Source organism: Vidua chalybeata, chromosome Z, assembly GCF_026979565.1.
Source record: "Vidua chalybeata isolate OUT-0048 chromosome Z, bVidCha1 merged haplotype, whole genome shotgun sequence".
Classification (NCBI taxonomy): Eukaryota; Metazoa; Chordata; class Aves; order Passeriformes; family Viduidae; genus Vidua; species Vidua chalybeata.
This window is the reverse complement of record NC_071570.1, coordinates 2,570,717-2,713,788: the sequence shown is the minus strand read 5'-3', so window position 1 is coordinate 2,713,788 and position 143,072 is coordinate 2,570,717. Positions and strand designations below refer to the sequence as shown.

At 46.4% G+C, this 143,072-nt stretch overlaps 2 protein-coding genes and 1 long non-coding RNA gene across 4 annotated transcripts; 2 read left to right on the top strand and 1 right to left on the bottom strand.

Annotated features, from left to right (window-relative positions):
- The first annotated feature begins 27,248 nt into the window (after positions 1-27,248).
- On the top strand, positions 27,249-45,336 carry ARK2C (arkadia (RNF111) C-terminal like ring finger ubiquitin ligase 2C). Its single transcript, XM_053931332.1, has 10 exons — positions 27,249-27,275; positions 27,817-27,898; positions 33,548-33,857; positions 35,813-35,938; positions 40,155-40,284; positions 41,238-41,342; positions 41,863-41,958; positions 42,197-42,280; positions 43,135-43,241; positions 44,369-45,336. Exons 1-10 carry the CDS (start codon positions 27,249-27,251, stop codon positions 44,484-44,486), a joined length of 1,185 nt encoding a protein of 394 aa, XP_053787307.1. The 3' UTR covers positions 44,487-45,336.
- Positions 45,337-46,425: 1,089 nt separating this feature from the next.
- On the top strand, positions 46,426-49,290 carry LOC128782213 (uncharacterized). Its single transcript, XR_008428702.1, has 2 exons — positions 46,426-48,619; positions 48,832-49,290. It is a non-coding gene; the product is annotated as an uncharacterized LOC128782213 (long non-coding RNA).
- A 4,783-nt stretch (positions 49,291-54,073) lies between these two features.
- LOXHD1 (lipoxygenase homology PLAT domains 1) lies at positions 54,074-86,341 on the bottom strand. 2 transcript variants are annotated; one of them, XM_053931700.1, is made up of 7 exons: positions 86,137-86,341; positions 77,819-77,996; positions 72,319-72,504; positions 60,658-60,828; positions 59,355-59,493; positions 57,667-57,828; positions 54,074-54,707 (listed from the first exon to the last, which is right to left on the bottom strand). In XM_053931700.1, the coding sequence occupies exons 1-7, from the start codon at positions 86,308-86,310 to the stop codon at positions 54,227-54,229; spliced, it is 1,491 nt and encodes a 496-aa protein (XP_053787675.1). In that variant the 5' UTR covers positions 86,311-86,341; the 3' UTR covers positions 54,074-54,226. The 2 variants fall into 2 exon arrangements, with proteins under 2 accessions (XP_053787675.1, XP_053787676.1); XM_053931701.1 differs by lacking the exon at positions 86,137-86,341 and adding an exon at positions 81,246-81,301.
- Positions 86,342-143,072: the final 56,731 nt, after the last annotated feature.

Sequence of the window (143,072 nt, the reverse complement as noted above, 5' to 3'; positions counted from 1 at the left end):
CAAAGGTGCAGGTTGTGGGGAGAGAGTGAGGGGCAGCCCTGTGAGCTGGGAGCCTGTGAAGTGAGGGCATGCCTGTAGGGAAATGTTTGGGTGAGGATTTTGGTACTTAGCGGAAGGATCCAGGTGTCTATGTGTCTCTCACCACATCCCTGTGGTCCCAGCTGCTCCAAGTGGCTGCCCTGCGTGGAGGTGACACCCCAAGTTGTGGGTGACACCTTGAGGTGTGGGTGACCCTCAGCTCAGTCAGAGCCATTGGCTGGTGCTGGTTTTCCTCTTTTTTTGCTCCCTCTGGAAGGCTCGAGTGGTGCTGTGGAGCTGTGACCGTGTGCCACCCCTCCACGTCCTTTCCCAAATGGTCCAAAGAGCAGGTGTGTCCCTAAACAAGGAGAGCACCAGGCATGGGCACCTTCTGTGAGTTCTTTGAGCAGGACTGATGTAACTGGACAGCCTACTGAACCATATGTCCAGCTCTGGAGCTAAGAACGGCTGTGGAAACATTCTCTTGTCCTTTTTTCCAGGCTGGAAGGGGTCTCTAAAAGGCATTCAGAAAAACCATCCCAGGGACATCTGTCTTGCTGCAGCTGCTCCCCACCCTGGGTTCCTCCAGTGAAGGAAGGGATTGGGAAACATCCCTGTGGCAAATGTGCCCTCCCCAGCTGTGCTTCCTGTGTGTCTCTGGGATTCCTCATTCTCCTGGTGGCATCTGACTCTTCTTTCAATCTCGCTGCTAGATGGAGTGCTAGATCAGTGCCTACTGATACTTCCCACAGGATCTTGGGATTTTTGGGGGCTTTGGGTGCATGAGGAGTCACCACTCATGACCACTTGCCCAACTAGCTAGCCAGTTTTGATGCTGTCTCTGCTGAAAACGGGGCATCTACAGATAAAAGGAAGCTTTCTTCTCTCTTTCTCTCTTTTTCTTTTTTTTTTTTTTTTTTTTTTTTGTTTTGTTTTGTTTTGTTTTATAATATCAGAGGAGGTGCCTGTGTTTGCCTGTGTGCCTTGGGGCGATGCAGGATGTTTTTCTGGTCCATTCAGGGCTGACCATCACCAGCTGGTGGGAGCTGGTACTTAAGTAGTCTCTCCTGAGAGCCCCAAAGCTCAGTGAGGAGCAGCTGGAGTCTGAAAGGAGCTGTGGGTTCAGTGGTGAAGCTGCCTGGACGTGGGGTTTGATTCCCATCTGGCAAGGCCTAAATTTCTTTGTACATGCATAAACTGCTCCCCCCCCCAAAAAAAAAAAAAACACCAACTCCTCAGCTTTTAAAGGAGTTGCTTGGCATTTATACTGGGGTGAATAAGATGAGAATCTAGTCTGAGGTGTGTTTTTATCTTAAAAGAGAGAGAGAAGAAAAAAAAGAAAAAGTTGGCAGCGAACTGGCCGCAGAGCAAAGGTATTTTGTTCGCAGGAGGATTTGGTGGTGCAGTTGTCTTTGCAAAGACTATTGGGGTGCGCTAATCCCTCGTTTGGCATTTGCAGTTAAACTTGAGCAGGAGCTTTTTAAATCTCAGTCAGTGTCTGAAGGTAATGGGGGTGGTGATGCTTCAGGAAAAGTGTCCATCAAGCCTGGCAGCTTCCACAACCTCCAGGCGGAAAATACCACTCGTTTGCCTGTCAGGATGGGAGCTGTAAATCTCATGCAGATTACCACGCTTCTTGTTGTGGTTTGCTAAATCCACATTTCTCTCCCTTGTAGCCTGGCCTTTAATATTAATATCTTTAATTTCATTTATAAATTCACTTTTCAGCTTTCATTAGTCATCCCATTAATGATCCCAGGCAAGAAATTTGTCATTTGACGTCAGAAGGCAGATTAAGGGACTTCTAAAGCCTTGGGAAACGGCTTCATGCTGCACCAGAATTATAGCAGTTGGCATACGAGGCTAATACTAGGTGTAATTTGCATCTGCTGCTCAGGGGATGAGTGATTATTTTATATATTTAGCAGAAAACAAGAGAATTTCTTAACCATGAATGGTGCTATGTTTCCTGCAAACTCTGCAGTATTATGAATCACTGGGCTATAAACATCTTGTTTTCTGGTTTCGTGTTTGCAAGGGGGGATCCTGACAGATCTCCTCCTCCTTGGCGGGGTTTTCCTCATTGAAATTAAGAGATTCCCTGCGTGCTAGGAGCTGGAAGGGACAGGGAGTGGGTTAAGTTTTGCTTTGCCAAACTGAGCGGCTTTGGTCTCTGAGCTCCCCTGATGGTAGGTGAGGGTGTTTGGGAGGGTTTGGAGATGGGTGTGTAAGGCATGAAAATGCAGGGAAGGGCAATATTTGCCCAAAACGTTTAGAAAAGAGCAGGGTTGGACTGAAAACAGATGAGATGTAACAGCTCCAGGCACTGGTCCATTCAGGTCCATCAGGATGAGGCTTTACAGATGCTACAGAGCAAGCAGCGTGTAGGGAGAGACCTTATCTCAACCAGCTGTTATTTGTGATATCCCACAAATCTCCTGGGGCCGAGATAAGGAATGAGGAGGTTTCCTGCACAGAGATAGCGTGACATTAGTGGCTTGGGGTTGTTACAAAGTTGTTTCTTTTCTTTATGACGAATGCCTGGTTGCGTGCAACCCTATGAAAAGGCCGCCTTCCCTGCTGGCCACCTGCAGAGCCCGTTGGCAGCCCCAAACTCTCTCCTGCTCCTCTGTGCAAGGCTTCCTTCGAGATCAAAGGGCTACAGGCAGATCTCCACGAGCCTGAACGGAGAAAATGTTACCCACTGTGCACCAGAAACATCTGGGGAGCTGGTTTTGCTCCTTGGTCTGAGTGAGAAACTCCCGTGCAAACTGCAGTGGGATGACCCTACCTGGACAGGAGGTGCCCACCCAGCTGCTCCACCACTCCCCTCCTCTGGAGGGCAGGGGGGAGAAAATGAAACGGACAAGAAGTTGTTGAGATAAAGTCAAGTAAAAGCAAAGGAAAACAGAAGTGTTACACTCTATTTCCCATCACTAGATTATGTCTGGCTACTGCCTGGGAAGTAGGGATTCAGTGTTTGTAGCAGATGGTCTCGGGGAGCCAGCCAGGCTGTGACACAGCCCCAGTCCCTGTGCTGGCACTGCTGAGGCACCTCCAGTGCTGGGGACAGCTCTGGGCCCTCAGGACAAGAGAGACACTGAGGGGCTGGAGCGTGTCCAGGGCAGGGAACGGAGCTGGGAAGGGGCTGGAGCCCCAGGAGAGGCTGAGGGAGCTGGGAAGGGGCTCAGCCTGGAGAAAAGGAGGCTCAGGGGGGAACCTTGTGGCTCTGCACAGCTCCTGACAGGAGGGGACAGCCGGGGGGGGGTCGGGCTCTGCTCCAGGGAACAGGGACAGGAGGAGAGGGAACGGTCTCAGGCTGGGCCAGGGGAGGTTCAGGTTGGATATTAGGGAATTTTCTTAATGGAAAGGGTCATTAAGGTTAGAAACAGGCTGCCCAGGGCAGTGCTGAGTCCCCATCCCCAGAGGGGTTTAAAAGCCATGTGGATGTGGCAGCTGGGGATGTGGGGCAGTGGTGGCCTTGGCATTGCTGGGGATTGTTTGGACATGATCTTAGAGGTCTTTTCAGTCTAAATGATTTGCTGATTCCCGATTCCCGTACTTTCCCGAGTTTACCAAAGCAGAGGCAAAACCCATCTGTATCCTTAATCTGCTGCTCAGCTCTGCCTGACTACCTCCTGCAGTATATGACCAGTGGTGGCCACACTCTTGCCTCCAAGGTTTTTCCTTCAAACTGTGAGCTGAAAATTAGAGTATGGCATGGATATTAGCCCCCAAGGCAAGGAATGTCCTGTCCCCATGGCACCAGGGGAGTGCATGGGTGAGCAGTGGGTGGTGGGCCAGCAGCTCAGCTGGTGGCAGTTCTATTGAACTGAGTTGCCAGGGACTAGAAAACAAGAATATCTGGTTTTGATGATGATTATTTTCCAGCTCACTGGCTGAAAATTTATTTTCCTGGGTTTATATTGTCCTTGAGTTTTTCAACAAAATGAGAGGGTGGGGAGAGGCTTTTAAATGGTTCATTTGAAGGGAGATGAAATAGGCCACAACCCCAGAAGTGAAATGACAAAAAAATGAAAGAGCATCGACTGGATGGAGGGAATAAAACCAATTAATCATGATTTTTAAGTTGGGTTTTTCATACACAAATGTTTTACTTTGACATAATTTTTTAAGTATCTTAGGGGTGGGTTAGGTGTTTTGGGGAGCATGTAAAGGCCAGGAATAGACTGCCTTCTTGTACTGTGAAACCATCAAATTTATTTAATCAACACAAAATGCTTTAATAATGCCTGAGATGAGTCTTGGAAAGGTGTGGGAGCTCACAAAATGAGGAAGGTCATGTCAGCCTCTGCCCCTCCCTCCTCCTCACGTCCATTGGCATCAAGGACGTGTTTCCATGCTTGGGAAGGGCCAGAGGTCGTTTTGAAAATGACACTGAGACTGGAAATCCTGACCAGGATGTGCCACCACTGCTCTGCTCCTCGCTGGCCTCACCCAGCTCAGTCACTGCTGCTCTGCTCTGGGCCGGGGCAGCCTCACCTCGAGTGCTGAGGGCACTTTTGGGAGCCACAGCATAAAAAATGACATTAAACTATTAGGGAGCATCCAAAGAAAGCCACAAGGATGGTGATGGGCCTCGAGGTGAAGCTGTGTGAGGAGCAGCTGAGGGCACTGGGTCTGCTCAGCTGGAGAAGAGGAGACTGAGGGGAGACCTTATTGTGGTCTTGAGCATCCTTGTGAGGGGAAGCAGAGGGGCAGGTACTGATATTTCTTCTCTGGTGACCACTGACAGGACCCAGGGAATGGCAGGAGCTGTGTCAGGGCAGAGTCCTGGATATCAGGGAAAGGTTCCTCCCCCAGAGGGTGCTGGCACTGCCCAGACTCCTCAGGGAATGAGCACATTCCCAGGGCTGCCAGAGCTCCAGGAGGGTTTGGTCAATGCTCCCAGGGATGCCCAGGGTGGGATTGTTGGGGTGTCTGTGCAGGGGCATGGACTCCATGATCCCTGTGAGTTCCCATCCCACTCAGGATATTCTGTGATTCTCCTCCAGCCTGCAGATGCAAACAGCACCTTCTCCATGGCCTTGTTTGCTCTGGGCAGGAAAAAACTGTCTGGCACGTGTGATTACAAACTTGCCAGTGGAAATCCTGGGTGTTTTGCCACAGGAGACCACAGAGGCACCTTGGAGGTCAGGATGTGTCATCTTGCCCCGGGTCATCTGCAGGGTGAGTCCTGCACTGCCAGGTCCAGATGGCTGTGGTGCTGTCCAGGTGCTCCTTCTGGATGGTGCAGGGGTGTCCTGGGAAAGCAAAATATTGCCAGGAGGATGTTTATTAATTTTACATATTAATTTATTAATATTACAGGATGAGGAAAATAGGATGTGTGTCAGGGGGAAGGAAGGAGGGAAGGCATGTTCCTTTGGACAGAAAGCAGCTCCTCCTGAGAGTTTGGGATGCTGTTAGGGAAGCCAGGTATGTTTGCTTGGTGCTCTCTCTGTTCTTCCTGTAACAAGTTATTTTTAGCCCCTTTAGCAAAATCAAGGACCAAACCTCAGTATCTGGGAAGCTCATGGCAGATTTTGGGGTATGTTGCAGTGGCTCATCGTGGTTTAACCCCATCCAGCTCCTCACAGCCCCTCACTCAACCCCCCACCAGCAGGATCAGGGAGAGAATAAGAATGGTAAAAGTTGGAAAACTTTTGAGCAGATCAAGATAAAGGCAGTTTAATGGGCACAGCAAAAAATGTGCACATGAGGAAAGCAAAACCAAGGAATTAATCCAGTGCTTCCCACAGTCAGGTGTTCAGCCATCTCCAGAGAGCAGGGCCTCCTCCCACATAACAGTGGCTTGGGAATACAAGCACCAGCACTCCAAACATCCCTCCCTTCCTCCTTCTTCCCCTCACTTTATATTATCTTTGCCACTGTGGCCACACAAAAAGCAGCAAAGGCCTTGGCTCTGTGCAAGCCCTGCTCAGCAATAACAAAAACATCTGTGATATCAGCCCTGTGTTCAGCACAAACCCAAAACACAGCCCTGTACCAGCTACTGTGTAGGAAATAACTCTACCCCAGCCCAAACCATCACACTCAAGCATCATGCAGACCTTGTGGGACCCCTGTCCTTATCCTGGGATTCCTTATCCACAGCCCAGCATCTCTCACTGGACCTTTTCCTATTAGAAACTGAGCCATGGGTGGGATCTTTTCCCCCTGGGCACTGTCAGACTCAGGCTCATCCTCTGTCTCTGTGAAGAGACTCAACTTCTGCTGCTCTTCAGCAAATGTCTTCCAAGCCTGGTTGTGTGCTGGGTGAATAGTCTGAACATCAAGGAGTCATCTGAGCTAGAAGGGACCCACAAATCAAATGGGATCAACAAATCCATACCCTGGCCCTGCACAGACAACCCAACAATTCCACCCTGTGCATCCCTGGCAGCACTGTCCAAACTCTCCTGGAGCTCTGGCAGCCCTGGGAATGTGCTCATTCCCTAGGGAGCCTGGGCAGTGCCCAGCACCCTCTGGGGGTAGAGTCTTTCCCTGATATCCAAACTAGCCCTCCTCCTAGCCAGCACCACTCTTGGTATCACCTTCACTAGAATTCTCCACCTTTACCTGTCTCATTTCCCACCACGTGTTAGAATACTTGCCGCGCTTTCCCTTGTGGATGGATGCAAGGGTTTTTTTTTGGAGCTGCTCCTTCCTCACATTGCTCCTCCAAGCACCAACATCTCCCTCGTGGCTGGTGCTGGCTCTGGGACCCAAACCTGCTGGAAAAACTTGAGATGCTTTAGCACTGGCCTGGTGTGTGTTGGTGTAGGGGAGGGTAAGGCACTGCTCTCCATGTGTCCAGAGCTCCCTGGGAGCTCCGTGTGGGCTGAAGGGAGGAGGAGGCTGAAGAACAAGCCCTGTCCTCTGGCCGCTGCCCTGGGGGATGTCCGTGATGGATGGTGTAATAAGTGGTGTTGGGAACACGGAGATGGGCAGATCTCTCTCACAGCTAGCTTTAAAGAGCAGCCACGTTCATTGTTTGGCCAGGAAAAAAGGAACATCGTGGTGTGGTGCCAAGTGGGCTCTCAGTACACATCCCTCTTCCAGTTTCACTTCCAGAAAACACTGCTTTTGGTGGGGGTGGTGGTTTTGATGGATGCTGTGCAGAAAGTACCTCTGCTAAAGGGCCGCTGCTCTTTCACAGAACAGGGAGCACTGGTGCCTCTCCTCTCTCCCACCTCCTCTTTTTGCTGCAATGGCACAGCTGGTCACAGCTTTCTGGCCCCATGATGGGAGTGGAGCAGCAGCAAGGGCCCCTTCCCAGTGCCCTGCAATTTAAATGGGAAACAGGGATGGGCATCCTCTGCAGAAACCTGGCTGGCTGGCAGCATTCCCTGCAGGGGGAGGTGACATCCCGGCCATCCCAAGGGTCAAAGGGCATCAGAGAGGTGCCAGGGCCTGGCAGCAGGATGGTGCAGGGCAGGAGAGATGCACCAGGGCACCCAACAACAACCCCTGCTTGGAGCTGCCACCACTGCAGAGGCCCTGGGGAGACCTCTTTGAATGCAGCCTGTTGGAGGTAAGTTTAATGGAGCAGGTGGGTGTGCAGAGTGGGCACCCTGCCCCCTGAGCCAAAGTGATCCTCTCCAGTCCATGAATAGTTCCAGATCCTGCTTGCTATTGGGGCTTTTCACCCCCAAAAGAGAACAAGCCCTTTTCTAGTGATGCCATGACACGCACTCTTTGCATCATGCCAGGGAGCTGGAGCTTTGAGAAAGCCAACAAATATAATGAGACTTCGGGATTAAAAGGAAAAAAAAAAAAAAAGGGGAAAGAAAGAAAGAAATAAAGAAAGGAGATGAAAGCCCAGAGCACAACAGCATCGTGGAAATGTGAAGTGTTTGCCGAAGTTCAGGCACCAAAAAGCCAATGAGAAGTGATTTGTTGCTATCAACACCCGTGGTGAGTGATCTGCTCCCCACATCTGAGTTTGGGGATGGGTGGGTGCAGCCCGTCAGCTGTAGGAGTTGCTTTTTCTGTCTATCAGGGCATAGCATCTGCCTGAGGGAGAAAGGTATCTCTCTGCAAAGAGCAGGGCTTAAAATTCCTGGGAAGTTTTCATCTGTGGGAGAGATTTTAGCTGAGCTCTGTTGTGGAAGTGCTGGGTGATAGGGTGAGAGGGAGGGTAACAAACAGAGACAGACTCAGGAAGTTCTTAGGGCAGCAGGTGATGGACCAGAAGGTTAAGGAAAAACAGCAACACAGAGAGAAATCCCACACCGGTCTGGACTGCTTGATAAGGCAGCTTGGTGATGGTCAGGAGAACTGTGGATCTCCACCTCCAGGCTGGGGGTGGAGGAGGTTGTTGGCTGGTTGCTGCAGTATGGAGAGGAAAGGAGATCTTTGTCCAGCCTGCTGAGCTGCTCTGCAGGGCTGGGCACCTTTCTCAATGAGCCACCCCTTGTCCTTGAGAAAATGGGGCATTCAGGGGTCTCAGAGGAAGTTTGCCATCCAGACAGCTTTGCTGTTGCTGTAAAAAGTAGGGGTGATCCCACTGCAAAGTCATAGAATCGTAGAATCCTTAAAGTTGGGAAAAATCCTCCAGGATCATGGGGTCCAACCATGCCCCCAGCACTGCTAAGGCCACCACTGACCCTTGTCCCCAAGTGCCACAGCCACATGGCTTTCAAAGCCCTCCAGGGATGGGGACTCCATCACTGCTTGGGCAGCCCATTCTAAAGTCTGATCTGAAAATTTCTTCTTTCAGTGAAGAAATATTTTCTTAATATCCAATTTAAACCTCCCCTGCCACAACCTGAGGCCGTTTGCTCCCATCCTGAATGTACAAAAAGGTCAGGAACTAGGATTTTGCCCACCAGCTTCCTGGGTGAGGGTATTCAGGGCCTGGGGACAGCCAGCAGACACCTCTTCAAGGCTTGATGTTTGCAGACCTGCCAAATGCTGGGCAGTTTCTGAACCAGCCCAGACCTGCTAACTGGGGGCTCAGATTGATTTGCTTGGTCAAAATGCTTCTTCTGAATGGCGGAGAAGGGTTAGATGCTTTGTAGTCCATCGCTCTCAAAAGCATCAGAAAGATTTTAGAAATTCATTGTGTGGCTCATCTGATGTTCTAGAGGCGCCAGCCTTTAATTAACATCACCGAGAAGTTCAGATCCCAAATTTAATGCCTTTTTGTGTATAACTGGGAGTTCTGAGGTGTCAACAGGTTTTGTGTCTTGAACATATGTTACTTTTTTCCCCTCAGAGCCGGGTTTAATCTGAAACACTGCTTTGTAATTTCTGCTTCTCTCTCCTTTACTTGATATCTGCCAGAGCCCTCATCCAGCGGCTATTACATGGATTAGTGTTATTTGTGCTCTATTATTTCCACCCAGGCAGAAGTCTTCTCCTGGGTTCAGCAGTTAGCACTGGGGAAGAAAAACCTTGTAATCTTTTTCTGCTCTTTCTAAAGGTCCAGTTACATTGTGACCTGACAGTATAAGTGGAAAATCTAGGATTATTTTCATTACAGTTTTTGATCCGTCCCAGCTGTCCTATAAGGAGTTGTGTAGGAAGAACATGTTCAGGAAGAAATTTTTTTTATGCTGAGGCAGGTGGGGAGGTGCTGGCACAGGCTTCCCAGAGGAGCTGTGGCTGCCCCTGGATCCCTGGAAATGCCCAAGGCCAGGTTGGGCAGGGCTTGGAGCAACCTGGGCTTGTGGAAGATGTCCTGCCCATGGCAGGGGGTGGAGCTGGATGAGTTTTAAATGTCCCTTCCAAACCAAACCCTTTTGGGATTCTATGACCCAAAGCACCATGGGTGTGGTCCAAGGCCAAATATCTGTTCCCAGCGCCTGGAGCAGAACCCAGCTCTTCCCAAAGTGCTGGATGTGCTCCTGGTTACCCAAACATCCACGTGTGGGCTCAGGTGGGTGTGGGCACAGCATGCTGACCCCCGGCTGTGCAGATCCCCATCAGAATCTCTGGTCTTTCCTGAGGCTGAGCAAGAGCTGTGGATCTCCCACCTTAATTTCTCCACCAGTGACTGTCTCGCAGGCCCCCGGGTGTAAAATTCAGGGAACAGGAAAAATGCGCATGATTCTGCTCCTTCGCATGTAAAATTCATGGGTAAATGTAAACGTGGGTGAGAAAAGCAGATTTCTCTTTCATACCCTCCTTTCTGTGGTCACTCTTGAGGAAATGTGTTACAGGAGATGTCGGAAGGATTGTATTTAGCCATAAAAACTTGATCAGATGTCTCTGCTTTCTTCAGGAAACAGATTTGGAAATGAAACAAAAATCTGACAAAGCTGAGACTTTTGAATGAAAAATGAAAACCTCAATTCTTCCTTAACGTCAAAGACATGACTAAATATTGTTTTTTAAATAATAGCTTTAACATTATTTGGTTAAAATCCAAGGGGAGGCACTTTCCCAAGGTCACCCACTACAGCAGTGGGAAGAGAGACTCACACCCCTTCTCCTCTAATGAAATCTGCTTAAAAATACTGATCTGGGGGAAAACCCATCTGCTGGCACTACCTGTACAACTTCCTCATCTGGCTGCTCTGATCAGTAGGTTCTCTTTCCCTGACAAACCTCGACAGAGTCCAACAGCAACTTTTTTTCCAATGCCACCTGGTACAGGGCTGTGGGGATTTGTGGCCACTTCCTCCTAGCAGGGGATTTGTCGAAGTGAATCAGATCTGGAGTCGCTGGGAGGGAATTAGTGTGAAATGCCTTGATGTTGGTTTTACAGTCGCTTTAATAGGCATAACTGCGCTGTTAAACTGATCGGCCTGTGTTTAGCTGTTATTTGTATTTGAGTGGAATACATGTTTTTCTTTAGGAAGGGTGAATTCTGCAGAGTGTAAGAGCTATTGCAAACCTCCCAAATGCCTCAGCAGTAACAATGTGACAACTCACAGCCTGAAAAACCCAGACTCCTCGTGCTGTGCTAGTGCCTCAAAGCCCTGTCTCACCCTCTTCCCCATGTCCTTTTCTTCACCCCTAGAGCATTTTCAAAGTATCTCTGAAACAATGGGGTTGCTCACACAACTTCCACTCTCCCAGGTTGCTCCAAGCCCCATCCAGCCTGGCCATGGGCGCATCTAGGGATGGGGCAGACACAGCTTGTCTGGGCGCTTTGTGCCAGGGTCTCAGCACCCTCTGACATGTGGATCTAGAGGAAGTTGCAGCCTGGTATAGACATGAGCTGGCTGCACCCTTGGGTTGGAGTTTGTTGTGCTGAAGGGTGTGGGAAAAAAAAAACATTTTCTGATAATTTTGTAGGTCTCGTTTGCCCAAGGGTGACAGCAGCCAGCCCATTCAGCTGTACAAGCTGGGAGCTACATGGTGCTGTGCTGCAGAGGGTCAGGAAGGTGTCAGGATGGTGATGGGGAGGACACCTCTATTGCTCGTGACTCCTCCAATGCCCGTGAGTCCAGCAACAGGGAAGCTCTTGTAGCATCCTTGGATGCTCTGAGTCCTCTTTATGACAGGCAGTGGCTTAAAAAACCTTTAACCTTGCTCACAGAGTAAGTGCAGAATACTTACCTGGGGGAGAGGGCTCGAGGCTGAGGCAGAACAACCCATCTGAAATATATTTCTTGCTCTTGGGAATGTTTTGGTAGGGTTTTTTATGCAATCTCTTCCCCCTTTCCTCTTGGCTCTATCTTTCAAATTGCAGCTCATGAAGATTTGTCACAGGTCAGGAAGACTTAAGCCATGATTTGCAGAAGATGAATGGAATTTTAAAATCAATTTAGTGGTCCCCAGTGTCAGTGGGGTGCCAATCACCACAGGCTGGCACTGCCCAGTTCCTCTGCTGCTATCATTAGGAGGCGAGAGCAGCATTCATTACAGAGAGGCTGAGCCTGGCTGCCTGCTAATGGAATTGAGCTGCCTGACCTTAATGTGTGCTTGATATTTAATTTGAAATTTCTGTGGACACCAGCAGGCTGCAAAAGAAACAATACAGGCCCAGCAATGCAAAGCCTTAGCACTGCGAAGGCAGCAAAATAAATTAAATTTGGTAATTAGTAAAAATCCTTGGGGCCTAGGGGCCACATGTGGAAGAGAAAAAAAAGTGCATTCTTCTTTCCACTTTGCAGCTGGACAGGTTCCTGGTAGGTCTTTGTGTGCTGCAGGGAGGAGTGTGGTGCAGTTTGTTTGTCCTAGACCGGTGGGAAATTTTGGGATGCTCTTGGCCCCACTCAGATGGGCCCCTCACAATGAGAAAGGGATTGAGGGGCTGGAGCATGTCCAGGGAAGGGAATGGAGGTGGGGAAGGGGCTGGAGCCCCAGGGGAGGCTGAGGGAGCTGGAAAGGGGCTCAGCCTGGAGAAAAGGAGGCTCAGGGGGGACCTTGTGGCTCTGCACAGCTCCTGACAGGAGGGGACAGCCGGGGGGCTCGGGCTCTGCTCCCAGGGAACAGGGACAGGAGGAGAGGGAACAACCTTGGGCTGAGCCAGGGCAGGCTCAGGTTGGACATCAGGGAAAATTCCTCCATGGAAAGGCTTGTCCAGCCCCGGTACAGCTGCCCAGGGCAGTAGTGGAGTCCTGTTCCCTGGAGGGATTTAGAAACCACATGGTTGTGGCATCTGGGGACATGGCACTGTGGTGGCCTTGGCAGTGCTGGGGAACGGTTGGACTCAGTGACCTTAGAGGCTTTTCCAACGTAAATGATTCTGTGTTTCCAGCCTCATATCCATCACCATCCCCCTCCTGGTCTATTTGCTTCGTTGAGATGCACAGGCTCTGTCACCCCTGGGGATCTCTCCTGATGCATCCATCCCCTCGTGGCACCCTTCCTGGCAGCAGTTTGGCTCCCTGTGGTCCCCAGCTGGCCTCGGGGCTGTCACCTGCTCAAAATCCATGCAGATTTGCAGAAAATCCATGCAGGTTGCCCGGAGTGGATGTGGTCACCCCTCGTCCTTGGTGCCGGGTTGCAGGCCTTGCTCCAGGGGGCCTGCAGGCCGCGGGTGCATGGGATAATACACACCTGGAACTGCTTTGGGATGCTTCCTTGGTGAGCTTGTCCGCAGCTGGGAACACCTGGGTGCATCTGGGTCACAGGCTAGGCTGGCTGGAGGATGTTTTCTTCTCCTCCTGTGGGATTTTTAAGACGCACAAACCTCTGCCTTTGTCTCCGGGCTTTGGGCTTCACCTGGGACCCGGCAGTGACAAGTGCCTGCCCTGCACGTGCCAAAGATAACAGGTGTGAGTAGCTCTGCAGCGACCACAGCCAGGTTTTGTTGCCTGTTCCCTTCTCCCCATGAGCCTCTCTTCCCTTGCCCCCTTGGAGCGGCAGGACAGGCAGGGTTCTCAGCATCAGGTCCTTGCCAGAACAAAATGAAGCTGGAGAATGAGCCATTCCAGCTGTTTGGCTCCTCAGTCTGGAGCAGATGAAGGTGTCTCTCTGGGGCCAGGAGGAAGGAAGCTCTGGGCTGGCACAGGGCCAGATGAAATATCCCTGGTATTTTATTTGGATGTTAGGGGAAAAAAATATTATCTGATAGGGCTGCTCAGGGAAGAGGGGGGAGTCACCATCCCTGAAAGTGTCCAAAAAAACATGTGGCTGTGGCACCTGGGGACATGGTTTAGTGATGGGCTTGGCAGTGCTGGGGGAATGGTTGGACTCAATGATCTTAGAGGTCTTTTCCAACCTAAACAATTCCATGACTCTACAAAAGATCAGATTACTATTTCCTAAATGCCTCTGGAAATCTAGGGCCATGACACTGTAATAGGTCCTTTGGGAAGGAAATGTCTCCATAAGAAGCAGGAGTGAGATACTTGGATAAAAGCTGAGCTATCTTGCAGTCTGTAAATGTGCTGCCCACCTCCGTGGGGCTGGCCCTGTGCCCTCCAGATGCATCTTCCCACTCCTGCTCGTGTGTGTCCATGGTTTGCAGGGCAGAAAATTGCCTGCTGCTGGGAAAAAAGAGCGCACGTAGGGCAAAAATAGGGTATCTTAGGCTGCTGCTGGTAGAAACTCAGCCCTGTTCGTGTTTGGGTCACCTTACTAGCAGTGGTAACACATTTGGGAGCCCTCATGGGAGCCCTGGGGGGGGTGATACCTGAAAATCGTGGGATCGTAGAATGGTTTTGGAAGGGAACTTAAAGCTTATCTAGTTCCAGCCCATGCCATGGGCAGGGACACCTTCCACCAAACCAGTTTACTCAAAGCCTCATCCAGCCTGGCCTTGGACATGAGGGGATGAACAGAAAATGCTCTGCAGGGCTGTGGGAGGCCTTGGCTGGTCAAAGGGGGAAAAGTGGCTTTGATCCTCAAAGCATCAGCAAGAGGGAGTGGGAAGGGAACAGCATGACAGCAGCCTGCCCTTGGACAGACATCTTTCCATGGGACACATGCAGAGGGGGGAATCTGGCCCTGGATCCACCACCCACTGGTTCTGCTGGCCAGGACAGCTCTGCCCTCTGCCCCATCCCCATCCTCTCCTCTGTAATACAGGGTGCAGTCACCAGCCTGGTTCTCACTGCTCTTTGCCACCCTCCCTCTGTGCCATTTAAGCAGAGAAGCAGCTAATTTGTGTGTGCTGTGGTTTGCCATGGCACGAAAAGCCTGCTTGAAGGCCCTGCAGAGGAACTGAAATCAAACAAATTTCAGATGGTCTCGCAAATGAAGCTGAAAGGTCACAACAGTATCAAGCTGGAGGTTTTGTGTGGTGCTGCAAGCCTCTGCTAAATATCAACCAAAGATTAGTCCATCCTCTCCAAAAGGCCAAGAGCTACACAGGCTCTAAGTTCCTCCTGCCACACGTCCAGGCTTACAGCATCTAAAAATGGCACACGCCCCTGTGAAAGAGACACAACTTCAGGGACAGAAAATTCAAGGGAGAGCGTCAGGCTGGTGAGGTGTGTGAAACTGAGTTTGGAAAATCCTTAGAGTTTTTTTTTTTTTTTTTTCCCTTGAAGTCAAAAGGGACTTGTAGATCATGTGGCTAGCACTAATTAATCTGGCCTTGTGCCGAGCATTGTCATGGCAGTTTAATCAGCGGCTGTGAAACGGAGCGTTGTCTGTCTGCCAGGCTCCAGCCCCGGCTCCTGGGGACAGCAAGGGACATCTCTCTGCTAGGTACATCAACGCGTCCTGCATTTGTTTGAAAATCTTTTGAAGGTCTTTTAGAGGCTTCATCTGACATCAAAGTTGTCAGTACACGAGTTGTGCTGGCCAGGAATTTCATCTGGGGAAAGCAGTGTCAAAGCATCAGTTTAACCGGGCATCAGGCGCTCGTGGAAAGAGCTCAGCAGGGCTTCAGGCTTCTCCCCAAGGCCACCAACCTTCTCCAAATAGCATTGTTCTAATTAAATGGCAAATCCCTTGGCTCTGTCGTGGATGGATGGTCTCACTTCATTCATTCCCCCACCATGCAGTTTCTGGTGCCTTATACTTGCGGTCTCCCACAAAACTCCAGAGAGCCAAGACCAGGAGTTTGAGGAGCAGCTGAACCTCACACCTATTAAACCCACTAAAAGCCCATAAGAGAAACCCTGCTAACATGAAATAACCCTCTGGCATGAGAGGAATATCCTCTGATACGTGGGAGGTAGTGATTAGTCCTGAAAACTTGTGGATGGATGCATCAGTTGAGTTAAAAAGTGCCTGGTGCCCAGGGTGCAGAAATGCCACAGCATCCTGCCTTCCTCCCCACAGTGTGACAGCTCATGGGCTCCAGTCATTGCCACTCTTTGTATTTATGGGGCACTTAACCAGCCCCTTAAACAACAATTTGCAGGTTATTCTTCACCCTTTAACAAAAAACCGCTTATTTTGTTGTCTCTGTTAACAGCACTGCCTGCAGCCCTGAGAATCAAATTCTTTCTAAATGTCAATTTCATTTCTCAACAGCAAGGCTGGCTTTGGAAAACAAGATAATGGTGGCAACCTGGTGCTGTTAATGGAGTATAGCAAGGGGGTTTGCTGGTCCAGCAGGGCAGAGGGCTGTGTAGCCCCCCTGTACCTGCTGTGCTTTCTGGTTGTGCTGAATGGCAGCGTGTAGGTTTCCAAGGTAATAAAAACAACATCCACGTGAGAGAGGAAAAATGTTTCTGTCTGAGCAGGCTCAGCTAAACCACTGTCAGGAATGCTAAAAATCATAGTGGGAGGTCAGCTCAGGTCCTGGAAGGGCGTGCAGTGGGAGGATGAAATTCTTTGGAAGGACATGGTAAAAGGAGATACACTCATCTGCCATTACATTTGCAACCCTGCCTCAAGGTGAGTTGAGATGACCTGGTTTGGCTGGTCTTCTGGTGAGAAGAATGCTTTTCTTCTAGCAGCTTCCCCTGCTCCCCAGTGCTCCCCATCCCACGAGGTGCCCAGCCGTGGGGTTGGTGCAGTGTGAGGATGTTGGACCCAGACCAGTTTCCCACCCCTGTGATGCTCAGTTTAGCTCTGTCTGATCTGATTTTATGGAGAGCAGACTTCTGGAAGTCATGTTTAGCTCAAAGGAAGGAGCAGACTTAGCTGACAGGGCTCCTTTCCTCCTCACCTGCTCATTCCTCATGAAACCAGGGGTTGCTGGTTTGCGTGTGGGCCTCCCTTGTCACCCAGCTTCAAATTCATTCTGGATTTGTTGGTAGTTCCTGTGTCTTTAATGTGTGCATGAGTAGGTCTTTTGGCTCTGCAACAGCTTTTCTGTTTGAGGTGGCTGGGTTTGCTTCCTCAGACTAGTCCAATTACTCGATTGACTTTAATTTTAAAATAAAAACCAAAAGGCATTCATTGATGGCAAGCACAGGGAGCGCAGGCCCACCGCTGTGTCTTTCCTGCAGAGAGACTGAAGCAGCTTGCATGGATTTGCACAGACATTCCTGGCATGAGCCTGATGTTAAGCAAATGCTTCCCAGCCGTGGAGCATGCCTGGTGTTTCCTCCAAAGCCCCAGCTGTGGGATCTGGGTTATGTCTGATGTGAATGAGGGGTGGGGAGGCCTCGCTGTGGCTGGAGGTAGCTTTGGATCATGGAATCACAGAATGGTTTGGGTTGGAAGGGACCTTAAAGCTCATCCAGTGCCACCCCCTGCTATGGGTAGAGACACCTTCCACTATCCCAGCGTGCTCCAAGTCCTGTCCAGCCTGGCCTTGGGCACTCCCAGGGATCCAGGGGCAGCCACAGCTGCTCTGGGCACCCTGTGCCAGGGCCTGCCCACCCTCCCAGCCAGCAATTCTTTCCTAATATCTATCCTACATCTACCTTCTTTCAGCTTAAACCATTCTCCCTTGTCCTGTCCCTCCATCCCTTGTCCAAAGTCCCTCTCCAGCACTCCCGGAGCCCCTTTAGGCTCTGGAAAAAAGCACTCTAAGGTACTCTAGGCTGCTGTAAGGATGCAGGGCTGCATTTTGTCCACCGAAAACTTCCCCCAAAAAATGCAGCAGGCCGATGCTTCTTCCTTGGGTGTGGTTGCTGTGTCCTGGCAGAGTCGTTTCACATGAGTGACCTCTTCTCCTACGTGCTCTGTGACGTGGCTCATGGCTGGTATTCCCGAGGACAGATGGCCCAAAACGTACCTGTGTATCTGGGGGTTTTTCTTTCGACCCACCATCCAGTGAGTCAGCTTGATCCTCTGTGAATCCATACCATATGTGAGCCATCCTGCTCCTCCTGGAGACCACGTGTACGCAGGGCTGACGGCAGGCTGGGTCCTGCTGGGACAAGGGGTGGGCTCTGCAGCACGAGCTGCCTGCCTCGCCTCCAGCCACACAATTCCCCGCGCCTCTCTTGGAGGCAAGACTTCACTGGACCTGCTGGGATCTGGGGAGGCTGAGCCACGGGATCGGTGCACGGGGAGGCTCTGTCCATGCTGTTGGGTGGCAAGCTCTGTCCATGATGTTGGGTTGCATCTCCACTGAGATGGAGAATTTGGTGGGAGTCTTTCCGATTGTGCGGTGTTGCCTTCAGCCCTCCTCCCCAGGAAAGGAGGATGTGGGTCTGAGGGGATAATGGGATCTGCATGCACAGGAAGGGGTTGTCCAGCATGGAGAAGAAAAGGCTCTGGGGACACCTCATTGCAGCCTCTCAGTACCCAAAAGGGTGCTGATATTAAAGAGGGAGGACTTCTTACACGGGCAGATAGCGACAGGGCAAGGGGAAAGGTTGTAAACTAAAAGAAGAGAGATTTACATTGAATATTAGGAAGAAATTCTTCCCTGTGAGGGTGAGGAGGTCCTGGCAAAAGTTTCCCAGAGCAGCTGTGGCTGTCCCTGGATCCCCGGCAGTGTCCAAGGCCAGGCTGGACAAAGCTTGGAGCAACCTGGGCTAGTGGAAGGTGTCCATGGCAGTGGGGTTGGAACAAGATGTCACTTTAAATGTCCCTTCCAACCTAAACCATTCTGGGATTTCTATGAAATCTGCAGAATCCTCCTTGGACTATGTTGCATGTCTCTGACCCACTATCAGCCCAGCTCCCCATACCAGTACAACGTTCCCATTCCCTGAATCCCCCCTCTGCCTTCTGTGAAAAAATCCCAGCCCCACAGATAACAAATCACTCAGCAGTGGCAGCATCTGGACAGTAGCCCAGTGTCCCACTGGGGAACCTCCTCTGACTGGAGCTGACCATATGAGCAAAATCACTATTTCCCTCTGCTCCAGCTGAGGCGGACTTTTGAAGGGCAGCCAAGTCCTCAGGCTGGGGGTTTGGGGTGTTTCCTTGGCTTTTGGCCACTGGGAAGTAGCTGGAGTAGGTAGAGCACAGTCTGAGTTTGGAGTAAATCCCAAAGTGCTGAAATCCTGGCGGGTTGCTGATGAAAACCAGCGCTCACCCAAGGACTGGGCAGAGAGTGCTGGGATGCAATAATTGCTGAACTCCAGGGAAATGTGAGGTCACAGAGGCACAGTTAAAACAGCAATGCATCCTCAAAATATTGCCGTCATTGGTTACAGGGCTTGTGGAATTTTGCTGTGTTTTAACTCTCACAGAACTTCAGGGTTAATGTGCCAAAAACAGAACAATCCGACCCACCCCCAGAATACTGGGGCTGCAGTGATGGCACTGCAATCAATCCTATTAAAAAGTGGATGTAAAAAAGGCAAAAGATTTGAGAAATGGCATTGTTGGCTGTCTGCATCTGGAAAAAAAAAAAGAAAAAAAAAGCCTGCCATTACTCAGTATAATCTGCTTTTCCAAAATTATTGGAAGGTAGGAAAAAAAAAATCCCACACATTTTTCTTTTCCCATTTTACACATTTAAGCCAAAATGAAAAATAGCTTATGAGATTTAAGCTATTTGTTACCAAATAAAACTGCATCTGGGCCATGTGTTTCTGCGCCAAGTTTTGGCACTGTGAGAGCACAAATGTTGAGAGTTACGAGCCCCTCAAAAGTGAGGTGGATGGTGGAAACATTGACTTACTCCTAACTCTCTCAGGGAGGACAGATGCAAAGCTGGTTGTAGGGAAATGAGATGCTGCCTATGACATGGAGCTGTATCTGCAGCATCCTATGGGCTTAGGTGCAGCCCTGTGGGACGTTCTTGATGGAATAAATGGAAGCCAATTTGTGGTAACACCTGAGGGAACAGCTGGAGCTGTGTCAGGGGAGGTTTGGGTTGGGTATCAGGGAAAGGCTCTTCCCCCAGAGGGTGCTGGCACTGCCCAGGCTCCCCTGGAATGGGCACGGCCCCGAGGCTGCCAGAGCTCCAGGAGCCTTTGGACAGCGCTGCCAGGGATGCACAGGGTGGGATTGTTGGGCTGTCTGTGCAGGGCTGTGAGCTGGACTGGGTGATCCTTGGGGGTCCCTTCCAGCTCAGAGTGTTCTGTGATTCTATGATGGAAAAAGCAGGAATGTGATTTCCTCTTCCCATTGTGGTAGAAAAGTGAATCCCTTGCACTCAGTCTCCTCCGGCTTCAGAGGGAGGGGAAAATACCCACAGGGGGCGGATTTCCATGCTGGAAGGGACAGCTGTTGTCACCTTCTCCATGCCACATCCCAAAATTAATTCCTGTGCACGTGGGGGGATGTCCTTTAGGAAACCAGCCCTGGTGCTGAGGAAGGGATTTTGGCTGTGGGCACGTGGTGCCCCACATTTTCAGACTGTGCCTGCTGCAGGCCAGACCTGGCCTCTGGGTTTTGTCAGGCTCATTGCCTGCCTGATGAGGATAAACCTCATCCTGCCCAGCTCACGGGTGGCAGCATTTTAGGCTCTGCTCAACCATGGTTTTACCTTGGCTTGTTCTAACGTGGAATCACAGGTCTCCTGCAGTGCCTCCCTCCACGGTGGATGCTTGGGCTCCTCTCCAAGCCTCCTTCCCAGCTTTGGCATCAATCTGAGCTGCTTATTGCTCCCAAGGAATCCCACCTCCTGCTTTTTATATAGCAAACATTTGTGCCTTCAGATGCTGCTGGGGCTCTGGGAGCTCATGGTTTGCTGATTACCAAAATTTGCTTTCCCTCGGATAGCCTGACACCGGCAAATAGCACCTGTACGGGTTTTTTTAGATGGGTGACTTCAGATTTAGCTGTATAAAATACATATTTTTTGCTGTTTGGTTAGAATTTTCCTTTATATGTTATTACAGCAGGGCTTAGCAGCACTAACTCATGCCAGGACCTCATGCAGAAATGTAAAGTAAGAGCTATTTCCACATCAAGGAACTGATGTTTCCCTTGTACTTTAAACACAGTTCTGTCTCTCCTGGAGTGACATGTACCTATAAAGTTCAGGATATTAAAATCTAATAGGGAACAGGCTTCCAGGATCTTTGATTTTTAGCCACAGACTTCTTATTCATGGAGCGTAAAAGGGGAATTGCCAGGACACAGCGTGGCAGGACTCACAGTAGCTGGGGTTTTCCCAAACCTGAGTTCAAGTCAGTTCAGTGTAAAGAACTGCTGAGCTGCCCTGGTCTGTGCCAGCTCGCTGCCAGCATCCACTGCACCTCACACAGCTCCACACCAGCCTTGGTCCTCAGCAGGGACCCTGAGCCCAGGTGCAAGCAGGTGCCTCAAACCAGTGCACACTGGTGGTCTGAACTCCAAAATGCTTTAGGCTGATTAAATGAAGAGGTCCAGTGGGCATAGGGAACTCGCAGGAGCTCCAAGGGTGCAATCATTCAATCATTCCCCCAGTCTGAGGGTGCTTTGAATGTGGGGCTGAGCTCTTGGGCTCAGGATGGGGACTTAAGAGCACTTTACAGGGGATTTGCTAGCATTGTTCTGGCACTGCATCCAACACACCCACCTTCTAGAGCAGTCTGCTCTCTCTGAAGAGATAATCCTCATTTTTTTGTACCTTGGCAGTTGTAATATGCTCCTGTATTCTGTGTAATGTCACTTGAAAGAGGAACCAGCTGCTGAGCTTTTACTGCCTTCTGGGGTGAGCAGGGACATTTTGTGGTGTGGCTTCTGAACCATCTGTAAAAACGTAAGGGGGACTATCATTATACTGTCCTCCCTGAGTGTCAGGTACTGCACAAGTTGCCCTCCTGGCACTCTGAGGGTTTCATGCAGGCTGGTAAATCCTTTGCACCCTACCTGATACAGGATTACAGGATTTAAGATAAAGCCCAGAGGTTGACCTGCAAAATGCCATCATCAACCAATCCCTTTGCAAGGGGATGTCCCATGTCCTGACTCCCTGCCAAAATGTTCTGGCTTAGGGGCTGATTTGCCAGAGAGCCAGGAAAGAAGAAAGGCTGGGCTGCCAAACATCTCCCATCCCAAACTGATGTGCTGTTCCTGGAAATGGTGAAACATTTCCACCTGTTTCCCAAAGCTGCCCCCCTCCCCGCAAACCACTGCCACACACTCTGTGGACATGATGGATGGGAATCTCCCACCCCTGGGCTTAAGATGCAGATAAATAAATCCTTCAGGAAAACCCAGCTGGTTATTACAGTCCCATTTCAAACAACGGGTGTGTGGGTGGGGAATTAATGCATGCAAAACAGAGGTGGATGGGGATTGATGCAGAATAACCCACCCAAAGCAGCCTCCTCTGTGTTTTCAGGGTAGGTTTCAAAGTCTGTTCCAATCTGTCCCTAGAGAGGAGGTTCAAAGCAGGTCAGGCAAACAATGCCTTCCAAAAAAAGGCATCTTTCCCCTCTTTGCTGATAGTGGGAGAACAGGATGAAAAGCCTTCACTGGAAACCCCTTTGTGGGGATATAACGTGTGTGGGAGAGGAAAGGGCCAAGACCACCACCACAGGTCCCAAAAGCTGCTGCGGAGGGCGGGGGTGTCGAGGCTGGCACAGGGCTGGGATGCTGTGGCTGCCAGGGCTGTGGATGATCCCTGGATCCCGAGTGCCCGTGGGGCACAGCCACACCACAGGACTCTGCTCCTGCCCAAGCCCCTCCCGTGCGTGCTGGGCTGGTGCTCGGCACCTGCAGCTGTGAGACCAGGGACAGTCACAAAATCTTTTGCTTAAACACGGACCAGAGTCAGCTGAGGGTTTTGGCTCTTCCCATTGACTCCCTCTCCAGTTTAAAACTCCACGTGGAGCTCAGACCCCTAAGTTTTGGCAGCGGTTTGGGTGAAGGGTTTTGGATGAGGCTGTCACAGAATTAAGAGGCTCAGTGCAGCCCCCAAGACCCTGCCGGGCCCTTGCAATGTCTGGCTGGATTTTTTTTTTCCCCCATGGTTTTGGCTTTTTGCCTGTTTCTGGATGTCCTGCATATCATTACTGGTAGGAGGGAGCTGCTGCAAACCTCCCTGGCCAGTCATTAGGAGCAGTTAAGAGTGTTTTTAAGGCAGGTGTTGAGCACTTCCAAATGCCTGGGGAGGGCTTTGGACACTGTGAAAGCAAGGAAACATTGGAAACACAAGTATTGAATTTCCTTTTCCAAACAACTGGCTGCAGCCTATCACTGCCTGTCAAAGTTGAAGGCACAAGTCAGCACGTTTTTACATTCCCAAGGGTAGAGATGGGGATTGCTCCAAGTGCTTCCCCATTGCAGAGACAGCCAAGTAATAGGCTGCGGTCACGCCAGGATTTTTTATTTCTTATTTTTAAATAGGGGATGAGTTCCTTCCCCTGGTTAATTATCATATTTCCAGGTTGGGGATTCATTCACAGGGATGCATCACCCTGCTAGTAATGTAAAATCACAAAAGTTGAGCTTTATTGGCTCCCTTGACCAAAGGGCACCCAGACCCACTCCACTTCCTTTTCAACATTTTTATTTTTTAATTTGAGATAACTGGCCAGACCCTGGAGAAGAGCCTTTGAGCCCAGTATTCCCAAACTGGGAATACTCAAACTTTTTTTTTTTTTTTTTTTTTTTTTGCATTTTCCAGTGTAGAGCAATGCAGAACAGGCTTGGGTTTCACAGAGGAGCTGGATGAAATGGTGGGGAGGGAGAAGGGGTGGCTGAGCACGTAGAGTTGGGCTGATGGGCAAAGCCCCAGGAATTGCCTTAAAGTTTAGGTATCAGCCAAAGTTTCTCTGCCCTTGGAATTGCTGGTATTTTGCTCGGGCATAAGCCCTGCAGCCCAAAAAAAGCCTATGAGACCTGCAGTGTGGTTCCTGCTTTTAGCATGGGAGTTGTGGTCAAGTGATTCCCGTCAGCTGTTCCTTCTCCAACACCTTCAGACAAAACAGAAAGGAGAAACATTATATAGAAAACCATTCTCAGAGGAGCTTTTCAACATCTCCAAAACCACATTTCCTCCAGGGCTTGCTCCTGGCAGATGTGCAGGGCTGAGCCTAAACCCAGGAGAAACAGGGCAACCTGGGGAGAAAGAGCTGGGCTGGGTGAGAAACATCAAGCCAGGCTGTTGGGACCACCCATCCCTCCAGACATGCTGGAGCCTGAGAGGGTAGGGCTGAAACTGGGACCACTAAATCCCAGAAAACATTTTCTCTCTGTGCAATTTGGCTTCTTTTTTTTTTTTTTTAATGTGATGATCCAAAAATCTCAAATACACCCTCGAATTCAACACTGAGAATAAGGCTATAATTAAAACACAGTGAGAAGTATAAAAGCAAAAAGACAGCTTTAAGTGTAGCAACGCTGCTGAAGTGTTTCTCCTTCCTCCTTGAAAAATATTGCTGAATTCAACACGTTGCTGTGAAACATCATCTTCAACAAAACTTTTTTCCCCCCCTGAAGCTAGTGGGAAAGAGTTGCAGGAAAAAAACTCTCATGCAGTGCTGTATAAACAGCTGTCTCCCTCCTGTGATGGGTCCAGGCTGCCTGGCTCTATCCCATCCCTCATTCTTGCCGGTTCCAGCCACTCAGCACCTCTTCAGTCTTGATGTAAATAGAGGTGGGGGTTTGGGACTAGATGATCTTTAAGTCCCTTCCAACCCTTAACTATCTATGATTTTCCGTAAATATCCTGATTAAAGCTGGTCACTGCCAGTTGTAAATCACAAAATCACTGATTATCCTGAGTTGGAAGGGACCCATAGGGATCATTGAGTCCAACCCCGAGCCCTGTGCTGAACAACCCTAAGAATCATGTGTTGGGTTTTGATTTTGTTGAATGCTGAGCTTAGGCCCTGGTAAGAGTCCCACCTAATCTTTTTTTTTTTTTTTTTTTTTTTTCCTTTGGTGTATTAATGCTGCACGTGGTTTCCCTGCGTGGTGTGCAGGAGAGGAGATGCTGTGCTCTGTGCTAGGGACCGTCCAGCCACGCCAGCTCGTGTCACTCAGAAATTAATGAAATTAATGAGATGTTGACTGGGGATCGTACAAGCAGGCAGGGGCACTGTGCAGGCTCTGAGGTCTGCGTCTATGAGGATTTTTGGGAAGAGCTCAGCTGTGCTGTGCCTGCACAGAGGCACTGTGCAAAGAGGGCTGTGACCACCAAAGAATTAATCAGCAGTGGGGAGCCTGTCTGAGCCCCTTTCCCCTGAATTCCTTTCAAGCACTTTTCCATCAGGTGTGAAGGACTCTGAGCAGGAGATGATAAACCTCCAGAGCCTCATGTTGCCACCCAGGACACAAATATGCTCCACCAGCCACCACAGACCAACCCTTCATCCTGACTTGTCGCTGGCATGGCATAACCTGAACAAGTAAATAAGGCAAATTTAAATAGTCTTTATCCATTTATTGCATCTCCCAAACACAGATCTGGTGTCCTTTACCATTTCCCTGGCACTAGATATGTGGGATGGCAGGCTGGAGATGGCAGCCCATTATTTTAAGCATGGTTTTTGGCTTCTTGCATCTTGCCCCAGCAGAGCAGCAAAGTTGGTCCAGTGTCTAAAACACAAATCATATAAGGAGCAGCTGAAGAAGCTGAGAAAGGGGCTCAGCCTGGAGAAAAGGAAGCTCAGGGGAGACCTTGTGGCTCTGCACGACTCCCTGACAGGAGGGGACAGCTGGGGGGTCGGGCTCTGCTCCCAGGGAACAGGGACAGGGCAAGGAAAAAGGCCTCAAGTTGTGCCAGAGGAGGTTCAGACAGGATATTAGAATTTTTCTTTGTCACTGCTGGAGTGGTCAGGCATTGGAATAAGTTGCTCAGGGAGGTGGCACTATCACCACCTCTGGAAGTGTTTGAGAGGTGTCTAGATGTGGCATTTGGATGGTTATGTGTGGTTCTGGGTTAATGGCTGGACCAGTGATCATGATGGTCTTTTTCAACCTTGATTGGATTCTGTGATTCTCAGTTTCACTAGATGAAATGAGAAAGCTTCTGGCAAAAGTGCTGAAAGTGAGACAGATTCCTTCCTGCCTGATAGATTTCACTTAAATTCTTTCCTCTTCTTTCATCCTCCCTGTCCCAATCTCCTCACCCTGCAGTCAGCTCTCCTGTAACAGCAGTGAGACAGCACAGCATCTCCCTCTGCCAGACCACTCAACCTTTATGCAGCTGAATACCATGAATTTGGTCTGGGGGGGTCATTTATTTAATGTTATATTTTCCATGGCAGGGAGGTTGTAATTAGGTGATCTTTAGGGACCCTTCCAACCCAAGCCATTCAATTGTTCTGTGACTGTCACACCTCACTTCCTATTAGTAAGTGAATTTTCTCTCATTTCATAAGGGTATATTCACAAACAATTTGAAGGCATTAGCACGTGTCTGATGACACCAGGCAATTAGGAGCTTGTTTGTAGACGCAGTGTGAATCCCCCGTGGTGGCCTTCTCCATGTGCCACGTGAAGCTGGAGCTGCTCCCGTGATTTTGGCTTTTACTCACTGCACGCTGTCAGGGCCGAGGCAAACTTCCCACCGCGTTGCTGGCTCTGAGGGGAATTTTAATGCACATCCAGGGAAGCGAGCTGCAGGCTCCTGGGCTGTTAAAAGCCTGGCAGGCTCTCCTGGTGCTCGGAGAGGCTCCTGTTGAGGGGGCTTGTCTGCCTCCCCAGTGCAGGAGGAGGGGTCGCAGGGGGTCTAATCAGGAGAAAGTGGCTGAGACAAGCAGACTCCATCCCCTAGCTCGGCTGATTACAACAGGCAGACCGTCCTCAGCTGTAAAACCTGTCAGTGAGATAAGCCAGGGCTCTCCAGGAGCTGCCATCTCCCTCTGCCACGATGGGACCTGGATGTGAACCAGCCCCAGCCTCCCTGACACCCCCAGCCTCGGCAAGCAGTCCAGGCTGCCTTACCCAGGGGAGATATTCACATGCTTTGCAGGCAGCTTAACAGCATGAGACAGATTTTTTTTTTCCCCTCGAAGGTGGCCGGGCTCCCTGGGCTGCAGCTGTCTGCTTGAGACATCTATCCCAGCACCAGCTCCAGGCCTGGTCCAGATCCTGTATCCCTTACCAGTAGCCTGGTTGCATCAAGAGTGCTATGTCCTGAGGAAAGGAGGTGGAAATGAATATTTCTGCCTTCTGGGTTTTTTTTCTTTTCATAAAGCCTGTAGCATCCCCTGTCTCGCTGCAGGGATTACCCAGAGGCTTTGCATCTCAGAGATGGGTCAGTGTTGAACGAGCACACAGATCCCTTGAGCCCTTCTGGCTGAAATACTGCTGGGTGGATAAATATGCATGTGCCTAGATGTAGTCAAACCCTGACTGATGCTAAAGGAGAATCCCCAGTGGCAGAAACACCTAGGACCAGACCAGTGTATTTCTGTGACTCAGTGTCACCAACCTGACAAAATTTATAATTCTCAGGGTTCACCTGGGGGTGCAAAGGAAACGGGAGCATTTCTGTAAATGAAAAAATGTCCCAGCTGCTTTGGATAATGTATGGAAACAATAAATATAACTGTAGAAGAGAGGGAGAAAAAGAAAAAAAAATTAAAAAAAAGCAGCAGCCGTGGAAGTGAGAAAGAGGCGGTGAGGAGGATGTGCTGAGTTTCCCTGCGGGTTTCCGCCACGCTCGACGCCTGCGAGAGCAAAGGGTGGAAATGGCACAGCAGCGAGCAGCCGAGCAGGTTCAGCTGTCCACAGGCCTGCATCATCTGCTGGCTTCCTAAAAACGAATTTGTACCTTCCTCAGTCTGAGGCTGAAGGCTGTGATGCCAGCTTCCAGCTGCGTGTTTTGGGTGCTTCTAAAATTGCTGTACAGCAGCTTTCCCCGTGGGCTTGTGGAGGATTTTCTTCGCAGTGCAGGTGGGGGATGTGGTTTGGCAGTGGGATTGGCAGTTCTGGGTTGGACTTGATGATCTGAGAGGGCTTTTCCAACCCAAATGATTCTATTATTGTATTCTGTGGTGCTAAATGATTCTGTGAGGCTGCGGCATCAAGGAGGTGATTGTGCCTCTCTGCCACACTCAGGTGGGAGCTGCCTCCAGCTCTGGGGTCCCCAGCACAGGAAGGACAGGGACTTGTTGGAGCCAGTCCAGAGAAGGCCACCAAGATTATCAGAGGGATGGTCCACCTCTGCTATGAGTAAAAGCTGAGAGAATTGGGATTGTTCAGCCTGGAAATAAGAAGGCTTCAGAATGACCTCATTGTGACCTCATTCCCTTCCAGTTCCTGAAGGGAACCTACAGGAAAGATGGGGCAAGAGCCTGGTGTGACAGGACGAGAGGGAATGGCTTCAGATTGAAAAAAAGTAGGTTTAGATTAGATATTAGGCAAGTCTTTCCAGTGAGGGTGGTGAGGCCCTGGCACAGGTTGCACAGAGAATCTATGGGGGCCCCATCCCTGGCGGTGTCCAAGGCCAGGCTGGACAGGGCTTGGAACAACCTGGGATACTGGAAGATGTCCCTATCCATGGCAGGGGATTGGAACTAGATGACCTTCAGAGACCTGTTCCAGCCCAAACCATTCTGTGATTGTGTGATTGCAGAACTGAGTATCTGTGGGGCGTACTGCAGGCTGTAGAGGCCCAGAGCAGTGGGATGTCACACAGACCAGCCCCACAGCAGGTTTTCAGCATCACAGTGTGAAGCTGCAGCTTCACAGCAGCAGAGGAGAGCCAGGCCAGATGGAGCAGCCACAGATCCACACTCATGTTCTGTCAGTGGCAGGAATCACCCAAATACTGATTCTCCACCCGTTGATCCCTGGTGCTGAACTTGGCTTCAGGATGTGATCAAAGAAGCTGAGGGGGACTGGAAACACCAACCAGCAGAGCATTACACAAGACAGGGAGATGTTGGTGGTGGTCATCCAAAGGCATCCCTGGCCATATGGTCCTACACCATCACAAAATGCCACAGGCTCTTTTGGGTCAGACTTGTCCCCAGTTACGCCAGAAAACCACCCAGCTGTTTTTCCCACCCCACAGATAGCCTGGCTTGCCCAAGACATGATTGATTTCTCCAGCAGATCCTCTCTTGGTCTCCATGTGTTATCACAAATTTTGAGGCTTGCAAAACACCTTTTAGACCTGGATTATCTTGATTCAGGCATTAGCTGTCTCCATGGTTTAGCTGAGCATAATGCAAGAAGGGCTGTCCAAGCTGGGAGCTTAGGTGGGTGTGTGGGCATCTGGGGGCATTTTGAGGACATTTGGCCTCAACCTGTGAAAGGAAAACTACCCAAAACTGGAGCAAGTCACCTGCTTTGCTGACACAGATGTGATAAATCGCTCATCTCAGAGCTGCTGATCTGATGTTGCTCTGAGCTGTCATCATCTGCTACAGCAACAGTATTTAAATGAAAGGAAGTACCATCAGGACAACAAAATGGTTTTTGGCTGGTGGGCAGCCTGACAGTGATCCCAGGTAAATCAGTTCTTCACAGCTCCAGACAGGATCAACTGGAATTACTCTAGGCACCAGGAGCATGCCAGTGAGCCTCACACAGGGGGCTGGCCCTCTCATCCCAGCCAGCAGGCTGGGCACAGCAAAAGGTGTTTCCAGGCTGGCCTTGGTCAAAAGCCTCTCTAGGAATGGTGAGGACTGCATTGCCTCTGTAGACTTCCCTGAAAATCTTCCCTGGAGATATGAAAAAACTGGACAAAATCCTGAGTAACGTGTTATAGGGGCCCTGCTTGAGCAGGAGGATTGGACTAGATGATCTCTAGTGGTCTTTCCAACTTTAATTCTGGGATTTTGTGATTGTCTTCTGGGCTGAAGAAGGCAAGTGTTTGGACATGGAGGGTAAGCCGTAAAAGCATCCAAGATCTGGCTAATCTCTCTTCCTGCTAAATCAAAGTATCCCAATGGAGGAGGAGAATCCTTCTATGGTGTGACGACCGAAACTTGAGTTCATTAGGCTGAGAGAAAAGTCTCTGCCTTGCTGATTCTGGAGCAACATTGCCTTCATGTGGGCACTAGTGGACAGGTGATGGGGAATAAAGATCGTGGAGGATGCAGTTAGTGGCTCTGGAGCATGATAGGCACACTCCACATCCTCATTGCCTTTGCTGTGGATATGTCCCCAAAGCTTGGCTAATGAAAATGTCAGCTCTGCCCTTGCAGTGGGGAGTGAAAACAAAAGCTGGAACGTGGTATCAGGACTCGGTTTTAGTCATGGATTAGTCTCTGCTGTGGCATACATTGCTATCCAAGCAAAAAGCAGATTAAATCAGTGAATTCAATTTTCTTGAAGTGTCTTATGGGCAATGGCTATGCTTGTTGGTGTCAATGCAAATGTGATCTAGGACCACACTTGTGCCTTGGAACAGAGGGAGAAGACTTTGTGCCAGCAAAGTAATCAGTAACAGACCTTCTGGGTCTCCACAACTCTCTGAAAGCAGGGGGCAGCCAGGTGGGGGTCAGGCTCTGCTCCCCAGGAACAAGGGACAGGATGAGAGGAAATGGCCTCGAGCTTTCCCAGGAGAAGTTTAGGTTGAATATTGGGAAAAGATTCTTCACAGAAAGTGTGGTCTGGCTTTGGAAGAGGCATTCAGGGAAGTGGTGGAGTCCCCACTTCTGGAAGTGTTCAGTAGTTGTGTGAATGTGGCACCTGGGGGCAAGGGTTGAACACGATGACTCTGGGTTAATGAACTTGCTGATCTTAGAGAACTTTTCCATCCTTAACAATCCTGTGATTCTCTGACACTGCTAATGTGTGAACCTCTGTGGAATTCAAAGGGATAAGTGCCTGCTTTTGGTGTTGATTGTGGTGAATTACCTGGACAAGGATGCCCAGCTCATGTTTGCAGGCTGACACTGTATTTACCTTATGTACATGAGACCAAAATGTGGACTGGGAAAGCCATCCCCACCAGGGCTGTTTGCATCTAGAGGCAACAAGCAGGAGACGATAAACTCAAAAATAACTAATTTTAAAAGTGTAGTGTTCTGTTTTGAGCTGTTACTTGTTTGCCAGGACATTCTGGGGCTCCCCAGCACCCTGCTTAGTGAGGACTGGCTCTTTGTTTTGCAGACTGGATTGGTTATGCCAGCAGTGTAATTGGATAACTGCTAATAAGCATAGGATTGCTGAAGTATTCCCCAAAGTCTTTGCTTTGCTGTAAAAATCCTCATCAGCAATTGGATTAGTTGAAGAGAATGAACAATTACTACATAGGGTAATGTGTTATGTTAAGACAAATTGATGGGTTTTATTTAATCATATGGTCTCAGTCACATCTTGATGGTGTTACTCCTATGAAGAGAAATGCATCACTGCACCAGTAGGTACTAGCAAAAAATACTGAAAAATGCTTTATTTAATTAATTAGTTCCTAAAGATAAGGCTAATTTACTTTGTACCAAAACAAAATGAGTTAGGCTTTTGCCTTCTGATACATTACCTTTGTGTATCTTCCTGCACACATACTACAGATAAAGTTTGTGTGTTCTGGACCTTGGGAAAGTATGACTGAGCTCCTCTCAAGGACTGTCTTTGTATGAGAGGCAAAATCCAAGTCAAAAACATGGCCAGCTAATCTGCCCACCTGCGCTCCCTAGTTCACCATGGCTCTGGCATCAAAGGCCCGCCACACATTTAACTGAATTAAGGGTTCCCATGACTCAGTAAAAGCTGGAAATCACTGGCTGAGGTTGCACCAGGCACTGAGAGACAAGAGAGTCACAGGAGATGAGAGACAGGCTTTCTCTGCTTTACTTACGTGCTAGAGAATGTGTCCCAGGAGATGTGGGGGGATCTCCCTGCGTTTCACTGTCTGGTATCGCCCCAAGACATTTTTGTCTGGAATACAGCTGAACTCAGCGTGGCGGCACAGGCTGGTGTGTTAGTGTGTGCAGGGGATTTAGCACTTTCACCCGCTCTCACACCTTGTCTCCAGGCCCTGTGAAGGCCTGGGGGTGCACAGTGGTTCACCCGTGACCTGCTGCAGCAGTTCTCCACTGGGAGAGCACATGGCCATCAGAGGCTGAGCAATTCCCGCGAGTTCCCTGGCAAGTACCAAGCACTCACAGCAGCCAAGAAGCTTCTCCTCACAATTCCCTTCAGCAATGGGCCAGGGAAGTGCAGGATCCCCATTTCATTACTCAGCCTTTACCTCTTTGTGGTGAATTTGGGCCAGGCTGTCAGGAGCAAATACAACCCGCAGGGGAACAGGGTATATATGAATGGCTCTTTGGCCTGGGTTTGCAGCGCTGTCATTGAGGAGCAGCAGGTCTGATCCCACCACCTCTAGTTTTAATTAATATCGTGGTCGAATCATGCTGTTATCTGACAGCAGGGGAAATTATCACCTCAGGAAGCACTGCTGTGGGTGGCACATATTGTGTAACCTGCTCTCTCTCAGAGGGGCACTGTGGAGGATTAGTTTGCATTTAAGAGATGCTGTGTGTAATTATGCACAGTTTTGCAAACCATCCATTTCTGATAGGCCCTCTCCTGTTGTTTCTCCTGCTGGCATCTGGCTTGCTCAGGACTCCCTGAGCTGCTGTGATGGACTGGCCCTGCCTGCCAGGGAGATGTGAGCAGAAGGGATCTGGGTGAAGAAGACATGATGTACATGCTTGTGCTTTGGGATGAAATAGCGTCTCTTGGTGCTGCTGTTCTGGGATGTTTTGTACCATTCACAAAGATTAAAATAGAAAGAGGAAGATGGGGTGTTCAAAACACTGCAAAAAGGCAAGTGTCCCATCCTGGGGCTGATCCTCAGCAAGACACATCTCTAATAGCCTCACTCGAGTCCCATCCTTAATTTCTGAATTGACTCTTTCCCCAGCTGAAGAGCCAAAAGTTTTGCATGATGCCTGTAAACGATCCAGGAATGTAGGAATTAACATGCTGGACTGGGCCAAGGGCCTGTCCAAGCAAGGATCTTGAGCAAAGTGCAAGCCAGTGCCAGATGTTTTGCAAAACGCCTCCACTATGGATATCTTTCACACCTCATTTCTTCCTCATTCCCATCAGCTTCATGACTGGTCTCATAGCAGTCCATGTTGTGTTTCCAGCAGCTGCTCTCTCCCTGCATGCAGGTCATGAGTTGTTGGAGGATCTCAACAAACACACAGGGCCTTCATCCCTACTCTCAGAGGTGGAAGTTGTCTCACTCATTTCCTGAAGTCAGTGTGAGGCAATTTTTTAGAGCAGAGATTATTTCCTTGCCTATGAGACAGTTTTAGAGAGGCAATGAAATGACTTGCAGGAAAAGTCTGCAATTCAGAGAAAACGTTCAAAACTTCTGTGAGATAATATCCAAAACCCAAATATTTTAGAAGACATGTTTTGTTGTTTATTTCCTTTTCTAGAGTGTTTGAGCCTACATCACAGAATGGTTAGGGTTGGAAAGGACCTTTAAAGGTCATCTAGTTCAGCCCCACTGCCATGGGCAGGGACATTTCTCACTAGACAAAGTTGCTCCAAACCTCATCTAACCTGGCCTCAAACACTTCCAAGGAGGGCACATCCATGTCTTTTTTGGGCAATCTGTGCCAGGGCCTCACCACCCTCAGCACAAAAAATGTCTTCCTCCTATCTAGGCTGAATCTCCTCTCTTTTTGTTTAAAACCATCACTCCTTTTTCTATCTCCAAAGGCTCTATTAAGACTTTTGTTCTTTTTCTGTTTAAGATAGGAAAGCCAAAACAAGCTCAAAGCAGTTTCCATCAGTACACACTTCAACTTGGAGACAAAACAGGACTTTGAACCCAAATCTACGTTTTGGCTCCAATGTTTTCTTGGATAAGAAATACCATTAGTCAAAACCAGCACTTTTCCTTGCAATCAGCTTTTAACTTGTTCTCTTTTATTTGTGGTTTTTTTAATAAACCTTCTGCAAGTGGAGAGCAACAGCCGTTTGCCCGACCCTTTTCCTGGGTGGGCGACCGCGGCGCTGGTCTGCCCTGCCCGCCGCCGGCCCCCGTGACCGCTGTGCTCTTCTCTTCCAGGTGCTCCCTTTCAAAGGTCTCAGCATCCCCATGCTACCTCCTGCCGGCATTTCCACCTGGGTCCCCAGCCTCAGCTCTCGGCCGACTTCGCCCTGCCTCACGCGGTGCAGCCGCAGCCGGGGCTGGCTCCCCACATGGCCCCCGCGCACCAGCACAGCGGCGCCCTGCACCAGCCCCTGGCGCCGGTGCCCGCCCTGCCCTTCCAGGACGTCGCCGGGCCCTCCTTCCTACCTCAGGCGCTACACCAGCAATACCTCCTCCAGCAGCAGCTCCTCGAGGCGCAGCACCGCCGGCTCATGCCCCATCCCAGGTAAGGGGATCCCGCTCTTCCCAAAGGATGTGGAGAAGCCGCGCCAACCTCACGTCGCCTGTGGAGCCGCAGCCGCGCTGGCGGGGTTGGGTTTTCTTCTCGAGCTCACCTGTGCGCACTGAAAATGCGTCCACCAGAAGGGAGGCTGCAGGGCAGGCTGCACCTGAAGGTGTGCCCTTCCTGTGGGGATCCCTACTGTGCTCATCTGGTGTGTCCCATTATTATCACTCCTAGGAGAATCATGCTGGTGTTGCTGGGGACCTTTCCTGTCCCTGCATGCATGAGCTGCATCCTCGTGGCTGCTGTTTCAAAACCATGCAAGAGGCTGTGCCCCACCTGCCTCATCAGGTTATACACATGGAGGTCGTGCTGCTCAGGGTTTGGCAGGCTTTCCGTCTCTGTGAGGGAATGATGCCGCTGACCTGCAGCACGCTCCGTCACCGAGAGCATCCTAAATCCACACTGAGCTGACTAACGCAGAGACAATTGCTGTAACTCAGCAGAGATGGAAATGGATGCCTGGCCTTGTCTTGATTGTGTTTCTCGAGAGAGGAGTGATTTTTTTTGGAAACATATGGAAGCTATTTGTGGGTTGTACCCATGGATCAAGAATCAGAGGATGAGACTTTGCAATGATGCTTCATTTGGAAAGAATGCTATGGATAGAAAATCCTTTCTTGCCATGTCCTTTCTGTCTGAAAATTGTGTGTTCTTCTCATCATTGTTTTGTTATGTATAAACTGGATTTTAGGTGGATTTAATGATTAGCTAATAACTGGGTAGCAAGTATGTTCTGGGCTGAGAAACCAATGATACAAGTGTTTATTTCTTAGTCATAAGCTGAATTCAAATAAAAGCACAGAGCACAATTCCATGCAGAATCTGCTTTGGTAAATGCTGTCAGTGTTGTATTTGCAAGTGGGCTGTAGTGTGGAAGAAGGCAGGAACCTCTTGCACAGTCCCAGTGCTTGTCTCTGAAAGCTGCAATGGAGCAGGATGTCAGGTGTGCACCTTACAGGTGTGGGGCAGGCGGTCCCAGTAATGGGAATATAGGTTATGCCTTTAAGAGTGAAGCCTCTGAACTGAGGCTGCATGAAAAGTTATTTAGCTGGCAGTCCCCTGCTCCATTTGCCCCAGTTTTTTCCTGAAGATTTTCTTTGAGATGGTTCCACCGGTCAGGAAGCAAAAGGGTGGGAGCCTGTCTGTAATGCAAATCCTGCTTGTGCATCCACCCTGTCTCTTGCCAAATGTGGACACTGATCCAGCAACACACGCTCTTCCCCTGAGTAGTTCAAATAAGCAATAATCATGAGACTCAAATCCCAAGAAAAACCTTGCTGTATTTTCTAGCACTTTCTTTTCCCTGCCTGCAATGGCAGCAGAGCAGAGGGAGAAGGACCTGGAACCCAGCCTGGTCTGTCCATCATCCAAAGAAATGCTGGCAAAAGCCAGTGAGAGTAAATTCTGCTTTCAGTCACTCATGAGTAATCTGGTTATGAATGAGGTTCCCCAGGAGTTTATGGATGGCATGGGAGACAAGACAACCTGCAGCTTCTTTATGATGATGGATCATGGCTGGAGCAGGGGCACCTTTTACTTTGTGTGTTGTTTATGGGGCTGACTGCAGCAAAAAAGGAAATAGTGCGAACTGCACAAAGCTGCTGAGAAGTTGTTTGGCTTCCCCTTCTTCTCTGCACGTTGCCAGCAAATAGCATCTCCTGCAAACTGAGCATTTGTGGGTGCCACAGGGCCTGAGAGTGGGTTGCTGCATGATGGCTGCGAGGGAACGACGGCCCTGGGTTCCTCTTCCCATCATCCCTTACACCCGCCTGGAGTGCTTAGCTTTGGACACTTGTCCACAAGCCCAGCCTTTGGGGTTTGCCCACGGGTTCTTGGCAGGAATTCCAGTGCCCACTCGTGTCTGACCCTCCCTGTTGCTGCTCTCCTCCCCGCAGGCGGGCCCAAGAGCGCATGTCTGTCCAGCCTCACCGCCTACACCCCAGCTTCGACTTCAGCCACCAACTGCAGACTCCACAACCCATGGGCCCCCAGCCCAGGTATTTGGCAGAGGGCACGGACTGGTAAGTGATCCCCATTTCACTGCTGCATCCAGTGAGGTGTTTAAGAAGTCCTGGGAAGGCTGCAGGTTTTGGGGAATGCCATCAGGGATCAGGGCTTTGAAGAAAGCTAATGAGTCAGCTCAGTGGTTACAGTGTGGGGAGTGTGCGATGGGAAAAGTCATCTCTGAAAGGTCTGTGAGAGTGTGAAAGCTTCCTATATAAACGGATCTTTGAATAATTTAGGTTGGAAAAGCCTTCCAAGACCATGGAGACCAAGCATTCCCCAGCACAGCCAAGGCTACCACTGACCCATGTCCTCAAGTGCCACATCCACATGGCTTTTAAATCCCTCCAGGAGTGGGGACTCCAGCGTTGCCCTGGGCACTTGTGCCAGGGCTGGACAGCTCCTTGGGTGAAGAAATTTTCCCTAATAGGCAATCTAAACTTCCCCTGGCAGAACTTGAGGCCATTCCCTCACCTCCCGTCCCCGTTCCCTGGGAGCAGATTCTGTTCCCCCCCTGGCTGTCCCCTCCTGTCAGGGAGTCGTGCAGAGCCACAAGGTCCCCCCTGAGCCTCCTTTCTCCAGGCTGAGCCCCTTTCCCAGCTCCCTGAGTTGCTCTTCATCAGACTTGTGCTCCAGAGCCTTCCCCAGCTCCATTGCCCTGCTTTAGGCACATTCCATTGTTGTTGTTCATAACTTTTCACCTACAGATTTAGAGAGAAGCCAAGCATTAATTCTCCCTAGTTGCTCTTTGTGCTGTAGGGCACAGAGAGTGTTTTTTTCCTGTAGACCACTGTCTGCCTGAACTAGACCTTTTGCTGTCCTTCAGGCACTCAAAACCCAGTGGCCATAATATTTTCTGTGGTCCAAATTAGGGAGCACCATGCTACCCTGCCATGCAGGGTGGTATGAAATGGAGATTTGTTCATCATTCTCCAACTGCAGTGTTCAATACCCTGGAAAAGTTTTGCAAGAAATTGTTCATTTCATTTTCAGAGCAGGTTGAGAGCCCTTGAACAGTTAATAAAGTATGGTAACCTGGTCAAAAGAATGAGAAAATACAAACATTCTCCTGAGTAGCTGCTTGTAAGCTGGGCAAAGTCCATTCTGTGCACTGAATGGAAAAAATAGCATGTGAACTTGTAATTAAAGACAATCGCAATGTATTTGCACAAGAGGACTGGAATAAAATGGCAGAGGAAGTCTTAATGATGGCATTTCCTAACATCTGAGCACTCCACTCTGCAAATGAAAACCAGGGTTGTTGCTTTTTTTTCCCCCTTCAGTGCATAATACACAATCTAAAATATGACCACATCCTTCTGCAATTTTCTTCTCAGGTGTTCCCATTATTGGCACTCCTGTGGGCTGAATGTGGTGGGGATGACATTTTTCGGATTGGTTTGCAAAGCAGCTCATGTACCATCTGGATAGAGCGATTCTTTCTGCCTCTCTTTCAGCTCAGAGTGCTTAATTATGATCATTAGAAGTATCTGATAAAGCACCACTAAGTGCCTTCCCCCTCCCTCCTTTTTTCCCCCTCTGTTGCTCCATAGCCTTACAAAACCCAAGGAATGGGGGTGACAGAAACCATACACAGTGAGCATATGTTTGGGTGACTCACTTTCCCTTGGGGCACACGTACAGTTTTGCCCAGTGACAAATATAAAAACTCCCCTCTAATGTGTTACCCCTGGATGAGCAGCAACAGCAGTGTTTTCTTGGAGGCTGTACGTGGTGGGTGCTGCCACAGGGGGTGGAAGTGGGGATGGAAGAAAGATCTGAGGCTGTCTCAGGCAGCCCAACCCAACTGAAACCTTCTGGTGAAGAATAAACAAACTCCCATTTGGTTCCTTAAATCATCTTCTGCACACACATGTAGTGATGACCATCCTGCCTGTTTTATCTGGTGTCTTATTCTTCACTCCTTGGTTGTTGGCAGCCTGTTTACCACAAGCATCCTGGACCGTGCACCTGAGCATCAAGATGCTGTACACTTGCTCCTGTAGCATGGGCTAGAAAGTGAGGGTTAGTTCCAGTCTCCTTCAGCAGGTGTGCTCTGCTTCTTCAGCCCCAAACCCTGGGAGAACACTGCTCTGTGCTGTGCTCTTCTTTGGACACATCTGTAGACCCAAAGCATCACTTCAGGAACCTCAGCGTCTGATTTTAAGTCTCTAGATGCACACACAGTTCAGCAGTCCTGTTACTGCAATTACCCGTGCAATTTAATCATGACCATTCACCTTTGAGAGATGTTTTCAGTCCCTGATCTCAAAGGACTCAGTGAATTACCACATCCACTTCATAGACAGGGAACATGGGAAGGCAGAGAGGAAGTGGATCAAGGTAATGCATCAAGAAGGTGGCAGGGCTGGGAATGGAGCCAAAGCCTCTTGATTTCCAGTTGAGCCCTCCATCAACCTGGGAACAACCTTAAGCAATTGGGTAAATATCCAAAACTGGGACACAGGAGCTGGAAAGTGCCAAGACCAGTGGATTCTCACCCTGGTTGTGTTCCTGCCAGTTGCCTGCTGTGTTTCATCCTCTGCCAGGTTTTGTCTGTCTAGCACATGGCTAACACAGGGTCAGCAAAGGTAGTCCCTCTCCTCAACTCAGAATCATAGAATTACAGAATATCCTGAGTTGGAAGGAACCCATGAGGATCATTGCATCCAGCTTGATGCAAGTATTAGGGAGTTCTAGAGCACTGGTGCTGCTGCCTGGTGCACAGGCTGTTCTGGATGAAGGATTTCTGCATCTACTGTCCCTTCAGGTCCCCATCTTCTGGTTGGTGAAAGCAGTTTCACAGCTGCTGGAGGACACATCTGGGCTGCTCCTAAGAAGGTGTGGTATGCCTTATTGCTGTCCCCTGTGAAGGGGAGGAGAAGCTGGAGGCTGAAATGGGAAGCCACCCTTGTGCTCTAATTAGCTTTTCTTTGGGAAATGTGAGGACAATTGTTATTAGAGCAATGGATTTTGTTATGATGATAAAGTGAATGATGTTCAAAGGACTCATTTGCTGAGTGACTCTTAGGCTGGAGAGAATGGGAATCAGCTAATTGGATTAGAGATGGAGATGCAGCATAGGCCTCCTCCCATTTCCTCCAAATGGTGTGGTGGTGGTGGGGTTTTAGTTTGTCTCTGTGTGTTGGATTGAGCAGAGCTGTGATGTTTGATGGCATCTTGGTTATGACAAGTCCGGGGATTGATCTGGGTTAGTTTTGTGGAGGATAACAGTGCTCAGATTCACCAAGCCGAGCTCCATCTCTGCTCGCCTGGGCCAGGCTGTGTTCAGGCAAGCAGGGCCATCAGGGATGTCTTGCTCCGTTGGTGTTGGCGCTTCAGTTTTGTTTCACCCTTTACTCCAGCAGCTTCATCCAGACATTTCTTAAAACCTTAAAATATTTTTTGCACAAATCACAGTTCTGGAGTTCATATAATCATAGAATTCCAGAATGGTTTGGGTTGGACAGGACCTCAAAGATCATCTTCCACCTCCTGCCATGGGCAGGGACACCTTCCACTATCCCAGCTTGCTCCAAGCCCTGTCCAGCCTGGCCTTGGACACTTCCAAGGATGGGGCAGCCACAGCTTCTTTGAGCAACCTGTGCTGGGGCCTCACCCCCCTCACACCTCAAGCCCTCACCACCCTGAGGCTGGATTCAGGCAAGGCATAGTGTCCTTTGACTCCCCAAGTCCTGCCATGATCTGGGCTGGTAGACCTCTAAGGAGAGCACAGGCACACCAAAAAACCCACAGAGAGTGCCCATCTAGCTTCTAAAAGCTACCAGAAGCTTCTAAAAGCTACCATTTTTGAGTCCCTTGAGTAATTAACTGTATTCCTGCAAAACATTCAAGGCAAACTGTAATGGTTTGCAGCACTGGCAGCACAGGAAGGTCCTGGTCTAACCAGGTTGATTTGCTGAGCCTGGGTAATCTTTTGAGCCACCAAAACGCTCTTGCTCTGAAATTAGCAGGGCGCATCTGCGCAGCTCTTGACCCCAAATAACTCAAACGCTACCTGGCGTAGAAACAACCCCTCACTCCTTCACGGTGGCCCGGTGGGCGATTCCCCAGACTGGAGGAAACTCCCTTCCAAGCCGTGCCGTGTTCCCAGGCTGAGGAGCAGCCCAGAGCTCAGCAGGGAGATTGCCCTGTGAGCGTGGTCTGGCGTGCTGCCGTCCACGAGCACAGGCGGGCACACTCAGAGCCACGTCTCCCTCCTGCTGCCCACAGGGACCTCAGCGTCGACGCGGGGCTGACTCACGCCCAGTTCCAGGTCCGGCCGGTGCCCCAGCCCTATCAGCATTACTTGGCTACACCTCGGATGCACCACTTCCCCAGAAGCACATCCTCAACCCAGGTGGTAAGTGGAACGCTTTTACTGGGAAATGTTTTATGCATTGTCTGACAGAAAGCAGTCAAAATAAAGGCTGCTATCTTTCGATCACCTGTCTTCTGCAAATCCCACTTATCTCCGGCCGTGGGAGGGAGCGTCTGAAAAGATAATGTTGCATCACTGCACTGGATTAGAGAAAGAAAAGAAAAGCTCAGCTGTTCTGGAAGAATTCGGTCCGTTGCTTGCAGCACCACGTTCACAAGCTGGTCTGCAAAACATGGGCAGGATGCAAGAGACTCAGTAGTTAACATTAATATTAATCCTGGAAGGAACTGTGGTCTCCCAGGATTTTTTGTATGCAGAAGGATTGGCAGTGGGTGACTGCCTTCCCTGGAGTCAGCCCCAAAGACCATCCCTCCTCAAGTCGTTGCTCTCTACACCAGCTTTGATGCCACCTGTAAAGGTTTTGCATGACCTCTTGCACAGGTGGAGGTGGGATTGATGAGAAGACAGGCTGGCTGGGTGCTGTATTTGCAGCTAAGTCACGCCAAGCACTGCTAATCCTTAAAACATCCCAGAAATCCCATGAGGGTGTTTTACCCTTGTGCTGTGTCAGACCCTGACACCTGTGTAATAAAGCTAGCCTTAAAAAAAAAAAAAAAAAAGAACAGAAATCCACCCATTTAAATGAAATAAAATTTCATTGTAATCTAATCCATGTTGGGAGCTTGGAACCACAATGTTATGGATGATACAGGAATTATTATAACAGTTTATTTGGAAGGAGTGCATGTTCTTACGTATCATTTATAGGAAATGTATTAGATAAAACCTAATTTTTTTGTTATCAAAAGGCTTAAATTGGTGAAAGTGTCAATCTACTCTTTCAATTTGAAATTTTAAAGCGTTAGATTTACACACAAGGGTTTTCTGTAGGCAGCTATACAGGTGGCTTTATTTTTCTCCCTCACTTTTTTCAGGTTGTTCATGAAATCAGAAATTACCCTTACCCTCAGCTTCAGCTGCTTGCTCTTCAGGGACTGAACCCAAGCAGGCACACATCCGCTGTGCGGGAGAGCTATGAAGTACGTATCTGGAGACTGGAATTCTTAATTTTTAAAGAGCTGTGAATTTATGCAAGCTCTGGTATAAAGCTGTAAGACTGTTTTTTGTGGTGCGGCGGTTGCAATGAGTCTTTAATCTATTTCAGTAATAACTGGGAAGTGATGGGGTTAAATTTAGTTAAAGATGGTTTACTCCAAGGTGCCTGGATCTGGCTTGGGTTGACTCTGGCTCCTTTCATTTGTGAGCAAAGTGCTCCAGACCTATGGGGTTTTGTTTCCCAGCCTGTCAGATGAAGCTCAAATCCCATCCTAATTTGTGAAATATTGGACATCCAGCTCTTTGCCTCGAGCTCTTAGTTATTATCCCAAGTGCCAGGGATCAGATCCATCATTACAGCATGGCTGATTTGGGTTTGATGGCCATTCCCACTGAGAGGAGGACAGGAGTGAGCCTTGGTTGCCAGCAGGTATGGTTGTGTGGTGGGAGCTGGTGCCTTGGGAGCAGTGGGGACGGCACTTTCCTGATGTTCCTGTGCCGCAGGAGCTGCTGCAGCTGGAGGACAGGCTGGGCAGCGTGAGCCGGGGCGCCGTCCAGAACACCATCGAGAGATTCACCTTCCCCCACAAGTACAAGAAGGTGAGTGCCCCAAAACACGGCACGGCTGCCAGCCCCTCTCAGTCGGCCAGGGGCTGCGGGCACGGAGCAGGCAGAAGGAAGGGTCACAATCCTCAGGGTTGGCAGACTGGCACCATCAAGCAAACCATGCCCCACGGCGGGGGAGGAACAGCCCAGCACGGGTGCTTTGATATCTTGCGGGGCTCCCGGGTGGGGCGGAAGCGGTGGCGTAGCTCAGCTGCCTGTTTCTCACTTCTAGGCTAGGAAGCTGCGGGCCAAATTTTCAAAAGGGTCTCAACCTTCTCCCACCCAGCGGGTGCAATTTCCCCCCTGTCCGCACCTGGTAAGAAAGTGCACACCACCAAGGGGGCTTCGTGCATGCAAACCCGCCCCGTTCTGCATGCAAGCGGCGCTGCCCCGCGCCCGCCGTGAGGGCGGCGGCGGCTCCGCGGCCTGGGGGGCCTTGCTCTCCCCTGGCTTCACAAGGGGTGTCTCCTCTGTCGGAGCTGACCTCCCACCCATGAGGAAATGGGCTAATTTTTGGGTTGTGCTGAGTAGAAATTGGGAAGAATGCTTGTCTGGGTAGTGATTTCTGGTGTTGGTCACTCCCGGCTGGAGGGTAGGGATGCTGCACTGCCCACGTTGGAAGTGAGGTAACTCCTGCTGCACTTGTCTCCCATCGCATCTCCAGTGAACCCAGGAAAAGGATATGAATAGGAATGGATGCGTGGGGAAAGAGAAGAAGGGAGAGCTGACAGGCTAAGCACTGCCCTGTGGTGCGGCATGGGACTGGGCCAGTGGCCAAGCTGGCATGGGGCACAGTGGTTGTCCTTCCTGGCAGTGGTGGCACCATGAGGTTTGGGGTCTCCCCAAGGAGAAGCCTCCAGCAAAGGAGACCATGGGGCCATCCCCACTGCAAGGAAGTGGTGGGGGCCTGTATTAGGGCAGCAGAGGACAGCTGCTCCTTGGGGTATTGCCAACAGCTTCACTGCCACCAGCCTCAGGAGGAGACATGCCAACCTGCAGCATGTTGGTGGCACACTCATCTCGCTGGCTGTTTTGGCTGGGCTGGCTTCCCTGAGCTGGAGGATCTGGCTCATAGATGGAGATCTCATTATTTTTCTTCCTGCAACTGCTCAGGCTTGGGAGAGCATTAGAAGGGCAAGGTCTAACCAAATGTTTTTAATTTTGCTGCAGAGAAGACCACAGGAAGGCAAAGCTGAGCAAGACGATGGCGAGGAGTCAGATACCGACGAGAAATGCACAATCTGTCTGTCCATGCTTGAAGATGGAGAGGACGTCAGGTGAGATCCTTCCATCCCCTCCTCTGCCTCTCCATGCCATCTGAGTTGTGTTTATTTGGATTAATGTAGCTGTGCACTGGCGGGGTTGTCTCTGTTCTTGTCCTTGAGAAACTCACCTGGGCTGTTGCGGGGTCTGGGAACCCAAATGCTTTGCAGATGGACATTGGTATGGCCTGTAGGCAGGAAGAGCCCTGCAGCAGCTTTTATAGTGCTTCCTGTGTTTGGATCATCTGATCCCAGGCTGTGCCAGCTGGCCAGGTGCCGAAGTGTCAGAGAAGGGTAGGTTAGACTGATCTCTGACAACCATCTGGAGCCTGGGGTCATCAACACCTGTGCCTGACAGATGACCAAAGTATGATAAAAAGCAGTGTTGGTGTGAAGTCCAGGCAAGTTGGGCTTGTGTCCAAGACACAGCTGCTTTATTGTAGAATAAGTAGGATTACTCTGCCCGCATGGTCACAGAGAACCATCCCCAGCCAACAGAGCTCCAGTTGTCTCTAACAGACACCCCAGGCTGTTCACTGGGTCAAATCTCTGCTTGTGACAGAAGATAGGGATAAGAAATTGCAAGGGGTTGAACTATCATGGCTGAAGGGACTGCAGGTGACAAGTACCCAGGTCTGCTTCTCATGCTTAAATTGCCAAGTAAAGTCCTGATCCTTTTGCTGTCGGTTCTTGTGGTTCAAGGTTCCCCTGTACCACAGGGGTGAAATGTGATGATGGCAGAGGTGATGTGGGTGAAACATGACCACCTTCCCTGGGGACGCCCAGGTAGGAATGGTGTGGGCCCACCTGACTGCTAATGTGACACAACCATGAAGAGCTAAGAGGCTTTGGAGTATAACCTTGCTCCTGAAATCTTAAGAATTAGCAGCCAGCAAAATTAATAACTGGAACAACTCAATTCAGGATGGTGTGGGGGCTTCTAATAGGCCAAGGAGGACACTATCTCCAGCCCACTGCCCTGTGTGAACTGGCATGGCTGGGAAAGGCTGCAGGGCCTTGGTGGCAATGGTGTCACCACAGCAGTGCTTCCCATGTTCGGAGCAGCCCCAGATGCTGTTTTTCAGCTCTTCTTGGTCCCTTGGACCTCCTCCATCCTAACAGCGGTGTTTTTCTCTCTGCAGGCGGTTGCCCTGTATGCATCTCTTTCACCAAGTGTGCGTGGACCAGTGGCTGGCCACCAGCAAGAAGTGCCCGATCTGCAGGGTGGACATTGAAACACAGCTCGGCTCGGACAGCTGAAAAGACTAGCTGGACACACCATTTTCCTTACCAGGTCGTATGGCCATAAACCCTTGCAGCGAAATTTTTTGCCTTCTGAGCCATTTGATTGAGAGGGGAAGTCTGCAGGCACGGTAGTGAGGAGGAGGAGGAGGTGATACAATATCTAGCAGTAGGAGATGTTGCACATATACGCAGGATACAGGCCCAGTGAAAGGGAGCTGGCATTCCCGGAGCTCAGAGACCCCGTGCTGCAGAAGATTTTAGTGTTGAATATGAAGGAACTAGTTGTGGTAGTCCGGCCTGTCAATCCTGCTTTTCATGGGGATTGTATATATACCTCTCAAATATGTAGAAACATGTTAGGGGTCCTTTAGCTATTTCTATGGATGGCAGCTGGAGCATGTTAGCTTAAGAAATGTTGTGTTTGATGCCCTACTCATCTTGTGGTGGACATGTTGCTGTTACCTAATTTGCACCAAATATTTTTTCATAGATTCCTTATTTTGGTGCCTGATTAATACATTGCAGAGGGGGAAATAAAGAGGTCAAACATCTCCATCCTTGGGGTGGGGGAAAGAGGAGGAAAAGCAAAATCCTGTTTACAGTCAGAAGGGTTTGTGCTCTTTGCCTCAGCCGCGTGTGCTTCTTTCCCTTGCATTTACAGTGTGTTGCAAATTTAGAGAAGCTTAATAAAAATAAAAATTGGGGATAAAATGAACGAAGCAATAGGGAAAAGCTTCGTTCCTGCTTGTCTGCTGGTGCTGGACACTTTCTGTAGCGGCACAGTATTTGAGTAGATGCTGTTTCTTTGCTTTCTGTATTTTAACAAAGTAGCTTGTCATATCAAAATCCAAGGAAGTTCTGTCTATATGATTGCAATTGTCCGTGATGCTTTCTTCTGTGAGCTGTGTGGCTGGTTGGCTTTGCCAGCACTGCTCCAAAGTGATGGTTACGGGAGTCGGCGCCTGCCGCTGTTCTTTGGGGTGTAACAACGCCGGAGAGGCGCTGAGAGGTGCAAAATGTTGACTCTCCTCCCATCGCCAGAGCATCTCTTGATAAGGGGACAGAAGAAAACTCGATGTTGACAAGACACTGCTGAGACCATGAGCCCTTGGGCGCGGGAGGGGAAGGCAGGGTGGAGGTGGGGCTGCCACTTTTTGGGAGCCCGGCTGCTGGGCCGTGACCCTGCCCCAAAGCGTGCGCACCCGCGCCCACGTGGGCTTGTGTGCATGTTTCAGGACGCATCCACATGGAGTAATCAGTGGTTGTTAAAATGAAACTTAATCACATTAACACTCAAAACAGAATTAGGAGGTAATACCCAAAGGAGTGAGCTGCTGTGATCTGTGCTCCCCCTGAAAAAAAAAAAAAAAAAGACCTCAGCATGACAACCGCAGGGATTGGGCGGAAAATCCTCGGGAAAACTGACATTCATAACCAAAACCTGTAGTTTTCCTTTTTTTTTTTTTTTTCTTTTTTTTTTTTTTTCCCTTTCATACTAAGGGAGAAAGGAGCTGCAGAGAAGCAGCAGGGGAATTAGAAACATAATCTATTGAAAATGCTGGTGTGGTGGGAATGATTTCTGTCTCCCCTAAGCATATGTTTCTCTGGAGAGAAATGCTCTCCCAAGTAGATTCAGTCATAAACTATTATCTGAGAAACTGCAAGATTCTCATGAGCTGTAACTGGGAAACACCAACCTCAGAGGTACACAGAGATTTCCTTTTTTCCCCAGTGAGAAAGGAGAGAGGAGGGAAGCCCCCATGTGAGGGTGCAGGAGCCTCTCTCGTTGTGTGCCAAAGCAGGTGGGAGGGAGTGGAAGGGGAAAAATGGTGACATATAGGGAAGACATAAGGCAGAAGTTCTTGGATGTGAGGGTGGGCAGGCCCTGGCACAGGTTGCCCAGAGAGCCCTGGAAGTGTTTAAGGCCAGGCAGGATGGCATCTGGAGTGACCTGGTCTAGTGGAAGGTGTCCCTGCCCACGGTAGGGGTTTGGAACGAGATGAGCTTTAAGGTCCCTCCCAACCCAAGCCATTCCATGACTTTATGACACGTTTGCCACCCAGCAAAAGTGACGGCTTCCTGGGGAATGTGGTGGTCCCAGCCCTGATGTCCATGGGTCAAGGAGTGGCCCATGGATACCTATGGATCTTGCTCTACCAGCATTGAAGCAGCATTACAAATAATACTAATAATACTAATACCATGACAAGCAAAGCAAGGCTTTGGTGGTAAAATACTGCACAGGTTTGGTCTGCCCAGGTGTGACCTGTAGGGGAGAAGCAGGGAGACTAACAGGGGGATTGATACCCCCACTGGGTGGGGAGGGAATGAGGAACGCTTCTGGACCGTGTGTTTTCTTTTAAAGCCTATGAGAAAGTGTTACTATTTGCCTAATAAACAAGCACAGTTTTTAAAAAAAAAAAAAATTGATCAAACTGAAAAAAAAAAAAAAACCAAAACCAACCAAACAAAAAAACAAACAAACCTTTGATGAAGAAAAGCACCAAACTCCCATGGTCTCGTGTGAGTGACTGATCCCAAGGTGCGTGCGAATTTACAGTGTCTGGAGTTGTATCAGTGTGTCAGGTTCCTTTGCGTTTAAATAATTTGTACAAGTAGGTTGCGAGTTAGGATGAGTTTAAAAACAAAACAAAACAAACATCATCAACAACAACAATCTAGAAACAAAACATCAATAGTTTACAGGGTTTTGTGAGTTTAAATGCCTTATATTTAACAATCATAATTTATGACTAACTTGTAGATATTGTGGGTTCTAATTTAATTATTTTTATAGTTGTTTTTTTGCATTTTTAATTATAATTTATTTATTTAGAAATTACTACTAATTTTTTTTATTACTCCTATTACCTCATTTTTGCATTGTTTCTGGGAATGGAATGCTTTGCATGCATCGGTACTTAAAATAAAATTAAACAGGGGATGTGGGGGGTAATGCTTATCTTGTCAAAAACAAAAACAAAAAAAAAAAAAAAGAGAAAAAAAATCAGGGTGTGTGATTACAAACTGTATTACTGTGGTGCTGTTACCTTGGATACATTCCATAAAAATGCAAACCTTTGATTCTGTATGCTGTGACATAGTGGAAAACTGCAATATAGTGACTGTGTTTAGCACATATATATGAATATTATTTGCACTCATAATCAAACTCTGGTGATCCTTTCACTTGTGTCCTTGCGCATTGAAGGCGGTTAACGACGCTCTGCATAACCCAGAATGTTTTGGTTGTTTCTTGGTACTGCCCTGTCCCTGACTCCTCTGGTGATGCTGCTGCTGCTGCTGCTGCTGCTGCTTGTGTGACCCTGGAATAACACTCAGCAGGCCCCCACTGCAAAGGATAATGCATGCCTTTAGTGCAAGACTCTGCAAATTGTGTCAAAAGCCCAGGAAGGAAGCCCAGGTGTGGTGGCTCTGTAATTTTTGGCGTCTGTCAGTGCTCGGTTTGGCTCTTTTCACCTTCTGTGTGTGCACCCAGCTGGGGTGAAGGAGGCAATAAGGCGAGCCTGAGCTTGGAGGCAACAGAACTGAGGGATTCAATGCAGTTTTTAGGGGTTGACTTCTTTACCCAGAGACTAGGAAGGCCCTGGCACAGGTTTCCCAGAGAAGCTATGGCTGCTCCTGGATCCCTGGAAGTGTTTATGGCCAGGCTGGATGGGGCTTGGAGCAACCTGGGATAGTGGAAGGTGTCCTGCCCATTGGCAGGAGGTGGAACGAGATGAGCTTTAGGATCCCTTCCAGCCCGAACGATTCTGTGATCCTGTGACACCACGTCCAGCTGAGAGTGGTTGGGATGGACACGGGATCCATTTGCCATCTCTTTGCAACGCCTGCCATGGGCACTGGCTATAACTCAGCTCTGACCCATGCATGGAGCAGAAGCACTTAACTCTGATCTTGACCAGCTGGCTTCATCCCTCCTGTACAGGAGGGAGCCTCAATCTGGAGCTTTTTAATCCAGTGTAGAGCTGGGACCCGCCCCAGAGCCCTCCTTCCCCCAGGAAAGGGGTCAGCCCCAAAATGACATGGCCAAGCATCCTCATCCTGCCATGGCTGTGCTGCTCTTGCAATGAGTTGCCCTTTCCCCAAAGGCTCCTGAGTATCACGAGTTCCAGCTTTGCCAGAAGGTTAGAGAACCTTTGATAACATTTTAAGCTTTAAGCCATAACCATGCTTGGTCAGTGCAGTCATTTAGCTGTGTACAGTCAGAAGTGGGGTTTTGATGCATGTGCTCAGCCAGTAGCCATCCTCCCCACAGAAAGGCTTTGGATGAAATTCTCAGTTGGGTTAGAAAGGCACAAAATCACAGTACCTTAATTTTTTCTCTCTGTCCCTTCAGGGTGCTGCGCTGCTTTGTTGACTTTGCCTTACCCCAGGTTTTAAACCTGTCTGTGTTTTTTACCTTGCTGCTCTGTAACACTCCTCCCCTGTAGCCTGGAGCTGTGATTTTGAGCTGTGTGGGGACAGGGGGTTGGTTGTCCTCCCCCCCAAAGTCACTGTAAGAGGGATAAGCCAAACAAGGAGCGAGTAAACAAAACCCCCTCTCCTTTAATGACCCGGGCAGGTGAAAGGATCACCCACATTTTTGTATTCCTACTGCTGTTCTGTTGTGCTGTGCAACATTTTGCTACATAGACTATTTTATAGAAGAAAGCTAGAAAAATATTTATTATTAATATTAAAGCAATAGTGCATTGAAGAAATGGAAAGACATTAGAAATTGTGTAAATGCTTAGATTCACTTTTGGTGGACTTTTTGTACTTTATTTATAACTAATAAAACAAACCGCATTGCTAACTATAAACCTGTGCCACGCAGAAGCCACCTGGCAGGGCGATCGCTTGGTCTTTATTTACTGCTCATTTCTGGTTTCTTTGGGTTGGAATCAATTCTCCTTTCACTGCCTGTGTCTTTGATGTGCAGGAGAACCACTGCTGGGGTATGAAATGCTCTGCCCATCTGGTTTGCAGAGGCTGCTGGTGGCTGAGCCCCACGGCAGTGGTGAGGTGAGGCTCTCCACACTGGGCACATCGCGGTGTGTGATGCCCTGTGGCACCAGTTTGGTCATCAGGTACCAAAACCGCTTTCTAGAATTTCAGAAAATTGCCTATTAAAGAGAGCTTTCTCCTCTAAACACTTCACACAGTGCCTGTAAGGCATCTCTAGCAAGTGCTGCAGAGGTATCAATGGATTCTCCCACCCTCCTGTTGGAGAAGGATTTCCTTCTGCCTGGATCTCTAGTGTAATAACTAAGGAAGGGGAAACTGACTGGAAGAAAAAAAAAAAAAAAATCAAACCCTTCAAACTAATACAGCTACATTTGAGGGTATTTTCAGTCCTTTTTGCTACCCATTGGAGAATCCAATGGGCCATACACCCAATTTCTCATCCTGCAAAATCCATTCTGTAGATTCTCCCATGCTTTTATTTTCTCCTACAACAAGTTATGCCAGTCTCTGCTCCTGCCCACTCTTGATTCAGCTGCTCCTCCTGAAAAGCTGAGACCAGTGCCCAGCTTTGCCTGTGTGATTAGACTAAATAAGCCTTGGAGACAAGCAGCTGCTGATCATAGAGATTTGGTTCCTGTAGCTGAAGGGAACTGCCAGCTCCTCCAGCATCCATCAAAAGCTGCATAAGGGATGAACCGTGTTCACACCACACGAACCTCTCGCTACAGGAAGCTTTTAGAAACTCAGAAAACAGAAAACAGGTTGAAAGTGACCCGCTGGTCCAGCTGGGGAAAATCTCAGTTTCTCGCTGAGATCCTGATGTTGTCCTTCAAAAGGGTGACGCCGCTGAGAGAGGTGATGCAGATGGCAGTCGGGTTTGTTTTGGAGCTGGAGCAGCAAAGGATCCTCCACAATCTGATAACAGCCCTGCTGAGCACAGTGCCTGCCTGGGGAGGGAGAGGGGCTCTGCCCATCACAGCACGGCAGCACGGACCGAGATGCAACATCTTTATTCACCGCCAGCATCGTCTCTCACAGCAGCTGCCCAGGGTCAGGAAGCTACTCAGCTTCCTTATCCCGTGTTCTGTGGTGTCTAAATCTGCAGCTGGCCCAGGGTTACAGCTTAGAGCTGTACAACTTCATTAATATTTTTTTTTCCTTTTTTCATTTTACCTTTTTTTTAGTTTAGAATGGGCCTCTAGACATAAGGAAGGGGCAAAGAAGATTATAAGATATTTTCCACATACAGAATATAAGATACTTTACATCTTTCAGTCATTCCCCCTTCATGAACCGAGGGTTCAGATAGGCACGTGATGCTGCCAAAAATGCTTAGCAATTTCAATTAGCAATCTCAATTTCACAGGGATTTTGCAAATAATTCTCTGTGTCCTGCATCAAGAGGCAACTGGTCCTTCAGCATGAAACACTGCTAAGTAGTCCTTGTTTATGCTTGTTTTCACTGGGAGCACCCAAGTGATTTAGTAAACCTAAATTTAGTAAACACAGAACTCTATCAGAGTTCCAAAATGGTGGAGAACACAAATACAACGGGACAGCCAGGTTTTGGAGACTCAACACTGAATGCTATCAATCATGTCATTTGCTCTTGCTTCTTATTTACACTCTTGTTTTAGGATGAAGGAATGTGCATTAAAATGCCACCAGTTAGGAAATAAAGTGGAAAAAAAAGAAGTTAGAGGTTGGTGGTAGGAGCAGGAGCTTTGTATCTGCCCGACATACCAGCTTTGGGATGCTTGGCCTCCACAGGAAAAGATTGACTAAGCCCCACAAAAAGCACAAGACTAGGAAAATTTTGGCTTTTCTCCTCCCTTTATCTCCACTTGGCCAAGAATGTGTTGAATCTAGCAGCTTAACACAAATCCAGCCGTTGGAAAAACTCTACTCTTGCCTTATTACTTCTGTAGCAGTTGTAGGAACAGAGGGATTCCCCAGAGCCAGGGTGGAGCTGAGCTTTGCACTAAGGAGGGGCTTGTTGGAAGTCTTCAGTGGAAAAAGCAGAGTTCTTTCGTGCTTTGCCAAGGTTGCCTTCCTGGGAGACAGTGAGGGTGCTGACCCTCTATCAGCAAACTCTCCTTGGGCCTTTTCAGGGCAGCTTTGCCCGGAGCTTTTGTGCTGAATATGCCTCTCCAGGGATGGCAGGTGGCCTTGATGACAACCTGGGTACCTACAAACTTATCTCCCACCTACAGAGTGGTTTGGTCACCCTGAAGATATTAATTCCTGCTTCAGCTGTGCCTCAACCCATGTTTCTAGCCACTTGCCACCTGTGATTCCTCCCAGATGTGAGCACGTTTTGCATTCAAGGTAAGGATTTATCTTCCCTTCTTGCCTGAGGAAGTGGGTCAGGAGCTGCCTCACTGGTCCCCAGGGCTGGAAGCATAGAAGAATCATGGAATCATCACGGGATCACAGAATGGTTTGGGCTGGAAGGGACCTCAAAGATTCTGTTCCCACCCACTGCCATGGGCAGGGAAACCTTCCACTAGAACAGGTTGCTCCCAACTCCATCCAACCTGACCATGGAAGCAAGTACCAGTGCAGTGGGTTTGCCCAGGGGATGGCAGGGGTTGAACTGATCCTCTAAACCCAGCTTCCCCACCACCCTGTACCAAGTAGGGGGTGACTGGAGCCAGCTGGAAATGCTGGGACTGCAGCAGTGTACAGGGACAAACTCCTGTTTCACAGCAGCACACACATTTGTTTGAAAAGGGGCCAGACCTCTTGACAGGAAAGGTTTGGTTTTTTTGATGGTGTTTTTTTTTTTTTTCTTTTTCTTTTTTTTTTTTTTTCTTTTTTTTTTTTTTCCACAGTGCTGGTTAAACTTGGGTGAGAGGGAATGCAGGGAGATCAAAAGCCTAACCCTTTTTTTGCTTCAAACGCCTACTGAGGAACTGCAATGACACTGCACAAGAACAGCAAACCCAGATGCACCAGACTCCACTCATGGGACCCCCTGGCTATCCAGGGAGTCTGAAGTCTATCCCAGCAGGTTCCCAGGGATGCAATAAGACTCTAGCAATCACCTCCAGCCCCCCTAAGGGCTGATCTGCTCCTCCTGTGAGCTCCCAGCTCCTTGCTAAGGGCTGGGCAGCACCAGTCTGCCATGAGGAGGGAGAACACAGCCAGCGAAGGCTGCTATTATTATTCCTCTCAGTGAGTAGCTGATCCCTGATGAGGTTGATTACTGGGCTCATTTAAGCAACTTGCTCTGCTCCAGAACCATCAGTTACCATAAAGGTTTCTAAAATGAATTAGCCTGGGCTATTATTTGTGAGCTGGCACAGACAGCCATGATATAAGGTCAAGTCTCTTTGGTGGTGCCTGCTGTGGGAAACAGAAATCCAGAACTTCCCTGGAAGGGCTTTAGTGGGTTATCAGCTTTCAAATACCTCTGAGCAATCGACAGCATTTCTAAGATGCTTCTAACTCCTGTCTCAGCATCACTAGGCTTTGCTGGGCCTCCTTTGCCCATGAGCAGTGAGGGACTGAGCAGCGGGACAGTCCTACCACTTGGCCTGGCACATCCAGGCAAGGTCCAAGCAGAAGCATCATCATCAACCCAGGAACCGCTGGGGTGGGTGGGATTAGTGGGTTCAGCCCACTCTTGACCCCTTTGATCCCTATTAATGCAAAGTTCTTGTTTAAAACCAGCTTCTGGGAGAGGGAATGACCTCTCCAGGGTGGGCCAGGAGGAAGGTCCTCATGGCTCAAACACCCCCCCTTTTTCCTCCTACGGATGTATCCTGCTGCTTGCACCCTAGAGAGGGAGACAGGGCTCCAGAAGCAATGATTTATGAACAGGTTTTCTTGTTGGCACTTGCAGAGATGTGAGTGCCTGGGAAGAGCTCATTGATAGGAGCACTGGCCCTTACTGCCTCCGGGAAATCCCTTCTCCAGCACAGAAAAAGACGAAACAGCAATCCTTATTAAAGGAAAAAAAGTTAAAATGCATGGCAGTTGCTCTGAAATGGAGCTGGGATTCAGGCCATGTAGGGTATGATTATCCTGAGTCAGCTTTGAATATAGTTAGCACAGCTTCCTTGCTGCGGAATTGATTATCTGGAAGGTCTTTTGCACTGGCAGCTGTAACCATAGATCTCAGCTCTTGGCAGAGTTGTAGGAATTCAGCCAGCAAGCAGAGTCTGCCCTCGGGGGAAAAAAAAGCTCACAGGGTGGAAAACATCACCCAGATCCCACTGCTTGAGACCTGGGTGGGTGGATGCAGATGCTGCCCAAACTCCCCATGGAACATCCTACTGTGCCTGTTGTTTTTTGATGTGGTGCCCTCTGGAGATGTCCATATGTGTGTATGGACGTGCAGGGCTTGCAGTTGCCAGAAGAGGGGAAAAAACTGGGATCTCCAAGCTCAATTTTCTTAAATAAAAGTGTCTCAATTCTCTTAACCTTTATGCTCATCTGTCAGTGGTGTAGGTCAGTGGGTTTTCTCAGCCCTGTCAAGGCATAGTGCTGAAAGCAGAAACATCTGAGCTGGTAAAGGACAGATTATATCTCTTCTGGTTGCACCTTTTAATCATAAGAAAGCAATAAATGTATTTATTTAATTCACAGTTTTATGTGCACTTAAAAAAAAAACATAATTACTTTTACAAAATGTTAACCCAGGAAGAACATTTTGCTCCTAAAAATCTCTCAATACAAAAGGTAGTGTATTAAAAAGTAAAAGGCAATATAAAACAGTATAATGAGGAAAAAAATAGGCATAGTGAAGGGACCAAAACCCTCCTGCAGCTGTGCCTTCCTCAGTACCTAGGAAAAAGGTCCCTACAGATTAACCCATCGCCCCGGTTTTCATCCAGCCACTTCCCACAGGGAAATATGGTGGTGACACCAGTGGCCGAGTTGGTGATCTCCACCCGCTCCACCAGCCAGCCCGGAGCCAGGCCACTGTTGTCGTGCTCAATCCGGACCTTTTTCAGCTCCCCCATGTCCAGCGTTTCCAGGTAAAACCTGTTGGTTTTTCCTCGCTCGAAGAGGTTCCTGAACTTCTGCTTCAGCGCGCGCCTGCCCGAGTCCCCGTTCAGGCCGTAGATGGTGATGAACACGTTGGCGTCGGTGCCCGCGCCCTTCTCGAAGCCTGTGACCACGATGGTCTCGTATTTGACTGGCACCAAGCTCCGGGCCTTGCTGGCGAAGCTCTCGGTGACCTTGGCACACTCGAAGACTTTGTAGTCTCGCCGCTTGTATCGCAGAGGGATTTTCGCGTTGCACCTGAAGAAGTACCTGCCACGGGCAGCAACGGGCAGTTTAGTGGCGTGGATGGCCACTTTTGTGGGGCAAATGTGACAGAAGTGTAGAATTGTTTGTGTTGAAAAGGCCTTCTAAGGTCATAGAGCACTGCCCAGACCACCACTGCCCCGTGTTCCCAAAGAGCCACATCCACATGGCTGTTAAACCCCTCCGGGCATGGGGACTCCACCACTGCCCTGGGCAGCTGTGCCAGGGCTGGACAGCTGCTTGGATGAAGAAATTTTCTGTAATATCTAATACAACCTTCCCCTGGCACATTTTGAGGCCATTCCCTCTCCTCCTATCCCTGTTCCCTGGAGCACAGCCCGACCCCCCCGGCTGTCCCCTCCTGTCAGGAGCTGTTCAGAGCCACAAGGTCCCCCCTGAGCCTCCTTTTCTCCAGGCTGAGCCCCTTCCCAGCTCCCTCAGCCTCTCCTGGGGCTCCAGCCCCTTCCCAGCTCCGTTCCCTGCCCTGGCCATGCTCCAGCCCCTCAGTGTCTCTCTTGTCCTGAGGGCCCAGAGCTGTCCCCAGCACTGGAGGTGCCTCAGCAGTGCCAGCACAGGGGACAGGCCCTGTCCACCTGTACCATGTTGTTGGTACAAACATGGAGCCAGCAAGTTAAGGAGTGTGCGTTCTACTAAATTGCCCAATATTAATGCTGTCTCAGTATTTTCCCTTCTATGTACCGGAACTTGAACGTTTCTCTAGAAAGAGAGCCACGATGGAATTTTGCAACTGGAAAAATCTGATCTCTCCCCACACAGCTACAGACACACTGCACATGGGAAGGATCTGTGTGGGTCCTGTCACTTCTTCAGCCTGTGCAAAGGCACGACCAGTTTCCAGACCCACCAAGTCAGGGAATCAGTCAGACCCAGAGCTAAAGCAGGAAAAAGGTGTAAAAAAAGGAATGGGAAAGATGGAGGAGGTTTAAATCTCCCCTTTCCTTTCTAGATCACCCGCCTCATCCTTAGCAGGGAACAAAAAAAGTGGGAACACAGTAATGACAGGTACCAGATGCCAGCTGCCCCTGTCTGTGCAGTGCTGTCTCTGGTGATGTGCGGGGAACACCAAGCACATCCATAAATTGCCTCATAGCTGGCACTCAGCCAGGGGCTGGAGCACTCTGCTTTTAATGATGTATTTCGTTTCCAATGATGCAGATCAGTTCCAAACGAGCTTTTCCCCCTTCCCCCACCTTCACTGAACTGCAGCAGGTCCTCCTGAATGGAGCGTGGCTGGATTGCAGTGCGTGTGTGTGTGTGTAAAATAAACACCTGGAGGAAGGGTTACTGTGACTCCAGCTGTATGGGTTTCTTAAGCACTTCCTATATGTAAATGAAACACCTATACTCTTGGCATTTTCTGCAGACAAAGTGAAGCACTTATTCCCTGGAAAGAAGCTTTGTAGATGAGAAATTCCCGGGTGAACAAAATTTTAGGGTCAGGGGCAGAAAAACTGCATGAGAGTCTGATGGAGAGGATGCCCAGTGCTGCAGATTGAATTCCTCAGCTGTGTAATATCTCATGGTCTGGAAGTAAAATGGTGCATGACAATCTTCACAAGGGACAAAAAGAAAAAAAAAATTACTTTTGTAGCCCTGGAATGTGCAAGGAAAAATCTTAAAATACTGTCTTCTTATGTACTAAGAAAGGAAAAATCCCAGTATAATTCAAAACTATTGCTGCAACAATCTGGTAACTCTTTAAATTTGTTCTTTGTCTTGTCTGGGTAGGGTTTTTGATATTTGGGATGGGTAATACCTTAAGTGAGAACGTGTTCTCTTGGTGCAAGCTCTCCAGGTGCTTGTTTGCACAGAGAGCACCACTGTAAAGTGCTGCATCTGCAAAGCTGGAGCCCTGCTCCAGTGCAAGGACAGACTGCAGGCTTTACCCGTACCTTCTGGCTGCCCTCTTTAATTTAAAACAATCTTTAAAAAGTGGGGTTTTACGAGAAAACCTTTGTCCCCTTCACAGCACACTGTCCCAGCAGTTTCAGCATGCTCCCAATGAGTTCAGTGCACGGATCTGATTGCACAGCTGGACTTGGAGGGTTCCAGGCTTTTCCCCACCAGGAGAAAAGAGCATGTTTTAGTATGCAATTGACTGAGTTTTCATTCAGCAAATATTATTAAGGCTCTTCAGCTGGCTGATTAATTTGCTAGGAGAGACTCTTAGCTTCTAAAAAAAAAAAAAAAAACCACCACCACTTCAAGGATTTCTTCTCAAACACTCAATTGTCTCAGCTGGAACAAACTCCTTGTAGTTAAATTCTTTAGCAGCAATGGAAGTATCGTGGAGAAGAGAAGAAATCCACAATTAATATTGTGGATTGTTTTACTGAAGTGCAGTTTGTTCTGCAAATGGGTGATCTCCTCTGTTCCTGCACAGTCCTTTGGAATCTGCTTCCCTTCCAAAGATGGGACTCAGATCAAAAGTGTGCACGACCTGACCATGCTCAGGGCTCTTCAGGTATGGTTGAGCTGCATGATTGCAACCTTTCCAGTCATGTGTGGCCTTTTGGGCCAGACCAGAAGGATCTCTTATCCAAACTGGTCTGAATCAGAGGCTCAGCCTATGTCTTACTCTTGTTTCCAGGAAACATTTCACACGACTTACTTGAAGACCAATTTATGCAGAGTATCCTAAAAACTCCTTGAATTGCAGCCACTCTGGTTATTTTCCATAAGGTGAGACATCAATTCATCCTGGCTGTGAGATTCACCCCAGCCAGCTTGTTTATAAAGTTGCCTATACATGCAAATACCCTCTCTAACAACTCAGAAATTGTGCAGGTAAGTCAGACAAGGACATTCTGGACCTGACACGCCAAACTACACAGCAGAAAACAAGACTTTCTGTTATTTCCTAAGCCTGAAGTGCTTCAGGAGGATGTGTGCAGAGCTGCTCAGCTCCCCCAGGGCAGCTCCTTGCAGATGAGAAGGCACTTACTTGTTGCAAAGCTCCATCTCTGTCACAGTAATCTCCTGGACATGCCAGAAGACATCAGCTTTTGCAGATGACTTCTTCCCATCTTTTGGGCAGTGACCAACACAGATGGCTGCAATATCACCAACGTTCTTCGAAGAAAACTGGAATGTGTCAGTTGCTCCCCTACAGGAAACAGGGAGCAGTTTCAGCATCCTGGAGGCTGCCAGTGACTTGCCTCATATGGACATTAAGTAATTTGGAACATGGCGATGGAAGATAGAAGATAAGCCTTCATTTACAGTCATTTGATTTAACCTACAATCATTCAACACAAAGTATAATTTCCATATTTAAATTTAGTGTTTTCTCTGATTAGGGGTGACACTTTAAATTGTTGCCACTAGGACTTTCTAGGATAAACTTGAGCTGTTCCACATACAAAATCAATTTGCCTCATTATAGATAAAGCTAAAGAATGACTAATTTCCCCTCCAGCACTTATTCATTCATTCTTGACAGATACTGTATCTGTTACACATCTACCCACCATAGCTGTGTTAAATTTGCTAGTTGAGCCACCCTTCCTGAAGCTCAAATTGGAAATAGCTCAGAGGAGAAATTAAATCACAGAATCTCAGAATGGTTTGGGTTGGAAAGGACCCTAAAGATCATCTAATTCCAAACTCCTGCTGTGGGGAGGCCTGATAGCTTTCTGTCAAAGTGTTGACTGGATCCCTGTTGTGTTCCCTGAGTATCTGTTGGGTTTATTTCCTTGGACTGGCCCTTGGTCCTTCCAAGGACAGACTGTGCCTAATGAAGAGTGGTGTCTAACTCCTCCAAAGGCACCATCAGCTCAAGAAGCTCCTCCTGATCTTTCATATTTCATGTGATGTCTCAGGCAGTCATATTGGCCACATAAGCCAGAATTTCACCTTCCTTTACCAGAAAAAAACTTTCCTCCCTGCAAAGCAAGAGAACATCAGCAGTGCCCGTGACTTTGGCAAGGTCCCCATCTCCTAAGGGTGTGCCATGTCCTTAAACAAGCAGAAAACCCTGCTCACACCTGAAGCACTTTGGCCCCAGTGGGAGAAGGAATATGCCCCATGTTCCATGGATGTGCCCCCAGCAGGAGGCTGATTCCTGCCTTTCCTTGCACGACACTGATCTCGCAGCCTTACCCCCCAGATCCGTCTGCAAAGTCAAATCTGAGCAGCTCTGACAACATCTAGCCTCCAACTATTATTACTTTCTCTCTGATTCCCACTCCCAGTGAGATGCTGTAAAAGGAATTAAAACCACCTCCAGCTTCCTTCTGCTCCTCCCAGCTCAAAAACCAACAGCCTCCCTGGGGGCTTGCCAGGAGACTCTTTGTATGTACGGACACAAAAGGACACACACACACATACACACACACACACACCAGCAACATCTACATTTCCTTTGGATAGATATTCTTATATTTGTAAAAAGGAAATGCAGAGATGATATTGAAAATATTCAATATTTTCTTGCTGTTCTAAAACCTACTCTGTGACTGCCCGACAGAAAGTCATTTGATATCTTCCTTGTAATCCAAGTGGGAAGCCATCAAGTTTTTTTGGAAGGGGGATGAGAAGCAGCGTGGCACAAACACAGCTCCCTATGGCAAGAAGAGGTGGAGGACACACAACGGGTGGGGAGTTCCTCTGGCCCACCATTCTGTTTACTACCTTTCAAATCTCCTTTTCTTGGAAGAGTTTTCCATGAGGAATTCCTTTGAGCGGCCCATCTTCCCTTCCAGGATGATCCAGATGTTTTCCTTTGTATCTGCATCCTCTCTGTCGCTGGTTACTGTGACAATCTCATAGGCTTTAAAGCATAATTAACACGCACGTTAAACAGAAAAGGAAGAGCAGATGGCCTGGGAGATCTCTTCATTTGGCTGTCACTTTGCTTAAAAACCCCTTTCCTAATATTTATCACAGCCCACAGACAGCAAGCATTTGCAAAATAAGGGTGGAAACACACTGAAATCTGTGGGACTTTTGACTTCTAAGTGGTTTGGGAGAGAATACATGAAAAATACGAGTCCTGTTCAGTTGGGTAGCAAGAATAGATGGAGTTATTCTTAGAATCATAGAATATTCTGTGTTGGAGGGTTGGAGGGACCCACAAGGATAAATGAGGTCCCTCTTGAACAAACTGTGTCCAGCTCCATGCTGTGCTAAGCACTTAATCTGAAACACAGCCTGAATCCTCCATATTTTCTTTTCTTTCTGTTTTGTTTTTTTTTTTTTAACATTTGTGCCGCTGTTCCTAGCAGAGTGAGGGTGTCCATGTACCCAACAGGATGTGCTCAGATGCTTTTGTGGCCTTTAAGTACCCAAAATGGCCCTCACAAGGCTGATTTTTTTTTTCAGGGGCTATCACAGTGAAGTGATTATTGTCTCCCCAGTATTCTCCTGAAGAAGAGCACTGGTGCAGTTGCTCTTGAGATGGACTCTGCATATCCTCAGTGTGGTTAAGAAACTCTTTTCAGCTGAGTCACCCATCACATCCGACAGCAGTGTAATTACCTGGGCCCCAGTGGGATTACCCAGACCAAATCCAGGGCCATGGGCTGTTAAGCTCAGCTTTTATGTTCAGCTGGGACATTTAAGCTCATAGCCCAGAACCAGTTAAGGAGGAAGCTGGAGCAATGTTGCTTACCAAGCTTTAAGGACTGAACTTATTTTCCACCTCAAAGACTCAAGCACTTTACTTCTAATGAGATCATATCCATGTGTTCTCATGGCTTACTGATGGACTGAGCCACTGCAGAAGGGCCCCTCTTCGGTTTCAACCCAGAATGAGATCTTTTTCTTCCTCACAAATCCCTTTTCATTTCTTTCTTATCCCAGAACTGCACTGTTGAACTGAAGTGTACATGAAATATCCCCTAAAGCCTGCATGGGAGCCTCCAGCTGGCAGGAGATGTGGTCCTATGCCCTCTGAGGTCCCTCAGAAAACGGCACAAGAGCACTCCAGACTCACCAGTCCGTTCCTTCAGTTCCAGGATGTCGTTATTGGCACAGGCCAGCTCCCTGATGAGCTGCCCATCGTCTTCACCTTTAGCCAGCCAGCGATCACACTGGAAGCGAAATGTCTTGTCCGTGGCAGAGTCCATCACATCAATATATTCCAAGTGCCAGCCTGGGGCAATTCCTGGTAAAACAACAGAAATAAAAAAGGTCTGGATGTTTGCACGTAGGAGGGGAAGTACCTTTCCTTGGTAGTTCCACGTTGTTGCTATAAATCTTGGAATCAAGGAATGGTTCAGGCTGGCAGGGACCTTTGAAGGTCAGCTCTCCTGCCACGGGCAGGGACACCTTCCACTATCCCAGGTTGGTCCAAGCCCTGTCCAACCTGGCCTTGGACACTTCCAGGCATGGGGCATCCATGGCTTTTCTGGGCAATCTGTGCCAGAGCCTTCCCACCCTCATTGTAAACAATTTCTTCCTTTATATATCTAATCTGAATTGACACGTTTCTAGTTTTAAACCACCCCCACTGCCCTGTTGCAGCAGGCCCTGCTAAAACATTTGTCCCCATCTTTTTTAAAAGCACTAAGGCAGGGGCTCTCTCCTCTTTGGATTTGAAGTCAGAATGTAAAGTACAACTTCATCCATCGGCCCTGCCAGCCAGCACGTGCAAGGAAACTTCCCATCCTTGCCAAGGAATTCAAATTAATGAGTGCTGGGACTGGCTGTGAAAACAGGATGGAGTAAAGTGATGGATGTTCCATCATGGATGACCAAATCACTTTACATTTCCCTTGGGGCCTTCTGAGGAGCCACAACACCTTTTTAGCTTGCTACTTCGTTTGTTCCGTTTGTTTTGTTCCCAATTGGAAAAGCAACTTGAAAACGAAGAAAACAGCACTGAGAATATATTCCTGATTTCTTTGTTAAAATCACAGGAACACTCGTTGACTTTGGTGGGTTTCTGACAGTTTTACTTTCAAGTCCTGCTATTAGTCAGACAAAAAAAGGTTATGTTCATGATGAGACATATCTGCTCACTTATTATGTACATCCTGGAGAGATTAAACAGCTCTTGCTCTTCCAGGAATTTACTGCCGTGTGCAGATTTCCTACATTTGCAAAAATTAATCCTCATTATCCTTGAATAGAAAATGATGGCACATTTTTGAGTTATGTCAACAAGTCGCCCTTCTCCTGTGGACTGTGAGCCTCCACACCATGTGCTGGCAGTTCTTTACCAGCCTCACAGCCATTGCTGCTTTGTGCTTTGGCTTCCTGAACCTTCTCCAAGTGAGGAAATTAAACTATGTGCTGTGCAGCACAGACCTCAACCAACACTGCCATTCTGCCCTTAAATTTCAGGGGCACAGAACTGCAAAGTCATTGTGCCTGGAAGGTTCATCTGTAGAACATCTTGCTTAGGGCAAGCTCAGCTAAAGCAGGTTCCTCAGGGTCAGGTGTGGCCAGGTTTTTAATATCTCCAAGGATAAAGATTCCACAACTTCTCTGGGTGGCCTGTGCCAGAGTCTGATTACCCGTGCAGATTAAAAAAAAAAAAAAAAAAAAAGGCTTTCTTCTCTTATTTTAAATGGAATTCACTGTATTTCAGTTTGAGACCATTCATTCTTGTCCTGTCACTGAGCACTGGTGAGAAGAGTTTGGTTCCATCTGCTTTAATTTTGCAGGTTGCCCAGAGAAGCTGTGGCTGCCCCTGGATCCCTGGAAGTGTTCAAGGCCAGGTTGGATGGGGCTTGGAGCAACCTGGGATAGTTGAAGATGTACCTGCTCATGGCAGGGAGTTGGAATATAATTGTCTTTAAGGTCTCTTTCAACCAAAACCATTCTGTGATTCTACAATTCTGTGAAGTTTTCCAGGGCTCCCACTGTGATTTAACTGGAGCAACTTGCTCTTTGGGGCTGTTTTGGAAATTTATTCTACACATGTTGGCAGTGTCAGCTGTTAATCTTTTGGTAGGATCTTTTCCATTTAAGTTCAATGAACATCTCTGCAGGATATCCAGGAGGCTGCTCTGCTTCCATCAAAACTTTAGTGACAACAGTACAGCATGAAAGAAAGAAAACATGCCTTCCTTCTGCAGTGAGAGATGTCAGTGCCTGCAGACCAGGATGGAATAAATTTTTGATCTCAGCCTGGCTGCCAGCAGCAAACAGGATGATGGGGTCAGGATCAGTGCTGAGCAGCAGTACCAGAAAGGGCACAGGGAGAGATGCAGATGCCCTCATCTCTCTTCTCCAGCCTGGTGCCAGCAGCCACACTCACCGAGGAGCTGCAACAAAATCCTGCTCTTTTATCAGAAGCAGAGATGGGACAGACCTGACTTTCCTGCAGATGTTGGAGCTGAGGACAAAGCCAGCTCCTCCCCACAAAGATGCTTTTATCAGCTCTGGGCTATTTAAAGAGCAAGTGCTGAGCTCTGTCAGGGATCAGCGCTGAAAAGCAAATGCCAGCAGGGTGTCCCTTACAGCACAGGGGTACATAAATCAAGGAGCTGGATAGACAGTCTTAGAAAAATGGTACAGCTTCCCCAAAAACATTCTCCTGTCTGCTTTAAATAAAATCATTTCTCTTCCCTCTCACTACAATGTGCCTTCTCTCATTTTCATTCCTGATTGTTAGTGACTTAGATTATGAGACCCGTATTTGGATCCCCTAAATACTTTTCATTTCTAGGAGAAATAGCTCACCCCAGATGAAAGCTGTACTAGATATGTCCATAGCAGCTTATCTCCCCACCCTGTCCGTGGGTCCGTGTCCCATGGTGCCAGGAGTGGTGTCACATTAAGGGTTTCATTGCCACAGCATTAAACACCATTTAAAAGCTGATGTGGAAATGGAAGGGTTGGTTCATGCCTGAAAAATGCATCCTGCTCTACTGGAAAAGGTATTGTTTTTCTTTTGTTTCAGACTGGGACAATATTTATAAAATTCCTCTTTGCATTGGTATGGAAAAGAAAATGAAAAGGCCAGTGATGCACAGAGTCTAAATCTGAGACTTTCCCTCTACTGGGCTGGCTCTGTGTGCTGGGCATCACGTCAGCAGAAGGAGAGCAAATCATGTTTGCAGAACTGCTTTCCAGGTCATGAAATCCTGGTTTCAGGCTATTATCCCATTTACCCCTTGTGTTCCTCTGTGACTTTTGCAACGGGCTCAGAGACTCTACAGCACCTAAGCAATGATAGGAAAGGAAACTCCTACCCCAGAGTCACCAAATCCACAGCCCAAGCTGGTTTACAGAGCAGCATAAACAAAAGAGGAAGAGGAGCAAGAAAGGTGATGTGAATATAGGAGGGTGAATGGACTTTCCCAAATCCTGACCACTGCTCACACAGCCTGGCTACAAGGAGAAACTGAAGGATCTCTGCAGCAATGGCCCATCAGCCTTTCCCCTGTACACTCTCCCTGATTCTGATCCACTCTGAGAGCCAGAGCTGCTCCATCACTCAGCTTTGAGTGATTGCAGAAAAAAAACAGAGCAGACCTGCTTGTGTCATGTTGGCACCTCAAGCAACAGTACCTGGAAAACAAGGGCTCAGGAAAACATCAGCTGCACAAATTTCTGCCCAGAACAAACCAGGACCACTACATTTGCCTCCATTAATGCTTTGGAGAAGAAGGGAAGAAATAACACATATCTGAGTAGTTCCTGCCCAATTATTCACCCCTTGGTCTTTAAAATAATTTGGCAAGCACTGTACCTTTGTGAAAGGTCTCCTACCACCAAAACAAGCGTTCAACATTTGTAACAAAAGGTATTTCACCCCAGGCCTCGTTTTGCTGCCATTGAAATCCCCAGCAACAAACCTGCCGTAATAAAACCCATGGCAGTGCCACATAGGCTCCTTAATGGTCTGCAGCTGGAAGTGACATTTTCAATAGCATGCAAAACATTTCAAATGTAATTAGAGGAAGAGAAGAGCTTTGGGGAAAAAAGAATCACTTTGCTTGCTTGACTGTGTATAATTTAGTGTGATCTAGGGAAATGTATTCTGTTCCCCAAATGTCCTTATCCAAAAGAGCAGTTATTTATCTCATTTATCCTCTTTCATAAAAGGATCCAAGCTGGCCACTGGGGGATTCTGGGCAAGGACCACCTGAAAGGACTTTCTTTCCTTTTCCTCAGGTGATGCTGGAAGTCTCTGCTTTCCTGACATTGGACAGGTTGGATTGTAATCTCCTTGTCACCCGTTTCTGCAGTGATTAGCACAATTGAGCCTGACTGTAGAAGCGTAGATGGAACACAGATAATGACATTACTGCTTCATTTATCTAAAACCCCAGCCTGCAGCACCAGAAGCTTCCTTTGCCTCTCTCAGGATCAGCCACGACTTGGCTGTACTCACCTCTAGAATATTAAGCCTTTCTGGCACCTGCAGGAACATGGGAAGATGGGAGAAAAAACCGGGGTGAAACAAGTGTGGTGGGTTCACTGCTCACCAGGCACCTGGTCCCTGTCCTTGCTTTAGTGAATGTTAACTACTCCTGGCAAATAAAGAGCTGGTGGGATCAAATCTGCTGTCAGAACCACATCCGTGCTTGGTTACACACACGTCCTTGGAAGTCTCCACTTTTTCCAGCCATGTTCATTGACTGTCTTCTCTACCCCTTAACTTTCTGTAGCACATCTCTTCTGGTTTGGTTTGGAAGCAGCTGATATCTTATCAAGGATAATAGTAGTCATTACTGGTGCTTATGTTTCCACAGGAGTAAAAAATCCCTCCTGCTAGGGACACTGACTGCTCAAGGGCCAGTGAAGAATTGCTGCTGCCAAGCCTTTCATAGCCACTAGCCAGCACTTCTCAGCCCCTTAACTGCACTTTTTATTTATTTACTTTAAAAAATTTTCACGTTTTCTGAAACATGAAGTAACGACCGTAGCCATAGGCAGCTAGCTCATCAGCCTTGCATCCTCTGACATTTTTTGTCCCCTGCCTGGTTAGGTGAGCATTCATCCCTAAACCCCACCTCATGAGGCATCACCCAGAAAGTGGTGGGAGTTCTGACAGTGGCTTCAAATCGCTAGAAATGGAGCGTTAATTGTGAGGTGTTAAAATCACAGCATCTAGCTGTGCACCAGTACATATCAAAACACTCTAAGAAGGTGAATAATTTTTATCCCTAATCTACATAATTGAAAATGAGGTACAGGGATGCCATTTACGCAAGGTCATTCAGCAAGCCAGTGGCAGAATAAAAATAGATCCGTTTTGTACATCTCTCCTTTAGGATCATGTTAGCCCACACCACAACATTTTTCATCAGGGCAGACAGGCAATGCAAAAAACCTGTCACAATCTTTGAGAAAGAAGAAGATTAACACTTGGGATAGTTTTAGAAACTAGGTGCCCTGCGCCCCCTCTCCTCTGTTGTCTCTGCAACTTGTTCAGAATTCAGGATTTGACTCAGGTCAAAACCACCCATAAATTACCCTCAGACACACCCCACTCCTCCAGCCCTCACATCTTACAGATGAACTACTCCTGTGCAAAAACACTTAACAATTCAGACTGGAGATGGAAAAATTTATCAGATAATATTCTTGTGATTGAAGGAAATTTTGTATTTTATAGAGGGATACTTGAAGCAAAAGCTTTTGACAAGGATGCAGGATAATTTTTCCCCAAGAGGAGCAAAGGAGGCCTGTAGAAAAGAGAAGCTTTTAGAGAAATGATAATTCTAAGGCTACATCTGTCCTTTTGGGCTCCTTCTGAAAGATTCTGCAATTCACGAGATTGGAAAGGAATGAATGCACAAGGTCAACACCAAAGTCTTTGTGTTCTCTGCGGGTCTGCTATTTTAATTCCTTACATCTTTTTTTCTGCTTCATGTCACTTATGGACTGTGATACCTTGACAGTATCTCTTGGTTAAGCTGTAACACCTGCAGCACTTCTTTCCCAGAATCATGGAATGGTTTGAGATGGATAGGAGATTAAAACTCGTCCCATTCCACCCCTGCCATGGGCAGGGACACCTTCCACTATCTAAGGCTGCTCCAAGCCCTGTCCAACCTGACCTTTGACACTTCCATGGGTGAGGCAGCCACAGTTCCTCTGTGCCAGGGCCTCGTAATCCTCACAGGGGTGAAATCCATATCTTTGTGACAACACTGTTGGGCAAAAAAAAAAACAAACCTGGCATTGAAAAGAGAGGAAGGTGCAAAGCATATGAGAGGGGGCTCTGTGGGTCAGTGCTGCGCTCTCCCAAGGCACTGAGTCCAGATTTGGACAATTTGAGGGACTAATCAGCAATGGCACAGTTGCTGGCATGCTGCAGGTCTGCAGATTGCACCTCCACTTGAGCCCAGCCTGAGTTGCAGACCTCCATGCATGCAGAAGGACGTGCAGGAGTTCTCACTGTCTTCCTCTGTACTGAGCCACCAACAAGACAGAGAGTGTGATGGACTCTCCTCTCCTTGGGCAGTTTTGCACGTCTATTTCTCGTCCTCTCACTTTTTATTTAAAGCAGAAACTCTTCACCAAATCTGCCCTGAGGATCAGCAGAGTTTATGAGGCAACAGTCCAGAGCTGAGAGGGAAGGCTTAGAAAAGCCCTTCTCAGGCCTGATAGCTGAGTAAATCCTTACAAAGGGCTAAAAAAGGACAGTACTTTAGGTTTCTTTAAAAAATAATTTATGGTCTACAAGTGCCCCAAAGGCTTGGAACCATGTCCATGAATTGCAGAAGCAGACCTCTGGAATGGCTGTGTGCTGTGAGTTCAAGGCCTGGGCAGTTGAACATCTTGAGTCAAGACACTGCTCCTGGAAAAGGCAGTTCCTTCGGAGAAAGAAAAGGAAAACCAAGGGTGTATAAACTGTTTTGACTTGAGTTCAAATAAAAGAAGGAATAAGATACCTTCTCTTTTGGAAGAGCCACCCAAAAGGAGTCACTGGGGCAGCCAGGCTATTTAAAACTCTGCTAGACAATGTCAGAGCAGTTGGTGAATTGAGAGAAAGGCCCTGTTAAGGTAAAGAAGAAGTTTGGCTCCATAACCTTGTTATTTACTTTTGTCTTTGCTCCTACAACACAGAAAAGTCTGGTTTATCCATAATTAGATTCTTCCTGGCTCCCCTTGGTTGATGGCAAGTGAGATAATCAAGAATCTGAAATTAATTACTTTGGACAGACTGCTTATCACCTAGGTTCAAATCTACTCAGGCAGATGAAGGATCTAAGTCCAGATTTTCCATACTTCCTTGTTTCATGGAGAAAAAGGCAGAAGCAAGCAAAAAAACCAACCAACCAACCAAACAAAAAAAACAACAACAAACAAATGCACAAAAAAACCACACCACATAACAAAGGAGGAAAACCAGCGTTTTGCTAGGTAAATAGTTCTGTTACTGAGATACTGAGAAGCTTTCAGTCATTCTTCCAGAATGGGGATTTAGTCCTTATAGCAGACTAAGGAAAAAAAAAACAATAAAAAAATGGAGGCCTATATTTAGAAAGCCAGCATTTCTACAGACCTACAGATACTGATCTTGCATAAATGTAGAAGTAAATGAACTGAGATATGAGAAAATACATAGTGCCTATCTGAAATCAGGAGATGAGGAGTCTGGAAGTGATTAAATTTGCTCAGGGAGTCTAAATATATTAGGTTGAACATCAGTATCTCAAAGTAAACAGGGGCAAGATAAAAAGACATGGAGCAAAATTAAAACTAAATTTCATTCACATCACTTTGCTGTTACCAGAATCTCAGTGGTGAACTCTAAACATCTAAAAAAATCAGGGACAAGTTCCTTGAAATTGCAGTTGTGAAGTCTTTAAACTGTCTGTTTTCAAATGAGCAACAACTTCCTCCCTAATCATTTTTACTGAAGTTAGAGAAATTAGATGGGGGCTTCACTCCTCCTTTATGTCTCATACAGAGATGTCGCTCAGCAGTTTTTGTGGGGAAAATGGCATTTAAAAAGCATTAAAGTGGGACCATAAAACTGATGCTCTTTTCCAGAGGATGAAAACATGGTCTTTGCAATTTAAAGACCTCCTCATAGGTTTGCCATGGCAATTACTGTCTCTTCAACTCTGAACACCCCACTGCAGTCAAATTTCAGTGAAAGGATAAACAAAAGTGGGATGAGAACTGGGAGCAAAGCCACTGCACCAAGGGAGAAGGATGCTGAGCTGTGGTGCATGGCACAGTGAACACAATGGACAAGGCATTTAAATGTGTTTTATCCTGAAATACAGGCAGGCAGTTGGCATCTTGAAATGACAAGGAGAAGGAAGCCTTTTGATGATAGGATTTCCTCTAACTAACCCTGATGGGGCATCAAATGTGATGTTGTCATTGGCCCCAAATATCAGAAGGACGTGGAGCTGCTGGAGCCAGCCCAGAGGAGGCCCCGGAGCTGCTGCCAGGGCTGGAGCCCCTCTGCTCTGGAGCCAGCCTGGCAGAGCTGGGGCTGTTCAGCTGCACAAGAGAAGGCTCCAGGGAGAGCTCAGAGCCCCTGCCAGGGCCTCAAGGGGCTCCAGGAGAGCTGCACAGGGACTGGGGACAAGGCATGCAGGGACAGCACACAGGCAATGGCTTCCACTGCCAGAGGGCAGGCACAGGTGGGAGATTGGGAACTGGGAATTGCTGGCTGGGAGGGTGGGCAGGCCCTGGCACAGGGTGCCCAGAGCAGCTGTGGCTGCCCCTGGATCCCTGGGAATGTCCAAGGCCAGGCTGGACAGGGCTTGGAGCAGCCTGGGATAGTGAAAATTGTCCCTGCCCATGGCAGGGGGTGGAATGAAATTATCTTTAAGGTCTCTTCCATCCCAAACCATTCTGTGATTCTGTGATTCTGTGATTCTGTGATTCTGTGATTGAGACTGATAATTTAGAAGATCAGGAAAAGAACACCAAGTGTGCTCCATGTATTCAGGATTTGAGGAGCAATGGGGTAGACCAGTGTGAGGCCAAGCCTTCCACAGGCCGTTTGTAGAGAACCATTTAGTCAAAAAAAGCCAGAAGAGAGGTAAATAAAGAATCATCAACATCTGAAGCCTCAGAGTAGCGGTAAATACAAACACATTTTTATTTAATACCCAAAGTCCCTCACGCATCTGACAAAAAAAATACTTGACCTCTGACCCTACTACTCATTTAAAAGAAATAGAGCCAGGAATCTCTGTGTAGTGCCACAGCCAATTTATATAAATTATATCTAGGGAGCAGGCATATATTCAAAGGATAGATATATCCTGGATCTCAGCAGTAATAAATACTCTACCCACCCAACAAACTGTCATGCTGAGTTGTGTGAAGTTTTAGATAGGAGATGCCTTTCACATGACTAATGCAAGAACAATGTAGACAACATATGTTATGATTTAAACAACAGTTTTCCTTCTTTCTGTGGGGAAAAGCAAGAACATTTTTGCTGAACAAAACCTGAGCATGGTGTTTGTCCAAGGCTTAAATTAACCTTGCTGTCAGACAGGTCTGGTAAGAACTAGTATTTATAAGTGGAAACCTGTGTTATGAGGAAATAAGGAAAGAGAATATGAGGTTGCCATGTGTATTTATATACATATTTCAGGTTCTAGACACCCAGCTTAGTATTTTAGCTGACTTGTGGTGGCTATCTGGGTGCATGTTCTTAGCCCAGAGCAAATTTAAACTAATTGAGCCTATTTACTGCTTAGCCTAAGGCTAAACTCTGTTACCTCCCTTTGCCACCGACCAGCTGCACACAGCCAGCAATTACCAACTTGTGTCAGCAGCATCATCAGTGGCACTGAGAAGCTGAACCGTGATCACTTGTGCAAGAAGGGAAAGGCAGAAAAATCCTCCTGGATTAACAGGATTTGCTTGTCATGCAGCAGGAAACAGACTTGTGGGGCTCACTGCCACAGGATGTGTGGGTGCCAGTGTCTCCTGGAGGGCCTGGGCAAGAACTGGAATGAGAAAATTCCCTGGAAATTATTTAATGGACAAAAATGATATCCAGTTCAGGAAATGCCCTGAGCTATTCATCATGCAAAATGAAGAGGGTTGTGAAAGGATTACACATGCTCGTTCAGGCTGTCCCCTTCCTCAGGCATCCAGTGATGCTGCTGTTGGAAAGAGCTGTTGGGCTCTCAGACCCTCGATTTGAGCCAGTTCCCACACCTTCCTGCATCCCAGTCTGTCCATGTGCCTGAGCCCTAAGGACCAATTCCATCCTGTTAGCACGGCCAGTCACCAGGGAGCCATGATGCCACTTGAGGAAAAAGTTCTTTTAGCACACATTTTAGCTGGTGATAGGTTTGAAAGCAAATCTGCAAGTCCATGCTGATTTCTTGGTGCTATCAGAAGGATGTCTGAACCACTCTTGGAACAACCACAAACCCTGTTTATTGAGCTAAAACTCTCATTCAATAGCCCTTTCCATATCTACATCTAAACTGCAGATCTAAGGAATTAGTGTTTTGGCAAAGTAATCAGGTCAAAGCAGCTCCCTTACTGCATTCAGCACCAGCTATATAACATGATATTATAGAATTTAATCAACAAAATTGTGCTGTGTTATGGGAGTGATAAATATGAGCTCAGAGCTTGCAGTGTCTGGGAATAAGCAATCATGTTAGGTGGATGTATCTCCTGTATTTCACTGCAGACAGAGGCTACCATTAGATGTGTTTTTTCTCCCTCTGAAAGACTTTCCAATGGGAAAGTCTAATCCAGAGATAGCATCTTTTATTACTAGAGCGTGACATGCAGCCTTGCCCATCTGCCACAACTTGGAGTAGTTGAGAGGATGGTGGCCAGGTCACGTCAATACTGGCATGAAACCCGTCCCAGCCATAAACCAGCTGCCTCAGTGCAACCAGCTAATGACCAGGTACTCCCTTTGCCATTCCTCCCCAGATTGTGATAAATATTGCTGCCAAACAGCTTTATTAACAGTGGCTCAGGTGTGAGCCTGTGTGAGCTTCACCTTTGGGCTGCAGCAAGGGCTGGCCACCAGTGAGGAAACCATTGTTAATTCAGTATAATCTCTTTTTCATAAAGATAGGATGGGATGTCACCACAGCAATGTTAGTGATGCACTTGTTACAAGATACCACTTGGTGCCTGAATGACAGCACAAATGACTGTGACAGTCGTACTGAGCTCTGCTCTGCTCTTTGTGACACCAGTCAGGGTGTCCAGCAGCAGGGAAGTGTCAGAACCTCTCACAGCAGCACGCTGCATGCTCACTGGCTGATGCAATGATCTTAATAAAGCCAGGCACAGATCTTTATTTCTTTCTTCCAAGGCTCGCTGTGTTACGCCAGGCTGCATTTCCCCGCGTGTCAGTGTCAGGCTGAGAACATTAAACTGCTCTGGGGGTGGCATGCTGGCCTGTGTGAGAGGTATGGATGGAGTCAATGTGTTGGGACAACAGCCTGGGTGGCTTTGCTCTGGGGGAGGCATCGCTGCTGCTGCAGAGGTGTCTGCAAGCCCAGACTGAAGCTGGGGACCTGCTGCAGCAGATGCTGCACCAGCAGCCAGGGAGAGGGTCGCCTGCATGAAGGGGGTGTGTCTAGACAGGGAAGCTAGGACACAGGGTCTGGGTAAAATCCAGGTAATTTTCCCAGCCTGAAGCAGAGCTGGGGACTCTGCCTGCCCTGTGCCTGTGTGTTTCCTCAAGTGAAAACATCCCAAACTCTCCCACCACCCCTGTCGCTGCCCTGACCTTTGTTGTCATGCCAGATCCGCACTTTGCAGAGGTCTCCCAGGCTCAGCATTTCAGAGAAGCTGAATTCATCCATCTGGTTCCTCTCAAACTTGTTAGACTTGTTGGACTCCTTCAGAGGCAGGGTGCCACTGTCCCCATACTCCCCAAACAGGATCAAGGACACGTTGGCATCGGTGCCTGCTCCTGGAGGGAGAGAGCAGAGAAAAATGCCACGGGTTACCCTGCCACCTTGGGCTGACTCCCAACCCCTCCCAAGCTGCATGGGGAGGCAGCAAAGGCAGGCTGGAAGAGGCTGCAGGGGTGCTTATGTTTCTCTGGGCACCGCCAGGACATTTCAGTGGATTTGTGCAGGATCCTGCAGGGAGGACAACCAGCTCTTCCAGTTCATCCCACAAATACAGCTGGATACTTTGCCCTGGCACTTGAGGTTTGGTGACTGTGGTGATGGCAGTGCTCATAGGAAGCAGAAATTTCTGTTCCTGATGGAGGGCTGTCCATCACAACGCTCTGCAGGGGATGTCAGGGTAGTTACTCCCATTATTCCAAGGTAGCTTGGGAAGTAAAGTGACTTACCCAGCAGCAATCTACTAAGGAGTGTTAAATAACATACTTTATAACTTCTCTAGCCACAAAGTGGTGTCCTGGGCTTCCCACTAAAGCACAGTCCCTTTTCAACACTCAGTCATTCCCTCCTGCAGTCCCACAACCTTTTCCAAGCAATTGTGGCACTCAGGATCCTTCACTTGGGTCTGTCTCCTCCTGCTCTCGCTGTGTTTGATGGTACAGAGATTTCAGAGCTACGTCCAGATCATCAACCAAGCCACTGCGGCATCTCATGGCCCACTTCACTACAGATCTTTCTTCTATATTGCTGTTTCTCAAAATATTGTCCATGCAGCAATTAATGGGAAAAGTCCCAGTTTCTCACACAACAGTTTGCCCTACCAAATTCCACATTTTTTTTGTGTATATGCTAGGAAATTAAAAAACTTCCAAAATGATCTTTATTACCTGATATTGAGCATCATTTGTCCTCTACTGCCCATATTTTGCGAAAGAAAACAGCCGTGCTGTTCTCCTAGCTTTTGGGGAGTTCAAGACCAAACCACCTGCAGTGACCTTACATTTTAGCTGCAAGTGTTACATTTTCACCTTGCACTATTTATGGTTCGACCAAAATGATTGCGTTTTAATTTTGACGCTGCAATATAGAAGCAGATTCACGAAGAGAAATAAGATTACGCGTGGGCAGACAGTCATTGCTGTATCAGAACTAAGGCCCTTAAATTTTGGAAAAGGAGAACGAGACCATCAAGCTCAAATCCGCCTTACAAAGAAACTCGGGATCTGCCGCCCTCATTTGGATAGCCCAGCTTTGAAAGTCTAGCCTCCTGCCAGGCCCTTTCTTACACAAGAGTATCACAAATCCACTTTGAGCCACAGAGACAGTGTTTCCCACAGCTCCATTCAAACACAATGCAGAGACAAAGTTAGGGGGACTGTAAACTTCTGGAGAAAGGTCCCACTTCCACAGGATTGTTACTTGAATACAGAAGTTAGGAAGAAATCATGACTGTTCTTATGGAAGGACTTGAAAAAAAAAAATTGGTAGAAGAAAAAGAGGAGAGAAGTGGTCATACAGAGGAAAAGTAAAGCAACACGTCTCCATGCAAGAAGCTGCCCATGTTAAATTTGGGCTAATTTTCAACAGTTCCCTGGGAAGGGTTTAAGTAGGAAGAGAAAGCATCAGGGATCCACGCAGTTCACCTGGCAGTACTTTTTATGACCCCAAAGCTTGCTGAGGTGAGGAACAAAGCAAACTGAAGTCCCTTTCCTTGCAAGGAGCAGGCTCCTAATTAATGCCAGGTCTCAAAAAGCACAGAACCAACTGTTTCTTAGCAAAACTGTCCCTGCAGGAAGAAGCTTACGAAGGTCTCATGCTGTGACATTTCCCTCACAAGCAATTAGCAGGAGATGGGAAAGTAAAAACCAGAAATGCTAAATCAATGTACATTTCACTTATTTGGGTCACTGATATTTTTGTTGTTGTTGTTGCCAGTTCTAGGAAACCATCAGGTGCATTTAGGAACTGTAAAAGACTTGACAAATGAAGAGATGAAGGTACTGTGGTTGCAGCAGCCTTAACTGGTGATGAGTGCAATAGCTCATGGATTGATTCTGGGATCTGCAGAACTGAGCTGAACTTCATCATCAACACCCTAAACAATATCAGAGTGTTTCCTCAGCAGATTTCCAGCTAAGGGCAGATTTGTGTGAGTGACTGACATGCTGAAGGCCAGAATTCCAACCCAGACGGACCTCGAGAAACTCGAGGACTGGGCAAGCAGAAATCCTGTGGAATTCAGCAAGGAGAAATGCAAACTCCTCTGTCTAGGTTGGAATAAACTTTGCACATGCTGGGAGGCTGAAGATGTCCCAGAGTTTACAGCAGTTCCCTTCACATTCTGATTGGATCCAAGCTAGCAGGAAGTTTCCAGAGCTCAGTGCAAAACACCAGTTTGAATTCCTGTGTCAAGACACTGAGAAGAGCTCAGAGGGTGGCTACTAAGATGGCCAAGAGCTGGGACACACCACTGTGAGGAGAAGCCCGGAGAGGAGTTGGGGCAGGAGCACAAGGGCCCCATGTGCAGGGACAGGGGTCATGATGACAGGGCCACGTACTGTGCCACAGCATACCCCAAAAAGCCAAAGCCACAAGTTGCTGGGGAGGTTCAGGCTGGGAATGAGGAAGAAACAAGTCTCTTAGGAATATGGTGCAGGTCTGGGCGCAGATGCCTTGGGGAGGTGGTGGCATCACCATTCCTGGAGTTGTCCAGTGTTTGTCTGGGCACTCTTAGCTGGCTTGACCTGGTGCTGGCAGCACTCCTTTGAGCAGGAGAATGGGTGAAGCAACCTCTAGAGGACCCTTTCAACAGGAATCTCTAGGATTATATGATTCCTGCTGAGCAGATGCTTCATTTTCAAACGAACTCTGGGCTTGAGTCACAGCCTTCTGAGGCCAAAGAATGTCTGTCTTTTTACATTAAAAAAGACCTATATAAGGCACCATGAGCTGACATCAACTGTCCTAAATTATGTAATTTGTAGGTTGGAACTGAGTTGACAACATCCTAATTAATCTTATAACAGCAGAGATAAGAACCTTCTGCTTCATTAATGCTTGGAAAATGAGAAAGCAGTATTTATTCACTCTCCATCTTTATTGCATTAGCATGTATATGATGCTTGCATAGAGAAAGTAAAAATTAACCAGCCAAAGGACATTTTTGTGCCTCAGAAAGAGCCATCAGGTGGTCTGCCTCTATTGCATCTATGTCTATGGGTCCTGCCTTGATGAAAATCAGATTGTGCTTTACATCTGATATCAAGGCCTTGGTTTTAACCAAAGATTACCCATCTGACTTGGGAAGTGTATGCCCTAACAACCTCCTCTTTTCTGTGTGTAGTCTGAGAGTCATCTGAAGTACTGCTGGTGGTGGAAAAGAGGTGATTTGAGCTTTGCAGGAGCAGAGCTGTTCCCTGTTGCAAACTCTGTAGGTCAGATTTTCACTGGAGCAGGGTGACTTTGCGAAAGACAAACTGTAACTTAAAGGTTTCCTTGAGGAAAATGTAAAACAATGCTGTTATTAAACATGTGTGTGTGGTGGAGAGGAAATAGCTTATGCTTTCTAGTTTGCTGCAGAATCTTCTTTGTGGGATTAATTTTCCCTAACTTTAGCCATCTAACCTAATTTAATAATGAAATCTCTGTCTGAATCTGATGAAGAAAAACTCAAAAGGCAGAGACCCTCAGGAGAGTTATCCAGACCTCTGATGAAGACTTCTTTCCCAGATGAATTGACCACGGACAGTTTAGACTAGAAGGAACTAAAACAAGAAATATATTATTTTTCAGAGAGTGGCAAATAGGTGAGATTATTTTGTCTGGGTTTTTTCTTTTTTCCTTTTTTCTTTTTGGTGATTCTTATAAGCTGGAAAGTTGAAAGCCATTGCAAAGAAAAACTTTATACCTAGGAATAAACAGATTTGATTCCAGCCCTTGTGCAGTATTGCTGCTCCTTGACAATGTCAGTGTGACAGGAGATGATATAACATGTTTAAACACCACCAAGGATAAAATGTCTTTCTTCCTGAATTGGTCCAACCAGGAGTAATTGTGGAATACATAATGATCAAAAGGGGGAGATGGTTCATGACTTGCACCTGCTTTAGATAAGCTGGATGAAGTTCAGCATCATGTCAGTGAGCTGTGTGATCTAATCACAAACAGGCTCTCTGAAACCTCTCTGTAATCTGCTCTTTCCTACTGGTGGTTGCTGTTCATAATGAAATAAAATGTTTCTTCATTAATACCCGTCATCCTTCATTCAATGGGAAGGGCAGATCTGTCTGCTGCTGCTGTCATTTTCCCTTCTCCTCTCATTTCTATGTCCATCACCTTTGTGAGTTAGCTCACAGAAAGATTTACCATTACATTAGATGGATGGCCAGATACATAAACAAATCTTCCTCTCTCTCTGTCTCTCTTTTGTTTTTTGTATTTCACTACCTGGCAGAGAAGATCGATAAGATGTGGTGAGGTGGCACAAAGATGCTCTGCCAGAGAAATTTGATATTCTCAGATCAAACCTTAGAAGCTGCATAAATTACTGCTGATAAAACCAGGAGGAAGGAAAAAAAAAAAAAGAAGAAAGTAACAAAGGAATAAAGAAAAGATATTTTGAGGTCAGCAGTTGGTTATGTGAACTGGTGTGACAGAATCTCACTTGAGGAAGACACCTTTGGAACAAGGTGTCTTCAATACAATGCTTGGCTTGCCCCATCTTGGCACTATTCACTTTACATGTGGCAGCAGATTTCATCCAGCAGCCTGACAAAATTTCCCATGAAAAGAGGCAGTGATCCCAGGAAATTACATTGAAACCCCATTTCTTGGCTCTTGAAGCTCTTTCTGTATACCCTGTTCCACTTCTTCTATCTGTTCTGCATTTAGAAATGTTGTTTTTTTTTTTTTTTTTGTTTTTTTTTTTTTCACAGTCTGAGATAAATGGTCTCAAACCACTTTGAGAAGGTGGGTGAATTATTGCTGTCTGCTTTAGGTAAGACAGACTGTGCTGACTGAAAACCTGAAGCACACCAGCCCTGACCCTACATGGATGGACCTGACCAAAAAAGAAAAATGTGGCTCCTGACCTCTGCATCTTGGTCTGGCAATAGTTTCTGTTAGGGTGTCTTCAGAGGAATCAAAGAGCAGTCAGACCTGGGCCTTGTGTCTAAATATGTTATTCCCAGAGCTCAGATGAGAATGAGTCTCTTAGACACTGCCATGGCAAACAGCCAGCCAAAATGCTTGTATTCCAGCTAAACTATGTTTTTTCAAATGTAAGTTCAAATGAAGCAGATGGAATTTTTTTCCACTGTGAAAAAAAACAAACTTTATACTAGAAAATTAATAAAATATCCAGTGAGGACCAACCTCCAATGTCACTGGTTTTAACCTGAAGAGTGTATGTGGTGTCCTCCATCATCTGCTCGTCGTTTATGACAGCTGGCATCTCACACACCAGGCTTCCCGTGGCATTTTTCAGCTTGGACAGCCAATCCCCATAGGTAAATGTGGCCACTTCCTGGTTAGTAAGGTTCTTCAGGGTGATCTGTGAAGAGCCAAAAACGTGCCATTTGAATGAGGGCAAATGTTAAACTTATAAAGTACATGATATGGTAGGACATGGGGAGAGCTTGGCCATAGCTCCAAAGCTCGCCCCGAATTCTTCTGGGATAAATTGAGTTCTCTCCTATGGACAGTATTTGTTGTGGTGGTTTGTCCTGAGAAATGGTCTTCACAGTATTATAATGCCTTTTCAACCATGTGGCAAAGCAAAGGGAGAAATTTGCTCCTGTGCCCTAAGTTATGGACAAAGCTCATCTCTAAGAGGGTCAGACCTCTCCTGTGAGCCAGCATGGAATTCACTCCAAAGACTTCTCTGGGAATAACAGAGTTATTAAAAACTTCACTACCTCTCCTCGAAGCACTCGGCATCTTTCCTTTGCCTGTCTCCTTTGCGTGAACAAGCAGAATTCATTGTAGAGAGACACAAGCCCAAACAAGTTAAAACAAGGCACAAGATAAAATTAAGCCAGCAAAAACTTAATATTTCACACACTTCTCCCTCTGGGAAAAGGTGACAGAACAAACAGTATGCAACAGATATTAGTCACACTATCTAACGTGTTGTGGAAGCAGCTCAGATGCTGTGGTGATAAGAACAGAATGGGAATGAATTCAGAGCAGCTCAACAAGTTATTCCAACAAATGCCTAATAAAATACCCACCTTTATGTCTCTTGTGTGTGGGCTTGGTGGAGCATCAGTCAAGTGGGAGAAAAGCATTACACCTGCCTAGAGCAAAAACCTAGCAATAAGTTCTCAGTAAACTGGGGGAGCTGAAGGGAAGGCAGGAGGCCGTGCTGTAAATTGCCATTTGTGTCACCATCCAACAGAAACAGAGGCTGCCCCTGTGTGTAGCGGTGCATCAGAAAACACTGCCTCTGCAAAGGCCATGGAAACATGAGCCCAGACGTGTCAGAGAAGCGTGGCATAGTGTCAGGGAGGAGCGAGCCAGGAGTGGTGGGAAATGTCACATTAGAAAAGGATGCCTGGATGTCGATAGCTCCACTGCTCCAAGCATGGCTGCGTGCCATGCAAAGAGCCCAGCTGACCTGCGAAAATCTTCAAGGCTGTAGATTCCCCCAGACACTCTGACTCCTCATCCCAGGGTGCACCACTCTCGTTGGGAAGATTTTATTCTTTGTCTCTGATCAGGGTTTTCCTCGGTGTAACTCATGTCCATTGCCTCGAGACTTTTTGCTGTCCACCTCTGGGAAGAGTGTGGATCAATGGTTGCTGTAACCTCCTTTCAAGCAGCAGAAGACTGTAACTAGATTCCCCCCCCTCAGCCTTTTCTTGTCATGGCTTAAAAACTCTATTTTCCTCAGCCTTTCCTAGTGTGCCACGTGCTTCTTGTAGCCCCGTGACCACCTCAGTGCCCTTCCACTCCATGGTCATATATCAGCCTAAGGAAAAAAAAAACTTCAGTAAAACTTATCTTGAGATAAAACGTGCTCAAATTCTGTCTTCAAGTTTCAGGTCTCCCAGTCCATGGCCTTCCATTGACCCCAACCAAGCCTTGCTGGAGTCTTCAGCAATTCAAAAGAAGAATACTGCTCCAGGTTATAAAAAAGTTGTTTTAAAAAGGGCAGTAGCTGCACTGAAGATGAGCAGTAAGCCATGCTGCTTGTGCATTGAATGGTTCTGTGGGTAGGACACTCATCTGGGGTTTTCAATCTGCCTGATGCTAAAGAGGGATCTGTAACACCGCACCTTCACCCCCCTGTCCCAGGGGGACAGGACGTTTTTGGCTGTAGAAGATGTCCCACTTTTCTAAAAAGCTGCTTATTCATAGCCAGTGACACTATTACTTTGTGGTCAAAAAAACCTGTTCTGTGAGTCAAGAGATATTGAATCAGACCCTTGCTTTGAACCAGGCAGAAATCAGATCTCCCCCACCCCAGCTGGTGGCCTTTCTGCTGGGGCACAGAAGTGTCCTCTCTCAAGGATGTGTGAACAATGCCTGCGTCCTCTTAGGAGTCCAACCCTGAAAGTTTTCTTTGCAAAATTGAATTGTGACTAATGTCAGGTTGACTGAAAATCTATTTTCCCTATTTATGAGAATCTATGGTTTATTTTCCCCCCACCCCAGGGCATAAACTCCATGCTGGAAGACGTTCAGCCAGCAGTACCTCTGCCCTGCTTGGGAATGACAGTGACACTGTTAGTAGCACAATGTCCTGAGCAAAGCTTGCAGGGAATTGCCAGAGAAGCAGTGGGGATAGAAGCAGATTAGAGTTGTCAGCTGGAGAACACTCACAGACACAGAAGTCAGGCCTCTCACAAATACCCAGCCCCTGCTGAGCACTCCAGATGCTGTCTGAAAAAAAAAATGTCTGGCTACTAAAGCTGCTGGAGCAAAATGCCAGCTTTTTCCATCCTCAGCCCCTCACCCAGGATGTGTGATTGCATCTGTGTACATCCTACTGTAAGCTGTAAGGACAGAAACAGAGAACTGCCCTGGTATCTCATTCTGGGCTGGTGCTACAGGAGGAGCAGACAGGGGAAAGAGATTCATATTATGAGCGGTTTTTGCCCAAGGGATATCAGCTCAGAAATCCAACTCTATCCTGGGCTGATCCCCCAGCGTGGGCAGCAGGGCAGGGGGGATTCTGCCCCTGTGCCCCTGTGCTCAGCTGAGAGCCCACCTGCAGAGCTGCCCCAGCCCTGGCTCCAACAGCACAAGGCCGTGGAGCTGCTGGAGCCAGCCCAGAGGAGGCCCCGGAGCTGCTGCCAGGGCTGGAGCCCCTCTGCTCTGGAGCCAGCCTGGCAGAGCTGGGGCTGTTCAGCTGCACAAGAGAAGGCTCCAGGGAGAGCTCAGAGCCCCTGCCAGGGCCTCAAGGGGCTCCAGGAGAGCTGCACAGGGACTGGGGACAAGGCATGCAGGGACAGCACACAGGCAATGGCTTCCACTGCCAGAGGGCAGGCACAGCTGGGAGATTGGGAACTGGGAATTGCTGGCTGGGAGGGTGGGCAGGCCCTGGCCCAGGGTGCCCAGAGCAGCTGTGGCTGCCCCTGCATCCCTGGAAGTGTCCCAGGCCAGGCTGGACAGGGCTTGGAGTAACCTGGGCTAGTGGAAGGTGTCCCTGCTGATGGCAGGGGATGGAATGAGATGATCTTTAAATGTAATTTCCAACCCAAACTGTGATTCTGCGGTCACAGCAAGGGACGCAGAAGCAGCAGCAGTGGCAGGCTGACCTCTGGGTCCCCATGTGGGTGCATTGCCTCTCACTTACCCAGCATGGACCCCTAGATGCTGGCACATCATGTGGTCAGTGGTGGGACCTGGGCATCCCCAGGGAAGCCCCACATCCCACCTAACCTGGGGGCAGGTAAGGAGCTTGTTCAGGCATCGCCCCCTCTCTCAGGTCTCATGACTACAGAGTGGGCCTGAACAGTTTGTTGGAAGGAGTGAAAGCTGAATGTAGCCTTTTCCAGTGACTAAAACAGCAGAAAATTAATCCAATCCTGCAAGGAGATGTTTGTGGGTGTTCCACACACAGAGGATGATGCAGGATTTTGGTTTAAATCATGAGGGTCAAGCAAGTAATCTCAGCAAGCTGAGCTGAGACTATATTTAATTTCTGCCTGCTCCTCTCAGTAAAACTAGCTGCTGCTTGACAATGAGACCACTACTTTGCATTGCACCTAAGCTATTTTTTAGGATACCTAGAACTTGCTGTGGGCATCCAGTGTGATTTCCAGCTCAAACTTCTTGCTAATTATGCAGGGAGCTTAACTGGGCTGTAGAACACCAATAAGCCATGAAAAGAAAGTGGCAGAAGCGTGTATGAATAACACACTGATAATTTGCTTTGTAGCTGAGCAAATACAGTAGTTGACAGGAACATTAAACCAACAATTTGAAATTAATTGCACACTGTCTCCTGCAATGGAAAAGTTTGACACGTCCGATTATTTGATTTACCCCTACCCAGTCTTTTTCCAGATGTCATGTAAAACATGCTCCACAACGTCTCCCACTCTGCTGATATCAAAATACACAGCTCCTGGAATTCACCTTTAAAGGCTCAAACACAGGACTTCATGCTTCTGTTGCATGTCATTATTCTTCACTTAAACCTAGGAACTTCTGACTGTAAAACAAAAAGACTTCTCTCTTTTGCAAAGAATAAAAGTCAGCTTCAGCTATGTAATTCTCAATTCTCAATAATAACTCTCAAATTCTCTTAATCTTCTTTATACAAAGGAGAAAGGACTGAATAAAGACCAAGTCCCACATGCAGGATTATTTGTGACGTTTGAATGCAATGCAATTAGTGCTTCATTAAGGCAGCTTCTTATCTGTCTGGCTTTGACAGCACAAAGTAACATTAAAATTCTGAGGGAAGCAACTCTGCAGAATTCAACAGTCTCATAATTCCTGCTATTTCACTGAGCTTTCATCCCTACTTGTTTCTAGCTTTTCAACTTCAAAGCTAAGACAGTGGGCAGCAGGTGAAATCATCACAGGGACTGAGAAAGCAGCTATCCCAGGAAGAGGTTTCCAAAGAATGCATTTAGATAAATTTCCTAGTTAGAGTGAAAATTCTTTAATGCTAAGGGTGGGCAGGCCCTGGCGCAGGGTGCCCAGAGCAGCTGTGGCTGCCCCTGGATCCCTGGAAGTGTCCAAGGCCAGTTTGGATGGGCTTGGAACAGCCTGGGCTAGTGGAAGGTGTCCCTGCCCATGGCAGGGGGTTGGAATGGGATGAACTTTGTTGTCCCCTCCAACCCAAACCATTCTGTGATTCTGTTATTTTGTTCCCTGTTTTTTTCAGAAACACAGAGCAGTGTCATGGCAGCTTGATGTGGAAGAACATGAGATTCAGCACTAGATCAGTGGAAAAGGTCCCCACTCTGTGTCCCTCCAGCAGTGGTGTGATCAGAAAGCATTGCTCAGCTTTAGAGAACATTCACAGTGCCTGCTTGGGCATAGTAATGATCAATAATGTTCATTTTGTTGCAAAACATCACTAATAGAATTTTGTTCCCTGTAGTGGTTTAGGTACTAGCATTTAAAACATATTGCTATTTGTGGTAGCAAGTTTGAATTTTCAGCACCAGGTTCATTACTTCGCTGAGATTCTGAATGAAATTTTAGTGTATTTTATGAAGACAGGAAAAAAATATGACTACTTGCCTGCTAGTAAATTGAATCTTTTGGCTGTGTACAGAATCATTGATAATTCATGCATTTTAATTGGTATTTATGCATTTCTATATCTGGTGAACTAAAAGCAGTATAAATTATGGCTAGCAACAGTTTACCAAAAGACCAAAGGGAATTAAAAAGATCATTTATTGTTAGTTTAATAGAACAAGAAAACTGAGAATATCATGTAGATAAATGGAGCAACAAATGGTTAATTACGGGGTTGATGGCTTAATCTAGCTTCTCATTTCACTGTGCTAGTTAGCACTAACTGTGAACCATCTGTCTGAGAGTTTAGCACTACCCCCACAAGTATTTCATTATGCAGTCTTAATATGCACTTTTGACAGAAATGGAAATGGGCTCCGATCAGTTTTCATGTCACACCAGGCTACGTAAGTTTTTAAGGCTGGAATACAAATCAGAGAACAAAAATCCTTCCTCCCCTCTTCCAGAATGCTTCTGTAGGCCACCCTCTGCCTGGGAATGCAAATGCTGTGTTTACCTTTGCAGGGAAGGTGGGAAAGAAAACCAATAAATAGAGTTATCTACGTAACACTGGAGTTAAAAAATCCTCTGTGATCTGTTTATCTAAGAAAAACAGAAACTATTGGCATCATTTCCATAAGCTTCTAAAACCACAGAATTTTTAAAGAATAGTTTGGGTTGGAAGCAACCTTAAGGACCTTCCAGTTCAACCTCCTGCCATGGGCAGGACACCTTCCACTATCCCAGGTTGCTCCAAGCCCCATCCAGCCTGACCTTGGACACTTTCAGGGATCCAGGGGCAGCCACAGCTGCTCTGGGAAACCTGTGCCAGGGCCTGCCCACCCTCACAGCCAAGAATTTCTTTCTAATGTCTAATTTAAATCCGTCCTCTTTTAGTGTAAAACCCTTGCCCCTCGTTCTGTCCCTATCTGCCCATGTAAAAAATTGCTGCACCTCACTTTTATAAGCCCTCTTTTAAGTCTGTTCTCAAGACCTGTTCTTGTTGTCTGGTCCACCTGTGACTTCTGTAGAGCTGGAAGGTGGCTGTAAAGCCTACTGGATAGGTCCAAATGAGAATCTTCCCTGCCCACTTCCCTGGAAAATCTTTGATTTTGGTAGGACAGTCCAGCAGGCTGAGGGTTTGGAATGCCTGGATGGAGAAGGCAACAGGAAGGTGGGGAGGCACAACTAAAGATGCAGCCATACCTTGCCTTTGTGCTGCTGCTGATACATGACTGCAAGACCTGGAATGTCTCTGGATGAATAAGCTTTATTTGATTTCATTTTATATATGATTTATAAAACTCAGGGGAAAGCACGTGAGAAGTTACAAAGGGAGTTTGACCAAGACATCTGAATCAAATCAGACAACAGGTTGAGTTATTCCTTAGGCACAGAGAGAAAAACTGTGCATCTGTGTCATCAGTTCTAAAGATATGTGCTGGAGGTCTGATCCTTAGAGGAACTGCAGAAGCATCAGCATAAAGTCATAGAATGTTAAGCATTGGAAGGGACTTTAAAACTCATCCAGTCCCAACCCCTGCCCTGGGCAGGGACACCTTCCACTATCCCAGGGTGCTCCAAGCCCAGTCCAACTTGGCCTTGAGCAATTCTAGGGATAGGGCAGCCACAATGTCCCTGGGCAACCTGTCCCAGTATTTCACCACCCTTACGGTAAATAATTTATTTCTAATGTCCAGCCTGAATTCCTCCTCTTTCAGTTCCTCTCCTTCCCCAGCTGCTGAGAAAAAAAATTTGGAAGTGGAAATGTTGAAGTAAAAATGGTACAGTAGCACAGAAATTCTTCTGAAAGTGAAGCAAAGTCCATAACTTCACTGAAAACTGCTGGCTATGTAGGATCAATGTTTAGAAACACATTAACTCTGTGAAAAAGACTGCTGTAAATTAGTAAAAAAGAGGATAAAGGACCCAATTAAAAAATCATACACTGTTCTCTCTGACCGTGGTTATGCTACTAGGTCTTAAACTGTTCTCATGCAAAGGTCAAGATACAGAAACCCAGCAGGGTGTCGACTCCAGGAAAAGCATGGTAAAGGAAAATGGCAGAGATGTGTTTCTCCATTAATGACATCTGATGGTCTGCAATCAGCACATCGTTCCCCCTCTATCTTAGAAACATAACTACAGGGACCCACAACAAGCAGACTACTTTTGTCTGCCCAGAGGTGATCCTTACAAGGAGCTGATGGTTTGACAGCAAAGATAAAGGCAAGCACTGTTCATTTGTGCAAGGTAGGACATCAGGGGAAAGTACCATCAATTTGCATGCTCCATTCAAAATGCAAGATAGAAATGACACCTTACTTGTATGGACAAGAAAAGAAATAAATGTGCCTGCTAGAGGAGAAGGAAAGAGGAGAGATGGGATGATCCAGCAGAATGGATGGATTATTTGGGAATGTCCCACCCAGCCCAGGGTGTCTCTGTCTGGCAGGCAAACATCCACCCTCCCAAGGATTCAGATTCCCACGTGGCAGAGATCTGCAGGGCCTGAGGGTACAAGCCAGGCACCAGAAAATATTGCAGGTTACACCTGCAACCAAGGCACATGCAGAGGAGAGTGAGATCTAACAGTGGAATCTGTGGTGAAACCATCGAACCCAACATTTATTTCCAACATTTATGTTGAAAAAGATGTCCAATATGATCTCGTCCACCCGTTTACCCAGCACCACAGTGGTCATTGTAAAACCACAGTCCACAAACGTGCCACACCCACAAGCCTTTTGAACACTTCCAGACATCATGATTCCACCACAAAAAAAAGCTCTAAAACACAGCTATTCCCTCTGCTCTCTTCTTTCTTGACTGAGTTCCTGCCGAGAAAAACCGTGAGAATAAAAACAGGAAAAAAATGTAGAAAATTAATGAAAACAAGTCCCTCAGTGCCTTTGTCCTCTTTGCCAGGGGCTGAGAGGCTCCAGGACATGCAGGTTGTGAGAGACCCGTGATGCCAAGAGCGTTACCCTTTCCATGAACCAGTGCGGGCGCGTCCCCTTCCCGTCCGTCCGGATCCTCATCTTCCTGAGGGGTGCGATGTCGGCAATCTCCATAATGAAACTGTCCTCCTGGCCCCGCTCAAACCTGCAGGGATTGGAAGACCAAGGAGGTTTTCCTGCTGCTTTACAGCCTCTCCACATCTCCGTCCCGTGCCGCAGCCCTGGCCGTGCCAACAGCCTCAAATCAAAAGTTTATGAGTGTTCTTCATTGGACTTGAGCTTTTCTGTGCTGCAATCACCAGCTACTGTGCCACTGGCAAGACACCTCGGTGCAGATTTGACAGGGATTCCTCCTTCCCTGGAAAACACAGCCCACCTGGAGCTGCTCCAGGCAGCCTGTAGCATACATTACTGTTCTGTTTGTAACCAGAACAATAGCGGCTCACAGTCAGGCTTCTGAACATCGCCTCCCTCCTGGCAGCTGCCCACTTCCCTGTCCTTGGCCAGTTCCAGCTAGAAGGCAAAATAATTTTGCCTCATCTCCTTCCCCTGGGGCGCAGCACAAAACTCTGTGTTTTGTGGAGAGAGGCAGTTGCTGCAGCTCAGCTAAATGCGGCACCGGGATTGAAGCCCAATGCCCAAGTTTAGTAAGCACAGGCAAATTGTGTTAGAATGGAGACAAAGCCAACCTGATGAAATTGGGGGATTTGGATTTGCAAACTGTCTCTGCCTCTGGTAAGAACCTGGGTGGGTTTGTGTAAGCTTGCATGAAAGACCTTCCCCGGTGCGTGGCTGCTGTGTACGGGCACAGGGATGTGCAGGAGCTGCTCATCCATAGCAATCAGCAGGAAGCAGGAGGAGAAGGGAAAAACAGCTGACATGTGCTTCCCAAAGAAGATTACACTGGCTAGGACCGCACCTTCCCTCCCTCCTGGCATCGCTGGTGTTGGGAAGGGAAGCCTTGCTTCAATGAAAGTGCTGCTTCAGGCTCAGTATTACTCTGTTCTAAACAGGTATATCTTCCTGTTTGCTCCCTCAAATACCTGGGACCTGTGTGGTCCTGGAGTTGGAAATCTAATCCTTGCTAAGGAGAATGGCAGCCAAATCTGGGGGGGTGTACCAAGCACATGGTGACCACTCTGCTGTTGAGGTTTCTCCTTCACGCAACTTCTCCTTGTGGGGGAATTACCTGAGTGTGCTGAGAGATTTGGGAAGAGCCCTGAAAGATGTGGGCCCTGCCATATCAGAGACAATCCATAATGATGATATCTCATTCCTGGCAATGCACACAGCCTCCCATAGCTGTGCAGTGCCAGAATGTGGAGGAAAAAAAACCCATTTTCTTTACCAACCTCTGTTCAGATTACCCCCTGCAGGATGAATGTGATTATACTCACACCATTATCTGAGCATGCATAGCTGCAGATGTTAGTAATAGGGGTTGGCTCGAGCCTCTCAGTTTTCATCCAGGCATTGCTTCCTCTGCACTCCCAGAGGCATTTGGACAGGGAATTTTGGTCCCAGTCCATTTCTAGTTATTAAGGGTTATGTTTGCTCTTTGAAAAACTCCCTTTTCTTCTTATTTGTGTTTCTGTGGTACCGGATACTGAGGCAGCCTGTCTCACTGTGAGAAATAGAATGTACTTTTGTCCCTAGACTGGATTGATTTCCACATCTATTTAACAAAAAGGTGTGACCCTTCCAGTCTGAATTATCCTGTGATCCTATGATCAGTTTTTATTACAATCACTATTACCTACAAAGCTTCATAGAAATCTCTCACTCAGAGGCTTTCCAGGCTGAGCAACTCTAAGCTAAAATGTCTGCTAGCAAAATAAAACATTCTTTATCTTCAGCAAATGCCTTGTTTGAAGTTTGTAACACTGATACTCATCTGCTACTTCCAAAAGGGAAATACTAGAGGGAAGTGACTGCCAAAGTGACAATCTGGATAACCCAGAAGCTCTTTGCTATCCCTAATTTATATGAAGATGAACATAAACATGAAAAAAAAAAATAAAAAATGAGAAGGGAAGAAGTAGCCAGACAAGCTAACTGCTGCTATTCCCTTTTCAGGACACTGAACCATTTATCTACAGGATTTCATTAAGCTTTCCTACCCATGCCTGCCCTCATAAATATTTCCATTGCCCAGGGGTCTTGGCAATAAGTGTAATGCAGCGAAAATTGCCTTAAATCTGTGGCAGGTTAGACAGACGGTTCTTCGTAATACACTAAGCTGCTGTGAGTGAATTGGCACTGGATGGCCCCAATAAAGATGAAGTGCCTTTTACCATTTGGTTGCAGCAAGCTCTCACCCATCCCTGCTCTGCTGGTGCAAGGGCTGGAGAGATTTCCGTGTGGAAAAGAGCCAGGAAAGTCTGTGCTGTTAACAGCTGGATGAAGACTGGTGGCAGTGGTGCGGAAACAGACAGGATGTGAATTTGGGGACGTGGATGTCCTCTGCAGAGGGTGCTAATGAGATGACAAGAGCTCTGTACAGCTGGAGGTGTGATACAGAGCACCTCCAACTAGCAGAGATGTGCCAGCAGAACAGCACAAAATCCTGGGGATATTAACATAATAAGAGTTGTGCCTGACACTTCCTTTTCTTTACACAGCCCCGGCGATTTTTCAACACCTTTCACAGCTCCTCTACTGTCAGATGATACCCCAAGCAACTAATAACAGAGATTTTTCTATTCCCCTGTATTGCATTTTCATACTCTTATATCAGAGATTGTCCATCCCAACCATGTAGACAAGTGGGATGTATTTTTAGAGGCGACAAAGTTTAGGGGTATGGCTTGCCCCAGATGCAGCAAAACTACAGCCATGCTCCTGAGGGGCTGGAGATGTCTTGATCCCCCATAGAGATTTTTGTTTGACACACCCAGATGTGATATCTGCTTCATTTCTGACTCCAAACATCAGTGGTCCATTTTCCCACCTACTAGGACTGAGTGTTAGGATTAAATGAGTGGAAGACAGGCCAGTTTGGGCTTGCCCAGGGCCTTGTAAGAGCAGTGCCACTGATGGCCACAGTTGCTGGGGTAAGCCAGGGACATTGCCCCACGTGTTGGGTGCTCCTCTGTGATGGGGAGCAGCAAGCCCCAAAAGCTGCGTGTTTCTGCATGACTCAGCCGTGTTCCTCACAGATATTTTAGTCAGCAGCACCTCTGCTGCATTTTTTTCACAACAGACAAGGCTCTTGTTTGTTACTAACTAGACACATGAAGCTCTCAATCTCAGCTATGTTTATCCAGACACCCACTCTGCTACAACAGCTTCAAGTAAAACATTCCATGAGCAAACACCTCTGTGCAAGGTGCACCTTATCCTCAGTTATCCAGCATTCCCTCAAGCCGAGCTCAAACCGTGTGGCCAAAAGCTCCCACCCTTCTGATGCTCCGTAGATGCCTTGCTGAATAATATCAGAGCTGGTCAATTAATTAAATTTAAGCATAATGTCACTAAAAGATGGTTCATTCTGGAGCATGCTAAAGCTTTCTGTACTAGGGAAGGTGCTAGGAAGGAACAAAAAAGCATTGGGAAGTGGATGAGTGGTGGCGTGTGTGGGTTTTTTGGCTTATGGAAGTGCTGGCATCAGGCTAGGGTTATAGTGTTTGTTAGCTGTTTCTGCTGAAGAAAACATGAGGTTCATAATTTTTAGTAAAATCAGGGCATTCAGTGCAGCGTTCTCTGCCACCACCCATCCATTTCCCAGTGCTCTCCTGGGCAATGCTCACAGTTCTTCTTGGAGACAATGCAGGACTTCATACTTTTGTTCAAGATGCTTATCTCTCAAGCCACTGAGGAACAGGTTAAACAAAACTTGCACAAATGACAAAGGGTGTTTCCCCTGGCTCTACAGTGCTCTCTTTTCCTTTGCTTTGCTAAAAATCTGAGAGAAACACTTACAAGGGGCCCCCAGGTCTGAATCTATAATGTCAATGGGAGTAAATGTTTGTGTTTCAGTGGGAGCATGATCAAAGCTCTGAGTGCTTCTTGACTTGACACTAAAATCTGTCATCACTCCACTTCTAACCAACAAAAAAGACAGCTACTGTACCTGTCTCCATTTTTTTCCAGCAGCATCTCCTCAGTGTTCCCATTGGATCCGAAGACAGTCATGAAAATATTGGCATCGGTGCCGCCACTTTCGATGTCTCCAGTCACAACCGTGACTTCGTAGAGGATCTGGTGGGGGTTGGAAGCAATCAGAAGGCCTCATTTAAACAGCTGTCCTTAACCCACACTAAACACGCCTGATGCCTCAGCTTTTAGCTTTTCTATTTTTCTGATTCTTTGCTGCTTTGGGGTGTAGTTCTGAGCTTCATATTATGGGATGGTGAGCTCTCTTCACAGAGTAGGGAGACAAAACAATTCCTTCTCCAGCTGGGGACCAAGGACAAATGATCCAAATCTCAGGCCCAAGAGCACAAACAACAGTGGACTGAAGAGAGAAAAGCAAGGATGGGAATTCATGGGCTAAAGCTGCAACTGGACAATTAACTCCAATATGCAAATGGAGCAAACTTATAAAAGTGAGAGACCCTGTGACCGGCCCTCCATTTTGTGACCATTTTGGTTCATCTTGGGTGCAGCCCTGGCTGGGCTCTTGTGCTGCCCAAGGTGTATCCACGGAGGCCTTTTAATAAATCCCTACTTTATTCTTTAACTCTGCCTAGTCTGTGTTCTAGGCCAGCCTTCAGAGGGCATCAGGGCAACAGGCTTTCCTGGAGATGTGCTTTACTGACAGAAAGGGTTCCAACACAGCTTCTTGGTTCTTCTCCACACCATTGTTTTCAGAGGCAAAGTTAGGCATCAAAACTTACTACAGGACTTTCCATCTGTGATCTTTTCTACAGATTTGCTCAGCCTCGAAAGAGACACATTTATTGTGACAATATCTGAATCCATCACTGGATGGATTGGGTTGAAAGGGACATTTAAAGCTCTTCCTGTTCTACCCCTCTGCCATGGGCAGGGACACCTTCCACTATCCCAGGCTGATCCACGCCCTGCCCAGCCTGGCCTGGGACACTTTCAGGGGTCCAGGGACAGCCACAGCTGCTCTGGGCCAGGGCCTCATCACCCTCATAGCCCTCAGTGAAAAAAATGTCTTCATTTTATCTAATCCAAGCCAACCTTCTCTCAGTTTAAACCCATTATCCCTTGTCCTATTGCAACACCAGGGATGAAGATCTCTTAAGCTGCTTCTTCACAGGAGTCACAACCATCACATCAATAGCTGGGTCTCCAACACTCTGCTACCAGTGTCTCTGCCTGCTGACCTCCAGCCCTCCACCTCTGTACTGCACCAAACTCTTGATAATTTTAAAAAAGAGTCTCCCAGAAGAACAATTGTTTGTTTTTCTTGGCTGCAAAATGTTTCCCCTAAAAGTTCAGTGTTTATCTGGGCAATGTTTATTCCAATATTACTAACAGTTTGGAGGTTTATACATCAGAACTCTCCTTGTGGTACAAAAATTCAGCTGTCCTGCTCTCCAAGGGGATGCTCACTGCTGCATCAGCTGCAGAGTCCTCCCAGATCTTGTGTGCACTGAAGGCATGCCAGTCTGTGAAAAGATGTTTTTTACAGTTTTCACCTTACTAGCCTAATTTCCTTTTTTTCTCCTGACCTGGGAACAGTAAGATTTTTAATAAATATTTCAAAAATGTGCAAGTCCCAGTGGCTGTCAGGGGTTTTAGAAACTCTAGACCACTTAGATGCTTTCAAGATCATGGCTGTGGTGCCAAGGCTTCTTTAAGACATGGAAGAATATCAAGAAACAGCTCACAGGAAGATATTTTAAATAATATGCTGCTAGGCTAGTTTTATTGGCCTGAATTTTGGCTGCCACATAAATAAACAGTGCAAACAAAGGAATAACATAATATAAAAGATTATTTTTCACATTTGTTTGAACCTGAGTAACCTGTTGATCGCATATTCATCCACACGTATTTTAAATCTTAGCAATGCATCCTATTTTTTTACAGGAAGGAGAAAAACTCTTTTACCAATGCACTGAAGGCTTCTAATGACTGTGGTGGACATTGAGTAATTTCTCCAACTATGGGAAGGCAAATGCTCAATTTAAAGCAAAAAGAGGGAATATCAAGCCAAGAAGAAAATTAAGTTGAAATGGGTACATATGGCTGTACAAAAGCCAAGCAAGAAGAAAAAAATAGAAAAGTATTAATCTTCCCAATGATGCTAAACATATCAGTTGTCTTTGAACTCTGAAATGCCTGTAAGACTCAGTTTCTAACTACAGCTATTAACGAGAGAACAGTCCCAAATTCCCTCAACTAGGAGACTGATCAGAAAGTCAAATGCTCACTTTTGGTTTCATGTCCCAAGCATCTCCCCAGATTTCCTTCAAGTCTCCCATCAAGTTTCTGGCCCAACATCACAGGGAAAAAAAAATGTCGTTAGATGTGTCTATTTTTGATGTGCTTACGCAAATAAATATTCAGGATTGTGCTTTTAAAGGAAGACTGAACATGAGTCTTCATTAAGATCCACTTCAATCTATGGGCAAGCCATCAGCTCACCAACAGGGGCTTGGAAACCTCATCCAGGAGGTTAAATAGCAGATGGGGCATTTTTGAGGTTGGTTTTAACCTTGATATTATGTCTGAGGAAGGTTTTTATACCCTCTTAGGTCAATTCCACTATTAAAATCTTCATTGATTTGGTGAATCCTTCACAAATGCTAAAAATGTTATCAATTTTTTGCATATCTGGGGAACAAGAAAGATTTCAGGTGAATATCTTTAGCTTGGGGATCAAGAGCAGCATAAAGAAAAAATAATGTACTCTGAAAGTGTAACCTGACTGTAAATAGAAGCATATCTATAGAGATTTTAAATTGCCACACAGGTATTTAAACACAGTGTTATTGTCACATTCATCCAGACTGTTATTTCTGCTACGAATCTTACATCCAAAATCAGCATAGCTCATCTTTCCAATTTGTACTTGTTTAAAATATGGCATAGCAGATATTACTTCAAATTTCATATATTTGAATGAAAAAATATAGAGTTTTATTCACCACTGATTCAACTTTAATTAGTTATTCTCACCAAAGATCAGGCTTACAAATGTTTTCATGTTTCAACAACTTCTAGTAATTATTAATTTCCCTTTCACCTATTAGCAAATTTGGTATGTAGCCACATCATGGAGGGAAGGGAAGGGAAGTTGTGGGAAGGGAAGGGAAGGGAAGTTGTGGGAAGGGAAGTTGTGGGAGGGGAGGGGAGGGGAGGGGAGGGGACGGGAGGGGAGGGGAGGGGACGGGAGGGGAGGGGAGGGGAGGGGAGGGGAGGGAAGGGGAGGGGAGGGGAGGGGAGGGGAGGGGAGGGGAGGGGAGGGAAGGGAAGGGAAGTTTCGGGAAGGGAAGTTTCGGGAAGGGAAGGGAAGGGAAGTTTCGGGAAGGGAAGTTTCGGGAAGGGAAGGGAAGTTTCGGGAAGGGAAGGGAAGTTTCGGGAAGGGAAGGGAAGGGAAGGGAAGGGAAGGGAAGGGAAGGGAAGGGAAGGGAAGGGAAGGGAAGTTTCGGGAAGGGAAGGGAAGTTTCGGGAAGGGAAGTTTCGGGAAGGGAAGGGAAGGGAAGGGAAGGGAAGGGAAGGGAAGGGAAGGGAAGGGAAGGGAAGGGAAGGGAAGGGAAGGGAAGGAAGGGAAGGGAAGGGAAGGGAAGGGAAGGGAAGGGAAGGGAAGGGAAGGGAAGGGAAGGGAAGGGAAGGGAAGGGAAGGGAAGGGAAGGGAAGGGAAGGGAAGGGAAGGGAAGGAGGGGAAAGGAGGGGAAAGGAGGGGAAAGGAAAGGAAAGGAGGGGAAAGGAGGGGAAAGGAGGGGAAAGGAGAAAGGAAAAGGGAAAGGAAAGGGGAAAGGAAAGGGGAAAGGAAAGAGATGGCTCAAGTTACTTGCAAAAGTCAGAGCATGAGAGCTGCTGACGCATGAGCTATATCAGCAGAGGTCCCTTTAGCAGCTCAAGGCACAAAGTGAGCCTGGTGCCTACCTTGATGCCAATGTTAACACACTCTGCGTCCAGGATGTTGAGGATTCGTGAAGTGAGCCCGTCACCTTTGTCTCTGGCCAGCCAGCACTTGCAGACAAAGTTGTACATGACGCCTTTGGTGGGCACGACGATGGTGAGCTCTTCCATCAGCCAGCAGCTCTCAGGGGTAGCGCCATCGTGCCCCACCTGTGAGGGCCAGAGAGAAAACACCTCCTGGGGAAAGGGGATTTCTCTGGATGGGGGTGTTTCACCTGGCAATGAAGGACTCAGAGTCTGTGTACACAGTCACAGCAAACCATTCCTCACAGCAACGGAGGGAACTCTGAAATCAGTGCCATTGCCATGGGCGAGGGAGCTCAGGTCATCAACTGCTGTGCATGAGGGAACGCCAGTCTCAAAAAAAAAAAAAAAAGCAAGGTAGACTAGACTGACCTACATGGAAACATGTCCAGTCTCTTGTCACTCTGATCCTGCGCTCCTGACGTCTATATGATCATTTTCACTTGGCAGCAGACACATTTCTCCACCTTTACAAGCCTTTTCACTTCTGTCACTACACTTGGAAGTGATCATTCAAAGCTTTATAGGCAAGAAGAAAGATGCTCAGCAAACACCCACATGAATTATTACAAGCACTTCCCTCACAAATCCACATATAAGTGAACTAAATGTATGAGGCTGTTTCTCTGCTTCCCATCCCCTTAGACTGCAGAAGCTCTGTCTTTGTACAGGAGACAACAGATGGAGCTTACATCTGTAGCGGGTTGATTTGCAAGGACCACCTCCTCCAGCCCCAAGAATGATCTGTCCTGGAGACCAGGAAGTCACATAAGGGTGGCCACAAGCCTGCATGGATGAACAAGGAGCTCCTGAAAAAAAATTAAGTGGGAAAAGGAAGAATACTAGAGGTGGCAGCAGGGGCAGAGGTCCTGCAGAAATACAGAGACAGTGCACAAGTGTGCAGGAATGAGTTTATTATGAAAGCCAGAGCCCACCTGGAACTGAATCTGCCAAAAAACAGGATTCCTGCAGGTATATCAGCAGCAAAACCATGTTGACAGTATAAATTTCTCCAAGAACCTACCTGTGTCCCTCTTAAAGAAGGTGGGGAATTCAAACTGGGGCAGACTTGGAAGCAAGATTATGTATCCAGGTTGATGTATCAACCTTGGTCAGTCATTCCAATGAGCTACCCGTTCATGAAAGACCTACCTGCACTTCATTATTTTCAGAGAAAATGTTGCTTTTGTTGTTTCTAGGCAAATGAGGTCTTTAGTCCAAAAACCTCGCTGGTTTTTGTTTTTAAATTATTAGGATATTTAGGGAGGCTCAGAAAGCAATTTTTAAGAACAGATTCATCTAGGGTGATGTATCAGATTCATCTAGGGTGATGTATCTGTGGTATCTGGTTTTGTTTTTTGCTTTTTTTTTTCCCCAAAAACAAGTGATCTTTTCTGTCAGACGGTCTCAGCCATCACTGCTATTAGGAGTATTATTGCTGTACTAATGTCTGTGCAGCTGCAGAAAATTAGAGCTAACCACTAGGGAAATTCAAGTCTACAATGGATGCATTAATCCTCTGATTCTTGGGGTGTGAGGTGAATGGGAATATAACACTTGCCTTCCCATTCCCTCTGTGCCAGCTGGGCTGGGCATCTCCAAGCCCAAAGTTAGAGTCTTTGTGCAGGTCTGCTGCAGGATGGCACGGATGAGGTAGTGGGGAAAGTTCAGGGCCGTGGTTCTGCAGTGACAAAGCAGCAGGAGAAAAAAATCCTAATTATTTTCCTAATGATAAAATTGGCTGGTCTTTTGGGTTCATTGCACACCCCCACCTGCTCACATCATAGAATCATGGAGCAGTTTGGTCAGGAAAGGACTTTAAAGCCCATCTCATTCTAACCCTGCTGCCATGGGCAGTGGCACCTTCCACTATCCCAGGCTGCTCCAAAGCCCCATCCAGCCTAGCCTTGGACACTTCCATGGATGGGATATCCACAGCTTCCCTGTGCAAAGTTTCTTTTCTATAACATTGCTAGCTGCCACATTTTCACAGCAAACTTTAACTTCTTTGATATCAGTGACAGGCAGAAGGAAACAACCTGTGCATCCAGCTGCCTTGGAGAGCCTGTGCACTAACAGGTTTCCAAGGACCTCAAGAGCAATGTAAATTCTGGGATGAATTCAAGTCTTCCCTATGGCTGGGCTTCAAGAGCAGAGCACCAGGATTTGACTTTCAGTTCCAGGCAAATCTTCAGACAGACCATGCCAATAGAGTGAATAATGGCAAGCCATGGCCACGCCAGCAGCACAGCCTGGATGTGCATATATCAATATCACAGCAAGTGGTTTGGGCTGAGATGTTTGAGCTAAATTAGAATGGCAGAATTTCAAAGGCAGGTAGATCCTTACTTGGGCTGTTTGAAAACCTTTATGACTTGTTCCTCCTGTCCTTGGGGGACTGCACATCACTGAGACTGAGATTCACAATTTATGCTGGGCAGCTCAGGATCACATAGAAACTGAGCACAGGGGCAGAGGGAAAATCTGAGAGAATATTTGTGGAAAGAAGATTCAGAGAACACTAGAGAAACCTGAGGGTCAGGTCCCTAGTCACTGAGGGACTGGAGTTGCATTTGTAAAATTTGGGTGTCCTTGATCTTCCTCTGCGTTCATGATGGAGAAAGGCTCTGAACCAGAAGAGGTTTATGAAAACAAACCAATGAAGGACTCTCCTAGACATACCTTTGTCTCTCTGCATCAACAACAGTCTAGGAACAGAGATACTTTCATTCATTAGGAGAAGAAATATTCAAAATTACTTTGAAAACACAGTATAAAGTGTCTACATCAAATAACGTGTGTTATTTATTTTCATGTCAGAGTGTCTATTAAAGTCAACCAGTAGTAAATATTATATCTGTAGGCTTGTAAGACAGGAATAAATGGGCCCCTTTCAAATTACTTCACGTTCCACCGTTTCTGCTCTCAGTGGAGTGCATTTGTAGCAGGAGCACAATGCCAAACTAGAAGTAGAATCATGCTGCAAATCTCACCGCCCTGCTAAATGGTACAGTCTGCTGCCTGGGTTATGCAGAGGGCTCCTGGAAACTTAATCCTCATACTATGCTATTTTCACGTGGTAACTCACATTCAGAACTTTTCACCTTCTACACAAACAGACAAATGCCAAATCCAAGAACGAACTGTTCCTCACTTTTCCCCAAGTAGATAACTAGCAATTTTCTGCAATGTCCCTGAACACTGCAATTTTCTAGAAGGAAAATGCGGACTGATGCCATGGCAACCACGGCAGGCTAGCACATCAATGTCATCGCTGGGACACGGGTCCAAAAGAAGGGACCTTCCAAGCTGAGGGCACTGCATGAAGGAAGGCAGAAGGCCAGGAGCAGGTGGTTCCTTCAGCTGTGGGTTGGGGAGTTACAAACCAGAAGGGAAAAGGGAGCCAGGGGTGAGGCAGCAGACTGGTGAGATCACTGAGTACAGGGGTGAAAGAGTGCAGAAGAACATCGCCGCCTGAAAGATATATGTTTTTTCTTTTTCTAGCTCTCCACATTTTATCTGCAACCTTTTGTCTTCTTTCCCATTTGTATTCCTTTTCGAATTAATTTTTGCCTTGCTTCTGCCTATTTCAAAGCGTCTTCTCGTACTTTCTTCTATTTTCTACTGATTCCCTACCCTATTCACTGTATCTTTTCCAGCACCCCTTTATATTTCTTTCTTCAGGCTGCTCTTCCTGTCTCTCTGACCCTGAGGGGTGACACTGTTATTTTCCTCCCTCTCTGTCCCACTCCATGGCTGTTTCTATGTGTGCACAATCCAGAAGAGAAGGATTGATACACTTGCTTCACTATAAAAGTTTGACCTCAAGATGGGCTAGACAGCAAGTGCCACTAATACACATAATAACTGGGAGTGCATTAAGAAAATGACTTGATAATAAACTGAAATCTGATACAGAGATTTCTCAAAATGTCAGAATGCCTTGCTTGAGTGAAAGGTAGTGTGAGTGACAGTCTCTCAGCTGCAACAGCAGCACATACAGATGCAAAGATTTTCTTATTAGTTAGGATTTATCTTTCTTTCTTGTCTCTTTCCAATTATACAGGCACACGTACCAACAGATAGGATTACTTCGACAAAGGGATGTGGTAAAAACAAAATTAAATAGGCTTCAGTACTTGAGGGGCTGGAGCAAGCTTTAAGGAGGTGGAACTGCCATATGAAACAAGAATGATGTACACAAACACTCTGGAATATTCATGTGAAGTTTAAGCCCAGTGATGGAAAGTCTATGCAAATTGTGTCTCCCTGAGCTGTAACAGAAAAAATGGTTCCTGTACCGAAATCTGTTTGCGCACATTACTTACAAATTATGATTAATTTTCTTCTCTAAGTCTGCGTCCTCCAAGCTGTGAAAACAATTTTCCTGTTTAGCTAGGAAATTATACAAGATGTGTTTCTCACAATTTATGAAACCCTATTGGAAGTAGTGAAAAGCAACTAGGAAAAAGACCGATGAAGAACTGCATCCTGGGAAGCTTCACTGCATCTGGCAATAGCAGGGATTGGGTAAGAAAAAGCAGTGCCAGGGATGGGACTAAACTGGGACATGTTATAACTTCTTTACAATTCACAGATATCTTCCGCTTCATGAGGATCCTGGTTTTATGCAAAGTAAAGCATACTTATTTACAGGTCCAGCCACATGCGAAATCTCATGAGCACAGTCCTGTTTACATTCCTTTTAGACCCAAGAGCCTTTTGTGCACTGCTAAGAATAACAGAACCACGTGCTTTATTTGGCCACATATTTCATGCGCCCCCAGCGCTCGCGCTGCGTTCACAACATACCTCCACTTTTTTGATCTCCCCAACATCTAGGCCCCAAACTGAAAACTTCTCCACAGAGCCATCTGCAAATTCATCCTTTCCTTCTGGGAGATCCAGCCACAGCCTCTCGGTCTGCACTTTCTGCGGGCCCATGATGATGATGAACACACGGCTGTCGGTGCTGGAGTCGTACTCCGTGCCCGTGGTGACGGTGATGTGGTACGGGATCACTGTGGCCAAGAGAGGTTTGTACATCAGAAAACGCACACACATATGCACTTGTACGAGCCTTGAGAAAGCCAGGGGCTCATCCCATCAGAGGGAGCAGCTGTGCATGCCAAATAGGTTCACATCCCATTGAATTCATTTGGAGAAGTGATAGCATCATGCTTTGTTGGGCTACAAGTGTGCTTTGGAGACTGCTTTCCCACTGCGCGCTTGGGACTGAATTCTGCAAGGGTTAATTTCCCCAGACAACCCTACTGGCTGCGAGGAGGTTATAAGTCCAGATTTCTCCCTAATGCATGACAGAACAGCAAAAGGCTTGAATCCTTATTGACACCAAGAGACCTTCCTGAAGATGAGTCTGAGCACCTAAATCTTAAACAGGCTGTTAGGTCAAAGTGATCTTACACTCCCCGTTCAATAAAGACAAATAAATCTGTGCTGACTCCAAGGTAAGCCATCACCGACTGAATGTCCCAGAACAACCACAAATGCTCTCCTTTGTGCCTCATTCAAGGATTGCTGTGATCTGTGGGGCAGCTCGGGGTTTCAGCATCCCTGTACAAATCCAGACAGAAGAGAACAATCCTTGTATTAAAGGTAAGTCACTCAATAATTCTATGCGTTGCATAATCATTTTGGTTGGGGGAAAAGCCTTCAGGGCAAGGCTTGGTAAAAGAGGAGGTGGTTTTTCTGTGGTTTTCAGAAATTTCAGTTCAGCTGTTAAAAGGGAGGAAGTGCCAGACTGCTTTTCAAGGGCTTTCCAAAAGCTCATTTGGGTAAGCCGAGCAGGCGGTGCAGAATTGGTCGCTGAATACTCGTTTGATTTCTCAGAACATTTGTGCAGGGCTGTTCAAACAGTTCTGACAAGACTCAGAGCTCTGAAACTTGCTTCGTCACAGACTTGAAGCAGCCTGGCTTCATCATCACTCTTCTGATTAAAAATAAAGAAGTTTATAAGTTGACAAAAAAAAAAAAAAAAAGGCTGGTTTTCAAATCACCCCAGATTGACATCTAATTTTGCTTTATGATCACTAACAACATTTTTGGGGTGGGGTTTGTATTAGAAATTCACATCAGACTCAGAATACTTGTGCAACATCAGAGAAGGCATGAATTCATGCTGATCGAATCTGTCCTTACCTCGGGACAGAGCAGAACTCAAAAATATTTGTTCAGCCCCAGTTTGAGGTTTTTATGAACCAACACAAAATGAGACGATGGTTAGGCAAGATCTATTCTCCCACTTATGGCATAATTTACATTTCAGTGGGTATATCAGCACAATGGTGCCTTTAGCAGGAAAAGGGTTTAGTTGTAGTCAATGCAGATTTTATAAGAATATATTGAGAGGTCATGTTTAGGACATCTCCAGACTTTTAAATAAAGTATATTTTGAATAGGGACATTTTCTTCCATACAGATTTTGTCCAGTTCTGCTGTGACAGACAAGGTTCAGAGAACTACCATAATTTCTAGATGATACTTAAGCCAAGCTGAAACACCTATAAAAAAGAAATGAGAACTTTGAGTAGCTATAATTTCCCACTTTAAATAATGGATACAGAGATACAGAGATACAGAGTAGCTTACTATCAGAGAGCAGGAAACATCCTTTGCTGTTCTTTCCTCTGAAAACTGGAAAATTAGTTAAATTAGTTTATTGTCCCTCCCTGTTGTCTCCCTCTTTATCTGGCACTCATATTTCTCTTTTTTCAAACACAGGAGAAAGCAAAACCTACAGCAAGTGACCACAGCAGGACACCACAGGTCCTCCAGCCCATCTCCCCTTGTCCTTGAGTGCCAGCACCGGGTTCAGGCTGCTCCAGGCCATGTGTTCCCCTCTCAGGAGCCTGGGTTTCCTTAGGGATCCATCCATGCCATTGCCAGGGCTGCCTTCCAGCATGGGAGAAGGTTCCCAGTTCAGATCTAAGCAGCATCCTAGAGAGGCAAGAGAGCCTTTCCCTGAGCTCCATCTTCACATCCTCCACCTCCTGCCCCTCAAAGGCATTTCCCAGTGTGATCTCAGCACAGTCAGAGCTGGGCTGAGTGACAAAAGTCACTCCCTTTCCCAGCCAACTCCCAGTACCACTTCCTGAGTGAACCAGCTGAGCTGGCTTTTTATCCCACTCGGAAGGTGGCTGCCTGGCTCACCCAGTCCATCTTATCTGACATTCCTTCAGGGAATCTGACATTCCTTCAGGAAGCAGTTTCCTTAACAAGGCCATGTCACTGAGCAGAGATAGTGGTGATGACAAGCTCCAGGACTCGGAGAAAAAAGACCACCCTGGCACAATGGGGATGATGGGAACTGCTCTCCTAGCTCTGCTGGAGAGGAGTTCTCATGGGAAATGATGGTATTTTACCCATTATTTGTGAAACTACACGGAATGCCAACGTGGCAGATGTTATCCATTGTCACAGCACAGAAGTAATATCAGAAGGAACTTGGAAATCGCTTATTTTTTTATTTGAACACAATGTGGGATTACAAAAGAAGGGCTGCCCCAAGACACAGGGGTTGCAGGCCAGGTTTAGCAATGTGCAGCATTAAATCAGCTCCCAAATGAAATGTGGGACCCAGGTATCACACCTCAAGCTACTGGGCATCAGAGGAGCTGCAAACCATCCCTGTGACCACCACTGGGCTCTCTGTGAGTCCCCCTGGCGAGCTACCTTAAACTCCTAAGGAAAATTACATAATTTTCACTTCATTTACCATGGAAGTTCAAGATAAATCTAATAATTTTGCACTTGCTGTGGATTAAAAGCACACAGACAGACAGTAACTGTGATGCAGCTGCTGCTCAGTTAGTCAATACAACACAGTATTCTAATCACACATCTAAAATCTTAATCTAAAGCTAAAAAGCCCCATGTAGGATATCAAAGAAATGTAGGTTCAATTTAGCTGATAAGTCATTGTCCTGGAACACAGAGGTAGTCATAAAAAGGGTATATGAATCACAAAATCATAGAAAAGCAGGGTTGGAAGGGTCCTTAAAGTTCATCTCATTCCAACCCCACTGCCATGGGCAGGGACACCCTCCACTAGACCCACAGGACAGCTGTTGTGATGCACACTACATGTGGTAAGAAAAAAAGAAACCTAACAAGTTCTAAAAATAAATCACATTTAAATTCTAATTAAATAATATTTCATCTTGAAATACCATCTCAATTAAGTCAATCAAACAGTTTGGAAACACTGAATTTTCTGTGAACTTATGCCACCCTTGAGGTCAGAGGGCTGCAGGAAAAGCAGCAAACCCGGAAACACAAACCTTGATCCAGCCTTTCCCCAAGCAGTCACAGCACAAGGAAAGGAGAAATAATTTGTTGCTCTGCCTCTCCTTGCTCTTCAGCAAGGATGAACGCAGCCTCTTAAGCACTGACAGCCAGGAGCACGTGGATGCATGCAACCAAACACTCAGGCACGACCACTCACGTGAGCCTTCCTCTGCCGCCTTGACCAAGCTGGATTTTTTGGGCTCCTTCAGGTTGGCGTTGCTGTCCTGGCTGGACACGCTGAGAGAGGAGCCATCCAGGCTGTTCCGCTCGCCGTCGTAGCTCTGGGTGCAGGGAATATTTGGGAGAGTAATGAGTGTGAGTGCTCGTGGTGTCAGCTCATGTGCCTCCAAGAACAACATGAGAAGGAACGCCTCTAGTCCCCCAGGTACCTTTTTGGTCAGTATAATGTGAATAAATGTGGCTTGTATTGTACTGGTGGTCTTTAATTTACTTCATTGGTAACCCTGGCAGGCCATTTTGGATGTGTGCAACATTAAAAGAAAATACAACAGACATAGGAGTCCTGTGAGCTGTGACCTTTTCTGTGCTACCTGTCTGAAATTGTCTGAGATTGTGTGAAATTCAGATCAATGGAGCAGTGCCAGAGCTCATAGAATCATAGAAGGGACCTTGAAGGTCATCTTGTTCCAACCCCTCATGGGCAGGGACACCTTCCACTGTCCCAGGCTGGACAGTGACGGCCTGTCCTTGGACATTGCCAGGGATCCAGGGACAGCCACAGCTTCTCTGGCACCCTGTGCCAGGGCCTGCCCACCCTCACAAGGAAGAATTTTTTCCTAATATGAAATCTAAACCTACTCTCTTTCAATCTGAACCCATACCCCTCGTATCCCATCACTCCAGGCCCATGTAAATAATCTCTCTCCATTTTTCTTGTCAACTCCCTTCAGGTACTGGAAGGCTGCAATTAGGTCCTCCCAAAGCTGCCTCTTCTGTGGGCTGAACAGTCCCAATTCTCTCAGCAGAGCTGCTCATCCCTCTGATCACCTTGGTGCCTCCTCTGGGCTGGCTCCAGCAGCTCCACGTCCTTGTGCTGTTGGAGCCAGGGCTGGGGCAGCTCTGCAGGTGGGCTCTCAGCTGAGCACAGGGGCAGAATCCCCCCTGCCCTGCTGCCCACGCTGGGGGCTCAGCCCCGGGCAGGGGGGTTCAGGCTGGGGCAGGTCCAGCCCTCACCCACAGCACCCCCAGCTCCTTCTCCCGGGGGTACTCCTTAGGTACAGGTCAAGTATCACAAGAGGCAGGGTACTGCAAACCTGAGTGATGCGAAACGCTGGTTGTGTCTGAAGAGTTACTGACAATGCATTTGGTGTCATTGTCCAATAAATGTGAGGTTTTTGTCAAAAAATAAGTGTGAGGCTAATGTCAAGTAATTATTTGACAGTGTGAGGCACACTGTCAAATAATTAAAAAAAAATTGAGTGATTAGTTTTTCCTCATTATGAATTGATATAAGCAATGGGGTAAGGCTGTCTCCACAAGCACTGATAGGGTTGTGTGCTGCAGTTTTATGAGGCAGCACATGGCAACACTCATCCATGGTGTAACTCCTCTTACACCCGCTCTGCTGCATTCAGGATGAGTCCAGGACAATTCCACTGATGATCATTTTAGTGGTAACTCTCACTTAAAGTGTCTCTGTGCTTTGAAAAGTGGACTCCTTAAATAAAATGGACTTATAATCAGCTGCTTTATTATGTCTCACTGTATAGAAGTAAGAGAAGTCTATTAATCTTGTTTGCTAATTTTAATTAGAGCATGTACCGCGAATTCCAATTAGCTGCACTAGGCTGATAAGCAATAAAGAGTGTGCAAGTAGAAAGGACACTTCAGTAAAAAAATGTTTGGTGCTTTGAGTGGTAGCAAAGAGACCTGGCTTTTATGTCAGGCAGTGGTGGAATAGGGATCTGAAAAGAAATAAACACCCAGTCAAGTGAGGATGAAGTCAAAAGACCCAATATTCTGGTTGGAGGACTTTGAATGGTGGGACCCACTACTAACCTGCTTTGTGGGCATAGCAAGGACAGCAGCAGGGAAATGCTGTGTATGAGCAAGGTAGTGAATTCTCATCTGAAAGGTTCCACTTACACTCCTTGATTTTTCTGCTGAAATTGTAAATTACAGAGCTAGTGATAATGGGCTGAGAGTGGCCTTACTTTCAGCTCTCGACTGAAAATCAGAAATTCATTTTGGATAAGCCAAAAGCCCTCTGAGTCCCTAATGAGCTGCCTTGGACTTCAACCAGATACTCAATAATTTTATTTTTATGAGTAGCAGTGGAATCTGCTTTGAGCCATAGCCGTACCTGTTCATAAAGTGTCCGCTCTATCTTTTTGTCCTCTTTCTTTTTAGAGAGCCAGCGCTCACACAGGAAAACGAACGACTCCTCTGTGGTTTCATCCAGGATCTCCACTTTTTCCAGAAACCAGTCAGGACTGAACATACTATTGTCGTGGCGAATCTTGATCTTGTACAAAATGCCAAGGTCCACAGCCTGTATTGTGAACGTGTCCTCCTGCAGGGCGTTCAAGAGCAGTGGATTCTGTTAACAAACTCTCAACAGATCATCTACTGGAAAAAGGTAAAAAAGGGAGGCTACAGAACACATATGTTTAAATTCCATATTGCTGGATGGCGTTTGGCTAAAAGCTTTGCAGAAGCCTATAGAGGCATGTCTGTAAGCTAAAACTGTTCTTCAGGGAAATGTTTTAAAGCCTGCTTCTGCTAGGAGGGGAGCTGCAAGAAACACCACTTTTACAACCAGTTAGAATACTGAAATCCTGGGAGATTTTTTAGTATACTTCCCTTTCTATTCCAGTTAGATTTGTATGAACAATCCGGATAAGTCAATCCTTGCCACCATTATATCCAAGTGACACATGGGATAACCACAGAACATGACTTTTGCTGTTACTTTCCCAGGTACAGCTGAAGCTTAAGTCCCATCAATTTAACAAGTTTTGTGGTGAATTCCAACATGTACTGTGCACATGCAAATCAGTTGCACAGGGACTGTGGGAATCTGCAGCTCAAGCCAGTTTCCATGACCAAGCTCGTAATTTGTCCATCAGTGACTTCATGGGAACATCTGCCTGTTTGCTGCAGTGCCTGTCAGTTGTAATACCCAGCTGACAATCCATACAAAGCATTTAGGAGGTAATGAATGTGGTAAATGGAATCAATCAATTCATCCCTCATAGGAAAACTCAGCCTATAAAGGCAGTCATTGACTTGACAGATTAAAGACTGAGAAATGGAAAGTGTCATTAACCCTTCACTTTTGTACCTGTCCCCTTTCAAACTTGTTGAAGTTTGTTTCGGATTTGCTGAGTTTTCTCTCTCCCATGTCCCCCAGGTCTCCGTAGATATTTAGGAAGACATTAGCATCTGTCCCAGCACCGTAGATATCCCCAGTGAACACGCTGATCTTGTACGTGTGAACTGCAAAAACAAACAGAGATGATTTCTGGTCAGATGAAATATTAAGATCCGTGTTAGGTACTGAATTTACCTAAGAAAATGCTCCCCAGGTTTTCTGCTTGTGACTAGTAGAGTTATTAAATCCCATATGTTTTTTCTTTGAGGTTTCCAGTCCAAAGACTGGAGAATCCCTGGGCTGACATTTGCTGACTTTCCTTTTCTCCATCTAATCAATGCCTGTGTGTTGCTTTGATCACACAGCTCACGGTTAAAAATGCAAAGAATCATTATGGTCATTACTGGATGGGAATCGATAGAGGTGCAGGAACTCAGCACCTTTTCATACAGAGGCTCAAGGGACATAGACCTGAGAACAAGACATTCACTGCTGTGAACCCTTAATACTCCATCTTCCATAAACAAAGACTGGGAATTCAGATGTGCAATTACTACAGGAGTTAATGGCATGTATCTCTACAAATTCCCCATACAGACAGAGAACAGGTTTCTGGGTCCTTTTGCTGAGAGAGTATTTAATTAAGGAAGGGCTGGAGCTGTGCTGTTTAAGTACCCTTTCTCTTTAGCTTGCTCAATGATGAGAAAATAAACCCTCATCAAGCCTTTGGTAATGTGCTTTACGAAACCTGTTAAATACTCTTATTTTTATTTTGCTACTCTTCTCCCAATTATATGGGGAAAACAAACAGTTACTGGAAGCATCCTCTCCAGGAAAACAGTGAGGGTCTGTACAAGTCTCTGATTACCCTGGTAGCATATGAGCCATGGAGAATGCCTCCCTGCAAATCCCAGGGCAATGCAAATGAGCAAGAGGCACAAAGTCTTAGTTAGGATTCTGTGTACGTTAACAGTGTTGAATAAAATTGCTATATTGTCTTTTTCTTCTTTCACAGTAAGACAAACCCTATTCTGCTTTGTCATCCATGAAAGATTTCCATTGATTTCTCTGAGAAATGGATCAGAGTCATCACCTGAGAACATCCACCAGGACTGTGTGCAGTGCTGGGTTTTCTGGTTTGCCTCCTCAAATATGTCCTACAGAGTTACAGCTTCATATTTGAGAGGCAGCTGCTACTTTAGTAATGAAGGAAGCAATGCATATTGTCTAATTAGTCAATACATCCCTCCTTGGCCTTTTCTTGCTAGTTCTAGAGACCCTGAGGACTAAAACACAGTTTATTATTAAAAAAAGATGATCCTCAGAATACCACAAGCTGATTTTCCATCAGTGTCATTTACACTGTGTCACTGCCCAAGATGTATGAGGACTCACAGACATGCAGAAGATTTAATCCTTGTCCCAGATATTTCAAATCTGAAGCAGAAGTTCCCAAACTTAGCCCTAGCTCCACACCAGAAGAAACTTTCAATAATCCAAAAATTCTATTCCATAGATTATAAAACTTGTTTTGAGGCTTTGCCTTCAGAAGGAAAAGTGAATCACCTAGGTTAATTAACAAATGGTAACTGATCCAAGGTAAAGCAACAGAAATGAACAAGTTAAGGAAAATGTCATGCAGGAACCTAGATGTCATAGAATCGTTGAATCATCAATTTGCTTGTATTGGAAGAGACCTTTAAAGGCCACCTTGTCCAACCCACCTGCCATGGGTAGTGACACCTTCCACTGGAACAGGTTTATCAGAGCCTCATCCAACCTGAGCTCAAATGTTTCCAGGAATGGGTCATTCACCACTTCTCCAGGCCACCCTTGCCACTGTTTTACCACTTAGTCATGGATTTTAAAGTTTTCTTTGCCTCTGCAGGAAAAGAAGTCTCCCATAAGCTACCAGGAAGGAGGACATGAGTCCTCCTTCCAGCAAGGCTCCTCTTCCCTTGGCAATGGAAAACAATCCACATTAATTCCACCCTGACACTGCTCTACAATAAATGCAAGTCAGGCTCTGAAAGAAAAGAAACAGTGAGAAAACTTATTTTCTCAGTTGAATCATCTTGTTGCCAGATGCAAGAGCCAAGAATGAAAATGGCAGCTGAATTTCTTTTGCTCTGCTCAGGTTGAGGAAGTTCATGACCTCTTTCAAGGACATAATGAACTCTGGGTGAGAAAAAGAGATTCTTTTTCTAGAGGAAAAAGAGGTACAAGCAGCTGGGCATACGGAGAAGCAATGACTTAGGGGTGAAATTTAAGTTCTTTTTAATTTGCTTCAGCTACCAGTAATGCCAAACAGTGAACATCATCACCACTCTATAAGATAAACTCAGAACTGGATAAGAATTTTTTCTCCTCCTGGGAGGCACTTTAATGAGGTGAAGGTGGCTGCAATGACCCGGGTTTTAAAGGTTATGCATGTGTACCTGAAGGGCAGCAGGCAAAACAACTTTGGGAGGAAAGAGGAGCATTAATTAGACTCATAGGACAGGGAAGGAAGAGGCAGAGTGCACAGGACAGGTGAAGTTGGGCAAATGAGTGAAGAGGTTAACACAGCCTGGAAGACAAGATGCAAGAATTTTGTTAGGAATCAGAGGAGATATGGAAACTATGGGTGTGCAAGAGTGTCTGTGACAGGTTCTTAAAAGCCCCACAGGCAAATAATGACATTTTTGCACAGAAGAGCTCCAGGTGTGAGAGAAGCTGAGAACAGGAAGGGAAAGAGAAGTGAACAGTTGTACCAGCATGGCACTGAACCACACATCCAAATGTCTTCTTCCAAAAAAAATCAGACAAATCATCCCTACCTACTCCTAGGATTCTATTACCTTCTAAAGGGTCTTCAACTTCTTCCTCTATCTGCTTGAGTGTCCCATCCTTCATGAGCTTTTCAGTAAAAATATCAGATGGCACCAGTTCTCTGACAGTCTCGCCATCATCTTCAGACTTTGCAAGCCATCTTTCACATGGAAATGTGACAGTTTCCGAGCCCTGGAGTAAACATGACAGAGGAAATCTCTTCAAAACATGAATGCACGCCAGCCTTTCCCCTTTGAAAACACTCCGACATGCAGGCAAGGATTTTCAACTCATGTATGTGTGCATGTGTGTGGAGAGGCAGACCTAAAATAGTTCACAGAAATGTATTTCCTCCAGAAAGAGGACGTCTGAGGGCTCTCAGAAGAAGCACTGAACATGCAGCAGAAAACAGGATTCCCAGTGGGTGTGTAAGAGTGGCTGTACGATCCAGCAGATCTCTGCCCTTCCCAGCATTAAAACTTGTAAATTCCTAATCAGGACTCAACCATTCCTGCTGAAGCTGTGCTTTACTGAGACTCTGCAATTCCTCTTCAACCCTTATTCAGGCAGCATTTTCTTTGAAGCCAGTAGGGCTTTTTTTTTTTTTTTTTTTTTTTTTTTTTTTTTTTTTTTCTGAGCTCAATACTTAATAATTTTGCCTCTAATTCTGTGACTCAAGAGGTTCTAGGCAATTCCCATATACATGCAATAAGAGGAGAAAAATAATGATTTCATTTTTGATCTTTTGTTTTGACTTCACTTTGGTGGAAACAAATATGATTTATATCATCAAACAGACAAAAACAATAGAACATGTGCTTTCCACTTGGTAAACAAAATTAATCCCAGACTATTCATTAAGAACAGACTCCCATAAGGCCTCCAAGATGGTAAGATGCAGGGAGCTTTCTGTGTGCTGGGCACCCCAGGCTATGACTTCATGAAGAGAGGAGCGTGAACCACCGTGCAAGACACAGAGGCCACAAGTCTGAACAAAAAAAAAAAAAAAAAAAAAAAAAAAGGAAGTTACTTTTAACCTCACAGTAATCTCACAGTAAATAAATTCAGAAAAAAAGGCCCTTTCTTTACTGACAAGCTCATAATTTATCTCTTACCCTTCACAGGGGCTTCCTGCTCTTTCCAGCATACCATGTGGCATCACTTTCATATGTAACATGTTAACGGAATCCCAGAGGGGTTTGGGTTGGAGGGGACCTTAAAGATCATCTGGTTCCAAGGCCCCTGCCATGGGCAGGGACACCTTCCACTACCCCAGGCTGCTCCAAGCCCTGTCCAACCTGGCCTTGGACACTTCCAGGGATCCATGGTCAGCCACAGCTTCTCTGAGAAACCTGTGCCAGGGCCTCCCCACTCTCAAGTCACAGAATTATAGGCAAAATCATTAAGTATTGAGCTCAGGAAAAAAAAATAAAAAAAGAAAAAAAAAATCTTTCTAATATCTAATACCCTGCCCTGAAGCCATTCCCCTTTGTCCTGTCCCTCAATCCCTTGTCCAAAGTCCCTCTCCAGCTCTCCTGTAGACAGCCTTTATGAATAATTTCCACCTTAATTACTCTGCTGTGATTACTTATCAAGCCAATACAGGGCCCTTTCTTCGCTACTTTTGCTATTGAAATATTAAATATTAATACATGGTAAGGGAAGGGAATAGATCTCACTGCAGCACGCTTGAACTTTGTTGTGACTGTATATTACAGCCTGGAACTGCAGATCCTGCCCTCCCTGACACCACCACTGGGGAGGAATAGCTTGTGCACCCAAGAGCAGATGAGCGCCCTGATCACAGCTAACCTGGAATGAACAGGTCGCAGTGTCACCACCCAAAGATCCCAGGGAAGTTGGCCCGTGGGAGCAGAGCCCCTCCAAGGGGCTCGTGTGACTGCGTGCTTTGAGTCTGCAGCAGAACTGGAGTACACACGGCCCAAATCTTCCGCTGTTAATGAAACACCAATTCTCCTCCCCTCTGCTGCTCCCTGCAGCGCTGCTGTTTAACCCCAGACAGAGACGTTTAACTCCAGGAGGAGGTTTGGAGCTCGGCATACAAAACGGTGTCAAAGAAAACCGGCAGCACTTCAGGTGATTTCACATCTTTTACTTTCAAGTGTTATTTGTGCCATACAAGCAGCATACAGCACCTAATAATTCCTGCTTCCTCATTTCTGCTCTGGCTGTCTGACCACTTAACCTGTATTATCTCACTGTACGCCGAGCTGATGAACAGTGCTTATCTCCACACCTGCAGGCTGGGAAGAGAGGGCTTTCCAGAGCGGTGCTTCAGAGCTGAAACTCTCTCCTCCTGACGGAGACCCCACTTCAGTCACATTTCTCACTGAAGCTTTCAGCAGCCCCTGAGCATTCATACTGCTGGCTGTATGGGCCATTGATGCAAACACTGTTTATTTGGTAACAAGATATCTAGGGACTGGAATGACAGTGGGGCATAACGTGCACTTACTGAAAGAGTTAATTGTCTCATTATTGCTAATTACCATGCCATTGCCACGGTTTTTATTGGGGTTTCCCTGTTAGTGATTGGGTTAATATTTAAGTAATGTGAAGTGCACTGGTTTATATTACCAACAGTAAAATCCTCTTGCAGCCCTGAACAGAATTTGTTAGAGTCTGAGTCTGGACCTAAGCTAGAAGCAGGGTATGATAGTGTGTTAAAAGTCAGTGCTTTTCCCTTCTCCAAGTTGTAACAAATGAAATATAATTATCAAATATAATTGACATGCCAAGGCGTTTTTCTTCAGCATGCAACAATCCTATTTTCCTACCCAAGTGCTTTCAATTTAATCTGAAAAGTTACTGACCTCATTTTTCTTTTGCAGCTCTACAGATACATCTAGACACATCTTAGCAGTCTAATCAGGTAGCACAGCTTTTAGAAGCGCTGGCAGCATATTGCTATCCTGTGGCAGGTCATAATATCCTGCGGCTGATCAGCGGCATCATGCAGTGCTCTGCTTTCTTCTTTTTTTTTTCCCCATGCCATAATCAAAAGATCAGCAGAATTGTAAATCTCTCCGTTCCCAAGTCGTTCAGGGCTTTCCTCCCTTCCTCCACCCTCAGGTTCCTCCCCACCTGCCCTCCAAAGCTGCTGCAGTGACTGAGGAGAGGGTGCAGCCCCCAGACCCTCTCTCAGCAAATTGAGGAGCACCCAAGACAGAGCCTCTCAGGCACTTCCCAAAGTGCTCAGTTTAAGGCCAGTGTAGAAAGAGGCAGCCCAGGCACCTCTTTTCCCTCGGTTTCCACACATTTGGGCGCCCCTCCTCTTCATCTTCTCCAGCCTGTGACCAATACCAGTATCTCTGAAAACAATGTCTTGTTCAGGAGGATAGAAACTAGAAACAGGAAGCCTTCTCACTCTGCACAGCTCCTTGGCAGGAGGTCAGGTGGAGATTGGGCTCTGCTCAGAGGGAACAAGGGACAGCAGGAGAGGAAACAGCCTCAAGGTGCACCAGGGAAGATTTAGACTGGATATTGGGAAAAATTTCTTCCCAGGAAGGATCGTCCAGCCCTGGCAGAGCTGCCCAGGGCAGTAGAGAAGTTCCCATTCCTGGAGGGATTTGAAAGCTGTGTGGATGTGGCACTTGGGGACATGGGTCAGTGGTGGCCTTGGCTGTGCTGGGGGAATGGTGGGACTTGATGATCTTGCAGTTCTTTTTCAAACCTAAACAATTCCAGAAACAATTCTGTGGTGAGGAGGGTTCAAGGAAGAAGACCTGTGAGTTGATTGTGTAGCAAAGAGAATAAAACATATCCTGTAAATTTTGAAGGAGGAAGCAAGATGAGAAGTGGGTTCACCATGACTGAACAAGCTGTTTTAGATCTTGGTATGAGAAGGAGTGGGCAGACCTGAGGGGAGATAAAAGCTGACATCCCTTTGGAATAAGGGGAAAGAGTCCAGGTCTTCTCCAATGCAGCTACTGCTCCAATTCTGAACCGGCCCTGAAGAGGTGATTTTCTTTTGAACTTCCCCAGAGCCAGATTCATCCCTATTGCTATAGCCAGCATCTGAAAGCAGGGCTGAGGGACACTTTCTTACAGGATCAAACAGGATCAGTTTGATTGTGTTAATCCTGTTCACATGAACAGCAAAAATTCCTATCATCTAACTTGACTTTTTAACATGCTTCGGGGATTTGCACAGAGAGGCATTTTACTTGCCTTAATTGTACTGCCTCCTTGCATCTTTTTCTTCCAGGATTAAGAGACTGACAAAATTGTTTCTTGTCCACGTTTGGCAACAATACCTTTTTTATTTTAAAATAGTACACCCACTTTCTACTCCCTTCCCTGTGATCCCTCAAAACAGAAGTACACATGAACACACCAAGCTTTAAAAAAGTAATTATTGCAGAGCCTCGTAATCAACATTTTAAGAACAAAACATGATAGCACACGTTTGTTGTCCCCAGATCCCCAGGCTCCAGCAAGTTTAGCGCGCGTCGCTCTTCAGGGAGCCGTTTTTCACTGTTAATCACACTTTGTACACAGAAGAAGATGCAGTCTGGGAGATGCAAGTGGCGTCTCCTGGGGATGTGCTGGGATTCACAGCCTACCTTCCCGTTTGGCAGCAGCCTCCGAATGGTCACACGGTCCAAGTGCCACCCCGAGTTCAGCCCTCCGCCGTTGTGTCCTATGCGAATCTTTTCAATAATGTCACCAACGTCCTCCAGCTACAGAAAAGCAAATAAAGAAACAAACACCAAAGCCAAACAAACAGAAAAATAAACAAAAAAAAAAATCTTTAAAAAGGGAAATATTAGAGAGTGAACAAGTTGTGACTTTTGAGACATCACTTCTCTACGTTATTTCATATTTTTCCAGGCTGTTGAACTCCCAGGGGGGGAAATACTAGTACTGATGTCAATTGTAGAATCATAAAATAAAATCTTAGAATGATTTTGTTTCAAAGGGACCATACAGATCGGCCCATTCCACCCTCCTGCCATGGGCAGGGACACCTTCCACTAGACCACTAGACCAGGGGGCTCCAAGCCCTGTCCTTGAACATTTCCAGGGATGGAGCAACCACAGCTTCTCTGGAGAACCTGTGCCAGGGCTTCATAACCCTCACAGGGCAGAATTCCTTCCCAACATCCCATCTGACCCTGCCCTCTGGCAGTTTAATATCATTGCCCCTTGTTCTGTCACTGTCTGCCCATATAAAAAGTCCCTCACCCTCTGTTTTATAAGCCCACTTGAGGCCCTGGCAGGGGCTCTGAGCTCTCCCTGGAGCCTTCTCTTGTGCAGCTGAACAGCCCCAGCTCTGCCAGGCTGGCTCCAGAGCAGAGGGGCTCCAGCCCTGGCAGCAGCTCCGGGGCCTCCTCTGGAGTTATGCCCTATTTTGGCTAAAAGTTTTCCCTGGACTTCTGCTCCAAAATGGAGAGAACCTTGCTCTGCACAAATTGCCCACCATATGAGAAAGGTCTGGTTGCACAGCAGCAATCCTGAACCTCAGGCTTCTCTGCGTGAGTGGGAATGGAGGCAATTGTTTTAGAAATTTCCCTGTACTTGGTGCTGGTGAGGCAGCATCTTAAGTGCTGTATCCAGTTCTGGATCCCTCAATTCAAGAAGGACACTGAGGGGCTGGAGTGTGTCCAGGGCAGGGAACAGAGCTGGGAATGGGCTGGAGCCCCAGGAGAGGCTGAGGGAGCTGGGAAGGGGCTCAGCCTGGAGAAAAGGAGGCTCAGGGGGGACCTTGTGGCTCTGCACAGCTCCTGACAGGAGGGGACAGCCGGGGGGGTCGGGGGGGGGGTCGGGCTCTGCTCCAGGGAACAGGGACAGGAGGAGGACGCAGTCTTAGGCTGTGGGGAGGTTTAATTTGGACATTAGGAAAAAATTAGTCACAGAAAGGATGATCAGACATTGAAATGGGCTGCCCAGGGAGGTGGTATAGCCACTGTCCCTGAAGGTATTCAAGGAGTGACTGGATGTGGCCCTCAGTGCTCTGGTCTGGTGACAAGGTGGGGACCGGTCACAGGCTAGACTCAATGATCTCAGAAGTCTTTTCCAACCCAACTGATTCTGTGATTCTATGAAACTACAATGCAGCTGCATTTTAAATTGCTCTTTTTAAACCACTTTCTTTTTTAAACACTTGTGTGCACTCTCTTAATACTGAAAGAATAATTTTGCGGTTAAAGTACTACACAAACAGCCTGGCATTTTATATTATCTCTTCTCTTCTGCCACAGAATCCCAATGCCATTCTGAGAAAGCCAACAGGATGACTGTCTTATGAAGTTGCTACTGGGTTTTTATGCCTCACCTTATTTAATTCACTTCCCTTTCAAAGGCTTGAACGGGAAAAACTGAAATTTGCTCCTAAGTATTATCTTTTGGTTATTCTGGTGCAAACTTTTGTGGAGCTGGCCTTCAAGCACCTACGGCTGGCTTCAAACCTTTGCAAGTAGAACACTGAGCTGTCCTTCTGTCCTTGGGGCCTTCAGGTCTTACTTTCTTGGAGAGAAAATGGAGCATATCCATTTGCATCACTGGAGACTACTCCCGTCTCTCCCCAGCCATGCAGAAGCAAAGACAGCAGTAGTTTTAGAAGGCTCCATGTGTCAGTAGGTCTGCACTACCCAAGGAATCCACACTGAACAAACTGGGTTAGACTCCATCAGCCCCGCTCCAACTTTAGACAGCATAAGATTCACCACAAAATAACTAAAACTCTCCAAACTCATTTCTAAAACTCACACACACGCACACAAGTATACATTAGGGGAAAATTATTTTTCCTCTTTTGTCCTGCCCAAATGCTCATCTTTCAATGAGACTTTTAATCAATACATAGCAATAAAATGATGCTTGAGCAGTCAAGATCCATGTTAAAGAAGAAGTGGGCTCTACCCTGCCCTAAGCATCTCCAGCAAATCATCGCTTGGAAGCACAGCTAGGAGCAATCTCTAATCTTTCGCGCCTCTTTTGCAAAATACAAAATGATAGAGGGAGGTAAAGCCACAAAGCAAACAGACAATTCCCAGTTTGTGTCTTCTGAAACCCCCCAAATTGTTTTCAGGGTCTGTTGAACTCCAAATTATGGCTCTACACAAGCAGGTGAAAGAAAAATATATTTTGCTTTTTTCCCATCTCCTGCAGAAAGAGGAACTAGTGAAGTGAGAGTGAAGTTTGGGGACAGGTTAATATGATGTTATAAATCAGTAGAACACACTGCATTTTCTCTCAATCTAAGGAAAGTAGTGATGTTTCAGATTCCACCAAAATTGAAATAAATCTTATGTAATAAAGACTTAACCAGAACACTCAGTTTAAGATTTATACCTGTGGATTAATGCAACCTCTACTGTGAAAAATTGTGTGGAAACTCCACCGAAATAAGTCTTATTCTTTGTTTTAAAGGAATCACGCTGGGGATTTATTTTATGATTCATGACATATAACAACAACGTGGGATGCAAGTATTTTAAGAATTGGTTTAAAATTTCCCTTCAATTACAAAAACAAGCCAGACTCAAAACAGAGAGAAGCTGTAAGATCCTCTGTGGAGCCAGTGGTGGTGTTGTAGCCAGGAAGGGCATGGAAGGGCATGGAGCAGCATCAACAGGATAATCCACAGTAGGTCTGCCTGTATTTTTTGCCTCTTAAAGGTTCTCAGTGATAGGAATATACTGTGAATAGGAATTGCTTAATACTCTGGATGTAAATGAGCTCACTATTTGATGTGCACTGGTTTGCTATTTGCATACAGTTGTGCAAACACTTCAGGAAATACTTGGTAAGATCTTTCAAAAAGTTAGCCTGGGTATTCAAAAATCACAATGTCTACAGCAAAGAAATGGTTTATCTGCCTGAGGATACAGAAGAAAAAGCACTATGCTTCTAAGTATTGCAAACTGCAAGAGAATCACAGAATCATAGAACATCCTGAGCTGGAAGGGACCCACAAGGATCAGAGCCCAGCCCCTGGCCCTGCACAGACACCCCAACAATCCCACCCTGGGCATCCCTGGGAGCATTGACCAAACCCTCCTGGAGCTCTGGCAGCCCTGGGAATGTGCTCATTCCCTGAGGAGTCTGGGCAGTGCCAGCACCCTCTGGGGGAGGAACCTTTCCCTGATATCCCACCTAAACCTTCCCTTCATGCTGTTTCCTCAAGTCCTGTCTGCCCATGAGAGTGCAGAGATCAGTGTCTGTCCCTCCTCTTCCCCTCACGAGGAAGCTGGAATTGTGGTGGAGTCTCCTCTCAGTCTCCTCTTCTCCAGCTGAGCAGACCCAGTGCCCTCAGCTGCTCCTCACACAGCTTCACCTCGAGGCCCATCACCATCCTTGTGGCTTTCTTTGGATGCTCCCTAATAGTTTAATGTCATTTTTTATGCTGTGGCTCCCAAAAGTGCCCTCAGCACTCGAGGTGAGGCTGCCCCGGCCCAGAGCAGAGCAGCAGTGACTGAGCTGGGTGAGGCCAGCGAGGAGCAGAGCAGTGGTGGCACATCCTGGTCAGGATTTCCACTCTCAGTGTCATTTTGGAAATGACCTCTGGCCCTTCCCGAGCATGGAAACACGTCCTTGATGCCAATGGACGTGAGGAGGAGGGAGGGGCAGAGGCTGACATGACCTTGCTCTTTTGGTAAAGGGCCAGCTAAATTTTGTGACCTCCCACACCTTTCCAAGACTCATCTCAGGCATTATTAAAGCACTTTGTGTTGATTAAATAAATTTGATTGTTTCATAGTATAGGAATAGAGAGGACTGAGGGTGTCTATTCCTGACCATTGCATGCTCCCCAGTGCTCCCCATGCTTCAGTCTTACCTCCACGATGAACTGGTTCACTGAATTCCTTTCAAAATACATCCTTTGCTCTCTCTTGTTGAGGCACAGGGATTTTTGCTGAGTGCAAATCCCATCACTTCCATAAAGAACAATGAAGACATCTGCATCTGTGCCAGCTCCAAAAATATCACTGGTGTACACTGTGATCTCGTAAGGAACAACTGGTTTAGGAAATGACAGAAAACAGAAACAAGCCAAAAGGAGTTAGGAGCCAGCATAGCAATGCCCCTAAGAAAAAAAAAAAAATTAGTGAAACAAAAAATGGGTTATAAATCTCAACAGTGAAAGAGGAGAGGGTAGCAATCACACACTTGTGGTCAGTTAAATTATCAAGTTGGTCAGTCCTATGGGAATCCAAAGGAATTTCCTTTCATAAGGAAATTCCTTTTCTTTATAAAGCAAATTGACCTTGATATGAGTTGATGTAATGAGTTTTTAGGAAATCATATGACATTCAGTATACTCGCCATCCAAAGTTACTGAAACGACAGCTCAAGAGTTGAAGCAAAACATGAACTTGCAAATTTTTCAACATTTAGGAAGATGGATGAAGTTAAGACAACTGGAGGTAGTGAAAAATATTCAAGATAGTCTTATTGATAAAAAAGTCCTAATATTTCCATCACTAAACAGATGACAAAAATCCATCATAAGGAAGTTAATAATTCCTCTGTTCCATTTTCCACTTGGTACCACCTCCCCTGAAACAGTGAGGCAAACAGGCTAAATTACAACCCAGACTCATGGTGAATGCAGAACAGTAATGTTCAAGACCATAAATACCCCCCTATTCTTTTCCTGTGGTTTCTCCAGAATGCCCCATGACCCCAAAATCTGATGCCTCCTTTTGTTCTATTCTATCTTCACAGCTTCTCAGTCCTGAGTCCTGCTGGAGTATGACTCAGACTTGCTCAGGAATAAGGCTGACCCAGGAATGTGGGAACAGGGGCTCTGTTTCTGGCTCTGCTGTGGATTTGCTGAATAAATCCTCAGTTTTCAAGGTGAGATTGTGTTCAGCTCACAGAGTAAGAAACATAGGTTTAGATGCCTGCTCATCGGACAAGTGTGCATCTCCAGATGTAATCAATGAAGTCAGTACAGTCTGAAGAAACACTTAATCAAGAATGAAGGCATTTTCCTTGGGATTAGCTGAATCACTCCCCAAATCCAATGACCAAATAACCATGATGGCAGTTCAGACACTCCACTGTCATGAGCACACGTGATGCCATCTGGCAAACAGTATCCTGTCCCAAACTCCTTTAAATCCTTTCTGAAATCAAAACACCAGGTAAGACCTGGGCATCACTGAACAGCTCTGCAGGGACCTCTCCTGCCTCAGGAAGACACTTTCTTACAGTCCCACTACCCATAATCACAGCCCCCAACACCAGGATTCTGCCACTGCCACGATACGCTCCTGGCCATCCCTCTCTCATGCATCCCTAAAAATCTTCCATCCTTTCCCATCCCTCACTACTATCTTGTCAGCTGCTTGTCATTCTCACCCTCCTACTCTGCCACATCTTGAGTAGTTTTTGATCTAACATTACAGCAGCTTGCACTGTGTTTCAGACTCAGCATCCCTGTTAGGGTAGGGAAAAGGCTCCCAGCACCATCCCTGTTACTGTTGGAGTAACTCTGATTATCCATCTAAGAGACTAATAATTCATTAAAAGCTCAGGCTCTCTAAATACAGCTCTCAGGAGGCCACAGATAAAGAAGAAAACAGAGAGTCGTCCTGGAGATACTCAATATTCTTCCTGCCCAACCCAGTGAAATCTGCTCTGCTGTGCTGCAAGTAAACTGGAATAGTTTCTCCAGAATGTAAGAATGGGGGGGGGGGAGGGGGGGGGGGAAGTCCTGCATACCAAAAATCACAAACTATGCATTATGAATTAAAAATTATCCTCTCTGCTGAAGGCTGTAGCACTTGCTCTTGTTGCTTGAATATTAACATCAGCTTAGAACTGAATCAGCAAAGCAGCGCCCTAACAAGGTCACCAACAGCACAACTTTCAGCTGTCAGATGCCCATTTCATTTACATGGCACTTTTAAAGCTGTATCCCCACAGGGATGATTTTAATTGGACTGTGGATGGCATGTTTTCATCGTGAAACAATTCTGGCACGAGTCATCATAAAACAAATCAAGCCAGTTTAGTTACCTCTGGCGAACTGAAACCCACAGGTTAATTGCTAGGAAACTGGAATGTCGTAAACAGCACAGTGGGGATGGTTCAAACAGTGAAAAAGCCTAAGCTGACAGCGGGCCTGGTGCAAAATGTTTGCCAGAGAGGCCTGACTGCTTCCAAAGGCTGGATGTGGACTGATGACAAAAATTGGTATAATACGAATTATGTGCTCAAAGGCACAGCATGCCAGAAGCTCCTACATCATTAAAATATTCAGAGGTATTAATAAATTATATAGTCAACATCTGCATCAAAATATATATTGATTGGGATAACATGCAAAAAACAGACCAGAAGCATGTGTTGAGTCTCTGGGTTATATGCACTCCTATAAGAGGTATCACTGCATCTATTAATCAATTTATTTTTTTCAGACACAAAGACATGTAATACTGCATCCTGCTCTGGAATCCCCAGCTTAAAGGGGTCATGGAGCTGCTGGAGCCAGCCCAGAGGAGGCCACAGAGATGCTCCAAGGGCTTGAGCTCTGGAGCCAGCCTGGCAGAGCTGGGGCTGTTCAGCTGCACAAGAGAAGGCTCCAGGGAGAGCTCAGAGCCCCTGCCAGGGCCTCAAGGGGCTCCAGGAGAGCTGCACAGGGACTGGGGACAAGGCCTGCAGGGACAGCACACAGGCAATGGCTTCCACTGCCAGAGGGCAGGCACAGGTGGGATATTGGGAACTGGGAATTGCTGGCTGGGAGGGTGGGCAGGCCCTGGCACAGGGTGCCCAGAGCAGCTGTGGCTGCCCCTGGATCCCTGGGAGTGTCCAAGGCCAGGCTGGATGGGGCTTGGAGCAGCCTGGGACAGTGGAAGATGTCCTTGCTCATGGCAGGGGGTGGCACTGGATGAGCTTTAAGGTCACTTTCAGTTCTGTGAGTCTACTTTTTCTTCTATTGGACTGACAAAAGTGCAGAAGGGAGCAAAGCTTTTGCTCCACAGAGCTCAGATAAAGAAGGTTAGATGTGAGAAATAAAAATACCTTGGTCAAAGAATGGGTGAAGCACAAAGACATGACAATGGCAGATCCTCAGAGAAGAAATTATTTCAGCTTACAGACTGCAAGGTACAGGGATCTGAACATGGGAGGGATCTTCAACCTGAATCTCTGTCTTCATAATAAAAAAGAAGGAGGCAAAACAGCTGATCACCTTCCACGTGGTTATTCTCACAGCTACTTGTGAAGAAGGAAATTGAGGCAGAGAAAGGGAATTTGGGCAGCTCTAAATTTTGATATCTAAATAAAGAACTGCAGGCAATAAGGCTTTTGTTACCTTCAGTGCATACACTGGGGATGAGACGGGAGACAGCCTCAGTGTGAAATTTTTTAGCTCTTCTTACGAATGACCAAGGAGGAACCTGTCAGGAAATCAACTCCCAGGTGTCAGACCTCATCCCTCATCAATGTGGCATCCAACCCAATGTAAGGAAAAAGGCAGTTCTGACAGTGCCCTAATGGTGAGCAAAATTCATCAGCCACTTGAAATGGAGCAGATCAGAGAGGGACAAGTCAAATGCAGTCCCAGGGCTCTACTGTGCACTGTCAAAGATCCTTAAGAGAGGGGAGCATGAGAAAGGAGAGGGCTAAAAAGTAAGCAAAATATTTCATTTATTTCAACAAAACCTTGGTATCTGATCCTCAGTATTCTGCAAACAGCAAAAGAAGTTTCCAGAATGAAAGAGTTTGAGTTGCCATAGCAGACTTGAGCTTGTACTCAGAAGGAGCTGAGTAGGGGTAATGTTTACCCAAAACATTAATTTGGAGAGGAGTGAAGAGTAAGGAAAAATTGGAGAACACCAAAAGAGGCAGACTGGTACAACACTTCTAGAAAAGCACCACACTAAAGAAACTCTGGAAGAGGGTCTTTCAGCAAGAGTGTGCAAAGCCAAAGGCACTGGAAAAACTAAGACTTGGAAGCGAGACCAGAGTCTCTGCTTTGGCACCAGAAATGGCAATACTGGGATGGAGCAAGATCAAAGGGAAACTGGAGACAAGAAAGACAGCTTGGAATGAGCAGAGGACTTGGAGGGGATGGGGACATAGGAAGAAAAAGACAATCATCCACATCCACATGACTTCTAATGATTCTCTGATTTGGCAAATGCAGTAAATGTTAATCTAGAGCACCCACTGGAACCTTCTTGTAGTAATTTGGATAGTTGGCATGTGATCTACTTTTAAATTTCCAAAAGCCAGTTCAAGGGGAACATGAAACCTATAAAACTGCATGAGATAGTGAGATTTTATCTTCAGTAATGATGGGTGTATCCTGGGGAAATGGCATTCTGCTCACATGGGATGTACTCTATTGTCTGCAGTTCTGCAGGGAAGATAATTCTCTCAACAGCTCCATCATCCTCCGATTTATCCAGCCAGCGGCCACAAGGAAACTTGAGGCACTGTCCCACGGATGGGGCATCAATCTCCACCCATTCCAGAAACCAGCCAGTTGAATTACCTGTGGTGGAAAGATAACAGTGAATAACCCACGAAGCCTTTGCAGACAACAGCAAATGAATCACTGCACGCCAGATCTCCGAGAAATAAATCTTTCTGTCTTTTGCCAAAGGTAATGTAGAATATATGGCGTAAAGATCATTGGATGCAGTTGCCCAGGATTGAGGTAAAATGCTTCACATTCCTATAAGTGTCAGGCTAAAGATGTGCACGTGGAAATTCTAATTACTGCATCACTTTTATCAATTTGCCTCTGTAATAATACAGAGCAGTTATCAACAAACTTGTCACTTAATGACCTATAGGGGAAGAGATCCATTCATAGCTCCACTGCCTCCCTTGTTTGTAGCAGACATACAGAATTCTGACTAAAAAGCAGGCAAGACTTGATGTCAAAATACCACCAAAAACTTAATGAAGAAGTGAAACAAGTCTATGGGTCACATGCAATGAAAACAAAGATGGGGTTTGGTGGTATCAGTGAAAGATGTGGCTGTAGAGCTATAAAGACTCTTGCAGAGGCAGAGGATGCAAAGCTACCTGCAAGTTGGCACCACTGAGCTCCTAATGTCACATGGGAACGGAATCAGCAGCACAGATAGTAGCAGCAACAGCCAAAGTGACAGCAAGGATCTGTCACCAAAAGGTAAATTACGTTTGGGGTCTTGGAGGCAGGTTATTTTATACAGCAATGCACCCAGTGCGCTAGAAGCACTACATTACAGAGCAGATTATCTTACCTTTATTGTCATGGCCTATCTTGATTTTTTTCAGGTCTCCAATGTCCACAGACTCCACTGTAAACTCATCTACCTTCCCACGCTCAAATTTGTTCTTGTTAATCTTTGAGGCCTTTAGGCTGACTATCCCTGTTGTGGCGATGCAAAAGGACATTGTTCAGCATGTGAAACAAATCCTCTGGGAATGTCAACAGTGGAATGAGGGAAGTGGCTAAAATGCAAAAATTGGCTTTTCATCTCAAGATCTGAGCTTTGTCCCTCCCTCTGAGCCCAAGTCTGTATCAACACCCAAAATATACAGAATTCCTCCCTTGAATGATCCCCTGGCAGTGCAACAGGGACGATGTTGTCGTGCTGTGCTCGCAGCTAAAGAAATCAGTGCTACCCATCAGTTCCCTGTCACTCTCACAGGCATCCCAGCCACTGCACACACGGCCCAGCTGCTTCCAAGAGGATTTGCTCATCAGCTGATTAAATACTTCTGGGCCACTCAAAGAGGCAGAGGAGGGTTGGGTTTCAGGAGCATGCTGATTCATTGCTGAGGAAAGCAAATCATCCAGTGCATTCACTGCTCAATAATGTAGTCACAGTCAACTGTGCTGTTTCTATAATTGAAATTAAAACCTTTAGACCAGCAGCTGCTGCAAATCAGCATCGCAAAGCTTGGCAGTGATTTACAGCAGCTGTTGCCATGCTCCAAGTTACCACGATGTGTGTGCACTGACTGTGAGAACATGAAGTTGCACTAAAAGGAGTGAGAAACGGGTACTGGGGAAATGACAAGAAACCATGACCTGTCTTCTCAGGTGTCAAACAGGGAGTTGATTTCCTTTTCCATCATTTCCTTTTCCATCATACCTGTATCATCTTTACTTCCATATAGTATGATGAAAACGTTGGCATCTGTCCCAGCATTCTTCTTGTCCCCCGTTTTCACTTTCACTGTGTATGTCGTTGATTTAGCTGCCGGAAAAAATATCTTAATTTAAGAGTGTGACGTCCGACCAGGAGTTAACTCTACTCTTCCTTGCATAAATGTGTGCTTGGTTTGAGTTTTGTTTTGACTGATCACAGCCATGCTGTAATCTCTAATTCCTGTCCTATGCTCTGGTAGCCCCTGAGGTGAGCTGGGTTATCTGCTTCCAGAATCTTCTACTGCTCCAGTCACTCAGCACATTGCCTGCATATCTACAGATAAGAAATGTGCTCAAACCTTCCCATTTGCTTCCTGGGAACCTCTAACCTTCCTCAAATCTGCCTCTGACTGCAATATTTTGTTTAAAAAATCCACAACCGCCCCGCCTTTATTTCATTGGCATAAAATAATACATGTGCATATAACACATACCAGAAAGTGTATACACTGACATATACAGTTCATTTTCACAAGCATACCTTTCAGAATGGCATCAGGAGGGATGCTTCTACTGCACCATCATCTAGAAAGTGCAGTAAACTCATAAAAAAATCTCATGGAAAAGTCTAATATGGTCTTCACTGAGCTCTATAACCTCAAGATTTCAAAAATGGAATATTTCCTCTCTAGTTGGACAAATCTTTCCAAAAGAAAACAGTGAAAATGTTGGGCACTCAGCACCTGGGTCCCAGTAACCCAGAAGTGTGTCACTGTTCTGTGGTTACCATGCAAATTTATTTACAAGTGAGGCAAAATTATTTTGGAGGACAACAGACACAAGCAGCAAGATGGAAAATGAAACAAATTTAGGTCCCTTCTCTTTCTCTGGGTGTGTTTTCTCTCTGCTCAGTTTCATGTTGGAGCATTTAACCATTACAGTCCATGATGTGAAATTAATGAGATTTATTCCTTAGATATTAGCAACCAATATGCATTTCAGTTCATAAATCAGGACTGAACATATCACCCATCTTCCTAGCTTTGTCACTTAGGGTCCAATCCACTGAAAATGAGGAAGACCCACTCCTCACAGTCTGACACACACTTGACACTTCATTCACACCTGAAAATTTCATTTTGGGGCAAAATTACTCACAGCACAGTGAGTAACTGCTACTGCTAACTGCTAATGCCCTCAACAGCACTGACAACCTGATTCCTTTCCAACCCCCCACTGGAAGAAATTCAAGGCCAACATATACATTCCACCTTTCTGTTCCAGGCCCAGAGTTGCAGGAGACTGGCCATCATTTTCCGAATCTTTCTTTACAAATGCTTCATCCACTGGGACCAGCTCCCTGGCAATCTGACCGTCATCTTCCTCGACTGCCAACCACCGCTGGCATGGAAAGTAATACCTACAAAATGACAGCAGCACCCGGTGCTTACACAGGACTTCACAGGCTTTCATAACATAAACAAACACAGATCAGAGGCTACTTGAAGAAAAAAAAACAAAAAAAACCCCAAGATTACTCAAAGCTGAGCAGTACATTTGTTTTTATCCTTGAGATCTGGTGTTGCAGGAGCTAAATCCATAAATAGGTTAGGGAGCACGTACTGCTGAGTGCTGTTGCTGGGCTGCCAGCCCCACATGGTTGATTCACTTTAATTTCACTCCCAGAAAGAGTTCAGTAACTTGAAGGCCCTCCAGTCTCCCAGGCATTTTATGTTTATGAAGACTGAACCCATCTTATCCTTAAGAGTGGTCCCACCCATCAGAGCATTGTGCTACTTTTAAGCATGTGATTTCCAGCAAGTTCCAGCTCGAAGGCAAGCCTATATTTCAGGTTTTGAACAGCCCATTCTTTGCTCATCCAGCTGTCTGTGGAAGTCACGAGAGTTTGCTTAGATCAGAACTTGCCTTTGGCCCAGATCTTTGCATTAAGTAGAAAGGGAAAACAAAATGTGAGCTCAGAGACTCTAGAAGGGAAATGCTTGAGTGCAGCCTCTGCTCCAGGAGGGAGAGATGAGCCCATCCCAGGGGAAAGAGAGAAAACCTGAGATTGCCTTCCAAACACTGCTGGTTCCCAAATTGCAGAGGTGCTGGGACTGCAACTCCCCCCCACAGGTACCCCAGAATGGCACGGTGACCACAAGGCTCCCAAAGGACGGCCATTCCCTGCAAGCTGGTGGGGAGATGCAACAATGCCCTCCTGCACCTCCTCTGCCTCCCCACGGCCCTGCAGGCTCCTGAGAACGTGGTGAAATGGGGCACAACAGGCTCCTCACGTGGTGCTCTCTTTGAGGTCAATAATCTCTACCCTCTCCAGGAACCAGCTGGGGCTAGCACCAGTGTTATCGTGGCGGATCCGCAGCTTCTTCAGCTCGCCCAGGTCAATGGCTTTGATGGTGAACACGTCTACCTGCACAGGAGGCAAGAGGCAAATGGCTGTGTTTCCAAGAAAGAAGGAAGGAAAGAAAGGTAGTAAATGGCCAAGGGTAATCTTTTTCACCATTAAAACACAGCTATTTGTAAGTTCTCTTTGCACTCTTTGTGTGGGTGTACAAAAATAACTACAGAGCTCTGAGGTCTCCCATTAACACTCATGTTTGGCTCCTACAAGGCAGTAACAGCCCTGGAGCTGCTCCCCCCTTCACTCCTCTCTTTACCTCATCCCAGTTTCAGCTTCTTATAAGTTTAAGTCCTCTCTGCTAAATATCAATCCTTTCAGGCTTAGTATTTTCCCACAGATTGAATCTGGAACCAGACAAAAAACATGTTGACTCCATGGAAATTCTCCTGCACACCTCCGGGTAGAATCTTAGAATATCCAGAGTTGGAAGGGATCCACAAGAATCACTGAGTCCAACTCCTGGCTCTGCACAAGACAGCCTCAAAACACAGCCCATATGCTTTATTTCAAATATTTCAGAATTTCTTCTTTTGTCATTTACCACAACCAAGAGGATCATTTATTAACTGTGTTAGTGTGACAGGATGGTCCTTGTTATCATAACAGTTTAAACATCTTAATGTGATTAATATGTTGGTAACTTTGGGTTTGTATTCCCAAGAGTAAGGAGCATTACATTTGCAGCTTGGAGCTCTTCCCACTGAATGAAGAACCATGTGCAGGTTGCAGTTTCACCAGTGCCAAGCTCATAAATCACAGCTAACAGCTTATTTAACAACCTTAGGGCTCTTTTTCTTTGTGGTTGCAAGTTTTCCACAGCTGCTTTTTGTTTCTATAATTTTTTGTTCTTCAGAATTATTCCTTGAAAAACTCCCGGCTATAATGGTAGATTTTTGTTAATTGTTCATAAACTTTTTATAGCAAATACTCAACATACAAGAGATGATCTTTAATTGGATTGGATTATAATATAATTACAGCACACTGTGCAATATTGCTTTTATTCCCTGGCTGGTTGGGTAGAACATTTAGAATAGTTTTTGCATCTAAATATCTACATGCTTGAACTTCCCCAAAAATACTCTCCAATATTAATTTAAAGTTTGTAAGTTTTAAATGTTCCTGAAAGGAAGCATTATTACCAGAGCGCTTACAGGAAGCAGACACAGAAAGTGGCTCCAACATGGAACTGGTGTTCAGCTTATTATTCAGAGGAATCTCCCCTGGAAAATGTTTTGAGGCATTTTGCTTTATATATTTCAGAAATAAAACACGTTTGAAAGAAGTGAGAAGAAACTGTATTGAACGGCCAGCACGTCAAGCGAGAGAACCCTGCCAGCCTCCTTCTCGCTTGAGCGAGTGGAGTTCATGCATTACCTGTCCTTTCTCAAACTTGTTGAGGTTATTTGACCTTTTCAGCTGGCGCTCACCCGTGTCTCCTCTTTCCATGCCATAGATGCTCAGGAAGACATTAGAATCTGTCCCAGCCCCCCACACAGTCCCAGTGAGGACGTGGACTTCATATGTATTTTCTGCAAGTAAAATTGCAAAGGCAGGTCAGAAGGGCCCCAGAAATGGCCATATCTCATCAGATCTGTGGCTCACCACAGAAGTGTGCAACCCCCGAAATGCCAGCACAGAAAGGGTTTGCCTGCAGTTTGTTGGCATCTATATTAAAACATGAGCAGCTCTGTCTTCCTCCAGCCCCTCTCCTTGGCCATAACAACAGCTACATCTTGCTAAACTTTCAGCCACAGTGGGACCCTCTGGGACTCTTGATCCAAGTGCCCCAGACAACCTTTGATAAATCCTATAGAAGTCCTTTAGGATATTCCAATTTCAGGCTGTCCCCTGCGTGCTCTGCCTTAGTTTACCCACCATCCTCTTCCTCCCTAGCTTCCCTTCCCTAGATCCACCACAGATCCAGTGCGTGCCTGGGGCAACGGGGTGGCTGTGGGGGATAAATGTTCCTGCCAAGTGTGGTTATCATCCTTCATGCAGAGGCTGGATACACAAACACAGACACACACACACACACACACATTCCCTCTGGTATTTACCCTCCAGGTCAGATTCTCCATCAGGCACCAGCTCCACCACGAGCTCCTTATCCCCTTCGTCCTTAGCCAGCCAGCGATGCGCCACAAACGTATAGACATCCATTCCTTCTTCCTCCTTGGTCTCCTCCTCTTCCTCCTCATCAGACTTCTTTTTCTTCTTCTTCTTTTTGTCAGACCCCTTTGTTTTTGCGGCCAGGCGCTTCAGCGTGACGCTTTCCAGGAACCAGCCATCCCCAATGCCTGTCCCGTCGTGGCCTATCCGAATCTTATAAATCTTGCCAACATCTGCAGCCTCTCTCTGCCACCAAGGCGAAGTCAGCACCCAGAGGGGTAGAAGAGAATCTTAATTTCATAAAGCACATTCCTAAAAATGAGAAGCACTGCCTCTACCACACAAAATATCTAAGCAAGGATAAGAAGAATTTCTCAATGCAAGTTCACATTTTCCTCTCCTGCTTTACTATTTCATACTTCCCATTAGCAAATCTCATCTGAATGGATTAAGCTGAAGACATTCAGAGTAGCCATGGTGAGGAGAGGAGCTAAATTCATATTTATTGGGCTCCCTCCCTACTTCCTCATTTCTCTCCTTACCTGTATTGTCTCTGTGTTGTCACTAAAGATGAATATACGATAATACCACACCAAGTTTTAACAGATTCTCAGTGCAAGAGGCATTTTGAAAATTAATAATAAGATGCCTTTCATACTCAGCACAGGATATGAACCCAGCAAGAAGCAATAATGGTATAGTGAAAAAGCAGTTAACTCATATAACACGATCTCTGACACAGACTGTGGGTTCGGAGTGCCCTTCTCCCTCCTTCTCATCTAGAAAATTAGAGAAGTATTTTCTCACTTTTCTGGTAAGCAGAGAGGATACAATCATTGGTGGTTGCAGTGCTTCAGTGGCAGAAGGCTGATCAGTAAGAAGATTTACATCCCTCTAGTCAGCGCAGCAGACACAAAACCTTCTTGGTTTAGATTATCTGTCTGGATTACTACTACCTAATGAAGTTGGATAGAAGATTTTACTGCACACAATCCTTCAACAACCCATGACTTGTTTCTGATGATCGCTTATGCCGTTGTGCGGTGTTTATGTTATAAAACTTGCGAACATTTGCCTGAAATCTGGCACTTGGCATGTAAGGTTTTAGTCTAGAAGCATTTTGTAGATTAAAACAAAATCAATTGCACACAAGATGCCTATCAGAAAACTGAAATTGATCCCGCTGTCCTGACACAAAGAATGTATCTTTCCTTACAGGGCTTTACCCTTAGATTTGCTATAATCATCCTGCATGCCTTGTCCATGACTGATGGCATTTCCCATTATCACGTAGCTCACAGAATCTTATTTTTGCCCGTGTCTTTTTGTAAACATTCATATAGTGAAAGAGATAGACTATCTATTTATTAATGTTCCGGAGCTTCTGCCTTGTGTGCTTATAAAAAAAAATCACAGAAGTGGGCATAATTTTCAAATCTGGCAATAAATATCAGAGAGAGGATATAAGCGAAGCTATGTAAACAGAACACTGTACATATGGCTTTATTATAAATCTGATATTGGCTAATAGCTCTTACTCATAAATTTTATAAAGCTCATTTCCTTTAAAATCAGAGAAACTTAAAATTATAGAGAGTTTTTAAAAAGCAAACATTTATAAGGTACTAGTCATTTCAAATCCCCAAAAACTCATTAAAAATGGATAAACATCAGTAACTCCATTCACTAAAGCAAGAAAATGAGGCAGGAGAAGGCAAACTGATCTCAAAAATACACAGTACAAAACTGGTGAAGCTGTGGATGAAAGCACCTCCATTTGGCCACTGACAGCAGGAATGATATCCCCATCTTGATGATTCATGGGAGCTTCAGCAATTAGCTCCAAGCTTAACTGGGCTGAGATGGATCCAACCTCTGTGGGACTGCAAATTCACACAAAGACTTAGGCACTGATGTGCCAGGTCTTGTGCTGTGAGCACGTGTGACAGATGTGCCTTAAATCCTGCTTCCACCTGGACTCTCCGCTTCACTGTCCAGATGTTGGTCTCTCCTTCAGTACAGAAGGATGTGGCTCTGACACAGCATCCTGTCTTTGCTCTGATCCCACATCAGGGCAAGTGCTAAGACCATTCCTGGCCCTCAAACCATGGTTTCTCTGGGCAGAAACCCCAAGCTAACAAGGCAGAAGAGAGCATTGGTCCCAAAGGGACAGGATGCCTGCCCACGTTGTGATCCACACTTGCTGGGCAGCCTCCTCAGCCTAGGACATCTTGCTGGATTATCCAAGTCCTGCCTTACTCCCTAGAGTTATGTTGGAAGTTCCTCACCACTCTAAACACTCCCTTTGCTGCTGGGCTGCTCAGAAGGGTGTGTGGGCTCTGCAGTATAAACCTGAATTCTGACCATCCTGATACCTGGAGGACTGAGCTGTGCACATCAAGCACCAGGGCTGTGCAGTGCCTGCTGGAACAGTGTTACAGGCACTGTAAAATCCATGGGGCATTCACACATTCTCAGGAATTACAGCTGCAAACCTCTGCAGGGCTGATATCTGTACCCATAGTTAATAATATCTGTACATAGTTAATAATGTACCCATAGTTAATAATGTACCCACAGGCAAACCTGGGATTCCTTATATTCTCATACAAAGATGTTTTCTTTTTCCCCCAGCTACACAATGAGAATTGGCAATAACATGCGGTCAGGCCCAAAGTTTAAAGTCTGTTGAGATCCTTTTGAAAGTAAATATAAACAAACACTGCTATTAGATCATAAATTTCAATGACACCTTTGCTAGTAGCCCCTGAGAAGATGTAAGTCCCTCCACAAAACACAAAACCCCATAAAGAAATAGGAAGCCTTCCAAAACTATGGATAGAGGACAGTAGATACTGCCAAACCTGCAATTTTCTTGAGAAGTCTTTTTTTTTTTTTCCATACACTTGGGCCAGTTACTCTATTGATGTCTCAACTTTGGCTGTTTCATTTCTTTCCCCTCTTAGAAGTGGCAGTGACTGCCTTCATCATACCTTGAAGATATCTGTGGCTCCCCTTTCGAAGTTGTTGGATCTGTTTTCTAAGATGATCAATTCCGTTTTGCCAGTCTCACCATAAATCTGCATGAAGACTTTGGCGTTGGTGCCTGCGGCTCGCACGTCTCCAGTAACTACAGACACCTCATAGTTTATCACTGGTCCAAAAATAAAGCAATTAAATCAGCAGAGAAACTCAGATAACAACATTCCCGGGGGCTCAGGTTCAAAATTAAATTACCTTGTCTTAACAAATGTCCCCATAGCCGACCATTTGCTCTTATCCAAACTAAATGTGAGATAACAGAACTCTTCACTGAGGACTAACCTAATAGTTTTCCTTTCACAAGTATTAGCCAGTGTCAGAGGGGTGCAAAACAGAGCCTTAAAAGGGAATTTTGTTTCAGTACTAACTATGGAGTGGTTGAATTATCTCCTTAGTACAGGGCAAGGGAGGGAGTTACAGAGAGCAGGGAAAAAACACAGCATTCTTTCTCAGGATCCAACAGCAAATTTTAACTGCAGCCTTAAAAATAAATGGGTTTACTGATAAAAGTCAAGTGGCCAGTAGGGATTTGGCACTTATTTATCAAACAACTTCTCCTTTCCAGGAAGCAGGGTAATAAAGACAGGATGGGACATGTGCCGGTGCATAAAGAAAAAAAAAAGGGCTGGGGTAGATAAATGTAGAAAAAAGAAGAACTCACTGATATTACAGTAAAGAAGTACATTGTCTTGTGCTGTGCTGTGCTGCCCAGGATGTAAATTTTTCATATGGTCTCAGGAAATGGAGATGAAAATCTCTGTAATGTTTTTCCAGCTCTTTCAGAGAACATGAGGAGAATATTTTACTTTCCTCACCAATATAAGCTCATAAGAATGGTGACTTTTTGGTTTTGGTGTCTAAGACAGTGGTGACCTTGCCCTGAAGAACGGGAGCAATACATATTTAGCCCTATCTTTAAAGCAGCACGTGGTCTCTTACATTTCTCAATAGGCAAAATCTCACTTGGGTAGACCTCCACCTCCACCCTGCCATCAGCCTCATCCTTGTCAAGCCATCGGTTGCAGGGGAACATGTACTGCCTTCCCTGGACTGGAACTGTGATCTGGACACTGGCCAGGAACCAGCCGGACCGCAGACCCACGTTATCGTGCCCAATCAGTATTCGGTTGATCTTTGGAAAAAAGGAAACAAAAGCCCAGAGGGCAGGGAAAAACCCAACACAACGGGATTTACTTAATGTAAAACAGTCTCCTTACCCTGGCACAGTGTTCTTCCACCGTGTTCGTGTAAATAATTTATATATCTATTTAACTATAGGCTTGAAACCTTCCTCACGTGCCAGCATGCAGAATAGATTACTAGTGTAAAATCTATGTAAAATGTGTCTCTTAATATCCAATGTGAATGTCAAAGGTTCTTTAATCACCTTCAATATGGAGTGTTATTTTGATCCTGAATTCAGGCACTTGCACAACGTGTAGAGCCTCCTGCAATTAATTCTTACCTTTCCAATATCCATCATATCTAGAGTAAACTCATCCACTCGGCCACGTTCAAAATAATTGCCTAGATCATTATCAGAGACTAAGAGAAACTCTTTGCTGGAGTCTGCTTTTTCACCGTAGAGTTTGATGAAAACCTTGGAATCTGAGCTGGCACCGGGGATATCTCCCGTCTTCACGCTGATGTGATAACTGACATCTGGAGAAAGATCGATGCACAAAGCACAGACATGTGAGTGGCACTTCCAGTGCCCAGCCAGGAAATTGGCTTCAAACAACTTACAGGGGAGGAAGGCTCCAGATACAGACACAGAAAGGACTTTGCCCTCCATTCATGCATCCAACATCTTAGGGCCACGCTGGTGAAGCTGTCACACCTTGGAGTTACTCACCAAAAAAATAAAAGATCCAATAGGTACACTAGTAAGCATAAAATATTCTGTATGCCTCCCTCTCACTGTTAGATGATTACCCAAGGCATAAAAATGCACTTAGGCAAATGGGATTATTTCACCATTTTTATACTTACAATTTAATTCAATAACTTTGACCTTTTTTTTTTTTTTTAAACAAAACAACCTGCACTGTGCAAGCACCATTTTCTAAAGAAAATTGTAGCATTGGAGCTCTCCAGAAAAGGCAAATACAATATTTTTGGTGATTTTCATCAGAGAATGCTGTTATTTGATGGCATTTACTCTACTAAAACAGTGGCAATTCAAGATCCTTCAGAGAAAGATATACAAGGAAGCAGTTCTCAAACAAATCACAACTTTAAAAATCAAAGTTTCTTTCTACATACATAATGTTGCGATAATGTTCATTTCCCATTCATAAACTAGAATTTAAGAGTCAGAGGCATTTCTCTCAGCATGACCTACTGCAGCTTCTTGCATAAGAATGGCAAAAAAGGCCCAGTAGATTTACTGAGAACTGACAAGAATTATTAAGAAGAATAAAGCAAATAAACACATCCATGTACAACTCAAACCCAGACCTTTTTTCCAAGCTAAACTTACTTTTTAGCAATGGTGACTCCCCAGCAGGCACTAATTCTCGGACAATCTGACCATCGTCCTCATTTTTGTCAAGCCATCTGGTTTACAAACAGAAGTAAGTTATCTTTGAATAATTAGCACCTGTTAGACCTTTCAAATTCTACGCTGGCTTCACACATAGCCCAAATCCACACTACAGTCAAAAAGATATTTTTAGAGGGCTCTGTATCTCTGTTATCTTAGCAGGGACTTGACCAGACCATAAGGCAGCCACATTTTAAATCTCCATTTTTCCAAGAAGAGGGACCGTGAGAGCTCTGCTCGCAGTAGAAAAGCATCTGCTGTGATGTCCATCTGTCTGAAAGGCACAAACTCCACAACCACAAGTTATTCCTGTGAACAGGCAGCCTTAGTGTCCTGAAAGCATTGACTTTCGTTGACCAGAAAGACTTGCAGCCTCTACTGCTAAAGGGAGGGGATGAGTTATGTTATTCCCATTTTCAGGCTGGTTATGTGCAGGCAGCTGGCACCAGCAAAGAGGAAGGATTTGCAATGTTTCTCAACACTAAAGATCCAACTAGACTAATAGAGAAGAGGAGCTGGGCACAAAGCAAACTGTAGCATGATCTCAAAGGAAAATAATCTGAAAGGAAAATCATAGAATCATGGAATGGTTCCAACTGCCTGCCATGGGCAGGGACCTTCCCCTACCCCAGGTTGCTCCAAGCCCCGTCCAACCTGACTTTGAGCACTTCCAGGGATGAGGCAGCCTCAGCTTCTCTGGGCAACCTGTGCCAGGGCCTTACCACCATGATAGTAAAGAATTTCTTCTTAATATCTAATCTCTCTGCCCTCCTTCAGCTTTAGATAATTTCTGCCTTATCGTACCACTACATGCCTTTTCCAAAAGTTTCCTCTTCAGTCCCCCTCCAAAAGTCACCTCACAAAACAGAGGGGAGCTAACTGCTAGCCTGGCAACCTTCACAGCTGCTCCTTCAGCCTCAGGGTGAAGGATTTACAGCCTCAACCCCACCATGTGCCCTACAGCAACCATTGCATGACAGCAGCCGGGGCCCTGGCAGAGGTTTCTCACTTTCCCCTCCCCACCCAGGCTGCTGCAGCACTCAGTGTATTCCTGTAAGCATCTGTTTGGGGTCAGGTTTCCCACAGTGGTGCTGTGAGAGCAAGGAGAAGTTCCCAGAATGCTCATTGTTCCCAGGTACACATCTATCTGCAGCAGCGCCTTTTGCAGCTAAAAATACTGTTTCAAACCAGCAGGGGCGAGAAAAGGACAAATGAGCACTCTCTGCCAGGTCATGCAGAGTATTTAAATGGCTCCAGAGACAGAAGGAGTAGAAACAAATCCCCAGAAACTGTTTCTTTTTAAAGGTGGCCATGCTGGACCACAGCTGCTTCTGCACAAACACATGCAGCCCGTGTGCCCTGTGAGCTTCCCACGGTGTCACTGTCACACACACGTTGTCCATGGCTGACCCACGTGCCAAAAAGGAGGGGAGCTCACCTCCCATCGAGGTTTCCCCTCTTTGACTTTGACAGTGAGTCAGCACGTATGGAAACCAGAAAACGACCCTCAGAACCAGGACTTGGGGGCATGAGCAAAGAGAGCTGCCGAGAGCTGGATCAAACCTAAGACACCACGCTGGTAAGAAGCCAGCACAGCTCAAAGTCATCACAAGTTGGACCAGATATTTTGGAAGACCCAGGATGGTGCGTCTCCACTTCATCCATCTGAAGGAATATTACATTTTCAATCTTCTCCCCTCTCCTCCCACACAGAGGAAAACAATAAATACAAAGAAACCATGCAAAAAAAAAAAAAAAAAAAAAAAAACAGCACCAGGAAAGAAATCCAAACATGAGCTAGAGCCAGGCAGTCCTGGAAGCACGAGCAGCAGTGTTCTCATGCAAAAGGGGTGCACAGGAGTCCCACCACACAGACACACATCTCCAGCCCCAGCTTCCCTCTAAGCTTTGGGAAGTTGTTGGGTGTGCACTCCACCCGAATTCTTCCCTTTCTCTCAGTAAAGAAGGTGGCCTTGTGCAGGTGGGCTTGGACAGGGCTAAAAGCTCAGGTGGTCAGCATGAAGATGAAGAACACATGAACATGTGATGATCACACGAGCACCACGTGAGGGCATCTGGTGTGGTGTGGTGCCTCAGGGGAGGCCAAAGGGTGTAGTGGAATAGAGGAGCAAAAAAATCTGTGGGGAAGACCATGAAACTGATGACAAGAATTGAGCAAGAGTAGATTGCAATAAGAGCATGCTAAGACATCACATTGCCTTAAGAAAGGAAGCCTTTATTGATATTTTGGGGCTGGGGTGGGATGGAGTTATTTTACCTGTTAAAACTGGTCCTTAATACCTTTGTCTTATGTAGCTCTTGATGCTGGCTCAGGATTCACATCCTTGGACAGGTATCCAGTGGCAAGAGTATCACATCATCCCAAAAGTCAAGATGCGTCTGTGTACGTGGATGTTAACTGGGAGGACCCACAAAATTCATCCCAGGACCACTGAACTCAGCATGGCCTTCAGGAAGGCAGAAGCTCACAAGGTAGATACACTTCTTCTCTCCTTCTTCTGTTTTTTGTGCCCTGCAAGCTGCTGTTTCTGTTGCCAGTGGACATGCTGCTGTTTTCTGTCACCTTTGCCATTGCTGACATTTTAGGGGTTTCTGGGATAAATCTGAGTGAATCTCTCCTGCACTGAGGTGGCAGGATAAAAATACCTCCCACAAGAAACAGATCTCTGTGTGCAGCACAGTAAATGCTAACTGCTTCAGCAGTGGGGACAGAGGAGAAAAGCAAATCAGAAAAGCAGAACACACCCTGAGATAAAGAAATTCCCTCTACCAGTGTTGGTAGATAGTGATGGCAAGGGCAGGAGCATATCTTGGAGTGGAAGAGGAAGAGGGAAGTTACTGGAGGAGGGAGAGGGAAGTTTATCAGCAGAAGTGGCTTTAAAGCTCCTTGTGCTGTTTCAGCCAAGAGAACAGCCAGGAGTGGCAGAAGCACTATTTTCTGGAGAAGATTAGTGACAGAGGAAATATTTGGATGAGCAATGCCCTGCATCCCTTCCTTTCATTACATATGCATCAATATCCTAATTTCACTTCAGTCTAATTCCAACAGCGTATCACTGAGCAGCAGATTGAAACCAGGGGTTTATAGTCCTACCCCAAACACAAATGGATTGACACATCTGGCTGCAGAAAACAGAATATTTCAGTGCAGTGCCATCATATCCCTAGTACAAAAGGCATGTAGAAATCTTTTATTTTATCAGAGCCCTGTATGAGTTCAGTGAATGCAATTGACATGCCACTGTGGATTTTACAAGGGTGTAGCCGTGTCCTGTGTCACATCCTTGGTTTTAAAGAGACGCTTTATGACCAATATAACTCAAAGAGGACAGAAATATGACATGAAAGCCACTTCTGAATTTCTAGAGGATCAGAGATTCAGGTGATCACTGTAAAAAATACAATATGACATCATATATAGCATTTGAAACCCAGCTTGAGTGCAATTAGAATGATTGGCACATCCATTAGATTCAGAGGCACATATGCATTTGTGTGTGCCTTTAAATATAACCTATATACAAAAATGTGTAAAAAGAGATAGACATCTCAGTTTATTTTTAGGCAAGAAAAGGAGGTTTCTCTGGCTCCTTTGTATGATGAACATTTTTTGGCATTTGATTGAATAAATGTTCTTTTGCAGGAGTCTCCTAGTGTATCATCCCATTTGTGGTCTGTTGTTCTTCAGAGAATTAACAATGTTCCCTTATGCTTGTGCTGGAGTCAAATTAGGTGGGGGCCGTATGCTTAGGAAAAAAATTTAATGACATATCACTGAAGATTTCAGTGGAGTTGTAATGATTTATAGCATGCAAAATTCTATCCTATCACGAACTCACGACTTTGTCTGATTGAAAATTCATTTCTGTCTGAGATATAAATATTATAAAAAATAGGCTGGTTTAGAGCGTGTCAGCTAGTCCATTCCTGGACTTCCAGAGAGCTTTGAGGAGAAAATGACACCAGAAAAACTCAGTTCTGATCTTCAAAAAAGTTTGGCTTCATTTCTGGGGCAAAAGTTGAACTCCCTTAATTTGGAGCTTTGCAGCAGTATTCATCATCGCCGTACCTAAACCACACCAGGTATTACAAGGTATGAACTGTTCAGTGATGCCACTGAATGATTCAGTATTCAGTTCCTAAAAGCATGGATATTATAATGCCGTGTGGTCGTAAGGGAGGAATAGTACTGCATCCAAGTGATGTACTAGTAATTCTGCAAATAACGCTTGGCAGAAGTAACCTGCATTTACTTCTTGCAAGCACGGATCAAATGACCACTTTAAAAATCACTGACTCTAAGCCAACTGTTTAAAGACTTGAAAGCACAGACCTGGGAGCCGTTATTTCCCGATGCTCTTCCTGAATCTGACACAAACTCACAATTAATCCACTTAGCTTCTCTTTATCTCTGCTGGCTCCCCTGTACAACAAAGACAGTTCTTCTAACAGAGCTCTTGTGATTGCTAAGTGATTGATGATCTTATGGAATCACAGAAAAGATTTCAAATTAAAAAGCAAAACACAGAAAAGATTTCAAATTAAAAAGTAAAACATAGTAGTGTATATAAATATGTAAATAACAAGAATAGAAAGACTTCAACAAGTTCTATGCAATGAATATCTATAAGGGTATGTTGAGGACATCAGTTAGAGAGGAAGCTGGTTAGGCAGCTTTCTGATAGAGTGCCTGCTCCCCACAGCCTGGTCTGCACAGGGGTAAGGAGCCTGTGGAGCTTTTTGCACAGGTGAGATGTGTTTCTGCTGGAAGGCATTTTGTCCCCCAGCTGTCTCACAGGAGCAGCTGAGTGTCGCAAGGCCAATGGAGTAGCTTTCAGTATGAACCCAGCAGCAAAAGGTGTTTTCTCCAAACCCAGCAATTGTGCTGTGTAGAAGAGTGCAAGTTAATCAGGTCTTGGTGATAAAGGCAGTGAGAACAACATGTCTCAACAAGCAACAAACAACAGCAAGCAGAAAGAGAATCTTCCCTGGTGTGCTCCTTGGATGGAGTCTCTAACTAACCTCACTTGCATTGCCTCTTCCTGGACAAATATTTTTCAGCCTCTTGCCCCTGAAGAGGCGGGTGGAGCAGGACTCCCTGAGCTCCTTCCAAAGCAGTGAGGACATAAGCTGTCCTTGGCCTACAGGAGTGGAGAGCAACATCCAAACGCTGCAGGCCATGGAAGTGTCCATCCCTCCCCTGGAGGATGCAGTGGGTGAGCACCTTTGCCCTCAGATCTCTCCAGAGTCCATGACGACACCCGTACACTGCGATGGTGCCTCAGTCTCTCAGGAGACACGGGCACCAAAGGGAATGAGAGGGAGCAGCTGTCCCTGTGCTTGGTGGCGATCAGTCATGTCACCTTCTCAATCTGAGAGGAAAGAGATAATGCTGGCACAAGGACAGCAAATAAAGCCACAAGAGCAACTCTGATATCACTTGGGAAAAGAGACATTTAGAAAGATAAGAAGAGTGGAATTCCATCACTGGTGACCTGAAGCCTGAAGGTACACCATGAATGTTTTTGGGGATAAGGTCTTGGGTTTTTCTCTCTGTCCTTTCCTCGTCCCTGGCCTGAGGGGAATGCCCACTGGTGTTCCTCATCCACAGGTGCAAACTGAAGGGGAAGGGAGTCACTCCGAGCTGATGGAAGACACCCAGTTTAGCAGTCACATAAGGAGACAATTCAAAAAGGAAATCTCTAAAATGAGCCAGCTGCTGTGTGCAGTTAGACACAGAAATATCTCTGAGGAGCCTGAGCAAAACAGCCCTTCACATGGACACTTCGTGTCCAAGGAAAAACCTGTCTAGCTTGCCTGCTTAACTCAGTAAAACATATGGTTGTTAAATATGATCAAAAGGCAGTAATGAGTATGTGGCTGTTTGTTCCCTGAGAAGGGAGAGAGTGGCTTGCTTTTCACAACCAAGATGACATTGTGTCTGCTGCTCCGTGCTGTCTCCACAGTGAATTCTCTCTCTGATGTGATGGGGCTTTAGCAATGCCAAGAGGCTGGGGCTGGCTCCTGTTTTGTATTTGGCTGCCCTCATTATAGTGGAGTGCTTTCAAGAGACAAGGAACCAGCTTAGGGGCTTTACCTTTGTCTTCAATTTTAAAATAATTGTGTTTGAGTTTTACAATTCCACTTGTCCCTGGGAGATGATCTTTTAGAACAGGTACATGGTGCTGTTAAATGGAGCTCACTGGATGTCCATCCTACAGGGTGGACATCCTGAGAGGGTAAGTGGGATTGCACTGGAGTTAATCTTTAATGTTTTCACCCAGTTCTCTCTAAGTTGTGCTGCAGTGTTGAGGCAGACGCCTGCTAGTGCCAGGACAGATCATGCATCTTGTTCCCCACAGGCAGCCTCAGTACAGCACATTTCTTTTGGCCACTTGATTGTCTAGGGACATGAAGACTACACTAATAACTCACCCACAGGGGTAAGCCACAGCCCTCTGCCCTAACACTGTCTCTGTCTGCAAGATGTGCATTTCCCCTCATGCAAGGAGCTCTCGAGATGGCAGCATAATAATTTTGCATGCTCCCAACACAAAAATAGCATCCCATTTCTCCCAGAAAGATGGGATGTGCATGTGAGGGACCAGAACCTCGTTACATGCAGTAACACCAGCAGATTGCAGAGTGTGTTTCTGCAGCAGGCAATTGCAGTGACACTGGGTGTGGTACTGGAAGGTTGCATTTTGTCTTTTGGAAATTCTCTGCATTACTGAGCTAATTGCTGAGAAGTTCACAATCCAGATTGCTGGTCATTTGGTAAGGGGAGTTAGCTTCATCTTAAACCTCCCAAAACACACTCTTTGCTTTCAGGCTTAGCAAAAAATAAATGAACATATGAATAAATAAAAAGGATTAAGCTGTGCTCAGAAAATTCCAGTCATGGACCAAAAACTAGGCTCTTCAAAGTCTGGCAAATGCAGAGACAGAGACTTAATTTGCAAGCATTGTTTCCAGTACCTGTAGCAGGGGAATTCCACAGCCTCACTTTCTGGCTGTCCTTCTTCCCTCACTATCACTTTGGCAAGGTACCAGCCACTGCTTCCTCCTTTGCCATCATGCCCTATCCTCACCCTCCTCACCTGCTTCAGCGTTACTGCTTCAATGAAGAATTCGTCAGCCTTTGAGGAGGAGAATAAAAAAGGTAAGGCAATATTTCTCCTTAAAAGCAAGCAAAAAACTCAAATTTATTATCGCAATCAAACCAACATCATCAGCATGCTGCAAGATAATTCTTCACAAGATGAAGGAGAAAGTAGGAATTTACCAAAGAATAAAAAGCCTGAATATTTGTGCTAGATGTGTAAGGTTAGATTTGTAAATATATGATCCACTGGCATTTTAAATCTGCCATGTCATTGCATGCCCTCCACAGCTGTAAAAAAAAAGAGAAGTAATTTGATTATTAAGAAATTCATACAGAGAGGCAGGAAATCCAAGTTCAAACCCCTGCTCAGATATAAGCTTTCTGAGAAGTAAGAAGCAGGTCACTTCAGAACAAATCTACCGAGATGTTTGGAGGTAGAGCTCAAACTGTCTGTGTTAAAGTCAGACAGCATTGACTGCCCAGCACAATTTAATCCCTTTTCATTTCCTGGCATGCCAGTATGGGCAGAGCTGCACAGGGTTATTTCCAGCTGCTCCATGAGTTGTGTTTAGAGGGTGGTGTGAACCAAATTCAGCAGATAAATACCCTCAATACCCCACAAGAGACACAGATTTAATGTTTTTTTTTTCTTTTTTTTTTTCCCCCTGGAAACAGGCTCAATTAACCGACCTACAGATTATCCCAAGGGATGGCTCCTGAAGAGCAGAGCTCTGTTACCCAAGAGCTGACTGGCACCAACAATCCCTGATGGACGAGGGAAGAGAATTGCATCAAGAGAGCAAGTCAATCCTCTGGGAACCAGGCCAGGCAAAAGTATCTGTGGCCCATGTAGAGATGCACACACATGGCACAGGCATGGTAAATCCTGGGTGCAAACACACAGCATATCTGCAGCATGTAGCCCAACAAGGAGACACGTCTGCTGTGGTGGCCATCTGGATGGGACACCTTTCTTAGGTAAGAGACAGAGAACCACTATCTTTTTGGTTGTTCTTCATGTCCCAAAAGCACTCGTGCTGGTATCACATATCCAGCTAGCTCCCAGGAAGCATGGTGGTGAGGCAGTGTTTACGCAAATACTGAAATTTATTAAAACTATAATAATTATGTCATCATTCAGGGCTCCAAAGTGACCTTCAGCATGAAGACAACTGCTTAAAATGTTAGTGATGGGCTTACATATGTCAATGCTACTTACACACTCAAAACTGCTGAATTGGGGATTTAAGGCATCAAAACCTCACTGACTCAGTCCAAGTCAATGTAATTTAATTCATTAGTCCTGATGCTCACCTTACTTATTAATGCCTGATATAAATTAATGAGTAAGTAACTAACTGGAACCACAACAGGGAAAATACGTAATTTAGAGGCATCTTTAAATCTTACTTTCTACACAGGCTGTTAGTTTGCATCTGCAGGCAAACTTTTTAAGCCAAATTGGTAATCAAGGTACTATTGGTTTAAGTGGCTGTAGATTAGAGGCTGTACTGACTTAGCAACATTTCTTTTCAACAGGGTATCTGAGTTAATCAGTGTAGATATACTCATTCAGCCTCTTGAATACATGAGCTCTAAGTTTGTCAGGATCAATTCTTAAACAACTTCCCGTTCATTCACCAGCTTTCAGCTCCTCCTGCCAGAAGAGCAGTTTTCCTCTTATAGGCTCCAGTTCGGTTTATGTCATCTGCATACTATTAATCACATCATTTGAGTGCCAAAATTATTTTTTCCATTTGATCCTCCTTCATGCAAGTTAGCCTACAACTCATTTTTGTGAAAAAAAAAAAAAAAAAAAAAAAAAAAATTTCATAGAATCATCACAGAACCCTAGAATGGTTTGGGTTGGAAGGGACCTGACATGGTCAGGGACACCTTCCGCTAGACCAAGTAGATCCAAGTCTCATCCAACCTGGACTTGTACAAGGATGGAGCATCCCATAAAATACCCATTATCTGTGTTTAAAATATTTGAATTCTCTGCAAACCAAGCATCTTTCTTTGGAACTGCACTGAAACAGTCTTCAGCTCCAAAACACGACTCATTTTGCTACCATTTTGACAAACACAGGCTTCATCAAATGACAAAAT

Coding starts and splice junctions, on each gene's coding strand:
- LOXHD1 (XM_053931700.1), bottom strand. CDS start 86,310: ATGTGGAGAGGCTGTAAAGCAGCAGGAAAACCTCCTTGGTCTTCCAAT. Junction 72,505..77,818: donor TAAAACCAGTGACATTGGAG/GTTGGTCCTCAC, acceptor CTCTCCCTCCAG/GAGCAGGCACCGATGCCAAC. Junction 60,829..72,318: donor GATCTGGCATGACAACAAAG/GTCAGGGCAGCG, acceptor TTGTTTTACCAG/GAATTGCCCCAGGCTGGCAC.
- ARK2C (XM_053931332.1), top strand. CDS start 27,249: ATGGCACAGCAGCGAGCAGCCGAGCAG. Junction 35,939..40,154: donor TTGGCAGAGGGCACGGACTG/GTAAGTGATCCC, acceptor TGCTGCCCACAG/GGACCTCAGCGTCGACGCGG. Junction 40,285..41,237: donor GCACATCCTCAACCCAGGTG/GTAAGTGGAACG, acceptor CACTTTTTTCAG/GTTGTTCATGAAATCAGAAA.